Source organism: Carassius gibelio, chromosome B20 (assembly GCF_023724105.1).
Source record: "Carassius gibelio isolate Cgi1373 ecotype wild population from Czech Republic chromosome B20, carGib1.2-hapl.c, whole genome shotgun sequence".
Lineage (NCBI taxonomy): Eukaryota > Metazoa > Chordata > Actinopteri > Cypriniformes > Cyprinidae > Carassius > Carassius gibelio.
In genome coordinates this window covers 25,116,677-25,260,855 of record NC_068415.1, presented here as the reverse complement: position 1 = coordinate 25,260,855, position 144,179 = coordinate 25,116,677, and the positions used below count along the sequence as shown (strand labels likewise).

The following is a 144,179-nucleotide window of genomic DNA, read 5'->3' as shown; positions in this document are numbered from 1 at the left end:
ACATTGACATTCCTTAATCCTCAAGTGTTAACCTGATGAGTGAATGTCTGACTCACGGGTAACCTGTCGTCAGCTTCACTCTGGGGCTGGGTAACCTTTAACCCTTCTCTGTAGAGAAGTGCTTGCTCGGAGAACGACACCTCCAGGTTAATGTCCGTCTCTGCGTCAGCTCCGCCCCCTGGAGCGTCTGGCCCCGCCCCATTACCTACTCAAACAATAAAACACACACACAACAACATCTCACGCTCAGGGAAACATTCATGCTCAACAGGAGCAGCTGTGTTAGTGCAGGCCACCATCTTGCATCACCCTTCTCTGATTAAACAGTTACCTAAATCAGGCTAGTCAAAGTCCAGCAATCACAGTCATTACTTGACAGTCAGTGATAGCTTAACCACAGTCACCTCTGCTCCCAAACACAGACTACTACTGCAAACCTGTCTGGAGGACTTTCTCTCTGTACTAAACCCCGGAGTCTTTAACTCGGGCCACTTTTAACAGGTGACCCCTGATTCCAGCAACATCTCACACCTGTAATTGTGAATGAGGCGAGCAAAGCAGAGCCAAACACAGCAGTGCAACACACAACCCATCATTAACTGACTGTCTCGTGCGCTATTTTCAGATGGAAAGATTTCCACATGCTCTGTTTAGTTTCAGCAACTGAGAAAAACTCACACAGCAATGGGAAACACCTACAATAAAATGAAGAATAAAAATATGATTAAAACTGTATTGTCAAAATTAGCACGTTAACACATGATAAAGGCTTCCAATTTAACCTGTTAATAATGTTTAACGCAGGGGCGGAGCTAGGGTTGTCCATCCCACTCACAACTGCTGCTGCCGTCTCTTCTTTCTTGACAAGAATTGCTTGTAGATGCAGAACATTTTTTGAGCACATCAAACGAGTGCAGAAAACATACAGTTTTTCCTTCCCTGTCAGCCAGCATACTGTAGTCTGTATCATTTCATATGAAAGAGCGAATCTAACTTCCTGAAGTTCAGCAGCAGCAGCTCTTAAAGAAATAGCAGCCAAAAAAAAAAAAACGGATACCCACCTGTTATGATTTCTGATGAACGAACAAAAGAAAAAAAAAAAGAGGAAATCAATCAGTAACTTTAAGGATTCATATACATTTAATTTAGAATGTAGTGTTTGATACCTTTATCCAATTTCTGTATATTATCTTCTTTTCTACTATTTCTGTATTGTATATTTTAACTTGATAGCTCTCAATTATACTGTAATGTTAGTATAGGCAACATTATATATAGTCAGTGGTTAAACAGTAGGAAAAAATACTACTAAACAAATACTAAAAATATACAGTATATATATATATATATATATATATATATATATATAATATATAATATATAAAGTATATTTAAAACTGTTAAATGTTAAGTGGGATTAATCCCAATTAATTTCAGGAAAAAAAAAGATGAATTAGTTAATTATTGTAATCGATTGACAGCACTATTTGAAACCAATTCTAATCATTTTTTTCTCTTCTTTTTTTTGTCTTTGTTGTAGCATGCTTCTGGTGATTTGAGAGCAGCAGATCTGAAACATCAGCCCAGTGGATGCTGTACTTGTCGAAACTGAAGTTAGTGACTTTACAAATAGGTGAATAAGAACATTAACCCAATGTTTCACAAAGTACAGTGTGAGATGAAAACCCTGACAACCCATGAATGATTACTAACCCAGGGTAAAGTATAAAACACGAAACAAGATAACCCAGCAGCGTATATGATAACGTAATGATTAGACATAAGGTAACGTGATTCTCCTTCCCTGGATGTCAAGATCAGCAGAAGCAGAAGCTGACACAGTTTATATAAAGCAACATGTTTCATTTCAGTTACAAACCCTAATGAAAAAAATACTACAATGTTTTTAAGATAATTTCTTTTGTGGTAAGTATACTACAAATGCATTTACATATGCATGTGCTGCAATTGTAGTTCTTGTAGTATACTAAAAATTGGAAAAACTAATTTTGTGCTAATGCACTTCAGTTGCAGAGAAGTACTGCTGCAGCCCAACTTAAGATTTACTGAAGTATATTTGATCATAAAAGTGCAACTATTGCAAGTTTACTTCAGGTGCATTTGCATTTGAAGACTGATATTATTCAAAGATCATACAATCCTTACTAACAGTGATATTAAAACATATTTTAGACTTAATATTAACAAATGTGCATTGTGCAATAAGAAAATGCTCCAAAAATGTAATAAAATTTTTATTTCAGTAAATCTTCAGTAAGTCTTAATGAATTTAAAGTATACTTTGTATGGGATTTTTTTTTTTTTAATAAATAATGGCACAGGTTGTTTTTTTGTTTGTTTGTTTTGTTTTGTTTGTAACTATGGAAAGCAATGGACATCAGAGCATGTTTTCTTCACATTAAACACTACATGTTCAGGAATGCCAATAAACATTAGCCGCTGCATTACACTTCAACTCACGACACATACCCAGTCCTTCCACTTCCTGTTTAATGCTGCCACTTCTTTCTGTGGATCCAGCCTCATCCTGCGATGGAAAACCAGAGAAACACACTGTTAGCATGCGCTGTTATGTCTGAGGCCTCACTAACTCCTGGAGATCTCTCAGATTGTGCCGTTCTGGGTCACTAATCTAACACCGATGACACTGATCACGTGAGTCTCTGTCAGATGATGCTGATGCTGGAGAACATGAGCATCAGGTCGTGTTCCCGGAGCTCCGTTCTGACCAGTCTCTGACTTTCAGTCTTCACAGTATTGATTATTTAGGGCGGCAGCATCTAGCAGAAACATAAATCACTACTTAGCTGTCCTTAATAAACCACTCAATATGGCACAATACATGACGTTAATGTTTGTGATTTATCACATCCTTCGAACTGGAAATAACCCTCCACTTCTTCATTTTCTGGGTTATTCATTACACTGTGCTGAATGTTTATTAACAGGGAACTAGGGTGCATTGGTGACACTGTTAACAGCCTGTCAAACTATGTCAGAGAGACCGTGTTTACAGGATTCATGCACAGCTCTGATATTCTGACCAGATCCAGTTTTGTCTCTTAAGACACGATTCATATGTGTTTACATGAATCCCCAACCGATTCAACTGTGACATGACTGACCCTCAGGACATCCTTAAATATACCTTGGTTTGCAGTAACAGTAAAGCACTTTTTTTAAAAAGGGTTGGTAGGTCGGTCTATATATATTTTTTTGTTTCAATGTAAAAAAAAAAAAAGTACATTTTTGTGATGTTGATGACATCGGTATGAATTTAAACAAATTAGCATATGGTGACGTCACTGACTGGGTCTTCAACCCGTGCCTTCGGGCGCATCACTGCAAACCTCATTTTGATGCAGGCTATATAGACCACAAACAAATTTAATCTTTGTCAATAACATGTTTATTGCATGAATTTCAGGTGAGAAAAAAAAACGAGGTACTGTTATACTGTTTTACTTGCATCCACCGCTACGTGTCAATGCAAGCTACAAATGAGAGAACGTTTACTTTGCTTTCTTGGGTTTCCTGTTTGATTTGAGTAATGAATGTTCATTGAATCGAGTGTAAAATCAATTTTGCATGTCTAAAGTTTTATACGGCAAATAACACCAAATATAGGTAAATCCACGGACAACAGGCAGGAGGAATGTAAAGATTGAATATATTGGTAAAGACCAATATTTCTGATGATTTATTGGTGTGAAGTTACGTGCGCAATGACAAACAGGAGTGCAACATTTTCGAAAAACAATAAACAAAGTGGACTGCCATAATGCAAAACATTTACTGCAGGCTTCAGCATGGCTGTGTTTATGATTCAATTTCAACAACAACTAAAAAAAATCGCATACGTAGGCGATTCTAGCCCAGATCTGTATCTGTATGCATGAGACTGTCTGAATAACGGCAGAATTCACAGTTGTGTTGTAAAAAGAGAAACAGTGTGCAGAAGTATTATTTGCTGTTATGGGTGTGTATTAAGCTGCAACTGCTGTGTGATGCGTGCTCCAAAAAAAAAAAAAACCTGGATGTGTCCAAGAGAAGGTCATTAAAATCAATTTCCTATTTTCTTTTTCTAAACTTGTGTTGGTTGATTCGTGCAATAGATTTTCGAACATAAATGGACAGTTGACACGGTCACGGTTTTAGACTAGAGGGGAGAAGGGATGGGAAAAGATCTGGGAACAGTTTTCCAGAACCTCGTGCCAAGTTAAAGCGGTGTCGAGCTGTTTTAATGAATGTTTTATATGTATTATGCTGCCCGAACCGGTATGACTTTGAACAGTGACCACGAACATTTGGTTTACTGCAGCCGCATCATTACCAAGAGCGAACCGTTGACTCTGACAGAGAATGAGAGGAGATGAAGCGAACGCACAGGCCACAGTGTGACATGACGTCACGGGGTTTTTTTAAAGAAAGAACGTGGTCTTCTTTTGTATGTAGGCTTAGGAAATTTATATATTTACAATACTTACTAAAATATAATTTATATTATTTTATTGCTTTTGTATTAGTTGTTTGAAGAGTAAAAAAATTAATAATAATTGGTCGGTCTTAACGCAAATGTCCAACCGACAAGTCGGTCGGACTAAAAGCAAAAAAAAAATTTAATTGAGTCTGTCCTAAATTGACAGGGTCGGTCGGGTTACAGCAAACAAGAATATTTTTAAGGATGGCCTCAGGTATTGCTTCTATTGTTCTCATTAGTAAGTCGCTTTGGATAAAAGTGTCTGCTAAATGCCTAAATGTAAATGTAAAAATATAATGCAACATTCATTTATAAAACTACAGGGCAGCTTCTGTGCTCCTGAATGTTTCCATCTCAACAAAAGAAGCCGAGATTTTGTGTGAGCTCAAACAGGTAACATCTGACTCATGATGTGAGATTAAGAAAAGTTATCTTTTGGGTACATTTTTCTCCTCTGATGCTTGGAATTCCGATGGGAATCAGATATGTGTGTTTAAATGTCAGATGTCCAGATAGCGGATATGTATCTGATTCAAAACCGCATTTGGAAGTGGCTCAGAACAGATGGAAAAACAAATCAAATCGTGTGCTGTGCTGAGGTCAGTCACGTACTTTACTCTGTGAAGCAGGTGATGGTTTAAAGATCTCCCGAACATCCGGGACACTGTACGGTTTGTTGCGTTTGCGTAGCGTCTGTTTGAGCGTCTCCACGCGTCTCTCCACAGCGGCTGCTTGTGTTCGTGTCAGAGTCGACAGCAGAACGATGCTGTCCTCGCCGTCTGAAGCTGATTGGTCGAACAGTGTCGCAAGCCCCGCCTCCATCAGCCACGCCTCCTCCTGCTCGCCCTCTGCAGAACACAACACAAACATATGTGTCCTGCAGCACAGAAGCAGTCATCAGTAGCACAGCTATATTTGTGACTGCATGGGTCACAATTATCAACTTTAATTTTATGCCAGAAATCATTAGGATATTAAGTAAAGATCATGTTCCATGAAGATATTTAGTAAATGTCCTACTATAAATATATCAGAACTTAATGTTTGATTAGTAATATGCATTACAAAGAACTTCATCTGAACAACTTTAAAGATGATTTTCTCAATTTGTATTTCTCAGTTGTATCTCACACAAATATTGTCCTTCTAATAAACCACACATCAATGGAAATATTATTTATTCTGAAAATTGCTCCTCATGACTGGTTTTGTCACATATGTAATATAAGCCCAGTGACACACAGATCTGGGATTCAACATTGGCTTTATTGTATTCTCCTCATGAATGATTTAAAAGATCTTATTAATCACACAAGCGATGCAGTGACATATGCAGTATGTGCCATTGTGTTATTTTAGGAGGAAGCCATTAATCCAGCTGACAGGAAACAGAAATATCTTCCTTTTCTGATAACTTCACAATTTAGACACTCACAGTTAGTTCACCCAAATAGCAAAATTATGTCATTAATAAATCACCCTCATGTCGTTCCAAACCAGTAAGATCTCAGTTTATCTTCGGAACACAGTTTAAGATATTTTAGATTTAGTCCGAGAGCTCTCAGTCCCTCCATTGAAGCTGTGTGTACGGTCTACTGTCCATGTCCAGAAAGGTAAGAAAAACATCATCAAAGTAGTCCATGTGACATCAGAGGGTCCGTTAGAATATTTTGAAGCATCGAAAATACATTTAGGTCCAAAAATAGCAAAAACTACGACTTTACTCAGCATTGTCTTCTCTTCCGTGTCTGCTGTGAGAGAGAGTTCAAATCAAAGCAGTTTGTGATATCCGGTTCGAGAACGAATCATTCGATGTAACTGAATCGTTTTGAACGGTTCACGTCTCCAATACACATTAATCCACAAATGATTTAAGCTGTTAACTTTTTTAATGTGACACTCCCTCTGAGTTCAAACAAACCAATATCCCGGAGTAATTCATTTACTCAAACAGTACACTGACTGAACTGCTGTGAAGAGAGAACTGAAGATGAACACAGAGCCGAGCCAGATAATGAACAAAACATTTACTCGTTCACGAGTGAAGAACCGTTTCTGTTAGACGTGTCCGATTCGTGAACCGAGGAGCTGATGATACTGCGCATGTGTGATTCAGCGTGAAGCAGACCGACACACAGAGCGTCTGAACTGAACTGATTATTTTGGTGATTGATTCTGAACTGATTCTGTGCTAATTAGGGTTGGGAATCATTAGAAATGTTCTGGTTCCGATTCCGGTTCTAGTTCCACCTAACGGTTCCGGTTCTGATTCCGGTTCCATTAAAATCATTAAACAATTATTAAGAAATAGTGGTAAGGAAAAATGTACAATACTCAACTACTCAATGCTCAATACTGTTTATTACTTACTGTCAACTTAATTTAAAGTTTGGCAATGTCAAAATGCAGCATATATTACAGTGTACAGATCTTCATAAGTAGGGTGGGGTATTTTTAGAAATTTTCTGGTTCGGCTTCTGTTTTCATTTAAATGAACTGTGTTTTTTACTATTTTACCTTCACTGAATGTAGCATTGCTGGAAGGTAGTAAGTAATGTCGAGTAATGCTAGTTCATCAATCAGCATGTGTTTCAAAGTTGATGTTTTTTACACTATTGTTGGCCGAATAGTCCCTTGAGGGCTGAGACACTTGTTCATTTCAATTCTCAATTCCAGTCCTCGTGCCCCACTGCTCTGCATATTTTGCACGTTTCTCTTTGTTAACACACCTGATTCAGATAATCAGCTCGTTAGAAATGAACTCTGTGAATGAATGTGTTCCAATTGTTCACTGCTCCCTACTCCCTGAGCAGGGGAGATCTTTTGAAGTTTACCTCACATCGAAACATTATTCACTGATTTGTGCTGTGCAGCGTCTTTAAACACGGACAACTGTGACATCATATACCTCTGTAAATCAAAACAATTTAAATTCACGTCTTGCACACTTCAATGCACTTGGATTGGAACATATAGCTACGTTCGCTTCGAACTGGAATCATGGCTGAATATCCTGTGATGTCCACTTTGCAGGGCACTTATGTTCAAATAGAACAAATGTCTGAAGCGCTAAGAGAAACGTTAAAAATGTGCAGAGCAGTGGGGCGCGAGGACTGCAATTGAGAACCGCTACTTTACGGGAAACGCTGAATATTCAGAACACCGCCACAGGGCTGCTCACAAGTAAGCACAAGTAAGCTCACTGCTTACTCCGGGATATTGGTTTGTTTGAACTCAGAGGGAGTGTCAGCCACATTAAAAAAGTTAACAGTTTAAGTCATTTGTGGATTAATGAGTATTAGAGACGCGAACCGTTTAAAATGATTCAGTTCGATTTGGTGAACTGGTTCAAGAAGATTCGGTTACATCGAATGATTCGTTCATGAACCGGATATCACAAACTGCTTTGTTTTGAACTCTCTCTCACACAGACACGGAAGAGAAGACAATGCTGAATAAAGTCGTAGTTTTTGCTATTTTTGGACCAAAATGTATTTTTGATGCTTCAGAATATTCTAACGGACCCTCTGATGTCACATGGACTACTTTGATGATGTGTTTCTTACCTTTCTGGACATGGACAGTAGACCGTACACACAGCTTCAATGGAGGGACTGAGAGCTCTCGGACTAAATCTAAAATATCTTAAACTGTGTTCAGAAGATAAACGGAGCTCTTACTGGTTTGGAACAGCATGAGAGTGAGTTATTAATGACATAATTTTGCTATTTGGGTGAACTAACCCTTTAAGGAAGTCACAGTTTGTTGTTCCTTTAGGGGCAAACAATTCCCGCTGATGTCACGACTGATCTCTGTCTGTGGTTTATATTGTAGGCTCTTCCTGTAAGTTCAGCCTATTGTTCTTACACATGCAGGAACGTAAACATAGCACCACATGCAGTGCCTTTCAAAAGTGCTCCGTTTCAAAACCTAAATGTGTTGAATATATTTAACACTATGTTTCCTGCTAGAACCACAACGCATATGAAATCAAGAACAAATTAAATATTGTGGTATAAAGAGTATACCCCTCACAAGACTAGCCAGGTCAAGCAGTATGAATTCTCCATTTACACCAAGAAGTCAGGGATAAAACGTCAGTGAGTCAATCATTTCATTCATTCGTTCATTCATTCATTCAGCAGTGTGACAGAAATGTAAGATTGATAATAGTAATGTAATGAAAATAATGGTACGAAAGACTCACCACGTTTGAATTAAAAAAAAATATGTAAATATGTCTGTAGGGTTTTATCCACATACTGTAAAGAGACACAAAACTGTCTAATAGTTAATCTGACTGAATCCAGATGATTTAAGGCATTTAAAACAGGCTTACTATTGATAACTAAAACTAAAGCCATACAAATCTGGGGGGGGGGCATTTAAAGGAAACGTTATTTCATGAATTACTTTCAAAGAATATTATTTATTCAACTAAATAACTAAATAATAATAAAAAACTAATAAAAACTGTAAAGACATTCATCAAGTTCATAATATTTTTTCATATTTATTTATTTTTTCATATTTATTTCTAATTTAGTGATTATTATGGTTATTATACATTTAATTTCAGTAATTGTTATGCACATCTGTTACTACATATTACAATTCAAAATATTAACAAAGACTATAATAGTATATCAATAATACTAAAATATCACTTATTTCAGCTGCATTATTATTATTATTATTATTATTATTACAGCTGAACTGGGTTTTGTGTAGATTAATCATCATTTAAAGTTAAATGTGATAGTCTTCATGTGATTAGTCTTTATGATAACATGGTTTGTCATAATTCAACACAGCCAATAACTATCTTAGGTTATATTTCAGTTTGGGACCGATTCTCACTGTGAACTAGTTGCTTGCATATTACTACCAAATATTCTGTGTATTAGGATTAATAAAGCACAGATCAATGCCTTATTCTGCATCATATTTTAAATCCCTCAATCCGACCCAGTACTACCTTACTAACTATTAATGAGCAGCACATTTGTCTGAGGCACAAGGTGTAGTTAATAGTTAGTTAATGGAAGAACTGGTCCCCCAAACTGAAGTGTGACTCTTTTGTAGTTGTATAATTAATGTTATTATAACTAATGCTCTGTCAGGTCTGATGGTAGTTGACTCTTGTATTGTAGTTAAAAAGCCTCTATTATGGATTTTTGAAAATGATCTTTCATGCTGTGTGTAACAGTGAATGAAAATATCCTGTAACATCTTAAATCTGAAAGTGCACCGTGTGTTAAGTTATTACATCTCAAAATAAAGTTTAGCCATTTAATCTTAGTTTTTTCCCCTGCATTGGTCTGAATCAAAATGTAAATTCATTCTTGGCCACTAGGTGGTGCTTTTGGAGCAGCAAACATTAGGGCTGTGATGATAAATCGATGCAGAATTGATTCGTGGATGGATTCTGAGATCTTCTGAATGCATTGCGTTTCTCTCTGGAATGGATTCTGAGTTTAGATTGTAACAGCAGATGGCGCTCTACTCTAGTTTCTATCCACACACTCAAACACTCATGAAGAAGAGCTGAAGAGCGCTTGTGTGTTCAGCTGAGTCTGTACTTTCTCCTCGGCTCAGAATGATTTTATGACTCCAGATTAAAGTAAACGCACCCCCCAGTGAACACCCTTATAATTCACTTCAACCTTTCGAATTTTATGAATGATTATTTCAGGTTCAAGTGTGTAAGGATTTGTTAACAAAGAGAGTACGTCTGTATCTAAAGCATGCTGCGCCATCTGCTGTTCAAAACTAAGCTCTGCATCGACTCAAGGAAAGAATCACAATGCGTTCAGAAAAACTCTGAATCGAAGGAAAGAAGGAGTTTGGAAAAATTAATATTTTAACTGAATCGTTTGGGTGTCGTTGAGTAAGTAAGGTAAAAATAAATGCAGATGACAAAAGAATGAAAGTGTTTTCTGACCTTGCATGCATGTCAACCTGTTGTTGGGGATTCCCAAAACCTTTCATTACCCGTAACAGGGGCGCTGTGAAGCGGTGCAGCTTACCATCAGCCACCTTCAGCTGCAGGTCCTCCTGTGTCTCTGTGTCTCCGCTGCGCTGGATGATCTCCACCTCTGTGAAGTAGTCCACCATGGCCTGCTCGTCCAGAGAGTCCTGGGAGCTGCAGCGCTGGTACGGTGCCTTCCCTGAGCCCCATCCCAGAGCCGCAGCGGCCGCTCTCCCCCGCTGGACATTGTGCTGACCGGTCCTGCGGCTGCACGGACACAGACACAGACACAGAGACAGAGGTGTGACGGACACAAATCAACATCACATTCAGATGCTCCAGCAGTCACACCAGCACTTCTCCATTTGCACCAAACCCAGTGAATCATCAGCGTCTGGTTATAGTCTGGAGGAAGTCTATTTTAATGATGATTGTAATGATCATGACTGATATTCAGCACCATTTTAAACACTGAACACCAAGATAGCAAACACTTTTAAAGATCTTTATTACAATGTTTCTTATGAGACAAACTCAATTAATTTTTTTCATATTTGTGATCATTCTTTTTTTTACCTCTATTTCTGAATTTCGGTGAAGCAAAGTTTGCACTAGAGATGCATCTAACAATTACATATTTCTGTATGCATGTATGCATTTAAAATGATGATAAAGAAGAAACACAGACTAAATGTGAGCTGACACAAGGCCGGAGAAACACATATTCACTCATCTGAACACTGAGTACATCCTCCATGACATCACTTCCTGTGCTGTTACTGCTCTAGACTGGTGTTATACTGTAAGTGGACTTCAGGGAGAAATGGTCCACAGCACAGAATATAACACATGAGCTTTGAGCTGTTCTTCTGACTGGATGCATGACACACAGCAGGTATGAAGAGTCCCGCTGCTCACCCCAGCAGAGGGATCGAGTCCGGGAGTGTGGAAAACAAGCCTTTGTGCTCGGAGGACATAAAGATGCCATTGTCAGGCTGATTGTTTGGCTGTTTGTACGGGGCAGGCTGCTTTATTCCCTGTCAGGATGAGCCAATGAACAAACGCTCAGAGCTCAGGCTGAACACAGGAGCATTCAAAGCAGTGTGTATCTGAGATTTGAGATCACTTTAATCTGTGCTGCCAATGCCTCTCCAGTTTCTGGGTCAGGGCCGCTTTAGGACCGAAGCTGTTCTGTGCATTAGTGGTCAGTGGTGGACAAAACCATTACTCCACTTAAAGTATTTATTTTCACTTTCACATGAATAAAGGTACAAATAGCTTTTTTTGTGTACGTGTGTGTGTTTTGTATTCAGATACCCAATAAGTCAAAAAGTACATATTTGTTATTTTTGTTATTATGTGAATAAATACTATTTAGTTGTTTCAGTTTGTTATTTGTCCAAAAATTACAATAACATTCTTAGAATTAATTTTTGTTGACTGATTCCTAAAATATTGGTGTTGTGTCTTACGGGGGTGTAATAATTTAATCACTGTATGTTTTCATAGCATTCAGTTGGCACAGTAGTTTTAAGGGCATTGGGCAGAATGTGGAATAGTGGTTTTTGTCAAGTAAAAATAAAATAAAGAAAATAAGGGCTTTAATCTGCCTAATCAATTAATCTGCAAACTAATCGATCATCAAAGTAATCGTTAGCTGCAGCCCTACAGGGGACATCTGAGACTTATATCACATCCTGCACAAAGAGTCATAATATGTGCTCTTTAGGAGAACACTAGCATATAACAAACACCAAATATAACTTCATTGAGTCTTTAAATAGAAGAAGACGCCATCCAGCCAGAACAAGTCAAACATTTACTCTTGAACAAATCAGACTTCTCCACATTGGTTGAGTTGAATTTGCATCTGCAGCCAGTCAAATAAAAGTAGCTAATATTGAATGTGGAAACAGTCACCGTAAACACATGATCTCAAATGAAACACGAGGACTGCTCTTTCCCCTTGCGTTTCTTCAACAACCCTTCCTCTGTCATAAATGTGGAGGACGCTTGGTTGATGGTTTAGCTATTAACCGCGGGGAACGCAGCGGACTCGACATGCTAAAGGTCAGACAGCACACAGCGCATTACTTAAACTACACGTTACTCCCTGTGTGCCACCACCAGTTACTTTTATCCCAAACCTACGCTCCCTTTCCCCCTCTCATCTTTCCTCTGTAGTATCCTCATCTCTCCCTCACACACTCATTTCTCATCTCTGGACGTTACTGACACTTTATGCTCTACTTTAACCTCTTTTCTAGAAGATATAAGTCCTCTCTCCTCTCCCTTCTAACCTCTGGTTATCCGTTGATCTCTGTGAGCACCAGACCAAACTCAGGGCAGCAAATCAAATCAAGTATGAAGCAGTCTTTGCGTTCATCTTTCTCGGCTGAAGTCCATACCGCCAAATCGTTTATATTTCCAGAACAAGATCAACAGCGCTCCAGACACACGTAATCTCTCTCTTCAAAACATTCAGTTCTCTCCTCTGTCCACCTCCAGCTCTTCTATAACAGCTGATGATTTCACCACATTGTTCAGAGACAAAATCAGTAGTCAATTCTCAGCCCCGCACACAGGACCTCAAGTCAAGCACACCGGCTGCTAAAACTCCCGTCTTCTCCTTCTGTCCCCTCACTGAGGCAGAAGTATCAAGACTTCTCCTCTCCAGCCGTCCTACAACATCTCCTCTAGACCCAATCCCTTCACACCTCCTCCAACACATCTCTCCTACGCTCTCACATATCATCAACCGTCTTGAAGGTATACTGCGGTTTGGAAAAGTCATGGTTTTAAAACCACAAACCATGGTTCAAGACACAGACCCACCCGTCATTTGAGACAGATAATATGTGGCTTGCTACCAAGGCAGATAACAGGTTAATTAACTAGCTAACGTCAACTAGTTTCCTCCCTCACTTTACTTTACAGAGCGGGGAATAACAGTCTAAAGTAAGTACTCTACTTCTCTGTGATTAAGTACAATAATTAAATGTAGCTGGTATCACGCCTATACTTTTAAACATCCTGCCATTGTTTACATCTGTTCAAAGTCATGATGTCAACAAACTGGCATTGTTTGACCGTGCATGTGTGTGTGTGTGTGTGTGTGTGACACTCGTGCTCTCTCACTTCTTACGTGTGTATGTGCACACATCCTCCAAACTCCCCGCTCCAAACCATAGCTTCAGACTTTATCCAGGAAAGGTGAACATTCCTGCATCATAACTTGGACTAAAAGATGAATGTGCAGAAAGCGAGCATGTTTCCTAAAACCTTGTTGAGGTGCAGGTTTAATAACTGAATTTTAAATTTTTTACAGAAATTATTATTATTAAAAAAAAATAATAATAATGATTTATGTTGAGAATTATTGTTGAGAATTATTACTGATTATTGTTGAGAAGCAGGTTTAGGCTCACTGAAGTGACTGCACTTAATTAAGATCAATTTAATTATTTATTTTAATTATTGATCCTAAAACCTACATGAAGCACTTCTCTTATAGACAGCTACAGACCAGAGTAAGGGAGCCGAGCTCCGAGCATTTAATAATCACTCCGCTCCTCGCTCCGCTGATCAGAAACACTGCTCTGCCTTCGCTTCCTGAATAAAGTATTTCAATATGTTTGAAAAGTTCTGTTCATAACATATTAAAAATAAAAAAAATTTAATAAATAAAATAACAGGAGAGTTTTAAAGTGGCATAGGCTATTGTCTGCAAACAAAATCAGATACAGGTGAAGTAGCACTGTAAGACTACATTTGTTTGAATGCATTATTATTGCGAAAGTGATTGAATGTGAATGTGTTGTACCCATTTAAATCATACTTTCACCTGAAAATATTCAGTAGAAGGAACAGATAAATTCCTTGAGAACTAGCCTATTAATTCCCGTTCATCTATTGCCATCATCATAACCTTATGACATGAGTGATCTATCTGTATCAAGCTAGATAAATACGCTTAACGTGAATTCTTGCTAAATATGCAGTTATATTACGGACCATTGGCGTGAATTGTACTCGTGATGGAGTGGTGGTGGAGCACTCTTGGAGTGAGTGAAAATCAGGTCTTTCAGTGTGGCTTGGGGAGGGGAGGTATCCAGAGCATATTAGCTGGTCACTGGGGTTCCTCAGGGATCAGTTCTTGGACCCCTCATCTTCTCCATATACACTACATCACTGAGACTCATCATACAGTCACATGACTTCTCCTACCATTGCTATGCTGATGAAACACAGCTCTATCTGTCATTTCAACCAGATGATCCAGCGGTAGCTGCACAGATCTCAGGCTGCCTGGTGGACATCTCGGCATGGATGAAAGAATATCACTTACAGCTCAAACTGGCAAAGACTCAGCTTCTTGTCTTCCCTGGCACTCCAACTCTACAGCATGATTTTTCCATCCAGCTAGGCTCTTCTACAAATACCCCATCAATTTTGGTCAGAAATCTCTGTGTAATCTTTGATGACCAGCTGACCTTCAAAGACCACATTGCACAGACTGCTCGATCTGGCAGGTTTGCATTGCACAAAATCAGAAAGATCAGGCCCTTTCTAATGGAGCATGCGGCAAAACTTCTTGTCCAGGCATTTGTCATTTCTAGGCTGAACTACTGCACTGCTCTTCTGGCTGGACTTCCTTCAAGCACAATCAAACCTCTACAAATGATTCAGATAAAGCAGCACAACTGGTTTTCACAGAGCCCAAAAGAGCCCATGTTACACCTCTCTTTATCTCCTTGCTACCGGTTGCTGCTCGCATCAAGTTCAAGACACTGATGCTTGCATAGAACAGCCACAGACTCAGCGGCCACCTACTTCCACTCACTATAACGAATCTACTTCCCCTCCAGAAGTCTGAGATCTGCTAGTGAGCGACGTCTCGTGGTACCATCACAGAGAGCCTCAAAATCACTTTCCAGAACATTCTCCTTCACCATTCCTGGCTGGTGGAGTGATCTTCCCACCCCTATCCGGAATGCTGAATCCCTGACAATTTTTAAACGACAGCTGAAAACATCTCTTTCGATGCTACTTGACTTCATCCTAAATTAAAGAGAAAGAAAAAAGAACTTTTGTCTTTTTATTTATTTCTTCCCTTACCCTAGCTTGTACTTATTTGAACAATGCCTGAAACTTGGTAGATCACGCACTTCCTGTGTCTGTTTGCTTCTATAATCACGTTATGTATTCACCATTGTAAGTTGCTTTGCATAAAAGTCTCTCCAAAATGACTGAATGTAAATGTAAATGTAAATTACAACAGAAGTGAAACCCGTGCCCTCGGCCACAGATAAAGAAAGGGTCAAGCGCCCCCGTATTTCTCATTTTACATACACAAACAAAAGAGGCAGAGCATCAGACAGAACATTAACACAAAGTGTGTTCTACAGCAGGCTCGGACTGAAGCTCTGCAGTTAGACTCATGGAGTCGAGTCGAGGGGCAAAGCAATGCGGGAGTATGGGCTGTTGCTATGACAACCAAAAGCATACCTGTGGAATGTGGTTGCGTGGAGACGGTGAGAGGCCATGTAGTGTTTCAGACAGAGAGGACGTGTGCATTCACGTTCAACTGATGAAATCTGACTAAAAGTGAGCTTTTGAATCACATTCAATGTGCATAATGCAAACTGAACATTCATCACAATATGACAGAAGAATACAGGATGGAATTTATTCTCACTTTAAACCTGTATTGCTTAAGGAAGTTGTAATTGATCTTTGCTCCCTTTTTCCATGAGACGCTCTTTTGATCTGACATTGCAGGAATTCCCCCAGTGAATCTCATTTTATGTTCTTATTTGTATCTTATTTTTCCCCCAAATTATAAGGGAATTTATATCGTTGAATGCATTATGTGGGTGAAAAATGCACTATTACTGTTTACCATGGTATTCAAAGCAATGAAACTGGTACTACATTGGTGGTACATTTTTAATTTCCCATCTGTTATGTAATTTTGTGTTAAAGGGATACTCCACTCCAAAATTAACATTTTCTCAATCACTTACCCTCATATGATCCGAACCGGGATATTAGTGAACTGCCTTTTTCTTTCTTTTTTTTCTGATATCGGTATCGGCAGCCAGACATATCGGTCGGGCTCTACAACGCAGCACCAATTGCTGGGTTTGTCCATATTTCCCCCAGCGCTAGGTTGTATTTAACCCAGCATCTTTTAGAGTTTAATGGCAGTTTAGCACTGGTTGACTCAGCAGCTGGTCTCTTGGAGACGCAGATGATTTTAGAGTTCACACTCCTCTACAGGAAGCAGGAAGTCTGTTTTTGGCTATGGAACAGGAGTTGGGCTTGGCTTGAGTCAGAGCGTGATCTGAGCTCAGGAGCACAGCGGTCTCATGCTGATACTGACTGTGAACTTTTATTTGATGCTCAGCTTAGTTAATCACATCTTCTGGTCAAATGCCCAAACCCGGTTGGGTTGACGAGCTCAGTGTTAGACTCATATCTTTCTGAGAGTTTACAGGTCTCAGCACGCTCAGTGGCGTGAGTGGAAACTACTTCCTGCCTACCGTTGTTTCCTGCAGGAAGAATTTGAAGCTGATTCTCAATGACTGAATTGATATCCACATGCAGCACTTTTATGATATATTCTAATTTACATGAAACACTTCATACGAGCGTCCACATATCACACGTAATCTCAGCTTTTATTACGTTCAGGTCAACTTTCCAAAACAGACATGGAGGTGCACAGGAGCTGTGTGCTGTGTCAATGGAAAAGAGATAAAGGCCAGGCTCTGATAGCGCTTGTTGATTTTGTCCAGTTATACGCTTGTGTACACGAGATGTCTTCACAGTCAGGTTTTGATTGGGTTCTGACCCTGCTGTATGTCCAGCGCCCATCAGAGACATCATCATCGCTCACAAAGAGCACAAAGCATGCAGCGCACACTGAATCAAATATTCATTATGCAACTGCTCGGCCACACAGGATGGACACAACACAGCTCCACTCACATAGTTAGGGCCCTATCAAATACGTTTTTTTTTCTTCTCTCTGTTTTCATTTTTCTGGATTCCATGTTTTTGTTTTCTTTGTTTTCATTTTTATCGACTCATTTTCAATGCTTAAAATTAATTTTATCAATCAAAAAGCATGGCTAAGTAATTCAAATCATAAAACGTATACAATTTCACATCAATGTATTAAAGGATTAACAAAAATTACATGTTTAGTACTCTATCTCAGCATATGTTTTATTGTTACCAGATTGTGTATTTTAGCATATCTAAATGCATAAAAATTACTTCTGCTTCTACTTCTGCATTGTGTATTAAAACTTTTCCTTGTTATTAAATGATGGCATAAAACATTAATTTCATTTATTTTTTTAATTATTGAAAACTAACACTTTTTTTCAGAAACAAAGGAGATTTACTATGAAATTTAAAACATGGAATAAATGTGTGTTTATTCCTTGAACAAAAAAGTACAGAAGTGCAGAGAATGTGAAGTCATATTTAAATATTATTTTTGTGGCTTAATATTCACATGCTAGTCCATTTTGGGATTTGATTTGAGTGTAAAGACCTACTTTTGATTAAAATATTCTACATTTTTAAATTCTGTCGTGATATGCCATGTTATACAGTAAATTTATACCTGGATTCTGCGATTCTGTCCAGGTTTTTTGCATTGCACAATCATAAGGCACTACATAGTTTCAGTTGCAGGTGCTGTATGTAATTTGTTTGACTGTGTTAAAGCAAATAAACACTATGTTTGCAGACATTTAAGAAACATGATACAGTGGATTTCTTAATTCTACAGTCAGCTATTCTGCTTAGAAATGTGTGTTTTGTGTCAGAATGGCTGTTTTTGTTTTGGTCTGTTTTACTCCGCCCACTGCCAGTTTAACCAATAGTATTTGACACCCTGTGTTGCCAAGTTGGCTGAAAACACAGCGTATTGCAGCCATGAAAGAGTGTTTTGTTCTAAGGCCCTACGAAATCACAATTCCCCTTTTGTTCTTATTATTGTTTTATTTTTTATTTTTTTGGTGTTTCCATCACTCATTACTGATGCCATTTTTTTAATGTGCATAAAAACAGGGTGATGGAGACATAGCTATAAACAATTGTTTTGTGGGATTCACCCAAAAGGTCCAGTGTATGATCTAAATATAGAAGTGTCTCGTTTAAACATGCTTCTTCCATGCTGAATCTAAACAACCGTTCTGACTGCAAACAACCGGCAAACACAGATGCTTGAGCAAGCAGGCAAGTTGGCAGAGCAGATCCACAAACACACAAACACACACACACACACACACACACACTCAGAGAGCTTGTCCTCAGGCAGCGTGAGCCGCTGAGCTCCGGCCGACAGAATCCACGAGGGACTTCAGCTCACAGCTGCGGTACGAGGAAGACTGCTGCGCTCCATCTGAGGACACGAACAACAGCCAGCCTCCCGCTTCACGAGCAACATGCTGTCTATGATTCTTTTCTTTATTTTATAAAAGCACAACGTTTCGTTGATATTGTGAGTGCACACAAATAAAATCTGAATTATGAATTATGTATTACTCTTACCTTTGTGTAAAAATTACTGTGTATCCACTGAAAAAAATGCAAGTGATTGCGCTGGCACCTCCATGACCTGCAAAACGTGCTTTGGCTTACACTTTCCACACAAACTATTGGATACAGCGCACATTTATCTAGATTTAATGTGCAAACATGCCTCTATCTGTAGATTTTATTTAAGGCAAGTCGTGATGATTTGAGAAGTCTAAATTGATCAAACATAGGCTCACTATCTCCCACTGACCGAATGGTCATTACTTTAAAAAACAAAAATGTATATTTAATGGACAAAATAATTATTAATTAACTAAATAAAAATAATCACTTATCCATCACATACAACCAAGGCAGAACATCAGTTACTGCTCTTTGACTTTGTTTGGGAACGCTCAAATTACGTTACGGTGCTCTGCATCTGTTTAGCCCTTCGTCTGAGCCGGTCTGGACTTAAACGGTATTCTGCCTCTGCTTTACTGTCCATTACAGTCTGCTGCGTTTAAATTACAATGTGACTTGTGTACTTTCATACATCTGTCAGCACTTTATTAGACAAACAAATTAGAGAGATCGCAATCTAACAAACTGCTCCATAACAAAGCACTATAAACAAGCAACAACTAGATAGATTGGCAGCAATAATTAATCATAAATAATCTTTAAAGGTTGTTTTTTAATAATGCAGATGAATCACTCAGTGCCAGCTGTGAGTCTGGAGCCGCACACTTCTGCACATGTGTGGACTCAAATGACGTGACAGCATATTATCATCATTGACAGTTAACAATGAAATCCTTTTTCTGCCTTTTCTTTTAATTCGATAAAATCCATGGCAATGAACGCCATCGCAGATGTTTAATTCACAATCATTCTCAGCATTATTCCTGCTGGCGTTCACATCAATCTACAAGTCGTTCTTATAGGTTAGGCTATTTTCATTCAGTTCATGCAACAATAATAAGTTTGTCTTGAATCCTTTAATGTTTGTGAACACTGCAAATAAATTGGTTGCAAAATGGTCTCCATTGCCTTTTGCCCTTTTTTGCCCCCAATAACTTCAAAATAGCAGTAAAAATCAAGTTTGAAATCATTTTCATTGAAATATCTAATTTCCAGATTTCCAGCATTCCACCTATATTATTTTTTTTTCTGGACAAATAAAAATCTGTAAAGCCAATTTTAAAGCCGCTACACACTCTGGAGCAGAGCAGCAATCCACCTGTCACTCAAGTAGCCACACCCTTAATTATACATAACTTTAAGGCTAAATATAATTAAAACTTTATAATAAAAAATAAAACAAATTCACCCTCTCACAGTTGTCATAAAGTGCAGATTTACCTATGTAGACCAAAACCACTTTTTGTATCAGGCTGTAAAACATATTTTTTCTGCTGTCTGTCATTATAATAAATGTTTCTCAAGCAGTAAATCATCATATTATAATGATTTCTGAAGATCATGTGACACTGAAGACTGGAGTAATGATACTGAAAATTAAGCTTTGAAATTACTAAATAAATTACATTTTAAAATAGAAAACAGCAATTTTAAACAGTAAAAATATTTCACAATATTATTGTTTTTTTTCTGTACTTTGGATCAAATAAATGCAGTCTTAGTGAGCAGAAGAGACTTCTTTAGAAAAACGTTGACTGTTCAGAAACTTTTGACTGGTATTGTACATCACATTATCATAATTCAGTTGTACTGCATCATATCGGCATCATCAGCCGCTGACAAACCCATGTTCTGCTGTACACAAATCTGGTGGTTTAGTGATGTTAAAGGTCTTCTGAAGGGTTGTAGGTTTAAATACAGCAGGAATGATCTCAATAAAGCCAAGTACTAGCCGATATATCGGTCTGTCGCTACCTAAAACAAACTTGAATACTACAAGATCATCAAAAGACGAACTAGTAACTACATCTGGCCAACCACATATTAAGACTAATCCAACCATCACTACATCTAAAACAGCAAAAAAAAAAAAAAAAAAAAAAAACTACATTATTCGGTTATCATCTTCACAAACTGATAAACAGCATCTCCAAGATCTGTCCATGATGAAAGACTGTGAGAAGAACACTGCCAAGCAGTCTAGTGAGGGAGCTTAAGAGGTTTCGAACACAGCCCTAGGACTCAGTTGCCATAATAAATAGTGCACACTAGTAATAAAGAAACGCGCTGATGCGATCCTCACCTCGCTCCGGGGAACTCCGTCGGCTCTCTGCAGCTGACAGTCGATAAGGCTTCGCTGTTGCTGGTGTACGCGGTTAACACGACGCCCTGCTCGTCCTGCTGTCGACTCATCTTTAGCGCAGCATTATTGTGACATTATAAGTCTCGGTGTAACTTCGGACGAACTACCGCTCGACTCTCCTAACAACACGAATAACCAGAGCGATACATCTCCGCCCCCGCGGCGTCATGATGACCAATCCTAGCGCGGGAAGAGTCGGCTTATGAATATTAATGACGTTATGTCACGCTGACCCAACAAGCCTTGCTAATTGGCTGAAATGTAGACGCTGTTAAAAAGCACGTTTGACTAATGAATATTAATAACATTACGCAACCCAACGCTCCGGAAAGGTTACTAAGTAACGTAATTAATATACATTAGATATGTCTTTAGCGAAACAGAATTTATATCAGAGAATGACGCGGGACGGAGACTTATACTTAATTATATATTTTTTTAAAGTAAACTTTAACCAGTTGTGCTTCCTTAAAAAACGTTTTGAAATGTAATTTAGTAAACTTCAGTCAGACCTTCAGAGATTATGTTATATTTTGACACTGTTGCACAGAGCACCCATTAACCCCCTAAGTGCTGAACCTCAGTTACTTACTGATGTGTACTAATTTAACAACCTCCCGTTAATTAATTATGGCACCTCACGTCTAACAGTCAAGCTGATGTGAAAAATAACTTTGAAATAAAGCAAAATACTGCAAGGCTGAATTTCAGTGCAGTTGTTTCATAATTATAAATGAGATAAAACAGAAAATAAGGCACGCTCTATCTCTGCCTGGCGTTAAAGATCAAATAGTTGCGTAAATGGATCTCAGAAACACCTGTTTAGAGATTTTCCAGTCCAAAATATTCTTCTGCTAATGTGATCAGCTACAGAACAGTAGAGAGGCAGCAGCACTCAACAAAAGCACTGATGCAAGTGTATCAGAAGATTTGGTTCATTAACATGCATGCATACCAAACACTGAAAACCTAAAGCTGAAACTTTAAGATGTCAGCATTGTGTAGCAGGCATGAGGTTCGCTCCATCTGCCTCTTGTGTGTCAACAGTGTGCCTACGGTCCAGATTAAATGACATCCTCTTCTCTGAAAAAGTGAGGTCGAGCTGAGAGTGAAGGGAAGGAAATATGAGGTTCAGCCGAGGTACCCTGACTGGAAACCATTATTTATTTACTTTAGTTCCTCAGCACTCTTCAGAACAGGCCTGCTCCATCACAGATATTAGTTCAGCATCTGTCTCTATGAGCGCCTGACAGCTGTTCTCCACAGCACACACTGAAGGAAAAGTGCACGTGTGTTTCGATAGCTGTATGTCCGTGTCCTGTTATCAGACACATTCAGGACAAAAACACAAACATGGACGTATTGTCTCATAATGGCTTCGTCGTGTTGTGTGTTTCAAAGTTAATAGCTATTTTTGAAACATAAATAAATGGTTTTAAAGAGCAGTTATGAAGACAGTCATACTGATGCAAATATTTAAGCATCAGTTGAAAGAGCAGTTAAAGAGCACTGAAGCTGTGGTGCTAGGCTGGTTTGAAGGGTGTTGCAATGTGAATCCTGAGTGTCTTTCACTTTTTGTCTAAAATCACATCTATCTATCTATCTATCTATCTATCTATCTATCTATCTATCTATCTATCTATCTATCTATCTATCTATCTATCTATCTATCTATCTATCTATCTATCTATCTATCTATCTATCTATCTATCAGTTATGGCAGCAGATTTGAACAGAAGGAAAGACAGATCTGCTCTGCAGCTGTGATACTGCCCTCTAGTGTTCAGACTCACTCAGCCTCTCTTTGTTTGACCATGTGACTTCACACAAAGAACAAACACATCATGAGCTTACAGCCAGCTTCACCTACTTCTACATTATAAGTCTTTACGAGTCTTTATCATTCTTAATATCAGCACATATTGTGAAACAGATGAGCGCAGACACGAGGAAGCATGTTCAGATTTAGAGGAGATACTACATCAACATCATCTGCTTGGAAACCTCAGCTCTTGAGAAACTGTGTGAGATGCAGCGTCACACAACTTACAACAGCATTACAAGCATCCCTCCTTTAGCCAGGTTAGGGACATATTGTATTTAATGTGGACGAAAACAAGGCACTGCATAAGGAGGTTTTTACCAAGTGCCCAAAAACATAGACCTAACCCTTTACCTATACCCTTAAACCTAACCCTACCCAGAATTTATCCCAAAATTCAGAGGGTGCAGAACCACCTTAACCTTGTTGTAAGCATAAAACAGACATTTTCTGTAAGTTTATCCCTCAGTTCTGATTGGTTGATTGGGGTGTTGATCCAGGAACATTAAGGATGCTAGATTCTGATAGATGTTCAATTCAAAACATTTTTTTTAAAGAGTCAGGCAGCAGTTTCATCAGTATTTCATTAAATAATAGTACAATCAACTGAAGGTACAGTACTTCAGTCCCTCACAGCCTCATTTTCATTCCTGTCAAAAATTAAAAACAGCGTTACACTGACTGAGGTCTATAGGGATTTCCCAAAAACAGGGTACAAAATTGAGCTGGAAACTCTACAAAAAATACATTTACCTGGTTTGGTTTTTTAAACACAATTTTTGACAAATATAATTACATTAATAAAAATATATTTACAAATCACTCTAACCCTACATTTCTTTGAATTTTACTATTTTCAACTAAATCCCTTAAATAAATGTGTTACTCTACACAGTGCAAAGAAGTTTCATCAGTTAGGATGAACAATGAACAACACATCTACAGCATTTCTTAGACTTAATGATTATTTACTTATGCATTTTTAAAAGTTGTAGTGAAGTAATTGACTGTGTATCTGTTAAGATGAGTAACTATGAACTAATAGGAGTAAACAGTTGAAGGCTTTTATGAATGCAGCATCACTCCAAATCATTTCACTTCCTGTGTGTCACAATTCTATGGAACACTCTATTTCTTCAATAGGAGGGACATTATGTTGTCATGTTCAGTTTAGCACTCAACTACACAACTCATTTCTGGCAAATGCACTATTAATTAAAAATGTATATATATATACGACTTTCCTAAGGGGTGGTTAGTAACTGGATGATGTTGCTAGTTAATGCATTCTCTATGAACGTCAAACTTCACACTTCATGCATCCATTAAACATTAGCAGCAGATTCAAACACACTCAGACTTCAGACAAAGAGCAGAGTAAAGATCCTGCTGCACTGGACTCACACAGACACACTTCGTCTAATTACACTGGTTTTAAACATGGCTCAAATATACACATTCCTCTTTGGGCCACTGTAGGAACATCTCTTGAGAGGAGGAGGGGAGAAGAGAAGAGGAGAGGAGAGGAGAGAAGAGGAGCGGAGAGGAGAGGAGAGGAGCAGAGAGGAGAGAAGAGAAGAGAAGAGAAGAGAAGAGAAGAGAAGAGAAGAGAAGAGAAGAGAAGAGAAGAGAAGAGAAGAGGAGAGGAGAGGAGAGGAGCAGAGAGGAGAGAAGAGAAGAGAAGAGAAGAGAAGAGAAGAGAAGAGGAGAGGAGAGGAGAGGAGAGGAGAGGAGAGGAGCGGAGAGGAGAGAGAAGAGAAGAGAAGAGAAGAGAAGAGAAGAGGAGAGGAGAGGAGAGGAGAGGAGAGGAGAGGAGAGGAGAGGAGAGGAGCGGAGAGGAGAGAGAAGAGAAGAGAAGAGAAGAGAAGAGAAGAGAAGAGAAGAGAAGAGAAGAGAAGAGAAGAGCAGAGGAGAGGAGAGGAGAGGAGCGGAGAGGAGAGAGAAGAGAAGAGAAGAGAAGAGAAGAGAAGAGAAGAGAAGAGAAGAGAAGAGAAGAGAAGAGGAGAGAAGAGGAGAGAAGAAGAGGAGAGGAGAGGAGAAGAGAGAAGAGGTGAGGGGAGAGGTTTAACACAACTTTATTAATTACAACTTTCCTTGAATATATCATTATTATCACAATAAATCCTCATTCATGACATCTTGCCTTCATTTTTAGTCAAATGTTAAAACCAAACCTTACAACAAATGCTTACAACAGTTTCTTTTTTAAAAAAGTTAAGAACAAGCTGTTCTTCATAAATACAACATAAAATTTCCTTTACACACCAATTTTCTCTGAAAGTTATTAAATATCCCACCAAAACATAGTAAGAAAATTAAATTTTCAATCTATTTGCAATTAAACCCTTCAACATTATTACTGGGTCCAAACCACCAATACCAAGTCGTTTATTTTTCCTAGTCTTCCAAATGGACAGTTTTGCTGTGCCTAAAACATAGTTTAAGAGACCAAAGATGATCTTTTTTGACATTCTATATTTTACGCCCCCTACAAAAACACATTCTAAAAAAGTTTCACCAAAACCTCTAAACCATTCCGTCAAAACGTTAAAAAGCTCATCCAATCGTTTACAATTTAAAAACAGATGTTCCACAGTCTCTTCATCACCACAAAACTCACACTCCCCTCTAACTGCTGGATTCAGGTGAGACACATATCTGTTCGTAGCTATTGCCCCGTTAATAAGCCTCCACTGCAAATCCCCAGTCCGCCTCTCTATTGGAGACTTATACAGGGACCTCCACTGATCTCTCAAGGGAAAGTTAGGCCCAAAAATCCTTATCCATTTCAACGGCTGCCGCTCTTAACACATAGGTTATATAAAACCTTTTTAGACATTTCACCAACTGTCCATGTCTCAAAAATTCCAGAGCCCTCAATGGATGGATGTTCTTCCAACACACTGGTGTCACAAGTTGACGAAATAAGCAGTTTCTGAGGTGGAACATCAGTCTGTTCGTTCAGATCCTCTCTTTGTATAAGTTCTCTATAATGTCCCGGCAAAAAAAGAACGTATTTCCTCCAAAAACTGGATAGCCAGGCGTCGTGATCGCAGACCCGTGGAAAGCATTATCTCCTCCGCAGTCTTCCATCCCTCCGAAGCGACCAAATCTTTTAATTTTGTACAGTTTCGTCTCAGCATGTTCTCTTGTACACTCTTTGAAGACAATAGTATTCCATGAACTACTGGATTATGGAACAGTGGCTCCTCCAACACCCAGTATTTCGGGATTTCAAAGACTCTTTTAATCTTGAACGTTTTTGCCCATGCTTCCAACACCGATTTATAAAAAGATGTGATCTCTGATAAGTCCATCTCTTGAATTTTTATCCAAAAAAGATGCAGATCATAATTCAAACCTTCTATTCTTCACAAGATTGCACCAGCAGTACGAGTCCAGACCAAGTCTTTCCTACACAAAAGTTTTTGAGCTGAAAGCAATCTGAATGCTTGAATTCTGCACTTGATATCCATCAATCCCTGTCCTCCTTCACAGGGATGCAAACAGAGTTGTGCAGCACGAATCCAGTGTTTGCCGTCCCAGAAAAAATCCACGAATCTCTTTTGAACGGAAGTCACCAAATCTTCTGGTGGTTCAACCACCATTAACTTGTGCCATAGTGTGGACGCAGCCAAATTACTTATGACCAAAACTCTCCCTTTATAAGACATGTGTGGTAATAGCCATCGCCACCTAGATAATCGGGCCACCCATATGAAACAAAAATATATTGCAGTATATTGGAAAATATCATGTAATATATTAGGCATATATTCTTATATATATTTATTTTCCCAATATATTGCAATATATTGAAAGCGGCAATCATTTGTATATTTTGCAATATATTATATAATATATGTGTCATCAATATATTATTAAATGTATTCAAATATATAAAATATTAGAAATAAAAAGGGAACATAATATATTACAATATATCACAATATATTTTAAGAAACATATTGGTAAATATATTTTCCTTTCGTAAGGGCACCACCTTCTCCAGCATTCCCTCCCAATTTTTCCCTTGAAACTTAAAAGAGCCTAAAAAAACACCCAAAGCTTTAAAACCTTCCCTCCGCCATTTTAACCCTCCCGGTAAATCTGGAAGCCTTTGATTAAGCCATTGACCTACTGCATATCCTTCGCACTTACTCCAAATAACTTTTGCAGTAGATGCCTTTTCATATACCTCTAGAGTTTTTGTTAGATTGGTGACATCATCCTGTCCATTTATAAAAACAGTAACATCGTCTGCATAAGCAGACAATACAATTTTATTACAATTAAAATCATTCGGTATTGAAAAACCTTTAAGATCTCTTCTAATTCATCTTAATAGTGGTTTGATTGCAATGCTATATAATTGGCCAGAGAGTGGACATCCTTGCCTAATTCCCCTTTTTACAGGGACTGACGCACTCAACCCACCTCCCACTTTCACTAGAACAGAAACATCTCGATATAACAATTTTACCCAAGAAATAAACTTTTCACCAAAACCAAAATAACTCAAAGCACTAAAAAGATATCCATGGTCGACCCTATCAAAGGCTTTTTCTTGGTCTATAGACAAAAAACCCATATTAATATTCTCTTTAAAACTCAGATCAACAACATCTCTTAAAAGAAAAAGATGATCCATATGCACCCTTGCGCGTTTTACTCTCACCGATTATCTCCCGTGGAAAGTAATTATGATATTGGTAACAGAGAGTTGTTGGCGGTCAAATTAGCGTTAGAGGAGTGGCGTCACTGGTTAGAGGGTTCGGGGGTACCCTTTATCGTTTGGACTGATCACAAGAACTTAGAGTATATATATGATCAGCTAAAAGGCTCAATTCCAGGCAGGCTCGGTGGGCACTTTTTTTCGGTCGTTTTGATTTTACTTTATCGTACCGCCCGGGCTCCAAGAACATCAAGCCCGATGCACTTTCTCGTATTTTTGGTCCTTCCGAACACCGGTCCACTCCCGAGTGTATTTTTCCTGAGACATTAGTGGTCTCCACTCTGACATGGGAGGTCAAGTCGAAGGTCCTAGCGGAAGGGGTAACGCCTCCGCCCGCGTGCCCACCGAACCGTTTATTTGTGCCGGATGAGTTAAAGTCCTGCGTCATTAAGTGGGGTCATTGCTCTAACATAGCTTGCCATCCAGGGGTTAATCGAACCAGATGTTTGGTCAAGCAACGGTTCTGGTGGCCAGGTATGGCTCGCGACATCCGCGATTTTGTTTTGGCTTGCTCGGTTTTCGCCGCTGGTAAGACTTCCAACCGTCCTCCAGATGGGTTACTCCAACCGCTGTCTGTCCCTTCAAGACCCTGGTCCCACATCGCGCTAGATTTTGTCACCGCCCTCCCACCCTCCAAAGGGTATACGGTTGTTTTGACTGTTGTGGACCGGTTCTCGAAGGCGACCCATTTCATACCCTTGGCCAAATTACCTTCTGCCAAGGAGACAGCGGTCGCTGTCATTGACCACATCTTCCGGATACATGGCCTCCCGGTGGATGTGGTTTCTGACAGGGGGCCCCAGTTTGTGTCCAAATTCTGGCAGGAGTTTTGTAAGTTGCTGGGGGCAACGGTTAGTCTTTCCTCTGGGTTATATCCCCAGACCAATGGTCAGACCGAGAGAGCCAACCAGGATTTAGAACGCATGTTGCGATGTTTGGCGTCCAAGAATCCTTCCTCCTGGAGTCAACAACTCTCTATGATTGAGTACGCACATAATTCGTTACCAGTGTCTTCTACGGGCCTCTCCCCATTTGAATCTAGCTAAGGTTACCAGCCACCTGTTTTTCCCAGTCTGGAATCCGAAGTTGCGGTCCCCTCTGCCCACGCCTTTGTCCAGAGGTGCCGCCACACCTGGAACAGAGCCCGTGAGACTCTCTTGCAGGTGAGGGCGCGCACCACGGCTAAGACAGATCGCCACCAGTGAAAGCCACCCGTATACATCGCCGGTCAAAAAGTGTGGCTTTCTACTAAGAATATTCCGCTCCGCTCCGTTGCTAATAAACTTGCTTCCAAATTCATTGGCCCATTTACTGTCACCAAAGTCATTAGTCCGCCTCAAATTGCCTCCAGCGTACAGGAGGACATTCTGGATCACTCCCTTATCGATGATTACAATCGACAGGTAAGCGTTCCTAGGAGGAGGGGTACTGTCACGGTTCATTGATACATAGTGTCATCTTGTTGTCTGTGTGTAGGTTGTGATTACTGATCAGCGGCAGCTGCGGCTTATTACATCTTGCCTATATTAACGCCTTGTCTTTCGTCTCATGTTTGTCAGATCGTTGTTTGGAGTCCTGGTGTTGTGTTGTCCCCCGTGTAGTTGTTCCTGCTCTGGATCTCTCGTCGCAGTTTCCTGTTGCCTGTTTGTTCCTTGTATATTTGTTCTGGATCGTTCATCACTTCAGTCACGGTCACTTCACGGACTCCACTCACCACGTACACCAGCGCCCATCAAGGTCCCTGTGTTGCCATCTCTCCTGCTGCTAGTTTGTCTTGTCTTCTCCTGCATATCTGACTCTTCTGTGGAATACACTCATTAAAGAGATATTAACTTGCACTTGCATCCAGTCTTCTTTTCCGTGACAAGGAGAGGAGAGGAGAGAGTAGGAGAGGAGAGAGGAGGAGAGGAGAGAGGAGGAGAGGAGAAAGGAGGAGAGAGGAGAAGAGGAGAGAGGAGGAGAGGAGAGAAGAGAGTAGGAGAGGAGAGAGGAGGAGAGGAGAGAGGAGAGGAGAGGAGAGAGGAGGGGAGGAGAGGAGAGGAGAGAGGAGAGGAGAGAAGAGGAGAGAGGAGGAGAGGAGAGAGGAGGAGAGGAGGAGAGGAGAGAGGAGAGGAGAGGAGAGAGGAGGGGAGGAGAGGAGAGGAGAGGAGAGAGGAGGAGGGGAGGAGAGGAGAGGAGAGAGGAGGAGAGGAGATTAGAGGAGAGGAGGAAGAGAGGAGAGGAGAGAGGAGAGGAGAGGAGAGAGGAGGGGAGGAGAGGAGAGGAGAGAGGAGAGGAGAGAAGAGGAGAGAGGAGGAGAGGAGAGAGGAGGAGAGGAGAGAGGAGAGGAGAGGAGAGGAGAGAGGAGGGGAGAGGAGAGAGGAGGGGAGGAGAGGAGAGGAGAGAGGAGAGGAGAGAAGAGGAGAGAGGAGGAGAGGAGAGAGGAGAGGAGAGGAGAGAGGAGGGGGAGGAGAGGAGAGGAGAGAGGAGGAGATGAGAGGAGAGGAGAGAGGAGGAGGGGAGGAGAGGAGAGGAGAGAGGAGGAGAGGAGATTAGAGGAGAGAGCAGGAGAGGAGGAAGAGAGGAGGAGAGGGGAGGAGAGGAGAGAAGGGCCATGCACTCACCAGAGCTGCAGGTAACACATGCGTTTGGTCACCATGACCTCAGGCGGGTCAGCAGCAGCACTGAGCGCTCCCCTCCTCCTGCGCATCATCATCATCTCATTAAATCATTGATGAAGGTTTGACACCAGGAGAAAATCCCCAGATACAGGACGCCTCCAGAAAACCTGACACAGACCGCACTTCTGCGCTAATGCACTTCTCTCCATGTTTGTGCTGAATCAGTCCAGTGCTGCCACCTTATTTTCAGGTAAGGTTGTTAAAGGCAGCTGGTTTTCTTGCTAAATCATTGGATGGTGATGTCATTATGCAAACATTATGTGAATTTTATGAAATTACTAAAATCCCAGCAAAGAATATAATTTGTTCATTTTGTAAAAATAAATAAATAAACATTTAATATCAAATATTTTTAAAAGCAATAGTCCAAAACACATTATTATTATTATTTTTTTTTCTGAAAAGTTACTCATTTTGGAGTAATTACACATTATTAACAATTATAGTTAAAAGCAGTGTATTGGCAGTAATTTAAATGCCATAGAATATAATTAAAGAGCCACACAGATGGGAAATAAAAAATGACCTGTATTACAGTGTATGATGTAGCTGTCCATCAGTGTAAACAATGTGCAAAGTAATTAAACCAAAAAGTACACGATTTATAAAGTTATTGGCTTCTAAAGTAAGGAGTCGACTCTGAATCGCTTAAACGAGTCGTTATAGATTTCAAATCTTTTGCCCATCTCTATGTACGTCACTAGGAACACTTTGCATAATAATCTCCGCCTACCGTCTTGGGAGAAACTGACCTCTGACCTGCTGCGCTGATCGTTATGTACAAACACGTCATTAAAATGAAGTGTAACTCCGTGAATACTCAACGAAGAGACATGAGAGAGATATCTATAGAAAGCTTGACATGTCTTCTTTAAAACTAAACAAGTGCTGCCGAAAATATTCTGTGATAAAGTAATCCATATGAAAACAACGTGATGTCCGTTTTTCACGTCTCCCTTCATTATATCTGTGACCACGCCCCCGCGCTGAACGCGCTATTCAGATTTAAACTGAAGCGTGCGGCTTGAATACACCCACACAGAAGAAAAAGCAGTGAGACTGTTCAAGTTTTTTATTTTACTGTTTGCTTCGCGATGAGAGGAATAAGACATAATTCACCCCAAACAGATGCTAAGGCATAGTTTACCGTGGAGGTGTGTGCGGAACAACCAATCAAACCTGACTATGTTAGTTGACCAATCAGAACACAGTATGCTACCGAAAGGTGGGGTTTAAGGAAAATGAATCTTTTGAACAGCTTCGCGCAAACCGTTTGGGGATCTCTGAGAATTGAGGTAATTTTAAAATGATATTTTGACAAAATGACAATGTTTTTTAACCTTGGATGGATTTAAACCTAATGTACAGGACTTATAAACAGTGATAGGAAGCTTAGAATTTTCATCTTACTGGCTCTTTAAAGTCCTTAAAATTAAGGCACAGTGTATTGTGTTAACATGAAGGAATTTTCTGCATTAATTTTTCAACAGCATTTTACCTGTTTGTTTGTTTTTTTAAATCACACATTGCATTTTTAATAGTCTTTGTTAAATATTAATTGAGTCACTTTTTTTAAGTTGCTAAAAGTGACCAGATGCATGCATTTTAAAAACAGCTATTGCTAGTTGCTCAGTAAGCAACGTGATCACTAAATAAACCTGAAAATGGACACACTTTGAGTTCGGCAATGCTTTCGACCGATCTAACGTGTGCCTGAGGAATCAGTATTTCTTCATGCACTTAATCCAAAGCGATTAGAGGACAGCATCTGTTCAGATTACCTGCGCTACTTCCATAGTTCCTCTTCTAAAACACATCCAGGTCTCATATCACCACAAAATCAAGAGCGAGACGATTCGGTTTCATTGCCTGGAGATCTCTGGTATTGAGACAGAACTTGAACTGCTTTTGCTTCTCTGTGATAGTATACAGGAGGTCTTTAGTGAGTCTCCTCAAATCAGGAGAATTACTGTCATGAGACAGTTAATATATCATTATTCTCTCATATTCTTGTCTCATGAAAATAATTTTGAAATGAAATATGTCTCAATTTTCACCTGAAGGAAACAGTTGCAGGTCCAATAAAATAAAACATTTAATAATGCTTGCAGTTTTCATTTAATGAAGCAATTGCACAAATGTTTGTTTGTAGTTATTGATGAACTTATATTTGCCATTAATTATGATCAATAATTTTTCTTCTTAACTTTGTTAAGAGGGTTGAGACTGAGGAATGCAGTCAACGCTATGATTTGGAAAATGATAATACATTTGAGAAAACAGATTTAGATTTGACACTGTCACACTACAGAAAGGGTCAACATGATTGGCCGTGATTTAATGTTGTCATAAATGATGCCACACTACAGGACTGCGCCTCAAAACTTCGTCAAATTCAATGGTCATTAATCAGCAGTCGGCGAACATGTCAAACTAGCAACTGAAGACTACAGATTTTGGCCTATGTCAATAGGATCATTTAGGATTCACAAAATGTCTCAAATGGCCAAAATAATACAGAGTGCACCAGATTTAAACAGTCCAAAATCTTCTAAATTCAAACAATTTAACATGTAAGACATAGCTGCATACAGTAAGTGAAGCAGATGTAAATTTGCATGTAATAAAATTTGCATCCGAGTCAAAATCCATCAGGCTCTTGTGAGATTTCACCATAGGATGTCACAAAAGGCCACCAAAATAACATGGTTTACTGGAATTATTTCATCAGCACGAACAGACACTTTCACAGCAAAATACCGTGTAGGAATAACAAAACTGATGTAAAAAAAAAACGGAGAAAAGTCATCGCTGCACATGTTCCACAGTGTGTCAGAGAATCTGAAGATCTGCCGGATGCACAAGATTACTTCTGAAGAGTCTGTGAGCCAGGAGCTGCCCGCCAAAGAGCATCATCAACAACCCTGAGCCTGCAAGAGACCTTCAGCATTACATTATCACCAGTCTGTGATGCACTGAGCATGTGTTTAATACTAGATGAGAGCTCCGGCTCTAAATGATCAGAAGAAAACCTGCCCTTTGACCTTTCTCACAGGACGTCCAATCCTGCTTCTGGAGCTCCAACACACCTGCATTCAAATCCTTGAAAAGTCATCATGGAGAAGTTAGGATAGCCTCAGACCCATCTTAAACTCCTAAAGGGAAGACGGATTTTGTGAATTTATTGAGTTCAAATTATTAATTACTTCAACATAACACTAGCTACATTTAATAACACTGTGGACTTCAGCCACAACTCTACAGAAACGAGTTTTGATTGCCCAGATCGCTGCATCTTTGAAAGTTACTACTCAAAACCTTGGTCATGACTCAAATAGGGTATGAAAAACTATATGACAGAGGCTAAAATGACAAATGTTTCAGTGGAAAAAAAGTTTCTAAAACAGAACTTACCGAGAGCAATCCACCAGTGCTCTGTCGAGGAAAAAATCAGCCGTAACTGAAACCAAAATCACAGTAAAAACAGGTTCAAAATGCAATTTTACAAAACATTTAATCACAAACACAAGCATATCGTCAATGCAATGTATGCAATACAAATATCTAAGACCAGATAAAAGTCTTCTAAACAAATTTTAAAGATCAAATTAACTGCAATAAATCACCAGTCAATCATTTATCAATCATTCAGACATGTGCCTACTGTTACGGATAACCAGGACAGGAGGCTGAAAGTATAAGAAACTCAGTTTATTGAGGCACAAGCAGAAGAGCAGGTGGTGTAGGATGAGGCAATGGTGCTGGAGGCAGTGATGAAGGGGATCCGTTGGTGAAGGGTTCAAGACGCTGGAGGTAACACACACACACACACACACACACACACACTCTCTCTCTCTCTGTCTCTCTGTCTCTCTGAAGGCTAGGAGACAGGAGAGAGGGAAGTAGAGAGACAGTCCTTAGAGTGAGCACACAGGTTAGACCTTGTTGCAAAGGAGATCGGACGGTGACTGGGTGGGTGTGTGTGTGTGTGTGTGTGTGTGTGTGGTATTTGAAGTGAGCTGATGATTGCAGGTGGATGAGGAGCAGGTGGGAGTGATTAGTACTCAGGTGATGGAGTGCGCTGTGATTGGTTGGTGATGGAACCTGCCATGTCTGTTACACCTGCATCATTACACCATGCAAATAAAATATAGAAAAAAAAAATGTCTGTAGGAACCAAAGTATATTTGGTCACATTTTTGCCTGTCATGACATCACAGCACAGCAATCCATTTTAATAAAGTGGACTTGTTCAACAGGACATGTTCTTGTATTTAATTTATAGTATATTTTAATCGTTAGTTTATGCACACGTCCAGCAGACAGACGATATTGCCTCTCATTGTTCTTTAGTTTTCTGTCACCTGACTCACAATAACATGAAGCTAATTCTTCAACCTCTTACAGATTTTGGACAGAGGCAAGATTCATTATATCAGCTTTGTTGGTGAGCAACCCTTCTATTAAACATATTTTACACAGAAGGACATGAAAGCATTTCTTGCTGATTACTATCTGACATGTTAAGGCTTAAAAAATAAATTTTCTAAACTGTTCCAAATTTCCATAAGGACATTTCCATAAACATGATTTCTGCTCGTCTTTCACAAACTGTGGGATAAGAGATGTGCTTTTTCTGTGCTTGTTGACAACATGATACAGCATTGTTTGATTTGCATTCATAATGTTCCTTTAAAAGGAGGGGGTCGGGTTAATTGATCAAACTGATCTGACCAGATCAAGTCTCGTCCCCTGGTACAGTCAGAGTGGCGTACAGCAGTGTGACAGTGATGGCGTAGACCCACACACACTCCTCCACCATCCGCACCAATATCAGACCCCCAGAACATACATCACCTCACTGCACAACATGCAAACACACAACACACACTAACACGTCTAGCTACACACAGTAACATTATTATCATGTGCCTCTAGAAGATCTGCAAGTGAACGTTACTTTAGTGTTCATCTCAAAGAGGCACAAAATCACTTTTACGGATTCCCTCCTGGTGGAGTGACCTGCCCAACTCAGTCAGAGGAGCTGAGACCTTAGCCATCTTCAAGAAATGACTAAAATACATCTCGTCCATCTTGATTTGACCTTCTAACTCTATAGCACTCTCTATTCTAATTCTATTCTTTAAAAAAAAATTGCCCCTTTTAGACTTGCACTCACATTCATTTTCTAACTGCTTGTTTAAAAAAAAAACTAACACTTGCCTCTCTATTCTTTTTTTGCTTTCCTTTTGTCTTTTGTAACCCTATCTGTTCCTTTTCTTTCATTTATTATAGGCCTCTAACACAAGTGTGCTCTATTCTTTTTCTATTCTGTTTTCTTTTTATTTATTATATAATTTCAAAAAAGACGTACGTGTTACTTGTGTACGTTACGTGTGCTATGTAAAGCTAACTGAGACTTGTATATCATTGCTCTTTTGTTGATTTTGATTGCTTCCATTGTCCTCATTTGTAAGTCTTTTTGGATAAAAGCATCTGCTTAATGACTAAATGTAACATCAAAACTTATTTCACCACTGAACTGCACATCCATAGACCCATAATTTGGCATTTATTGGCTATTATTGAGTGTAACTCTCTTTTACAGCCATTTTCTGTCTTAACTTCCAGCTTCAATAGTTGTCAATGTACAATATGTGTGCTTTAGCATCATTGAATGTGATATATAAACCTGCATGATATCATCTGTTTGCCATCCAGCTCTAGACATCAACAATCAGCATAGGCCTATAATCAGCACACAAAGGTGAAATTAGAAGACATAATGCCTAGCTTGTATGACTCTACGTGACGGTCTTGAGATGACAACACAGAGTATATACTTTACATTTGAAGCCAGCTTACCTAAATACTTGGGACTTTGTCATGCCGGTTGAGTTGTGTAGTCACAAGCTGTCCACCTCTTCCACCCTGATAACAACACACAGGCAAACACACAGCTTGATTTATTCCTGCTTTTAGTTCTTCGAATCAATTATGTGATGCTGCCATCATGTTCATCGTTTTATAAATATAAAGCAATTACAGCAAGTCCTAACTATATTAAATTTGAGTGAATTTGTGGTTAATTTGCATTAATTCATACAATCCCATCTGTATTTTTTCATTCAATTTCCCAATTGGTTTACAGTGGAGCTTTTGTCATGGTAGAACTGTTGTCTTATTTTGATCTATGTGGGTAAGGTTAGGTGTGTGTCTCGTTATCATTGATGGTTTCATGTGGGTGTGACCACCAATTGTTCCATCAGCTGCAGCTGCCACTCATTTCCTGCTCCCTATTTATTGCCCTGTCTTTCGTCTTTTGTTTGTCAGATTGTTGTTTGAAGTCTCCTGTGTTCGTGCCTGGTGTTTTCGCCCTTGATACTTTCCTGTTTCACTCATGACAGATCACTTCACTCTCGTACTCACCGTGGGTTCTTCACCCTCCTCTCTCACCTCAGGATTGCCTGTCTCAGTCCCTGCGTCTGGTTCAGGACCTGATCCCTGGCCGCGACGTTCTGTGTGATTAGATCTTCATTACACTTGCATTTGCTTCCTCTCCTACTTTGCCATTACAGAGATATCTGACCATTCATAGAAGCTGCAAGCTCAACCAGGAGAGCATAACCAACACTGGACGCGCAGTTCAAGCACTCATGATGCAGGTGTCCGAGCTCACCCAGCCGATCCAACAACTTAGCATTTTCACTGTGCCGACCGCACCACCTGTTCCCCAGCCGTACCAGAGATGAGCCATCGACCGGAGCCTCGGCTACCCATTCCCGAGAGTTATGCCAGTGAGCCGAACTTCTGTAGAGCATTCCTTGTCAGACGTTCAATGCATTTCTCATTGCAGCCCTGAACGTTCGAGATGGAGGAGTCTAAAGTGGCTTTCGTCCTTGCGCTACTTACGAGATGGGCAGCCTTGTGGGGAATGGCAGTGTGGGAGAAACGGGACCCATGCTGCACCTCTATCCATGCTCTCGCGGCAGAGATGAAAGGGGTCTTTGACAGAGCAGTAGCTGGCAAGGAAGCTGCCAGAAGACTCACGGATCTTAGGCAGGGTGACTATTCTGCTGTGGACTACTCAATCGAATTTTGCATGCTTTATATGCTGGATTTACCTCCTAGACTCAACTGATTAATTGACTTGGCTCTCCATGCTGATGCCCGCATTGATCGACTGGAACAACATGCTCGATCTACACGCACTACCGGAAGCACTGGATTTCATAGCAGCAGCACGGAGAACACAGTCGGTCCCGTTGTCAATCACGAGCCAATGCAGGTAGGGAGAGCTCGGCTGTCCTGGGAGACGAGAGAGAGGAGGAGGTCTCGTGTACTCTGCCTTTACTGTGGTGGCTCTGGACATTTCTTACACTCTTGCCAGGTAAAAGCAAGCCCAGTAGTAAGGTTGAGGCTACTATCGGGTGGGATCTCCGCCGGAAAGTCCTCACCATCTACTTTTCTTCCGGTGAGTCTGACATGGGCCAACGACACCTACACAGTCAGGCGCTCCTGGACTATGGAGCTGAGTGTAATTTTATGGACATTCATCTGGCACACCAGTTAAAACTCCCCATCACGTCTCTGTTCTATCAGATCTCCATCAAAGCTATCAATGGTCAAGAACTCCCCGACATCACACTTAAGACTGGTCCTATTACCCTCATCTCCTCCAGCAATCACACCGAGACTATTCCATTCCTCCTCCTGGACTCCCCTGTTGCACCCATTGTTTTAGGCCACCCTTTGCTGGCTAAGCATAATCCTCGGGTGTATTGGGGCTCGAACTCTATAACTATGTGGAGAAAGCATTGTCACAATTCCTGTCTGGTGTCTGCTTGTTCGTCTATGTCTGGTACTGTGTTTCAGGAGAAGGCAGCGGTTCTGTCAAACGTGCCCGCAGAGTACCTGGACCTGAAGGAGGTGTTCAGTAAGTCTCACGCTGCTTCTCTTCCTCCGCGTCATCCCTATGACTGTGCTATAGATTTATTACCAGGTAAGTCTCCGTCTAAGAGCAAACTTTACTCTCTTTCTATTCCTGAGAGGGAGGCCATGGAGAAATATATTTCTGATTCTCTAGCAACTGGGTTCATCCGACCTTCCTCTTCTCCTGCAGGGGCGGGGTTCTTTTTTGTTGATAAGAAGGATGGTTTTTTGCGACCTTGTATTGATTACCGAGAGCTGAACAACATCACGGTGAAGAATACTTATCCTTTGCCATTGATGTCTTCAGCCTTCGGGAGGCTGCAAGGAGCATCCATTTTCACAAAATTGGATTTAAGTAAGGCATATCATTTGGTTCGCATCAGGAAGGGGGATGAATGGAAAATCACTTTCAACACCCCCAGAGGGCATTTTGAATATTTGGTTATGCCATTCAGCCTTTTCAACTCCCCAGCGCTTTTTCAGGCACTCGTGAATGACGTGTTAAGAGACATCATAGACACCAATTCATATTTTTACCTGGATGACATATTGTTCTATGCTTCGTCTCTCTAGGAACATGTTCAACATGTCAGGTGAGTGCTTCAGAGGTTGCTAGAGAATGGGATTTTTGTCAAGGCAGAGAAATTCGCTTGCATCGCCTCTTCTGAGGGAGTGCGCATGGATCCTGACAAGGTTAAGGCTGTGATAGATTGGCCAAGTCTAGATTCCCATAAGGCCCTACAGAGGTTTCTGGGATTCGCCAACTTCTATCAGTGTTTCATTCGTAATTTCAGCCAACTAGCCGCCATTCGGACCACCTTGACCTTCTCCAGAACTATGTTCAGGTGGTCCGATACAGCCGAGGCTGCATTTACCAACCTAAAGAACCGCTTCATTTCGGCTCCCATCTTAGTCGCCCCTGATCCCACAGGTCAGTTCATGGTGGAGGTTGATGCATCAGAGGTGGGGGTAGGTGCGGTTCTTTCCCAACGCACTTCCTCAGATGACAAGATGCATCCTTGGGCTTTTTTGTCCCATCGTCTATCACCTGCTGAACGTAACTACGACATTGGTAACAGAGAATTGTTGGCTGTCAAGTTAGCATTGGAGGAATGTCGTCATTGGTTAGAAGGGTCGGGGGTACCTTTTATCGTTTGGACTGTCCATAAGATTCTTGAATATATTAGATCTGCTAAAAGACTCAACTCCAGACAGGCTCGGTGGGCACTTTTTTTCAGGGTTCCAAAAACATCAAACCCGTTCATTATCTCTCATTTTTGATCCATCTGAATGCCCGGTTACTCACGAGTGCATTTTACCCAAGAAAGTAGTTCTTCACACTCATATGGGAGGTTGAATCAAAGGTCAAGATGACCTTAGAAGGGTTAACGCCTCCTCCCGGCTGCCCACCGAATCGATTGTTTGTTCTGGAGGGGTTAAGGTCCGACGTTATTCGATGGGGTCATTGCTCCAACGTGGCTTGTCATCCAGGAGTAAGTCGTACTAGTTGCTTAGTAAAGCAATGATTCTGGTGGCCATTAATGGCTCGCGATGTTCATGATTTTGTTTTGGCTTGCTCAGTTTGTGCCAGTGGTACCACCTCCGGATGGGTTACTCCAACCGCTGTCTGTCCCTTCGAGACCCTGGTCCCACATCGCTCTAGATTTTGTTACCGCCCTCTAATGGCATGACGGTTGTTTTGACCGTAGTTGACTGATTCTCGAAAGCACATTTCATTCCTTTGTCTAAATTACCTTCAGCCAAGGAGATCATGTCTTTTGATTACATGGCCTCCCAATGGACGTGGTCTCTGACAGGGGTTCCCAATTCATGTCTAAATTCTGGCAAGAGTTTTGTAAATTATTGGATATAGAGCCAACCAAGATTTAGAGAGAAATGTTGCAATGTTTGGTATCCAAGAATCCTTCATCCTGGAGCAAACAAATCTCTTTGGTTGAGAATGCGCATAACTCCTTACCAGTGTCATCCATGGGCCTCTCTCCATTTGAGTGTAGTATAGGTTATCAGCCACGAGTTTTCCTAGTCACGGTTCCCTCCACTCACGCCTTCATCCAGAGGTGCCATCGACTCAAATTTCCTCTGGCGTACAGGAGAATTCATCCTGCCTTTCATGTATCAAAAATCAAACCCGTGTTTTACTCCCATATTAATCCGGCTACACCAGTCAATATTTACAAATAGATACAAATGGGACAAATTTTATCCTGAAAAAGTATATATCATTCTGAAGATCTAAGCCTCAAGCATCGACGACAGATTGCTGTTTTCCAATGGAGAGCTTATAAACACTGCATTTGCTACATTTGTGTAAGCAGTACATATCAAAACATGAAGAATGGAAACGCAGTACAAACCAGATTCGTCATAATAACGAGTCATAAACACATCCACAGCTGTAAATCCCGATTTAGTTAGAAAGGTAAGGGTCCATTGAGTGACATCTCATGAAGCACGTTTAGTCCAACAAAGAATTAACATTGTAATATGGATCATAATTTATTTGTTTACATTTCAGTTCTTCATCGAGAGCATGGTTTTGTAGCGTACAGTGTCACAAACAGAATGAGACGATCCAAAAAAAAGTGAAAGATAGGCGAAAGATTGTTTATTTGAATTCTGGCGCTCCCTCGTGACGCTCGTGATGCGCTCTGACATAGGAAGGTGGGGGGGGGGTGTAGACATAGTCTCATAAAAATATTTGCAGGAGTCTCATTTTTCACTTTTTCATCTTCTTCATATTTAAAATAGAAACTCATGAGACATGTGACTTTCAACCATTACTTTTCTAGATTGCTCCAGGACTGATTTCATGTATTTTTATATCAAATAAAAAAAAAATCAGTGTGGTAAAAAAAATTTCAAGGCACTTCAGTGTCTGTAACTTTTACTATTTTTGAAACTTTTATTATTTTAAAGCCCAAAAGGTCTTCTTTCCAAAGACACCAAAGTTATGTGTGTAACAAACATAAGTAAGGAACTGTTACATTAAAGGTGCTGTAGGGAACTTTTGTAAAAAAATTTTTTTTTTACATATTTATTAAAGGGGGGTGAAATGCTCGTTTCCACTCAATATCCTGTTAATCTTGAGTACCTATAGAGTAGTACTGCATCCTTCATAACTCCAAAAAGTCTTTAGTTTTATTATATTCATAAGAGAAAGATAGTCTGTATCGATTTTTCCCGGAAAAACACGAGCGCCTAGAGGCGTGACGTGTGGGCGGAGCTAAAGAATCACGAGCGCGAGTAGGCTTTTGCGTTGAGAGCATGTGGAAGCTGTGACACAGATCCAGAGGCTGAAATTTAACAAGAGCAGCATCAGCAAAGGCGGTATGCTATGTGGTATGTACTGAAACTGTATATATTTGCTTAGCGGTTTTGGAAAATGACTAAGTTCCACTTTATGTCGTCTTTTTTTTTTTTTTTTTTTTTTAAGCTGTACATGTGGAAAGTGCAGTTTGATGACAACATCGCATGTTGTTTACCTGATGTGCTTACGCGCTGATAGCTAAGTTAATAACACAGAGATATTTGAAGCAGTTTTACTCACCGCATGTGGTTCCAACACACAATCGTGACCCTTTTTAGTTGGGACTGCATTATCCTTAAGAAATAAACGATGTGCAATCCGAAATGCAGGGAACAAACAAAAACACTTGCACAACTCCGTTGATGCTCTGTAAAAATAAACTCCATCCACTGGTCCCTTAATGCTGTTGCTCTTTTGGTAATCTGTGCAGGGTTGTCTTGCCCTGGCAACCAAAATAACACTTCTTTTGTGACATTTGGCGACGCTCTCGCTCTGATCAGTGAAGTCTGTTGTGCTCTCAGTGCTCTGCTATACGGGAGCGCGCTCTTCCAGCAGAAGTGTCTCAGGACCCATATAAGGAAATTCCGCTCCATCTAACGTCACACAGAGCCATACTCGAAAAAAACTTTCCCAAACTTGTGACAAACCGGAAGAGGATTTTTTGGAACAAAAATCATCCTTCAAACGTACAACTTAATTTTTGAAACTTTGTCCATGTTTAGCATGGGAATCCTACTCTTTAACAGTGTAAAAAACTCAGTATGCATGAAATAGCATTTCACCCCCCTTTAAACCTGTCATTATGTCCTGACAGTAGAATATGAGACAGATAATCTGTGAATAAATCAAGCTCCTCTGGCTCCTCCCAGTGTCCTATTGACATTAGCAGAAAGTCATCCGCTCCCGGTAAAAAACAACCAATCAGAGCTGCGGTCCGTAACTTTGTTTGTGTTCAAAATGTAGAAAAATGTATATAATAAGCGAGTACACCATGAATCCATTTTCCAAACCGTGTTTTTAGCTTGTTCTGAATCACTAGGGTGCACCTATAATAAGTGTTTATATTCGGACTATTTTAGATTGCTTCGGGGGTACCGCGGCGGAGTAACCCAGTACCTTTGTGATTCTTCATAGACATAAACAGAGAGAAGTAGTTCCGGCTACGATGTTCTTCCGCAAGACGCAAGCAGTTCTGTTTATTAACCGCTAGAGCGTCAAAAGTTTACAAATTTACAAAAAAAAAAAACTGACAAAAACAACAAAATCACACACACACATACACACACACTCACACACATAAATAAATTATATATATATATATATATATATATATATATATGTATGTGTGTGTGTGTGTGTGTATAAAAAATGTAAAAATAGGTTGAACATGAAACTGAAATTTTTGTAAATGCAATGTATAGAACATGCAACATGCTAGAACAGTAGCAGTGATTAACGAATGACGGACTGACGTAGACAATTTTTTTTCTTTTCTGTACTACAGGAAGTCAGTAGACACATCACCACGTGAGGCGGACGCACACAGAAAGAAAGACTGAGAGAGAGGAAGTTGTGCTGCTCAATGTGGAAAATCTCACCTGAGGATGCCGATGCAGAGACTGACCACAATATAGTAGAGCGAGTAGAAACACAACATACACATCAGCAGGTTCTGAAGAACAGCCTGGCCACAGACACAACCACACTCAGTGCATTCGGAAAAAAAAAAATCTATACATTATGTAACCTAGTTGTTTGGAATTTGCTTGGTGAGCTCAGCAACAATAATAACATGCATTAAAATACATACATAAATACAACGTGCTATTAGAGTGAAATGCAGATGTACAGATACCAGAGGACTTGAGAGCATGTTGCTCTTAATTATGAAATGTAACATGCTCTATTGTTGCAGAGGCCTGAACTATTCCTGTACATGGTCATGGTCTTTACCCAGGTGTCATGCAGCTTGCTGTGGATGGGCAGGTGTTGTCTGATCAGTTTAGTCCAACAACATGAATGGCCAGCGATCCTCTGATCGGTGCTGTCGCAGGTAGCATTAGACTGAATCACTGCATCTGTCATGGCTGCTCTTAATAAGATTAGCAACACTGTGATACGCTTCTGTAAATCTGGGCAGGATAAAGCCCACCTCCAGGCCTGGGCTACACTAACTAATTACCCACACACACTAAAAATACTCCTGGTCAAGTAAGGCTGTGCTAGAATACCTCACATTAGCATCCTGCGAGCACAGTTGGCTGTAAGGACTTGTTTCTGTTCCACAGCACTGCTAACTTATGAGCACCTTCCAGAAATGTTGCAGGTTTCAGATTAACACTGTGCTTCAATTGCAATTCCTGGGTAAAACAATGTGTGCCTACTTGTTTGAAATAAAGTCTGGGTCAGTACTGTTGGGAAGCAACTTTTGAATCATTAAATTTAATTTGCTCGTTTTGAAATTTAAATAATCCTTTATTTAAATAAAGGGAATTCACTCACACTTTATTTTAAGGTCCAATTCTTGCAATAAACACAAAACATTCACTACAGCTTCTGCCTCAGTAAACTACTAATTTGCTTATTAATAGTTAGTAAGGTAGTTGTTAAGTTTAAGTACTGGGTAGCATTAGGGATATAGATTATGGTCATGCAAAATATGTTCTTTATAAGTATTAATAAACAGCAAATATGCTAATAATATGCATGCTAATAAGCAACTAGATAATTGTGAGAGTTGGTCCCTATACTAAAGTGCTACTGGCAAAAATGGCAACATCCACAACGTTTTACCAAACGTAGCTATTTTTCATTAATCCCAATGCTCACTTGCTTGTGATTAAAAAAAAGAATGAAAACTGAAAATGTTGTCCTCATTTTAAGTCAAACGTATGTGTGAGATTCTAGAGAACTGCATTTTCCCATCTTTGTCACCAGTTAAGTTGAGCAAAGTGAGTCTATGTAGACATCATTTTATGAGCATCTTTAGGATGAATGTGAACACTGACTGCAAGCTGGTCCTCACTTCATAAACCTGGAGCTTCTTCTCTCAAATATAAAGGCTATGGATGTGGATGGGTGCCGTCAGAATGAAAGTCCAAACAGCTGAAAAAAACATCACAATAACCCGCAGTACTCCAGTCCAACAGTTAACATCTTGACAAGAAACAAATCAATCATTTTTTTTTTTTTTACTTCGAGCTGTTGCATCAACTTAAAATGCGAGTCTATAATCCATAATAAAGCTTCCTCCAGAGAGAAAGTGTTCTGGTCTGAATCAGGAGAGAAATCTGCACAGATCAAGCAGCATTTACAAACCAAAAACAGCTGTAAACAAACATGTGTAAATATATTTAACATATTACATATTTAAAAAAAAAAAAAAAAACTCTATGATGGATTTTTTTTTTTTTTGGGGGGGGGGGTCTTTTCCTTTAAGAGCAAAAGGTAAGCAAAAAATACAAAGTTGCATACATTAATAAATATTAAAAGATTAGTTGACTGGCTTCACATGTCAGTGATAATAGGGATCTTCTATGATCCTACAAAAGCAGCATAAGTAATTTAATATAAGACTTTAATATGTAGAGGTGCACTACATATTAACTGAAACAAGGTAAGACGGGATTGCAGAAATCTATATAGTGTGACAAGAGCTGCTATTAAAGCCTCACCTCTGCCTTGAAAAGTCATCTCTTTGGCCTTTGAACTCAATTTGCAACATAAATCCTGCATGTTAGCATGACACTGAGCCATCAGCCAAAACCAGTAAAACCAAAACCAGCTACTGCAGGCATGCAACTCCGGACGAGTGATCAGTCATTTTAATAAAGCAGCAAATATATTTACATCTTTAGTCTAAATCGATTACCTGACAAATAACTGGAGTTAGATGCAGTGTTAAAGCCTAAGAGGAGAGCATGCATGCACAAATGACATAATAAATCAATCAATCCTGCTCTGCTTGGTTGTGGAAGCTGTGTGGCCGGTTTATTTGATCATTGTTCATCATTTAGTGTTGTTTCCATAGCTATCAGTTCAATTCTACATCGTCAGCATCATTTATGTGTTGTGAGCCTGTGTTATTGTCAGGAAATAAAAATGAGGTACTTATATGTGCCTTCACACACATTAAACAGTTAAACACACTTTCAAGAGATGAAGGTCTGCAAAAACTCATTGTAATACTGAACTTAGTAGTAGGCTATAATTCAGTATATGTTAGTTTAATAGTATCTAGTGTTGCTGATTTATTTTGGTGTAGTTTACAGTAGGCTTCAGTGTAGCTCAATCTAGTTTGTAGTGTTGTGTTGTTCTGTAGCTCTATACAGCTCAGTTCAGTGTTGTTCAGTAGTTCAGGATCAGTCCAGTGTTGTTTAGTTCAGTAGTTCATGAATATCTGAAACTAGAGCACTGCACAGCGTTTGTTTGCATCGCATTTCTCCATCTGTGGGCAATGAACCCACGAGAGTTTGATCGTTCGTGTTTACTGAGACGTTTCTATACATTTTGGAAGGCTGGGTCGCACGCAGGAATTTATTTTTAGTAACAAACCAGCAATGGCGATGTTTAACGCCACCGGACCCCGTCGCCGCTCGTTAAAAGAGCCGCAGGCGGGTTTCTGAGGAGGCTGCTGGGTCGGTGGGACCCTCGAGATCCGTCGCAATTGTTTCAGCGCAAAACTTTCGATATTGTCATGATGACGGGCGAGTGTGAAGCGCGACGGCTGCACTGCGCATGCGCACTGGAGTCCGCCTGGCCAATTTCTCAGTACTCGTGGGAGAATTTGGGTAAGAAACAGACAAATTAAAACAATCGCACGCTAGAATAAACTGCTCGTCTTGCATTTTCTACTCTGTAATAAACCTTTATGCGCCGCTTCAGACTTTCGCGGGAGGTTTAATGCGAAGGAATAAGAACGAAAGTTAGATTTAAAGTAGAAAACGCCTGGACGTGTCATCAATAATATGAGCAGCAGGAAGAGAGTATGAAATAAAGAATAACGCTAACGAATGACACTCAAAATAGACGCAGTCGATAGAAAGGATCAAAGTGTGCATGTGCGGCTGATGGCAGGAATAAAGCATGTATTTATGAGTCTGTGTAGAATAATGCAAAGCAGTAGTGCATTGCTCCTGTGTGCTGGGAACGACAGGAACTGATCGTGCCAAACAAAACACGTCTCGTGCGATCGGCTCAATCATGCACTTTAAAAATGTCATTGATCAGCAATAATGTCGCGATTCGCCAGGCCCGTGTCTTTCAATTATATAGTGAATATAATTCCTGCTCCGCCATTTTGGGAAACTGCCTTTAAAACACATTAAAGAAAAGTGTTTTAATATCTGATCCTGTGCCGTCTGAAATATGTCATCGCAGCTCATCGTCGTCGATATTTAGGGGAAAATAATACTGCACTGTCATTCAGTGCAGTATTATTCAGTGTGCATTCAGGGGAAACTATTTAATACAATAGAGCTGCACGCAAGAAATACACACAGACGTTAAAACAAACGCGTTTAACAAGAAAATCCGGCGCAGTAAAACTCAAAGTGGAAAATTAACATGCATTTCATTTGATCGTCGTCGTCTTAGAATTTAATCTACATCATCATTATTTAAAAATATATAATAAATAAAATAAATCATGTTATTCAAATAGATGACGGAATATTGCACTTCAAATAGAAAAGTAAAGCATTTGCACGGAGATTTCAAATATTTGTTGAGAAAATAAACTTTGTTTAATTATATAACATAGCAAATACCTATAAATACCATCTACAGCTGAGAAAATCGTTTAACCTCCGCATATGCGACAGTTATTCAACTCTGACCGGCATTTCATGCGAAACCATGTTAAAATGAATCAAAACACGCGATGCGCTGACAAAATGTTGCAATATGTGACAATATTGCGTGCATTTCTTTTTATTCATTGTTGAACGGGGCTTGAAAGTTTCCAGCGCCGCGGATGAAGGGCGAGCAGCAGCGCGATCTGCTGGCGGATCCGGGAATAACACACATGCGCTAGGCCTCATGCGGCACTAACATACACACACACACACCAGAGACACACACTCGCCTGAAACTTGCTTCTGTGCCCTAAAGATTGCCTGTTAATACAACGATTATGCCGTCTCCCAGTTTAACTTGTTACAGTGCTAGACTGGTTACAATGCTAAACAGTGTGTTATGTTGTGTTGTGCTGCTTTGTGGTTGTCCAAGGGTAACACAGCTAAAAGAAGGTTTGACATTGATTTGAAGGACAGATAAGAAACAAGTCGTCTTATGTTTTTATTTGATAGATTATGCATTAAAGGCAGTTTACAAAAACATGCATACTGTCTAAATGCACAAAACAGTGCTATTGATTAGACGGTAGCTGGTAAACTAACACTGAACTAAAAATGTAATATTTGAAGAGTTCACATGTAAAAGCCTCTCAAGTGCTGTCTCAGGTTTTCTTCTAAAATGACCTGTTTAGTTTCAGTAGATTTAATTTTAACAGCAGTGAGTAGGTTGTTTTCATTGCTGTTAAAGTTAAATAACTCAACATAAACATAGCAGCCTGAGAAAAATGCTAATTCCAGAAGAAAATTTCAGATGACACCTAGAGGCTTTTGCATGTCTTCATTTGTTTAGAATTTTTTTTTTTTTTTTTTTTTTTAATAGCAAATAATTTAGAGTGCTTTAAATGATTTAACATTAGTATATGGATGAATCTGATCAGCCAAGAATATGTCTGGGCCATATTTACCCCAAAAACAAAAGAAAAAGACATTTAATGCTGATTGAATTGTAACTAAAATTACACATTACAATGCAGTTATCTAAACAAAAAATAAAAATTTGTAATCAAAACAGTATATATATATATTGTATATATTTAATTGTGGCGTGAAATGTGACCAGTGAATTGTGAGATTCAGTTGTTATGGTTTCTGATTCAGACTGTGCATGTTTACATGCGCATACAAACATTAAATATCTAAATCAGAATTTTGTTTCTCTTTAGTAAAAACACACAAAGTGTCTGTATAGATGAAGTATAAAGATCACAGAATAGTTTCAGTGTGGTTTGTAATGACCTCAAGTGGTATATTGTGATTAAGGCTCATATATCTGGTGGTTTTGTGGGTTATTATGCAGTGTTTTTTAGATTAGCTGTGTGCGGGTGTGATGGAGTCGTCAGGCCCGAGCACAGCCGCTCCAGAGTTTGATGTGTACGGGGCGATGGACTGGAAGGACGGAGTGGGAACACTGCCTGGCAGCGAGCTCAAGGTTAGCAAATACATATAGACCTTTATTACATGACAAAAAATGGTTCCCTTTCGATTTAGTCATTGCTTTGGGAATATCCCTTCCTCCAAATACTACTGAAGCCTAATTGAATCACGCCAGTGAAACTGGCCAATGGTGTTGATATATAATGTCAATATGAGGAGCTCCCACTTTATATAAGTCAGCGCTTGAACGTCATCCGTTCAGAATCTTTTCCTTCAGCCAGTCTTCTGTGAGAAGCAAGAAGCCTATCAACAAGACTACTCATCGTGATTTACACATTGCAGCGGACACACCTTTTCTTCTCCTGCTGTGTTCCCGTGAGCTTCCAGTGAACTTCGGACAACAAGGATGACTTGCGATTGCCTCTCCTGTGTAGATCCAACTGAATATGAGCCTTCATCGTCCAAGGCGATGAACTTGCCCAACTAGCCCTACCGCTGTCTTACTCTGCAGCCTCTTTCGAGCTTCTGATGTGGATCTGTCAGGGTCAGGTTACGAGCCTGCACACTCCTCACCCACCTGCTGCAGGTCCCCTTCCAGTGTGCTTTATGACCACTGATCTCCACCCCCTCCCCCAGTGCTCAAGATGTTGTGTCCATGGGGGGCGCTGAAGAGAAGGATGATGCCATTTCGGTGGCAGTGTCTGTGAGAGAGAAGTGTACCAACAGCCCGCTGGATTACACTGAATCCATGGCAGTGACACGGGGGACCTCCATTATACTGATACAGAGCTCCTACGTGTCCTGTCCAGTGCAGTTGATGAGCCGTCTGGACAAGTGGTACCTCCAGTCGGACAGTGGCTGAAAGGACACCCTGTAAAGGCCTGGCCCCTCTTTCCCCAAGGTGTATGACAAGATAGTGAAGTTGTAGAATGTGCTGCTCACCAGTCCAGTACACAACCCGGGTTCCTCCCTCATGTCCTCTGTGGATGGCACTGAACAAGTTGGGTATGTTAAACTCAGTTTGCCCTGGCCCTCCGAGCTATGAATGTGACCGTTCGAGCAATCGGCCACAACATGGGAAATCTTGTGGTGCTATATTGTCACCTGTGGCTTACTCTGAGCAAGTTAAAGGACTCAACGAGTTAAAAACGGCCCTTCTGGATGAGCACGTGAATCCCTCAGGTCTCTTTGGAGCAATGGCAAAGACATTCACGGAGCGCTTCGTCGAGGTTCTGAAACAGTTGAAGGCCATTAGCCATGTCCTGCCATAGTGCGCTGGCGTGAATCCGCCTTTGCATTACCCCTCCTCATCAGAGCAGCGTGTGGGAAGACCGCATGCCTCTTCTGCTGCTGTTCAGCATTAATATGAGATGATGGTGAAGGCTCGAAGAGCGAGAGGCCCTGCCCTGCCCTGACAGCACCGGAAGCAAAGCCGCAATCATGATGCTGTCTCTCTGAGGAGGAAAGCTCCACTCAGCGCCGAAGATGAGCCACTGACGAAGCTCTGCTGTGTGTGTTCAACAGGCCCCCCTGCTTGTTGCGAGCTGCGAAAGTAATTGTAATGTTTGCGTTTAGACTTTTCCACAATGCCATGCAAAACTCACCTCAAAATCAGAACAGTTTTCCTCCTCTCACTTCCCTCTCCTCCATCACGCACTCTCACACTCGTTTGTTATTAAACTCCCCGGCCCCCCAACAGCAAGTTATGCATAGTGGTGGGCAGTTTGCCTCGCCCACTGTCACAGTTTACGGAAGCATGCCAGGCACTGCCAGGGGTATCAGAGTGGATTATGAAATACCCTGTAAGGTTCAATAAAGAACAGTTACACTTAGGGCTGCACGATGTGTCGTTTAAGCATCGATATCGCGATGTACGAATCCACGATTGTCACATAGCAGGATGTGCGATGTAGGCTGTCATAGCTGATCCGTTATTCATTAACTGTATGGGCCAGCTGCTCCCCGGCCCTTAAAAAAAGACAAATCCTCTCACACATCAGATTGGTTTATCTTTGTGGACATAAAGGATGCTTGTTTTCACATTCAGGTAGCCCCTCGCCACAGGCATTTCCTGAGATTTGCATTTGAGGGGATAGCGTGCTAATTCATGGTCCTACCCCTGGGTTTATCCCTGGCGCATGGATGCTGCTCTCTCGCATCTAAAGCAGAGTGGACTGCGCATCCTGAACTATCTCAACGATTGGCTAATCTTAGCCAAATTAGAGCGTGCGCTGCTCGACGACAAGCTCAGTCTCTGACAGTGTGCAAACTAAGCCCCCTACAAATGCAACCGCTTCAGCTCTGGCTAAAAGGCCAGGTGCCACAAAGTGTATGGGGCACAGGCACCTTGCGCATCAAAGTGCCCCTTTCACACTGCGATTCCGGCAAATACACGTGAAAAAATGTTCCGGCAATTGTTCCCTGGTCGCTAGATTTGGCACTTTTACACTGCCAGTGATTACCCGGGACATGTGCATGCTTTCACACACAACCCATAAAGATCCCGTAACAACATATGACATCAGGGCGTGACGTGTAATGTACGAGTCGGAAACGCTAGGCACGTTATACTTTCACTGAAGCAAGTGGACGATCTCGGCGTCAGTGCGGACAGTAAGGAAATAACTGATCTCTGCTTCATTACAGTTTGCACACATTTATTTGTCGCGAACGTTGATCTTTCTTCAAAACAGCCGGTAAAAGAGTCGCGCGATAACGCGCATCATCACTTCGACACGGCATTAGATCTGGCTTTTGTTCACACAGCGCTTGTCCCGGGTCGAAACCGGCAATGTTACTAGGTCCCCGACCCGGGTTCAATGCCTGAATCAATCCCGGGACGTGGTTGCTTTCACACAGAAGGCGACCTGGCAATGTTCCGGCAATATGCCAGGTCCCGCGTGCAGTGTGAATGGGGCTAAAGTGATGCGCGACTGCTGGGATGCACTGACCCCTTGACACAATATGACTCTGTATCACTGGGGAGTTCCTATTGGCCAAGTGATAAGGAGAAAGACTGTTATGACAAATGCATCGAGCAGAGGCTGGAGAGCCGTATGCGACAGCTGTACACTTAGCACTGAGTGCTTTCTCCCGGACATTCTCCACCATCACTTACTCATCTGAATGGACAACGTGACGGTGGTAGCATTTATTAATCACCAAGGGGGTGTGAGCTTGCACTTGGCAAGAGACCTTCTTCTGTGCACTCTCCCTTGGGAGTTGATGCACTAGCTCACAGCTGGCCAAAAGTACTCAAGTATGCCTTTCCTACAGTGAAACTTCTGCTTTGCGTGTCTTGTAATATCAGAGAGGACAGAAAATCTGTTCTGATAGTGGCACTGAAATGGCCCAATCTGCCGTGGTTCCCAGAACTGGTGAAGATGCTGGACCTATTCAACTGCCTAATACGAATAATTCTTGCCTTCCTTCAAGAGTGATTTGATATTGGTTGTACACCATTCACATCGAAAGTGTATGTGACATCATTCCATGCGCACGTCAACAATTGCCCAATTGGCAGAAATGACCTGATCATACGGTTTTTAAAAGGAGCATGAAGGCTGATCCCCCTTGCCCTACCACCCGCCCACTTGGGATTTGGCACGTATGCTTGATGCTCTCACGGTACCCCTGTTTGAGCCCATACAATCACAGAGCTTGCACTCATTCTCTCTCTCAAGACAGCTTTCCTTGCACTTACCTCTGTTAAGCGAGTTGGCGACCTGCAGGCGCTGTCAATTGATGATGACTTGTTTATTGAATCCAGGCTCTCTGATCTGCTATTTGCATGCTTTGGAGGGCACACAAAAGGCCTGCCTGTATCCAAGCAAAGGCTGTCACACTGGTTCATCGATGTAATTGCTTTGGCTGTAAGAGCGTGGAATGCCCTATAGGGGTTTGGGACCCTCAACCTGTGGACTCGCATCCTCATGGGCCTGGCAAATGGCATATCTATTCAGGACATTTGCATGGTGACCGCTGGTTATCACCCAGCACTTTCACAAGGTTTTATAACCTGTTGCTTGCCTCACGTGTGCTGACAGTTGGAGCAGCACACACGCCTACTTAGCCATAGTCTCATAGTCTCATAGCCTCATATGATCATACCCCCAGTTATGATCTGAACTGCTTGCCTCAGTGATTTCTACTAGGTCGTATAGACTCCTGTACTGACGTACCACCAAATCAATGCTGTCCCTATCAGCTTATCACATTGTTATGATATAGTTAATCTCGTCTTTAGGACATGATAAACATAATACTCTGCTTATTTGAGCACTGATATGGCCGTTGCATCATAACACATAATTTCATTGAAATTGAACAAACTTATACTAATCTATATGTGATGGCGCTGGAGCCGCTGCCATTTCACATTCTCTGTTTCACCAGTGTTAACTCCGTCCCTGCTGTGACGTGGCTTCGTCTAGTTGCAGTGCCCCCCTTGACTTTTACATGGTTTGTCTAGGTCCTGTAGATTGGAATGTGTTTACCAAGAGTGCCAATATCATTGTCACTCTCATTACGGTTCCATACCTGAAAGTAGGCATACTAAGTGAAGCCAGGATCCATCGTTATGACACAGCGGGAATTTATACATTCCCAAAGCAATGTAGAAGTAACCAAATTGAGAGGTAATGCTCTCAGTTACTCACGTTACTTCAGTCCACTGAGATGAGGGAATGAGACATTGTTCTTATTGCAGTGTCACCAAGCTCAGGATCTTAGAATGCCAAGTTGCTTCAATCAAGATTCTGAATTGATGACGTACAAGCGCTTCCTTAAATGGAGTTGGAGCCCCTCATATTGCACATGCTTGAATGCCATTAGCCTTTTTCTGATTCTGATTGGTGTGATTCAGTAAGGCTTCTGTAGTATTTGGAGGAAGGGATAAGCAATGTCTCGTTCCTTCATCTCAGGGAACCAAGGTTACACGAGTAACCTGAGAAAGTTTTCTTACTTAATATTTGTCTGGTTTTCTAGCACAAATATCTAAACATTCTTGAATCAAGATGCATTAACTTGACTTGTAAAATGGTCTTGATTTAAAAAAAAAATCTAATTCTTTTATTTTTTGCTTAAAACGAGCAGAAATATCTGCCGATGGATTAAGAAAAGTACTCTTAATTCAAAGGCTAAACAAGATTATTTTTCTTACCCCATTGGCAGATATTAGATAGATGAGCTGGTTACCCGTTACATGTCTCCTCTCTGTTTCTGCATTTGTGTTAATTTTTCAGTAATGCTTGTGCATTTCATTATTTTTACAGTCTTTGGAACACTTTTGTCACCTGCGGATCATTCTTAGATTGCGGGTGCCTGTTGAGTGCTTTTGATGGCGAGTTGGGGGATCTGTTGCTCTTTTGCTGATCTGGTGTCTGGTTGGACATCATCTGTGTACCACTTGCATAAACACTGCATCCGTAGGCAGTATTATTTGTAGGGGCTGCCATCGTTGTTTCGCGTGCTGTGTGACCTCGGAATTCGGAGTACATCGATCTAGTACGAGACATGAGTTCACGGGTAAGAAGTCACGGGTTTGACTGCCGTTCCAGTGCACTTTCATGGGTTTAAGGTTGGAAAAACACGGGTTACTGGTTGTCTGGAACACGGCATCATACTAGGCTGAGGCTTCCTTTCCTCGACTTCTCCCCAACGTGACGTCATCACAGGATGCACAATCTGACTTTGCTGCAGTCTGGAATTGAACTACTGGTTTCGTCTGGTCAGAGGAGAACTGACCCCCAACTGAGCCTGGTTTCTCCCAAGGTTTTTTTCTCCTTTCTGTCACCGATGGAGTTTCGGTTCCTTGCTGCTGTCGCCTCTGGCTTGCTTAGTTGGGGTCACTTCATCTACAGCGATATCATTGACTTAATTCCAAATAAATGCACAGACACTATTTAAACTGAACAGAGAAGACATCACTGAATTCAATGATGAACTGCCTTTAACTATCATTTTGCATTATTGACACACTGTTTTCCAAATGAATGTTGTTCAGTGCTTTGACGCAATGTATTTTGTTTAAAGCACTATATAAATAAAGGTGATCACAGAGTTGCGTAAAAAAAGCATTAATACCAAAAACGTAAAAAACTGGTCTTTAAGACCATTTTTTTAGACATTTTAAAAATGTTGGGGGCCAGTTCTCCTCTGACCAGACGAAACCAGCAGTTCATTTCCAGGCTGCAGCAAAGTCAGATTGTGCAGAAGAATCATCTGTTTCCTGTGGTCTTGTCCTGGTGCTCCTCTGAGACAAGGTCTTTACAGGGGATCTGTATCTGGGGCTCTAGTTGTCCTGGTCTCCGCTGTCTTTCAGGGCAGTAGAGGTCCTTTCTAGGTGCTGATCCACCATCTGGTCTGGATACGTACTGGATCCGGGTGACTGCAGTGACCCTCTGATCTGGACACAGACTGGATCTGGTGGCTACGGTGACCTCGGAACAAGAGAGAAACAGACTAATATTAGCGTAGATGCCATTCTTCTAATGATGTAGCAAGTACATAGGGTGTTATGGGAAGTGTTCCAGTTCTGGTTTACCTTATTAATGCAGCCTAAAAATCCATTAATGGATTTGGATAGTAGAAGCATTAGTATGTTATGTGTAAGCCAGGTTAAAGAGATGGGTTTTTAATCTAAATTTGAATTGCAAGACTGTATCTGCCTCCCAAACAGTGTTAGGTAGGTTATTCCATAGTTTAGGTGCCAAATAGGAAAAGGATCTGCCGCCCGCAGTTGATTTTGATATCCTAGGTATTATCAAATTGCCTGATTTTTGAGAACACATTCGTTCTTGCGGTATGCACTGTTTTCCATGTCTCCTCAATGACTGAAAGAGTAGGAATCCCTCAGGCTGAGTGCAGTGTATAGAGTAACACTGACCCATCCTCCTCCAGTTGGTGTGAGCGAGCGGTCAGTCCCGTGTGTGTAGGATGGGCGAACTTAAGTAGCTGTCCCTGGAACTTAAAAGGGTTAGTTCACCAAAAAATGAAAATTATGTCATTAATGACTAACCCGTAAGACCTCCGTCATTTCGGAACACAGTTTAAGATATTTTAGATTTAGTCCGAGAGCTTTCTCTCCCTCCAATGAAAGTGGGTGTATGGTATACTGTCCATGGTTAGAAAGGTAATAAGAACATCTTCAAAGTACTCCATGTGACATCAGAGGGTCAGTTAGAATTTTTTGAATAATCTAAAATACATTTTTGTGCAAAAATAGCAAAAACTATGACTTTATTCAGCATTGTCTTCTCTTCCGGGTCTGTTGTGAGAGAGAGTTCAAAACACTGCAGTTTAGTGATATCTGGTTTGCGAACAAATCAGTCCATGTAACCGGATCTTCTTGAACCAGTTCACCAAATAGAAATGAATCGTTTGAAACGGTTCGCGTCTCCAATACGCATTAATCCACAAATGAATTAAGCTGTTAACTTTTTTAATGTGGCTGACACTCCCTCTGAGTTCAAACAAACCAATATCCCGGAGTAATGCATGCACTCAAACAGTACACTGACTGAACTGCTGTGAAGAGAGAACTGAAGATGAACACCGAGCTGAGCCAGATAACGAACGAACAAACGAACGATTGACTCGTTCTCGAGTCAAGAACCGGTTGCATCGGTTTTCGGATCACCAGTAGTGATGGGAAGTTGATGATAGTGATGGGAACTAATTGTTCTCCAGTTAACTTGGCATCTGTTGCATTCACCTGCCTTAGGTCCCTCTTTCTTCTCCTTCCAGATGATACAAGAGACTGAGGAACTTGGGAAATTGCTCAATCTGGATATTCATAAATCTACTGAATGAATTAGATCCAGTTTTTTTTAAAGAAGTCATCTTATTATTGCAGCGCCTATCGCTTGTATCTTTAATCTCTCTCTCTCACTTTTTAAAGGGGGGTGATAACTCAGATCTAAATCGTTACAGATACCTTTCCATTTTGAACTCTCTCTATAAAATATTAGAGAAGTTGGTCAACAAGCAGCTTATGCACCATTTGGAGACTTATGATGTTCTTAATCAGGTTCAGTCTGGCTTCAGATCCAGCCATAGTTGTATCACAACAACACTTAATGTTCTCAATGACCTAAAACATGCTATTGACAATAAAGAATATTGTGTAGCTGCATTCGTTGATCTGGCAAAGGCTTTTGACTCTGTGGACCATAAAATTTTGCTAGATAGGCTAAGAGATATAGGACTCTCTGAGAGCTGACTGGCTTGGTCCAAGAGTTACTGTTTTGGTCGTTTACAATCAGTAATGTTGGAGGGGTTTCAGGCAGATTCCCTGCTCCTATTTAAAGGGGTCCCAAAAGGAAGCATATTAGGCCCTGTACTTTTTAATATTTATGTTAATGATATTGTACTTTGCCGCAGATGATTCTCACGTGCATGTATATGCTGATGATGGTATCATTTATACATTTCACTTCCTTGACTATTGCATTATCTTTATTGCAGGCCAATTTTACCCGCATCAAATGTGCTATCCCTCTAGTCTTCATTTAGTTTTAAATACAAATAAAATGGTTGGTATGGTTGAATATCTGCCTATAATGTTCTCATTGGATGGCTCTGAGATTATGCATTATGTCGTTATCTTTACTGTGAATGTAAAGTGTCGCGTTACCACAATTTGGTTGAATAAAGAGCGAGGTGTCATGCTTTGGCTAGTGGCTACACATCAGCTGCCTGACAACATTAAAAATCCGATGATGATTGGCTGGGTGGGCGTTGCCATGCTCACGCTGTCTCACTGCATGCTCTGACAACCTCTAAACACATGACGGCATCAGCGATAATGGCCTTCTCGAACTGGAAGTACCGGTGTTGTGCCCAATTTCGACCCCCTGCTGAATTATTACCCCCCTAGTATTGGTAGATTTAGGAGTAGGTGTGGGGGAGGGGTTAGGATTTGGGTTGGGGTTAGGATTAGGCAATCAGGTAACGACTTGAACAAGGGTGGTAATAATTCGACAGGGGGTCGAAATTGGGCGCAACACCGGAAACTAAAGGCAAGAATTTTTCTGTAACATGCACGCTATTCCCAGGAAAAAAAGACTTTATCCACGTCTGCCTCAAGCAACTCAAAGCTTATAAACCACCTAACATCAACACATGCTAACATGTTACTGTATTGAATGTTTAATGCTGTGTTCAAACCAGACGTGACTTGCAGGAATAAATCGCGCTATTCGTGCGTAGTTGGACGCTTGAACATTTTGAGGTCATATGTTTCATTCGCGCGTGAAATTAACTTCACAACAGACGCAAATTTGCGATATGGGTGGGCTTCTGCCAGTTGAGTTCACGCAGCATTTTCAACCACCATTTTTATTTGGATAATTTTCTAAATATTACTGTTACTGTGTCATGAAATGTAGTTTTAAAAGTACTTCATGCGAGAATGTAGTTGTTTTAAACTCAAATATGCGGTTTATTTAAAAATGTGTTTCACCGATTTTCGGAGGTTGTCTATTCAAGTCTTGGCATCGACATTGAAATCATTCGCAGCAGATGCTCTTATTTGCGTCTGGTGTGAACCCACCATAAGAGTTGGATAGTGTTCTGTTTATTGTGCAGTAACTTTAGGCCTAATATACAGTTACAGATACTTGCACTAATGGACAGGTTTCCCTTTGTTTCTTTTTACCCAAGTTTAAATTTGTTTGTCTTCATTTTGTACTTGAATTTTATTTTCAATATTTATTTTTTATATGTTTTTATTTCTATGCATATCATATGGCAGGCTGCAATCTATTAAGTTCAAATAAATAAAACATTTTCTAAAATACTTATAGTGATTTTATTCTATCAGTTAAGTAAAGTAAGATGACCAACACTGATCCCGGCAACGTCTGCCATCAGAGCACGTTTTCTCCGCTGCTGGCCTTATTGTTAACAGACTAAGGAGCCGACTTTCCCCCGATCATGTTCAATGCCCATGTTTCTTATCAAGAACATGTACAACAATAGAAAAAAAAGAAAAAAAAAGATTTGATGACAGTTTAAAAGATTCAAAGTTAAATGTAGGCTACGTTCTGTACAATAGCCAAACTGCTGCAGGCTGCTTTAAGTTTTTTCTTTGATCACTTTTTTTTTTTTGCTTTTACTCTGTACTTTTTTGTTTGTTTGCACACATTGTTAAAGGTTCTTAAGCTACAAAACACGATCTAGAGTAAATGTTCAAGCTTATTGTGTGTAAGCTTGTTCAAAAATGACAAACAAATGTTACTGAAAAATAACATCTGTCTCATTAAACTTAATTTAAATAAACAAATATTTGTTTTTTGTGAGCTCAAATATTCGAATGTGATATTTGCAGAAAACGCCTGATGAATCAGTCATACAGCGCTCAGGACCACATAGTGTGAGTTATAAGTTAAGTGATCAGTCTTTAAGAGAAAGACTACGTGAGAACCACTATGGATAAGTTTGCTCTGCCGCCTTGTTATTATTACTTTATTTTTAACGGCAAGAAAGAGTTAATCTCTCATGTATGAGAAGAAGGGCATTGCCGTAAACCAGCCGTTAAATGTGTGGGACACCAACTCGATATTATGAATTATCCGAGTCAAAGTGTTGCAACTCCACCGAATACAGGCTCTAATCCTCTATTGTGTGTGTGTGCGCGTGTGTTTGTGAAATAGCTGGGCAGTTTGATAGCTATTATTTTTATAATATAATACATAAATAGGAGAATGAGCCTAATATTGCCTTGATTATCGACAGAGAAATCTTCTTATGTCGATATCTCTGACTATCCATCGGCACAACCCTACTGTTTATAATTGTATTATTTGTAACTCTGTTATGTTTTTATTGTATTGTGCCTTCTTTTTTATGCTGCCTCTTGGCCAGGTCGTCATTGTAAATGAGAACTGGTTCTCAACTGAGTTACATGGTTAAAGATAAAAAAAAAAAAAAAACTAAAAAAAACCTTGTGCTCAGTTTAAGCAAAAACTAATAATATTTAGATTTATTTTTTTATTTTATTTTATTTTTTATATAACAAGGCTTAAAATCATTTTACCTGTCAAGTAAATGCTTCTTGATTCAAGAAAAGTACAAAGTAAGAAAGCTATTTTTGCAAGACATGCATTAAATCGTTATGATGTTTTAATGACGGTCATCTGGTGGGAGTATGTAGGTTAGTCGTGTACATTCAGCAGTGCAGACAGTGTGTAAGAGTCTCCTTTATGTGTGTTTTAGTTCCGAGTGAATGAGTTTGGGGTCCTGGAGGTCATAACGGATGAGATGGAGGAGGAGAGGGGCAAGAAAGCTCATGCCACCACCACATGGAGCGTCCCCACTGCACAAGAGGGTAAACACAATCATACGCTCCTGTTTGGGCTCAGAACAGCCCCTTCACTCTCCCTACAGCTTCTAGCTAGTGCTACATAACATCCCATAGATGTAAACTGGAGATTTCTGTGATTTTCACTTCATTGTGCTCATAAAGTGGTAAAAATGGTTGGAAAATAGTCTGACTCAGACTGCTTCGCAAATAATTGGTTGTGATCTTCCCACTATTGATGAGGTCTACAGAAAAAAGGTCTAACAGTCCTTGAAGTTCCCTTACATCCAGCCAGGCAACTCTTTACGCCTTTTTCTTGATGAAGACGCCTTAGAGCAATTAAAACTAAGTCTAAACGTTTTCTGGACAGCACTCATTGTGGGATTGTGCATGCTCTTAATTCCTCTGGCATCTATGCATCTGCATTTCACTCTTTGTAATTGATATGAAATATATTTATAGATGTATTTATGCATTTATATATGTTTTAATATATATTATTAAAACATATGATGCTGAATGCATGTAAAAAAAACCTAAAAAAAAAAAAACCTTGAGTTAACTTGCAGTAACAGAAGAAGAACATAATGAAGAACATAATAAGTTCAACAAGTTGTTAATAAAAAAGGGTTAAGCAAATTGTAAAAAAAAAAAATTACTTGCTGTTTCTTTGTAATTCTTTGTAAGATTTAATATCAAAATACAAAATAAAAATGTGGAAGGAAACTAGCTTAAAATTTCATTTTAATAACCTAAGAAATATTGAAATAGTACCCTTGCAAGTATACAAGTATACAGTGCTATTTCTCTTCCAGCTTTATTTGACCCCTTTAACTCTAACACTGTTCTAATTCTATTCTCTAAAGAAACTTGCCCCTTTTAATCTAATCATATACTAACTGTGTGTTTTCTTAAAAGGACACAAAATAACACTAGCTTCTCGATTCTGTTTGTAAATCCAGACACTTACATTTGAAAAGAGCACGGCTATTGATCGACTGATTATTTAATCAGAGTTTGTGTTGATTTTCCTCAGCTCTCTCCGAGGGGCCGGTCTCAAAGGAGGAGACGGCGTGGGCCCAGCGAGGCCTGGTGTGTGTGCGCTGTAACAGGAAGGGCTCGGTGGTGGACTTCCTGTCTAACGGGCTCCACTGCAGCGAGCGCTGTCTCCAGCAGGAGCAGCAAGAGTAAGTCCTGCACTGCCACTGATCATAGTGTAAGTGATGAGCGGAGCAAGCCTTACATGTGTAGAGAGTGTTCACCTCCAGCCTTTGAATGTGTTGGGGGTTACACATTACAAGTAACAAGAGTTACGCATTCAGATGACTTTTCCAAATAACTAATGCGTATCTTTTCATTTTTAAAGAAATATCTGATTTACTGAGTTAGTTGGTTTTCCCATTTATTCACTGACGCCTCTCTCCTGTCCCAGTGATGAGAGAAATCAGGAGCGAGTTGCAAAGGCACTTCCTCCTGAGGCTTATTCATTTCACGTTTGGTGTGAAAGGGCCTTTACAGTTGACAAAAATAGAACTTCTGTGTTTTTGTTATTAAAAAACAAACAAATAAGCACAGCCCAGCCCAACCAGTGACGCTAAAGTAACGTAAAATGTTGCTAGTTAAAAAGTTGAGTTTGGTTAAAAAGTAACTCAATTTGTTACTTTTACCTGGAGTAATGCAATTTTTGTAAAACATTACTTTTAAAAGTAAGTTTCCCCAGCACTGCACTAAAAGTGATCAGATGTGAACCAGAAACCAGATAACCTGATGAACCCAATTAAAATAACACTAAAGTCCATTATATTCCACCAGTCACACTACTCCTGCTCTAAACACTGTCACTTCCTGTCTTCTGGTGACACTGTGAAGACTGTGAGCTCTGTCAATGAACATGTAATGCAAAGCTTGTATTATACTATTATCATTTCTCTTTCTTCCGAAGGAGACAGGCTGGTGTTTGAATTTATAAACGTGGCGTGTGTGACCCCCATGAGAGCGTCTCATATTCACCGTCCCTCTCACAGTGTGTGCAGGTTTCAGTTCAGGGTTTCTGAGGGTCTTAAAAAGTCTCACGTTCCCCTTTCACAAATAAAGGCCCTTAAAAAAGGTCTTAAATCAGAGCAGAAAGTATTACATGTATAAACAAAAATGCATCGCATTCAATGCTAAAATGCATGTATTTTTCAGTATTTTTTTATTGCTTTCCCATACAAATATATAAACATCCTTAATTCAAGATACGTTTACTTAAGATTCAAAATGAAGATATGAAGTTTTGTTTTCTGAATAACTGAACAAAATGAAGTAAATTTAAGCCTAAAAACAAGAACAAATATCTGGAATAATGAAAACTTGTTTTCCATGTGAATGAAGATGATTTTTGTAAGCCCTCTGGCAGATATTTGTTCTCTTTTTAATCATAAACCTTCTTTATTTTGATCAGTTTCTCTTAAAACAAGACTTCTTTTGTTTTTCTTTTACACTGAAAACCAGACAGAAATACTGGGGAACAGCCTCACTTTTTGAACTGAAGGGGCATTAAAAGTTAGAAAGGGACAGCAAAAGTTATTTCTGTTTTCTAGTATTTGTGAGCAGAGCTCCTCAAGCCGTGAGCAGCGTGGCTTCCAGAGCATGTGTTCATAGAAAAGGAAGGTCAGCTTGAGTGCAGTGTATTGTTGTAAACACAAGGTTCTCAGTAATTGAAAACTCGTCAGAGAAATGTAGAAACTGTGATATCCAAGCATGGAAAAGACAAGGAAATAATTATGCATTTAGCAGATGCTTTTTTATCCAAAGCGACTTACATTGCATTTAGGCTAACAGTTTTCTCCTAACATGTGCTCCCTGGGATTTGAACCCCCAACTTTGCGCTTGCTAAAGCAATGCTCTACCACTTGAGCTACAGGAACAATATTCCTTGTGAATTAAAAATATCCTGCTTATGTTCTGCTCTAAATATATTAATATTGGCTACACACTGCTGATAATAACACCCGTTTGTTCATTACTCCGTCTGACCAATTGAATCATCTCTGTAATTGATAGGGATGCACCGAAATGAAATTCTTGGCCGAAGCCGAAGCCGAATAATAATGAAATGCTTGGCCGAAGGCCGAATACCGAACGCGGTGTTTCGCATTTTTTCCATTTATTTTGCCAATCTGTCACCTTTTTCAGGCCTTCTGAGTTTGCAGGTATGGACATGAGATGCAGCACTAAACAGTCTCTCACTGTTGGTGCTTGTGCATGGAGCAGACGAGTACCTGCAGAATAGTTGAACATTTTATTGCAGTTTTCTGACAGTTGCTCATTTCAAAACGAACAATGTCTTCAAGATAATGAAATGGTTGAAACCCAGTGTAGGCCTACTATTTTACTACACTGAAAATAGTTCAGAATTTTCACAAAATACATATAAAATATAGATAGTAACACTTTATAATGTTTGTTAACGTTATTGCATTAACTAACAATGAGCAATGCATTTGTTATGGTATTTATTAATCTTCGTTAATGTAAGATAATAAAAAATATTTAGTTCATGTTAGTATAAGTGCATTAACAATTTTAACAAATAGGCCTACCACTTTTGATACTTTTTAATTCAGAAATTACAAATGTGATACTTAATTTTAATACTGTATTAGTAAATGTTAACATTAAGATTAATAAATGCTTTTAATAAGGGTTTTTCATTGTTAGTTAAAGTTAAAAATAGAAACTACTTATAAAGTGTTACCATAATCCAAAATATAAATAAAATCTTAAATTAATTTCCCATACAAGGAGCCTACCTGCGTGCCATCTGCGCCAGGTCAGGAAAGCGGCCTTGATTATTGCCACAGCCCATATAGAATCACAGACAGCAATTATTTTATCAGTTTTAACAATGAAGCTATGCGTCAGATTTCATCTTCATATAATATCCAATTTTGAATCCTTATCCAACCAGGGTTTAAAATTAGGATTGAGGGGACAGCATTTCCCCATTGTTGCTTTAATGCTTTGTCTCCCATTCTCACCGACATTGTCATAAACATCATAAAAAATTATTTAAAATGATCATACACCTTCTTGCTACATGCTGATGTCGCCTTTTTTTTTTTTTTTTTTGATGACGCGTCGCGCATGCGGCGGACGACTGTGCGCCACTGGTGGCTGGTGTTGCCAGATTGGGTGTTTTTTCGCTACATATTAAGACCCGTTTACGGTGTGTTTTAGCCGGGCTTTCGCCAGGAAGGCTCTATAGAAATCTGGCACCCTATTGAACGAAGTTAACCTGAGAGAGCGTGCCGTTCACAGACACCAGAATGAACCAGTTGACAGTAACGTTCATCAGGTAGTAATACAGCACATTCAGTTCACGTTCGCCCAAAATATGAACGAGTTCATGAACTATCGTTCAATGAACGCGTTCAGGCACAACACTGCCCATCTAACTGTTGAGCAGTCGAGCTTGTCCTCTGTCTTGCAAATGGGTTATTCTCTTGGAGGATCTCATCGAACATGTCAGACAGCGAGACTGTGCGCGGCTCATCTGTAGTACGAGCCCGTTTACGCTCTGAATCTCCTGCGCTGTGCATCATCTGACAGTCTCCATCACCTAGCGGCTTTCCCAAATCCAGAACAATGTCTGCAAACAGCCGTTTTTGCATCTTTATCTGACACTTTTTAAAGTGTTTCCACTTCTGACATGTTTGCTGCATAAAGCGCGCGCCTATCACTCTACGCGGGTTATTTGATTGCGTCCTTAAAAACGTCATTGTTCGGCAAAATTTATTCGGCCTTTTTACTTATTCGGCCGAACACCGAAAGTGCTTTTTTGGCTATTTTCGGCCGAATAATTTCGGTTGCCGAACATTCGGTGCATCCCTAGTAATTGAGTTTCAGTAATTAGGGGCCAAGCACTGAAGGTGCATAGGGATCTATTGTATCCGTTATTGCTCTTCTTCTTCTTCCGCTCTGAAGTCTATGGCATCCCACAGACCTGTATTTTAAAGAGTTATGAAATTTGGCACACAGATAGAGGACAGTCTGAACATAAACCACACCAAATTTGGAGTCTCTAACTCAAACTCTCTAGCGCCACCACTTGTCAAAGTTTGCACTTACATTTGTACCGATAACTTTTTGAACTGTAAGGGCTAGACGTCCTCTAATTACTTGGCTCAAGATGATCTGAATGCACCCTATGACTTTATTCATCATAAAAATGTTTCTGCCATTTAGATTAAAACTACTTTTCCAACTCCTTGTAGACTGTATGTTTAATTTCATGAAAATAGAAACACATCATCTTTGGACCAAGATGATCAGAAGAACTGTTTTTGAATAACACTAATGAATTTGTTACCAAAGTAGATGTGAGACTATATCACTGCACAGCTTTTAATCCATTTCAGCACAGTGCCACCTGTTGGTCAAGAGATTTAATTATATTAAAATTATATGGTTGGTTTCTTTACAATTTGGAGCAGCAAGACGAGTCGAATGTTACTAAATGTCCCCATTGGCTATTTTGAATAAAAAATGTTTTATGCATGCACTGGCATATTGCTGTGAAACTTGCTACAGTATGTGTTTTTGGCACCATACCATAAAGAACTTATTCCATAATCGGCCAAACTTCCTGTCTGCCATTTTGATTCATGGTGAAAATCTACTTTTCAAACTTTTCCAGACCGCTGGTCTGATTTTCTCCAAATGTAACCCAAATCATCTTCAGACAATGCTGGCAAAAGTTATGGATAATGCGTCGATATGCAAAACAATTTTATTTACCACATCGACGAATTTGATTCATGATGCCAAACTGCATCTGAGTCTGTATCTTTGACATACTGACACCGAACATAATGTGTTATCACATCGCACTGACACGCCGCATTCATTTGACTACAGCACCACCTATTGGTCAAAATTGATAATCATATTACTAGAGACTGAATTTATGCATAGGAAAAATGTACTGCTCAGTGCTTGCTCCTCTAAAGCTCAGGAGGTTTAGATGATATTCTCATATGTCTCTCATTTTAGCATCAACAGCATTTCAGATGTTTCTCCTAACATCCCTTAGGTTAAATAGAACTAGACACAAATGTGACACAAAATAAGAGTCAAAACTGAGCATGTGGCGGAAGAAACTTGTCTCTTTATTGTCTCTATCAAGACTCCATAATAGGAATATTCTATTGCTCAGTGGATGCTTTTTCTAACCTCAGGAGATTTAGTAGTGATTCTCAAATATGTCTCATTTTAGTATTAATAGTGTTTCAGATGTCTCTTCTAAAAATCCGTAGGTACAACTGAGACATGAGGAAGTTCTGAAAGAAAGGAATCCGAAAGGACAATCATGTGAGAAACACGGGAGACTTTTTATTGTCTTGCTGTAATCTAACCATAACTCCAGTATTGCTCAGTGGTTGCTTTTTTTGTTGTTGCAACAGGGTTTTTCACCTTTAAACACCGCAGTGTTGCTATAAAGCTTATCAGCTTGTGTATTTCAGACAATCTTCGTGGTTTCTTTCTCATTGTCCAGTCAGTTTATTCAAGAATTTATGAAATCAGTTAGCTTTATAAGTTTTCAGGGTGTGATTTGCTCCAAATGTATGTAACGTACAGTTATATCATGAATATAGACTGTTGTTCAGCTTCATTAACCAACTATTGTTGTTAAGATAAATAAGTTAACATCATTTGTTGGGGACTTCAGTGAAGCTTTGTTTGATTGTAGTTTTTTTGTATGTGCTGTTTTAGTGGCACATTGAGGGAGATTTCTTCAAATCAAGTAAAGCACAAAATGAATGTTCACACACACACACACACACACACACACACACGCATATATATATATATATATATATATATATATATATATATATATATATATATATATATATATATATATATATATATATATATATATATATATATATATAAAATATCACACTTCCTTATTTTATTTAGAAACCGAATAAATAAAGTGCTATGATATTATCATAATTATTAATAATTCATCTTTCATATAGTTATATTTAATGGGTTACACTATGTGCAGTGTGAGGACCAAACCAAATCTCTCTTGGAACCAGGCTGAAAAACCTCTGAACATAACAACATTTTGTTTACCGCTAGTCATCAGCGTTTCATGATAAGATCCAGGATTTTTGTAATTTTAGAGTCTTGATGGAATTATTGTTGCAAATCAAGTATGAGTTGGCTTCCTCTTTAAGAAGGGATTTAAAATGATGCACAAATCAGTAGTGTTCACACATTATATGATGTTTACTAGCAAAAGTGTGTTTAGGAATTAATAGCGTCACAGATTTATATCATACACAAAATATGTGTTTGAGATCCCCCCCCTTTCATGTAGAGCGTTGAGTACCCAGAAAAGTGCTATATAAATGTAACAAATCATCATTATTATTATTAAAATGTATTGAACAATATTATTATTTTTATACTAACACAAAAATGACTAAATGCAGATATTAATCGCAGTTGCGGCGAGCTGGCGGTGCAGTTGCTGGCAAACAATCAGAACACACTATACTGTTAAGAAAGAGGCCACAGGATGTTGTGAAAGGGGACTTCCTGTCTCACACAGACTTAACCTGTGCCATGCTAACCCAGAGAGAGAGAAAGAGAGTGACTCCGTTGAAACAGACCACTCTGTGTGACATAGGCTCCGTAAACAGGACATGTTCCTGATCATATATAATATTGTCTTTCAAACTATGGGGGCTCTACACATAAAAAGGTGTTATAATGAATCTTTAATAGTATTTGTGAATCAGGCTGATGTTGTAGCAGAATCTCATGGTTAAAGCATGCAAACAGTATAAGTACAGAGTGTAATGTGTTGTTGTGGAGCAGAGAGCTGAAGAGAGAAGGCTCCAGAACAAACGGAGAGGTGCTGGGGAGGAAGAGATCCCGTCTGACCGAGAGACTCGCTGAAGACATGGACAGCTCCATGGAGATCCCCGAGGAGGACGATGAAGACTACGTCAGTCTACTTTTACTCTTCATCTTTTGTTTTCAGATTCCTCTGGCCAGTTTTACAGAGCAGTGGTGTGTGGGAAAGACTAAATTAGGTCATTACTTTCTGTTTGCAGCCTCAAAAGACCCGCAAACACTATCTGTGGTACCTGTACACCAAACTCTAAACAGCATTTGGTCAGTGTTAATGAATTAGAGCAAACAGGATTTTTTTTTAATTCCCTTTCTTCAGCATAATTAGCTTTTCCTTGTTTTCCCAAAAAGCAATATCCAAGCAGCTTTAAAATGAGATTTGCTCTTGAAGCTAAAGGTGTTGCAGAAGATATTGACCTGTTTTCAGGGAATATATAAAGGCTTACCTGTTTAAACCAGGCTACAGTACAGTAGTTTGCATATTTATACTGACCTGTATTTTTGACACCTTTATATAGTTATAGTATTTATGTAGTTTGCACATTATTTAAAGGCGAGCACTGGGTCTGATGTGAAATATCCAGTTAATTATAATCAGCAGATCATAGTTTCAGCTGTAATTCAGTGTAATGTTTATTATGTCAGAGATGGGGTTGAGAATCGAAAATGAGTGACAATTCCAGAATCAGATACTTGTTTTAAAATTAACATTTCAATTCCGCCCATCATTTCCTGTGTGCACATCTTTTTTTTTTTTTCTAGCTGGTGAAAAGGGGCTGTTTATTTATTTTTTCTTTGAATCATTCATTCAAGAGATTCATTCAATCTCTGACTCATCCAGTAATGAAACGGGTCAATCTTGGAAGACTCCCATTCATAAATTCCATGAGATTTTGTTTACTTTAGTTTTTTCTTCAGAATTGTGAGAGAACTAACTTTATAAATAAAAGTCTCAGTGCATGCACACTCATGCAGCTCAGTTTTGCCCTGAACAGCTCTTAATCGAGTCTGGTTGCTGTAGCTGGCTGATTTTGTTCATGGAATTCGGCCACAGTTAAATGTTTTGCAAAAAGAGATGCAGAATAAATATGTTATAATCACATTTTTTTGGAATCAAATCAATAAGATTTGGAAGCGCTAAGCAGAATTGGAAATGATAAAATGCAAACGATCCCCCAGATTTCACATTAGATTCCTGTGTTAATGCTCGTGTGTGTGTGTGTGTGTGTGTGTGTGTGTGTGTGTGTGTGTGTGTGTGAAACAGGAAGAGAAAGAAAGCAGGCGACCGGCACGTGGGGCGACGAGAGGCCGCAGGAAACGCAGAGGAGACGCAGCGCTGCTCAGATACAGTGAGACACACTCACACACACACACACACACACACACACACACACATATGGCTGTGACACTTGTCTGACTCTGTGATAGAGCTGTAATCGGGCCTTAAAAGTTAGGCCCGACAGGACCCGAGCCCGACAGGTTTCGGCCCGAGCCCGACAAGTACATTTTGATTGACAGCTTTTTTAAAGCCCGAACCCGTTTACAGCCCGACATTATTCAAATGTGCGCACGCACACAGCTCTTTTGCCTTTTGTCAACAATGAGCAATTAATTCATGTTTTAACATAATTTACTCATAACTAACGTAGACTAGACCACTTGGAAGTTGGAATAAAGAAATAAAATAAGTCCTGTGTCACATCGTAACATCTCAGCATTCTAGACAAAGGCTCATTTAACCTATAAATAGACCAACGCACCAATCAAAACGAGTCATTTAAAAAAAATTAAATTAAGATACATTTTAAATTAAGATGGGTATTTGGCAATAACGAAATTAAGATAAAGGCTCCGCCGGATTTGCTTTATTTAATAAAAGAATAATACCAACATTAGCGTAAACACTCTGTCAGCATTATGCATTAAAGACTCAATGAATATTTAGTTATCATTTGAAAAATCTTTACTCACAGAGATTAGGCTAGGTCTACATGTTTTTGTGGAGGAAAATGATTAAATCCACTGTAGATGTCTTCAGCGCGTTCCTGCGCTCACTGATGGTGCGTCATTATTCACTCATTATTCTCATTATAAACATGGTCAAAACTTTCCACACCTCAGAGTTTGCTTTAGTTGCTGGTGCAACCAAAACGTAATCACCAGAGGCAAGCCTCCGTTACACCTGCTCAGCATTCATTTTCGCATCTTTCTCGCGCTAATCGAAACACATCACATGACCGCGCGTTTACCTCGCAAACCGAAGCGCGAGCCCGAGCCCGACCCGAGCCCGAGTAAGATGATAGAAATTAAGCCCGAACCCGACCGAACCCGTCCGGACCCGTCGGGTTCGGGCAAAGATCTTCGGCTCTACTCTGTGACACCTGTGACTGTTTCCCATGATGCAGCGGTTCCCTACGGAGGCAAGAAGAAGGCGTGGTGTTGGGCCTCGTACCTGGAGCAGGAGAGAGCCATCGCTGCACCCAGTAAACTCTTCAAAGAGGTGAGACCACACACACACACACACACACACACACACACGCACACACACACAGACACACACACACACACACACGCGCACGCACACACACACACTGTTATGAAAGAACACAACCTTTGATTCCACTATGATTCATACATCAATATCTAGTGATGCACCAGTGTAGAGCCTTTGTTTATTATATTTTTGTAATTGATATGGAACTATATACATTATTTTAAAGGGGGGGTGAAATGCTGGTTTTCACTCAATATCCTGTTAATCTTGAGTACCTATAGAGTAGTACTGCATCCTTCATAACTCCAAAAAGTCTTTAGTTTTATTATATTTATAAGAGAAAGATAGTCTGTACCGATTTTTCCCGGAAAAACACGAGCGCCTAGAGGCGCGACGTGTGGGCGGAGCTAAAGAATCACGAGCGCGAGTAGGCTTTTGTGTTTGAGAGAGTTTGGAAGCTGTGACACAGATCCAGAGGCTGAAATTTAACAAGAGCAGCATCAGCAAAGGCGTCTCTATGTGGTATGTATTTAAACTGTATATATTTGGTTAGCGGTTTTGGAAAATTACAAAGTTCCACTTTATGTCGTCTTTTTTTTTTTAAGGTGTACATGTGGAAAGTGCAGTTTGATGACAACATCGCATGTTGTTTACTTGATGTGCTTACGCGCCGATAGCTAAGTTAACAACACAGAGATATTTGAAGCAGTTTTACTCACCGCATGCGGTTCCAACACACGATCAACTGGGCCTTGTTTGTAAAACAAGCATCTTCGAAATGCAGGGAACAACCACAAACACTTGCACAACTCCGTTGATGCTCTGTAAAAATAAACTCCATCCACTGGTCCCTTAATGCTGTTTCTCTTTTGGTAATCTGTGCAGGGTTTTCTTGCCCTGGCAACCAAAATAACACTTCTTTTGTGACATTTGGCGACGCTCTCGCTCTGATCAGTGAACATGTGTTGTGCTCTCAGTGCTCTGCTATACGGGAGCGCACTCTTCCGGCAGAAGTGCCTCAGGACACATATAAGGAAATTCTGCTCCATCTAACGTCACACAGAGCCATACTCGAAAAAAACTTTCAGAAACTTGTGACAAACCGGAAGGAGTATTTTGGGAACAGAAATACTCCTTCAAACGTACAACTTAATTTTTGAAACTTTGTCCATGTTTAGCATGGGAATCCAACTCTTTAACAGTGTAAAAAACTCAGTATGCATGAAATAGCATTTCATCCCCCCTTTAATAAAATAAATTTAAATAAAATAAATTTGATTTAATTTTGTTCAAGCAGCTGATTCATTCAGGACTGAAGTACATTCCTCTCTCTATTCACCATAGTTAATTCAGAACAGATTCATTTAGAAACAAAACCCCATTGTTTGTAACCTGGAGACACACAGAAGTTCTGCAGTGGCTTCAGAGGTAATATTCCACTGGAAGAAGAGCAAAACATATCTAAAATATAACATAATAGGATCTTATTTACTGAACAATGTCACATTTGCACTCATGCAATACATTGTGCTCATTGCTAGTAATATTTGTTTAACTATATTGTATGATATAAATATGAGACAAAAGCTCATATGGGGTGTTTTGCCCCAATCTCTTGAACTTTAGAGAATAATAACTGCGTTCTGTATCTAGTGTATCTCACAGTCAGCTGTTGACCTTCATCATGTTCATCATCAGTTAACTGTATGAAATGTAATGAGATGAACTACTCAGGTCTGAGTGTGGTGGGTGCGTTAATTGTGTTAATAATTCATCATCATCTGTCCACAAAAACTTCCAAAAACATTTTAAGCTCACAGCATGTACAGAGATGGAGTTCACTGCATTTAATATGAACAAGGTCATGAGCTGATGCCCTTCACTTTCTAATATTACTGTCTAATATTTATAATTCTGGGATCCTGATGTGCATCTGTGTCTACTGTATCTGCAAGGCTGAATAACAGTTATCTTTCTACATAATTACAGAGATTCCTGTTGATGTATCTATTTCAGTTGTTGCACATTTCTATGTGTTCCTGAAGGATGAGTGATTTTGAACTAAAGGGTTGAGTGAATGATTCAGTCTAACCTGCAGAAAGAATCACTACATATGATATAATTATTATGATGTTGGCCGTAACTCTGTATCTAGTGGCTGACAATGGCTTTGTCAATACAGACACAAAGCAGGGTTAAGATAATAGTAATCGAACACAATTTCATGCCAGCAAACGAAGGCACAAAAACACTGTACAAAAGCTGCTTTAATAAAACAGACTATATTAAAAATAAATACTATTAAAATGACCAGTTACTGGTGATTTTTCTGTCTCGCTGATGCATCATGGGATACATCATTGGTTATTGGCTGTAACAGTTCAGGGTTTGTGTGGGGCTTAAGAAGTCTCAGTTAAGCTCTTCAATCAGAACAGATGCATGCATGCACTACTAAAACTGTACAGTATCGCATCACTTCCCACTTCCACAGGCTCTTTGAAAGGATTGCACTCTCACGCTAATTAACCCTGTTTAGTAAATCTGGCCCATGAGTCTTGTTTTGTGAAAAATTGAAGAAAATGAAGTGAGTTTATGTTTAAAACATGAACAAATATGTGCCATGTGGGAATGAACACTAGTTTTCCCTCTGAATCAAGCAGATTTTTCTGAGCCAGATATCTGTTCTAGTTTTATTCACAAACACTTTGTTTTGATCATTTTCACAGAAAGCATCACTGCTTATGTAGTTTTCTGAATTCAAGAATCTTAAGACACTCGCAGTGGAAGACAAGACACAAATACTGAGGAGTGTGTTGAGAGGGTAGAGGAAAAGTTATTTCTGTAGTCTAGTGGCTGAGATCAGAGCTGTTTAACCCATCCGCTCTCTCTAAAATTAATAAAAAATGAATGAAGATTGTTTGACTCTTGTATTTTAAAACTTGTATATTAAAACTTTAAAGTTTTGCTCATACACATTGTTGTCTGCTCACTGGACATCTACATTTACGGGACCATATTTACATATTTTGTTCCCTTCAATTTATTCCTTCATCTTTAAAAGTCTTAAATGTACCTTTATAAACCTGCAGAAACCCTGTAATGAATGTGCAAAGTTACCACAAATCTCTTTTTTTTTTTTTTTTTTTTTCATTATGGAGTATGAAGTGTAAACGTGTGTGTGTGTGTGTGTCCTTGTTTGCGTGTGTGTGTTTGATTTGTGCATGTGTGTTTGTGTCTTTGTTTTGGTCAGTCGAAATGTAATAGAAGTCAATGGAAAGTCCCCACAATTCACGGATGTGTGTTTGTGTGCGTGTGTGTGTGTGTGTGTGCGTGCGTGTGTGTGTGTGTGTGTGTGTGCAGTATCAGTCATTTCCGCAGTGTAAGAATGGCTTCAGGGTTGGGATGAGACTGGAGGGCATCGACTCTGAACACCCGTCCATGTACTGCGTCCTCACCATCGCAGAGGTAACAACCAGAACTCCAATACTGTCTAAATATGAGTTTAATATCATACTATTACTGTTGTGTTACTTTACATGCCCACTTGTGTTCATCTTATGGCTGACTCGCACATATCTGCAGGTGCTAGGACATCGAATCAGACTGCATTTTGATAAGTATTCAGACTGCTATGACTTCTGGGTAAATTCCAACTCCCCTGACATTCACCCAGTGGGATGGTGCGAGAAAACTGGACACAAGTTGCACCCACCGAAAGGTAAGAGACACCAGCCGTTCATAGAGCACCCAGAATTCAGTTCATGCAGCTTTTGTTTCCACTTTCAGGACTAATGTGTTCCTCACATGACCCGTGTGGTTTCTGTGTCTCTGTAGGTATGAAGGATGAAGAGTTCAGCTGGTCCTCCTACATCAAGCTAAATAAAATACAGACAGCACCCAAAGCCCTGTTCCAGAACCAGAACATGGTGAGAGAGAGAGAGCGTCACATGATGTGTCCCACTGTCCCCTAGATGGCACTGTTAAACAAGACGAGCACATTTAACCTGTTTAAACACTTCACAGTAGAAGGACTTAGTGAAACTTGACTTGATTTTAGCTCCAGGATTCTATTGCATCATGAATTGCTAAGATATCATTGGCTGATACACTCATTCTGACTGATGTTTTTCAGACGGTGACGCCGTCGGGGTTTAGGGTCGGTATGAAGCTGGAGGCCATCGATAAGAAGAATCCCTCGTTCATCTGTGTGGCCACGATCACAGACATGGTGGACAGCCGATTCCTGGTGCACTTTGACTGCTGGGATGAGAGTTATGACTACTGGTACATTCCCATCTTTGAATTCATGTCTTTATGCTTCGTTCCTGCTGTGACTGTCCCTGAAAGAGAACGGTTGTGTTTATCTATGGACAGGACGTCATTTCAGACTTATTAATACACGCAGTAACTAAAGCCAAATGCACAAAAAGCTGTAAGAAAGTGTTTAGTATGAAACCTGATCTTCACTCACTAATTCTTAAGCTGAACATTATTTCAACCCTGATGGCTTGAAAGACATATCACTGACATTTTATTAATATCATTCAGTTTTACTCTCAATTTTACCACATAATCCCTACACAGTTATAAATATTATTATTATTATAATTATTGTAAAATTAAAATTAAAAATGAAATATACAATTATTTAGAATTATATTTATATATAAATATATATATATATATATATATATATATATATATATAAATCACTATAATAAAGTTCATTTTTAACTAATATAAGGGTGAACGTATACATATTAATGGACATACTGAAATACAATACTGACAAAGTATAGAGAAACCCACATCTGTGAACAACATGAAATCATATAGATAAGTTTAAGTTATATTTATGGTCTTTTTAAGCCTTTATAGGATAGTCTGCACCGACATGAAAACAATATTTACATTTGAATCAGTGCATCATTTCTGTAGAGTGGCATCTTTTGTTCTGTTTAACTCCTGCAAACATACGAATTGGCTGAAATGCTGATGAAATTGTTGAAACTGAGCATGCTTAAATCTATCAGATGAGTATCAATTTGAGTATCTTGTTAATTATATCAAGCGTAGGTCACAAGGACTCAAATGGGGCAGGTTCTCGTTCTTATGAGTGACCCAGATATGCTTCTGTGCTGAGTGTGTGTCTTTATGTGTGTGTGTAGATCAGGCAGAAGGCTTTTAACGTCTCATCAATTACTCAGGAGGAGGAGGATAGTAGCACAGTGAACGGCACACACTCTGTGTCTTCAGCTCAGATCACATCTGACAGCTCTGTGCACATCTTCTCCAGCCGTTACGCTCCCACAGCGCTTCCCCACATTTGATTCACTCTATTCAAACAAATCATTTCAGGAGATCAGGAGAATTCTATTTTTAATTCTATTGTTAGTCACGATCAATCTGGGCTCGGTCAGCTTGATTCTAGAACTGCTGGAAGGGACTGTGAGATGCAGACTAGATTTGCTTCAGGACCGAGTAGAAACCCAACACAGCACTTCAGATATTATGCTTGGAAAAATATCTACAGTCGGTGGCCAACCAAGCGTCTGTAAAGTGCATTTGCAGCGTTTGACCACTGAGTGGCGCTTTAACCACAAGTTATCAAACAAGCGCATCAAAGCACATTTTCACAAAAAGACGTCAGCTTTGCCTCTTGATGTGTTACATTCAGTGGCGGCTCCAGACAATTTTGATTGGGGGGGCAATGGGGGGTCCTGGTCATTTCAAGGGGGGTCTCATGAAAACCAACAAAAAATACAGTGGACACGGCTAATAACTGCATATTACTGCTACTTAACACCAAAAACAACACAGCATATCAACTACTTTGTTGATAATTTAATTAATTAATCAATTGCAGTTTGCAAACAATATGCTCAAACTTTAAAGGGTTGGCACTTTAAATGGTTCGCGTCACCAATACGCATTAATCCACAAATGACTTAAGCGGTTAACTTTTTTAACGTGGCTGACACTCCCTCTGAACAGGGCCGTGCAGAGACCTTTGGAGGGGCAGGTGCTCAAAGTATAAAAGGGGCACATGGAATAAGGCTTTAAATGGCGCTGCTCAAAATATCAATACAGCAATATATTTTGCAAATGCTTTGATGCAGTTTTGAAAAAGAAACAATAGAGAAGACACTTTTAAGTTTAAAATAATAATACCTCTGGGATGTAAGAAACTGAAATGTCTTAAATTGTCCCAACCTGATGGCTTTTTCTTCTCTGTTCTACAGAATAATTAAGAACAGCAGTTATAATAAAAACTATAGATAACACTTGTGCCTCTACATGTTCCTCTTTCTCACCAGCCTCTGTCTCCTGGCTTGCTGTTACCTGCTCTCTTTCTGTCACTTGTGCCTCTACATTTCCCTCTTTTTCTTCCTCTTTCTCCATCTCCTCATTTGATCTATTACTTTCCACTCTCTGTCCATCTAGGAACAAGGCTCTATTTACTATTTCAGCATTAATCTATTATTTTAACCATCACTAATACTCTTGCACTTAATTAATAAGTCCACCTTAAATATTGATACAAAACATTAAAAAACTGATACACTGGAATATAGTGATTAATATTATTATTACTGTTGTAGTTGTTGTTGTCTAAAATCGAACACCTTTGCAATGTAAACAAATGACAGGCTACATTTGTTATTCATATCCTTCACACTGCACTTTGATGTCAGGTATATTATGCGGTTTTTATTGACATTGATATTTTTACATTTATTTCCAGAGAGATATTATTGAGTTTACAGGTTAAAGTGGTCTTGCTGTGGTAAACACTGTTGCTATTGTAGAAAAAAAAAATTTGCGTCACATTTAAAATATAATTATATTTTAATTCATTTCTGAATTGTTTTTATTTTTATAATGATAATTCAGAGAATGAGAACATCTGAATAAGCCTTACCATTGTTGTGATAATTATTTTTAAGGCACTCTATGTGTTAAAAAATAAATAAGTACTGTAATATAATAATAATTTAGTCAAATAACATAAAAAAGATCAGACCCCTCGATGCCTTTGAAACTTTTCTCCCTCAAAAAGCACGCTAGTGTTCTTCTACACTACAGGCTACACACAGCAATATATACAAACATATCTGCATGTTCTCACATCAAATCGTTCTTGTAAAATAATAAAAAGTAAATCAAAATCACTTCGCTGAGAATGAAACACCACTTACCAGCTGCCACGGTGTTGAAAATATCCTTTAGCAATTAAAAAATGCTCGTGAGGAATCGTCCCGGTCGGATGAGGTCATGAGATCATCATGTTGGTCATTTTATTTACGGCTAAATTATTATTAAGAAATTGTACTAATATTATGATTGGGCGTGGGCAGGCATTCACAAAAGGGAATGTTATTACAAAAAAAAATTAAGGGGCAAAGGAGCAGGTGCTCAAGTGAACCGGTTCTTTTGGACAATTCGATCAAATAAAACCAGTTGGGGAAAAAAAACGGTTCACCGGATCTTTTGCGCTCGATGTAATGTCATTCGCGATGACCGCCCTTCATTCAAGCCTTCGGTTTACCCGCGCTTACAACACTAGCACAGAATCAGTTCAGAATCAATCATCAAAAGAATCAGCTCGGTTCAGACGAGCTATGAGTCAGTCTGCTTCACGCTGAATCACACATGCGCAGTATCATCAGCTCCTCGGTTCTCGAATCAGACGCGTCCAACAGAAACGGTTCTCGTTCAGTGTACGAATAAATGTCGAACTAATTATTATTTATTATTATTCTGCGTAGTTTGGAGATAATTTTGTTTATATTTATCCCGGATATATATATATAAAAATATATAATCAGGAAGAGGGTGGGGGGTCAAATGGGGGGTCAAGGCGTTTTTTGGCAGGGTCTTGAGACCCCCCAGGACCCCCCCTGGCGCCGCCAGTGGTTACATTTGACCGCTTCAGTCAAGGAAAATTTAAGAAAAACACTATAGTTAAAATATCAAAGTGTAGTCCTTATGAAGTTATGTGCATTTCTTAGAACAAATTCAAGCAGGATAAATGTCAAGCCTATGAACCTGTGCTTATATTTTCTCTAAGCTACATGGTATTAAACCATATTTTAGATTGGACACATTTAATAGGTGTGCAGTATTATTTATATTGTATGAATATTATTCTAAAGAAATTGTGGCATCAGAGCATTAAAAATGGTAGTCTATTTTAGTGAGCTGCCTATATTAATTTTTTTGGGGAAAAAGATATTTGTCTGTATACTGATTAAGAAATTGTTGCGTGTTTTATAAATTATTTCCTTTGTTTTAGTAAAACGTGAGGCACTGTAATTTCGCTCCCATTATTTAGGCCTAATTAAAACAAGAAACTAACAAATTAAACATGCAAGACATAGCTAAATCATTGAAACTCTGAAGAATGGGCTTATTAATAAAACGTCCTGACGTTTAAACTCAAGTTTTAATCAGCAAAATACACACGATGTAAAAAAGAGCTTCATTAATTGACAACTTTGGTGATTTTAAAAGGAGTCTTCTTTACTTGCTTTCAATATAATTTAAGTAAAAAAAAAATTCAGCTGCTTTTAAATGCAGGTGTGTATCATATTCCTTACTGCGTGCCAGACACATAGAATTTATTCTTATTTGTCTACTTATTTATTATTATTTATTTTGGATAGTTGCATGTAAAAAATTATATACTTTGTAATACATATGAAAATGTGAATTATTATTCATATCCAAGTGTTTGTGCGAAAATGATTAATGCGCATGCATGACAGGGAGGCACCCTCTCAATCACTTGAATTTTTTCCTGATAATCAAATAACATAAAATTGGGGTGTCTCACATACATGAGAAATATCATATGTATATATATATATATATATATATATATATATATATATATATATATATATGTATATACACAGTATATTTAGGCATATTATGTAATGACTGCTTAATAACAATAGCCTGCAGTAAGAGCCTTTGTAAAGGTCTTTCTTTTAATTTTTGATGAGTAGACTGTTACCTAAGACTATTGAAATTAACTCACTGTAAAAAAAAGTTTTTTAAGGAAGCTACAACATCATATTATAATGTTATTGTTGTTTTACTTTGTCATTTCATCTCCATTAACAAACCAACATTTTAAAATTACATTCAATTTCCAATCCGTTCCTTTGCGCCACCTGGTGGTAGTTTCGTGAATGATTTTAACACGTGTCTGCGGCGGTACGTGCGGCGGTAATACCCATTTTGGTTGTCTACCTACTGTAAATGTCCTTAAAGTCCAATATTGAAATATATTAGCATTATCTGCCAGAACAGAATGAATTACAACATTTTAGAGTATTTGGTTGAATTTCGATGCTTTTGGAAGACATTAAACCATAGGAGATGCCTATTTTTTTTTTCTTTTTTTAAGTTGTGACCCACAATTGCAGATGAAATGCAAAACTGTGTTCATTTGTGTATTTCATTGTATTTTAATGCATGCATTGTCTGCCCCAAACAAAGGAAGAATTTATAAATAATGTATGGGGGGAGAATGGATTAAACAGTGCATGAAATTCGTTAAAATGCATTTATGTGTTTCTTCTTTTCTGCAGGTGTGATGCAACAAGTCCTTACATCCATCCGGTGGGCTGGTGTCAAGAGAACGGCAGGACCCTCACCACCCCTCCAGGTGATGCAACACGTCAACACACACCACTCATCCTGTTAGAAAGAGGAAGGAGAAAAGTTAAGGTCTGCCTGTGGTATTTTTTAAGCTCATTAATTGCGGCTCTCTGATAATATGCAGGACGATGTTAGTTTGTTGTGCTGGTTTAGATCTTAACATGTCAGAATCAGAATCAGAATGAGCTTTATTGCCAGGTATGTTTACACATACGAGGAATTTGTTTTCGTGACAGAAGCTCCGCAGTACAACAGAATGACAGCGACAGAACATAAAACACATAATAAAAGAATAAAAAATACAAATAAGTACATAGTGAATGACAATATACAAATGACAATTGTAGGCAGGTATATTACAAAATGCAGTTATGTGTGTACATATATATTATGTGCAAAATTTAAGTGTATACTAAGTAGGTGTGTTAGATAAATAAAGTGTATGTGTATATAAATATAAAGTGTAGTGTGTTTGCCGTTATTATCAGCAAAAAAAAAGCCATTCCAGCTGAAATCCAGACTAGCTTCAGAGTGTCTTCAGAGGGACTTCAGTATGAGGACATGGACTCGAGGACGACGTGTGTTTATTCTGACCTGACCTCAGACTAATGTTTGGGATTCAGGAAACACATGTAGTATATAGTTCTTTATTATACCTATGGTTCTCTGCAAGCCAATTGTTGAACCAGGGTTAATTCACCCTTCCACGAATTGAGACATTAAAATGTCTTAAATTGCAGCAGAAAGTCTTAAATTCATAGATTAAAGCATTAAATTATAAATGAAGTCTTGTTTGTTTTTTTAGAATTAAGTGAATTAATGCTTTAAACAAGAACATTTATCTGCAAGTGGGCTATAAAAACGTGTTTTCCCTTTGAATTAACTTGATTTTGTTAAGCCCACTGGCAAATCTATCTTTTTTTAATAACTCATTAATTCACTTCACTTTCAGCTGTTGTGTGTGTGTGTGTGTGTGTGTGTGTGTGTGTGTGTGTAATGGATTAAAAAGTAAAGCCTTGAAGTCTTTCCAAAAAGTAATTGTGCGCTGCTTAGACATCTACATTTAGAAACCATGGTGACAGATTGTGTTTCCTTTCATTTCATTCCTCTAATTATCTGCAATTGTTCTGAAACAATCTCAATATTGGACTTTAAGGACATGTAAAAAAAAATTCCAAGCATAATATCTGAAGTGCTGTGTTGGGTCTCTACTCGGTCCTGAAGCAAATCTAGTCTGCATCTCACAGTCCCTTCCAGCAGTTCTAGAATCAAGCTGACCGAGCCCAAGACAACAACTAATAATCAAGTCAGGAATCTTGGTGTGATTCTGGAGACAGACCTTAGTTTCAGTAGTCATGTCAAAGCAGTAACTAAATCAGCATACTATCATCTAAACAACATCGCAAGGATTAGATGTTTTGTTTCCAGCCAAGACTTGGAGAAACTTGTTCATGCCTTTATCACCAGCAGGGAGGACTATTGTAATGGGCTCCTCACTGGCCTTCCCAAAAAGAACATTAAACAGCTGCAGCTCATGCAGAACCAGAAAATCTGAGCATATCGCACCAGTCCTCAGGTCCTTACAATGGCTTCCAGTTACATTTAGGATTGATTTTAAAGTACTTTTACTCGTATATAAGTCACTAAATGACCTAGGACCGAAATATATTGCAGATATGTTCACTGAATATAAACCTAACAGAGCACTCAGATCACTAGGATCAAGTCAGTTAGAAATACCAAGGGTTCACACAAAACAAGGGGAGTCCTCCTTTAGTTACTATGCCGCTCGCAGTTGGAATCAGCTTCCAGAAGAGATCAGATGTGCTAAAACACTAGTCACATTTACATCTAGACTCAAAACCCATCTGTTTAGCTGTGCATTTATTGAATGAGCACTGTGCAATGTCCGAACTGATTGCACTGTATTTTAGGTATTCACTCTATTTGATGTAAAATCATTTTATATTTTTAAATGTTTTAAATTCATTTTAAATAAGTAATTTAAAAAATCATTTTCAAAGTTTTAAATTGCTTGTTTTATTTTTGTGATAATTTTTCTTCATGATTAGCACTGTTAAAGTGAGCGCTGGTAAATATCATGCTTTCACCAGCCCCTCAAACCTCAATCTCTCTGTGCTGTAGGATACCCTGATGTGAAGAACTTCTCCTGGGAGAAATACTTGGCAGAGACCAACTCATTACCAGCTCCTGCTCGAGCCTTCAAAGTGGTGAGTGCATGTGCCTCTCCGAACATCTCCAGCCCCTGTGAGAGACCCGAGGCGCTGAGGACATCTGCCCCTCTCTCTCTGCAGAAACCTCCTCACAGTTTCCAGCTCAATATGAAGTTGGAGGTGGTCGACAAGAGGAATCCTGCTCTGATCCGAGTGGCCACAGTGGTTCATACGGATGACCATCGACTGCGGGTGAGAAACTATAGTTTTACACATGATGATGGCTCAGGGTGAATCTCCATGTTGGTCTAGAGGGGTCGGCTGAACAGTGTATTGAACATGACATGATAGACAAAATATAAAGAAAAAGTGTGCTTTGTGTTGGTATATCTAGGGGGACACTTGGTTTTTGCTCTTTCAGAATAATGATTTTGAGAGATGAATATGACTATAGAAATAATGATGATAATTTGGAAGATAATTATGGGATAATGCATGGCAGTTTTTTAAACAAATTGAATACACAACGTAGTGGCAAAGAACCACCTGATGTGATGTGGTGCACATTAAAATTGTTTAATTCACAGCTAATCGTGCATTATTCCACTTATACCATGGTCATTTGGCAGTATTTATGAGTTAAAGGGTTATTTCATCCAAAAAAGAAAATTAGGCCTGGTTTTACTCACTCCTGAGGAATCCTAGGTGTGTATGTCTTTCTTCTTTCAGATGAATCCTGTCAGGGTTATATAAAACTAGTCTTTGATCTTTCAAGCTCTATCATTGCAGTCAGCACGTGTTGCATTGCTTCAGTCCAAAAGACCTGAAATAAAAAGCACCTTTCCATAGCGACTCATGTGGTTTTGTAAGAAGAATATTGATATTCAAAACCTAATAATCACTTGAATCTAGCTTGGGCTCACTGTTGGAAACAGAAGGTGCAACGATAGAGCTTGAAGGATCAATTATTAAGTTATTATGGATAATTAGCTCTAGCATTCTGCCCACTTCAAATCACACAGAGATGAAATAGTGCGGTAAGATCACATTTATTTGAATAAATTAATTATAACATTGATTTCAATAAATTATCGAAAGACAGAGAGTGGCTTGCAAGTTGTGTATGTGAATCTGTTCATTTTTCTCTCTATAAACAGTGAAGCTGTAAGTTTAATTCATTCAAAAACAGTGACTTTAACTCCTCGTTGCTGAGAAATATAACAGTGATTCAGTATTAAAGATATTTTATTAACAAAAGTGGCTGGGCAGTGTTAACAACACATTTCTGTGCTCTTGAATGTTTCTCTGTGTACGAGTGATATATGTGTGTGTGTGTGTGTGTGTGTGTGTGCATCAGTGAAACCAGCTCATTGATATAGAACGGTGATTAAACTGAATTAGATCTACCTGTTCTTCATGGTTTTAATGCACACCTTTCAGCCATCAGAATGGAGTATTCAGATAGACCATGGTATAACTGTCAATAAGTTACTAGCACTCAATTCACCCAGATTCATGTGATAGGCCACTGTGTAATTTACTCTACAGGATCTATTCAGTCTGTTAAATATTATGAACTGAATAACAGGCTCGTGGTTAAAATCTCATTTTATAAATAATGACTAGTTTATGTTCCTTCATTAGACTATGCAAACATCAAATGTATTTTGCCAGATTCAGTGCATCTAGAATGTGTATTTTTTTGTTGGATCTGATTTGTTCGATCACAATGTTCTCATCCAGTATGTGTCTAGATGAAGTCCTGACTGGTATAGCTGCGTTTAAAGACTTTTGATGAGGTCCAAACTGGTTTCTTTGCTCTATCCAGTCATCATCAGTGGAAAAAAATCCTCTCTATGAATGTGTTGGTTGATTATTTTCCTGATCTAGCTAGGACAAATTGTTTTTTTAATGGCAATCACATTTTTATTATTGTATTTCTTATTGTCGTATTGTAATTTCAAGGGGGTAAAAAACATAATCCAAAATGCGGCATAATATGGAGCTCATTTTTAAAACACATTTTGATTTGATTTATCTTTTCACAGATTGTGTCCTACATATGGACTGAATATGATCTGATTTTTGCTCACGTATCCAAGCATTCCATCACTGATTTCTTGCTGTTTCCCAGCATAATGGCTGTAACTGTCAGTGAAGATGCAGTGATGCAGTGCTGATTCAGCTGACGGTGATCCCATGACAGCATCTGATCTCTCAGCTGTCTGTTTGGGAGTTTAGATGCGATCAGGATGAGTCATCTGTGCTTTTCCCGTCGTGTGGGCTGGAGGGAAGCTCTGCTCCATATAGAAATCTTCTTTTGAACACGATCTGTCAGTCCTCTGGCTGATAAAGACTGATAAACGTCTGCTCTTCACACACATGAATGCGTGTATGTGCCAGAACCATTAGATTAGATTAGATTAGATTCAACTTTATTGTCACTGCACATGTAGGTACAAGGCAACGAAATGCAGTTAGCATCTAACCAGAAGTGCAATAAGCAGTAAGTACAGAATAAAGGTCTATAATATGTACAATAACTATACAGGTAAGTATTATTGACATAATTTACAGATATTAAATACTATAAGCACGATATACAGATAGGTGTACTATGAACATACTATACAGATGGGCTATGTAAAAGTGTATGTACACTATAGGCAGAACTATGAACATAATTTACAGTATTGCAATGGACAGTAAAGTGCATAGAAAAAAAATATTTCAATGTGCAAATGGATTATACATTGTTCCTGGATGAACAGGCAGTAGTGCAAGTAATAACAAGTTACTTTTTGCTTGTTGTGAGTAAATAAATAAATCAGAGTGTTGAAGAGGGGGAGGAGTCTATGTGTGTGGTGTGGGGGGAGTTGAGGTGTGTCAGAGGGCAGAGTTCAGCAAGGAGACAGCTTTAGGGAAAAAGCTGTTCCTGAATCTTGTGGTCCTTGTCCGGAGGCTCCTGAAACGCCTTCCGGAGGGGAGGAGGTTAAACAGTTCGTGGTCAGGGTGAGAGGAGTCCTTGAGAATGCTGCGAGCTCGACGTAGACAGCGTTTCCTCTGGATGTCCTCAAGAGCAGGAAGCGGTGTCCCTGTGATGCGCTGGGCAGTTTTCACCACCCTCTGCAGTGCCTTGCGGTCAGCCACTGAGCAGTTCCCATACCAGACTGTGATGCAACTGGTCAGGATGCTCTCGATCGCACACCGGTAAAAGTTCACCAGGATGGTTGAAGACAACTGGTTCTTCTTCAGTGTCCTGAGGAAGAAAAGGCGCTGGTGAGCCTTTTTGACGAGGCTGGAGGTGTTTGTGGCCCAGGACAGTTCCTCCGAGATGGTGGTTCCCAGGAACTTGAAGCTGGAGACACGTTCAACAACCATCCCGTTAATGTGGATGGGGTCATATGTGCCATTGTAAGTTTTCAGTCATCACAGAAGCAGTGCTGATCATTTCAGTTCAACACATCGTAATTCATGCCAGCATTGCTTTGGATTCGAAGTATTGAAAAACGGCATAAGTGCTGATGAGCATTTCCTGGAAAACAACATGGATAAGTCAGATTTGATTGCATTCAAAAATCATTTCAAATGCTGGAAACTAAAACTTTTACAAAACACTGTAGGCAGTATTTAGTTTGCCTCACTCCACCACAAATTCTTTAAAATTACTGGCTTTCAGAGCAGAACAGGAATGAAAAATAGAAGAATAAAAGAAGCAAATTATAGCAGCATTCAATATAAACAATATTTATTATAAAAAAAAAAATAAAAAAAAAAGATTTAAAGTGAAACTGAAACTACTGCTCTAAAACTATGTTACTGTACCTCTCTCAAATCCAAATGTGTGGACTTTGTGCATATTTTGCATGCTAGATGTTACTTCCGAAACGATCAGAGCAAGACACAGTTATACTAGAGATTGACACGGTCAAGCATTCACAGCTGTTCACACTGAGTGATCAACAAAACAACTTGTAGACATTCATTTTTAATGAGTTGGTTGTTTGAGGCAACAGTAACGATGGTTGGCAATGCATCAAAGTTGAGTCATGACTGATATGCAGTTGATTAGAAACACCTACTATCAACCAACAGGCCTCATTCCCAGCTGTTGCAAGAAGCAAAGTGAAAGGCGATTAGTCAGGTCTTGCCATTTTTAAGTGAAGTGTGCAACAGGTGGTTAACAGTCTGCGTAACCGTCTGGCTGTAATTGCACATGTAGGTTCCTAGAGGGCAGCAGAATCCACACACATCATTCACACGGACCGAGAGAAATAACAGATGTCACTCTGTCTCACACTGTCTCAGATCTGCCTCCTCTCCCGCTCACGCTGTCTGTGTGCTCAGCCGGCATTTGTGATCCTCCACAAAAGAGTGAGCAGAGGTCCTTCAGTCTCTCTCTTAAACACCCAATCAGTACTCTGTTTACACGTATCGCTCTTGTTCATGTGTCGGAGCTGTATAGTGCACGACGTCCAGCTCCAGTGCTGCTCTCTCTCATCACCTCTGTTCGCTGACAGTCACTGGAGCTCAGTGCCTTGTACTGGATGAATTTGTCAGATTTCCACTGTTTTAAAATCCCCCATCAATATTTCTTTAAGCAGCTGTAATTAACTTGGAGGAAAAAGACCTTTACGTCCAGGTCTTTGATGAGTCTCTGCAACGCCCATGACTATCCCACAGGAAAAAGAGAAAAGGGTTTGATTTATTTGGCATATCTGGATCAGTAGTTTATATGATAGCATTTTAAAAAGTCTTAAATCCATTGCTCTGTAAAAATGAGTTGTTTGTTTGCAATTTGTTGAACCGTTTTCACACTGGTGTTTTTCCCTCAGCATGTAGACATGCTATAACCCCACTACTTAAGAAACCCACCCTTAAACGGTTAGTTCACCTAAAAATGAAAATAAGCCTGTGTTTTACTCACCCTCAAGGCATCCTAGGTGTATATGACTTTCTTCTTTCAGACGTACCCAGTCGGAGTTATATGAAAAATTGTCCTGGCTATTCCAAGCTCTATCATTGTAGTCAGTGGGTGTTTCTGTTAAACATTCCACAAGAAATTCAATAAAGCGCACACATCCATAATAAAACGTGCCTCACATGGCTCCGTGGGGTGAATAAAGGCCTCCGGTAGTGAATCCATGCATTTTCATAAGAAAAATATCCAAATTTCAAACTAGGGGTGCACGATATATATCGGCCGATGATTAAAGTGCATCTAGTCAGTGAAGCTGGTTATCTAATCAGCGGTAAATACCATCAGGTGCGTGATTTCACATCCGCTGACCAGCTTTACTGATGAGATGCACATTAATCATTGGCTGGAATATATCGTGTACCACTATTTCAAATGTAATAAACCCTTTCCTCTCACTTCTGGTAACCTTCACACGTGGAAGGCGTTCCAGTGGATGACGTAGGACATGGGTGTTGCATGATTAGTGACTAATACGGAGAGAGAACAAAAAAAACAAAAAACACTGGTCATGATTTAGAAAGTACAAACTGAATTTTTTAAAGAAAAGGATGCTTCGAGGGTCAGTAAAACACAGGCTAATTTTCATTTTTGGGTGAACAAACCCTTTCACCCATCTATTTTAGAGAACTACAGACCAGTTTCCCTTATTAATTTCATTGCTATAACGCTTGAATGAGCTGTGTTCCACCAAGTCTCTGCCTTTATCACACACAACAACAACCTCCTCAACAGCAACCAGTCTGGTTTCAGAAGTGGACATTCAACCAAGTCAGTTGTTAAAGCCCTATGACTGGCAAGAGTGGATTCCAAATCTTCTATACTTATCTTGCGTGATCTGTCTGCTGCTTTTAACATGGTTACCCACAAGATCCTCCTGTCAACCCTACTGGCAAAGGGCATCTCAGGAACTGCACTCCAGTGGTTGAATCAGATTTGTCCTTCAATTTATCTTGGAGAGGTGAGGTGTCCAAGTCACAACATCTAACTACTGGGGTGCCTCAGGGCTCAGTTCTTGGACCACTTCTCTTCTCTGTCTACATGGCATCATTAGGTTCTGTCATTCAGAAAGATGGCTTTTCATACCACTGCTAACTCAACCTCGCCAAGACAGAACTGCTTGTGGTTCCAGCAAACCCATTGTTTCATCACAATTTCACCATCCAGTTAGGCACATTAAACATAACTCCTTCAAAAACAGCTAGAAGCCTTGGAGTTATGATTGATGATCAGCTGAATTTCTCAGACCACATTGATAAAACTGTCTGGTCCTGCACATTTGCTTTATTCAACATCAAGAAGATCAAACCCTTTCTGAACATGCTACACAACTCCTTGTTCAAGCTCTTAAAATGTTCACGCTGGACTATTGCGGTGCTCTCTTTGCAAGTCTTCCAGGTCTTTAATGAGCAAAAAAGAATGCACATCATCTCTGTTTATCCATTTGCTACCAATAGCTGCTTGCATAAAATTCAAGGCATTAATGTTTGAGTGAAGTGAAGTGAAAGTGACATTCAGCCAAGTAATTTGTGCTCTGCATTTAACCCATTCAAAGTGCACACGCACAGAGCAGTGAACACACACACACACACACACACACACTGTGAACACGCACCCAGAGCAGTGGGCAGCCATTTATGCTGCGGCGCCCGGGGAGCAGTTGGGGGTTCGATGCCTTGCTCAAGGGCACCTAAGTCGTGTTATTGAAGATGGAGAGAGCACTGTACATGCACTCCCCCCACCTACAATTCCTGCCGGCCCGAGACTCGAACTCACAACCCTTCGATTGCGAGTCCGAGTCGCTAACCGCCAGGCCACGACTTTCCCCGTACACGTCACACTGGCTCTGACCCCTTTACCTACAGTAAATTCATCATTGTAGACTTATGGGCCCCCTAGAAGCTTGCTTTTCTGCAAGTGATTCGCTTTATTGTACCATCCCAAAGAGGCACAAAATCACTTTCATGAACTTCGAAATAAAATGTTCCTTCCTGGTGTAATGACCTGCCCAACTCAATCTGAGCAGCTGAGTCCTTAGCCATCTTCAAGAACATCTCTTCATCTCTTCACATCTCTTCCATATTTATTTTACCCTCTAACTCTAGCACTCTCTATTCTTATTCTATTCTATCTTTTTTAGTTTTATTTATTATATAATAAAAAAAACTGTTACGTGTACTGCTTTAAGCTAAAGGAGACTAGCACTTGCATATCATTGTTCTTTTGTTGATTTTGATTGCTTCCATAGTCCTCGTGTGTAAGTTGCTTTGGATAAAAGTAACTAAATGTAAATGTAATGTAAATGTAGAACAAAGTCTTAATTGTAAAAATACAGCAGGATCGGTAGATCTTCAGCGACAAAATGTAAAAAAAGTGCAGTTTGATTTAGAGCTAATATCATTAACTAAAACTAAAACCAGTAATAAAATAATAATACATTTAATAATAATAAAATAATAATAAATATAAATATATATATTATATATATTTCAGTTATTTTACAAGGCATCTTTTCGCATTTCTGTTTAAAATGTAGTACTAAAATAATTACAACTGAAAACTAAAACAAACAAAAAAAAAACTATATGAAAACCTATATAGACCTGAAAAAAAAAAAACATGGATAAAACTTTAAAAATAAAAATTAAATTTGCGATAAACGAAAAATATAGTAAAATCTCATTAAAGGTGTAAAAAAAAACACTATAATAATATATCAGTTGTTAGAGGCATAAATTAATTAAAGCAATTAAAAGTTTGTAGTATGTTGATATTGTTTTTGATATGTGCATTTTTTTATGTTATTTGTATTGTATTACGTGACTCTGGTTAATTTTATACATGAAATACATGCATAACAAGGAAAAGATGGAAGAAGAAGGAATTTGTGCTAGACATTAATTTGACTGAGGGAAAAGCGAACATTCAGGTTTTTAAAACTTAAGTGTAAAATAGTTCAGTTTCTTTTATAATGTAACTTGACACAAAACAAAGTTTAACACTACAAGTTATGGATTCCCATGTCAAATCCTTTGTGCAATAGCTTTGTGGAAATAGTGAAGAATGGAAAAAGAAACGGTATCATTACATCAGTGATACTAAAATTGCACTGGTTGTGAACAAAGCTAAAGGAAAATGAGATTGCTAAATGGATGTGGTCATGACATGGACACATGCACACTGGAAGGAGATTAAAAGAGAGTGAGACTGATGAGAAGAATGCAAATGAATCATTTCTTTATCTCAAACTGTCACACAGTGAATCACAAAAGCCAGTCTGGTCTGGATGGGCGGCACACAGCCAGTCCACTCAGCCTCCACATAATGACTGTCAGCTGTGCTGTGAACACCACGAAAAACACAGCTCGCCTTTTAGTCCACCCTGTTCCTGCAGTCCGGCTGATTTCCCAGGAACCCGTTTTATCAGAGTTGTGGAGACAGGCTGTCATTTAAGGGCTGTTGCTCTTTTCTCCTCTTTGTTGTGATTGCAGCAGCTCTTTTCAAAGAGTTCTGAGAGTCTCAAACACAATATGACAAAATCACCCTGCCAGCCGTCTGATCGTTGCCAACGTTTCCTTAAGATTCCTGTTCAAACGTTAACATCTCTAGAGATGTGCATTGCATTATGAAGATAATCTTCTCGAGGGACCTTGAAATGCTAGTAACCAAGCTGTTCCTGCTTTCATCTGAAGTGCCGTGGGGTGTTTGTACCTTATGTAAGAATAAAATCTCTATTTATCACCACACTAGCAGCTCATCTGGGATTTGTTGGGACATGCAAGCAGTCACCATAAAAAGAAAACATGACCCCACAGGAACAGGCTCTCCTGGCCTCAGGTGTCTCGATTTAGGGCAGTCTTTGGCATTCATTTAAATCAGGGGTGTCAAACATACGGCCCACAAAAGTGTCCAGTTCGGCCCATAGGATGATTTGAGAAATAATGTAAAATAAAAAAATAAAACATTATCTTAAATAAAATAAAAAGTGTATTCACAACAATATTTTATTTTTAACTTAAAGAAGAAAACAATAAAAATAAAAAAACTCAATATGGATCAAGCGGCACCAAAATCTCCAGCAGCACATAACTGATGATAGCTGTGTTGTAATGATGCTGGTGTGGGAAGTATCTTGTGATTTTAAAGATGTCTAAAAGAAGTTCCTCTTCAGGAACTCGAGCTGCGTCGAGAACGTTTGGGGAACGCGTCCAGCATGACGTCTCTGAATAACATGTATAATCAGTCCAAAGGAGGGGCGAGACGTCATAGGCGGGTGACGTCAGAGACCAGGAAGCATAAAAAAAAAGCGGCGAAGCCGGATATCAGCCTTGTGTCTTCAGCAAGCGCTCTGTGTGTGTGTCAGTCGCTATCTGTTTGTGAGTCTTATTTAGTGTCGTTTGTCCACTGATAAACTCCATTGTCAAAGCTTCAATCAAGGGAAGTTTTGGGCGAGAGCAGGCAACGCTCAGGCTGTGTGTTTTTCCCTGCCAAAAAAAAAAAAAGGGGTAGGGACACACGCTGCTCGTGTGTTGTCTGCTTGAGAGTGAAGCGCGCAGTGTCAGCTCTCGAGGGAGTTGACGGATGCGATGCGAGCCTTTGCTTCACTCTCAGAAGGCTCTCTTTGAGGAGGGAGCTTTCAATGGCGTTTCTCACGGTGCCAGTCCCGCTTTCGCCGAGGCGAAACGGTGGTTGTGCTCGCGGGACTCGCTTTCGGATCTGCTGGAAGGAATGTAAGACGGGCAAGTCCCTATCTTCTTTCTTAGCCACCAGATCCGGCGCCCGCTCTCGGTGGTCGGAAGCCAGCGTTTGCGGTACTTTCTCCACGATGAGAGGGCGCGACGGCGCTGCCTGTCTTTCTCTGAGGAGATTGATGTGGAAAGGCGTCGATGAGCTTGCCAGTTACACAAGTACCAGTCACACAAGCACCAGTTGCACAAGCATATTATGCCTAATATTGACATAAGCAGCACTGATGATGAGTGGAGCTCGCGCAGTCAGCGCTTAGGGGCTGACTAGGCTTTTCTCGCTGTTAAGCGGTCCGCTCTCGCCGGGCACGTTCTGAGGAGTGTGTCCGTGCATGCGATCCTGCAGTTGCGGTCGCGCTGTTGCCGAGGCACAGCGGCGGCCGCGATAGCGGGAATCGCACGTGATCTGGCGAACGGGTTGGAGACGGCTCGTCCTATCTCCACCCGTGTTCACTAGATCTAGAGCTCATTCTCGAGGCTTGGAATCCAGCGCTGCAGTTTCTTCACCCTCTGAGAAAGCTCGCAGCAGCATCCATCTTTCTCTAAGGAGATTGATGTTGTTTGTGTGACTGAGTAGCATAAAATAATATATATATATATATATATATATATATATATATATATATATATATATATATATATATATATATATAAAAGACATGAGCGCTGCCGAGGCAGCGCGAGTATTACATGGTTTCATTTTTATCTGAGTTTTTCTACACCAGACCGTGTTGACTAGTCTGGTTGCTGACTACATTTAATTCTAAGGAATAAAATGACATTTATCTGACTATGTGAAGTTAGATGTACAGAGGCTCTAGGGATGTGATTTCTTTTTTGAGAACACGTTTCTAGTGGAAAGCAGTTCTACGGACCGTTGTTTTCGCTGGATAGCCTTCATCATAACGTCCTTACGCCTAGGACGTTTTGAGGGCCAGCTCCCTCTGGGGAAGAGTGGTGTACGCCGCATTACACGGTGCCCGTCTCTCCTCAGTGCCCTCAGGAGATCGTTCTGCCAACCCTGCCGGTGTTCCAGGGCGCAGCGATCTCCAGCGAGCGCTTCTTTCAGTTACCGCCCGGAAACGTAGCGGTGCTGAGAGGCTCGCTACCTCTACGGAGGTCTCTAGAGCAGCTAGTACGGTCGTCCCCTGCCGGTCCACCGCTTCAGGGAACCGAGCTAGTGGCTCTAGGCGCACCAGAGGCCAGTCTCGCGAGGCTGGTTCCTTTAGGAGGTCACATGGCGGTGTGGGAGCCCCTGCCAAGTGTACTTCACGGGGTCCTGCCCCGAGCAGGCTCTGGTCTAGTCTTCCTAGCAGACGATGTGGGTCTGAGGACCGTCGTTTTTAGGAGACTTCAGCTACGAGAGTCCTGATGCTGTGGCTCAGGACCTCGGAGGGCAGGCCCCTCTGGGGAAGAACGGTGTACACCGCATTACACGGTGCCCGTCTCACCTCAGTGCCCTCAGGAGATCGATCTGCCAACCCTGCCGGTGTTCCAGGGTGCAGCGGTCTCCAGCAAGCGCTTCTCTCAGTTACCGCCCGGAAATGTACCGGTGCTAAGAGGCTCGCGATCTCCTAGGAGGTTTCCAGAGCAGCTAGTTCGGCCGTCTCCTGCGGGTACGCCGCTTCAGGGCACCGAGCTAATTGCGCTGATGCAATCAGAGATCAGTCTTGAGAGGCTGATTCCTTTAGTAGACTATATTGCAGCGTGAAAACTACTGCCAAATGTGTCTCAGTGGGTCCTGCACACTGTAGTGAGAGGCCACAGAATCCAGTTCTGGTGGGCCCCAAGCAGGCTCTGGTAATGGAACAGAAGTAGACTCTCTCTGAGGAATGGAGACCATCGAGGTGTTCCCTCCTTGGGTTGCAGAGTCCGGGTCCTACAGCCGGTACTTCACTGTTCCGAGGAAGGATGAGATGTTGTGTCCTTTTCTAGATCTGTGCTTTTTGAACCTTTCAGTCAGGGGACTGAAGTTTAGCACGACTGCACAGGCCAAGTCCGAGGACTGGTGTGTCACGATCTATCAAAAGATGCACTTATCTCCATCCTTCTTCATCGGAAGTTCCTGAGGTTTGCTTTTGGGGGCAAAAGCCTATCGATAAGGATCTTCCACTGGCCTTGCACTCTCACCCCACACTTTCCCGACTCAACCACATTGTTGATTGGTTGATATCAGCTGAATCTGAGCCGATGGCGGTTCGGCACCGAGGTGTCGTTCTCGCTCACATGAAAGAGCTGGGGTTAAGACTTAACGCCAATAAAAGTGTGCTTTCTCCAGTTCAGAGAACCACTTATCTGGGCATGGTGTGGGATTCGGCCACGATGCAGGCACGTATGTCACCTGCTCGGATCGAGTCGATCCTCACTGCAGTCGCAAGAGTGAGAGAAGTTTGGTCACTCACTGTCAAGCAGTCACAGAGATTGCTGGGTCTGATTGCAGCTGCGTCCAACGTGAATACTATTGGCCTGCTGTACATGAGACCCCTACAGTGGTGGCTCAAGACCAAGGGGTTCTCCCTGAGGGGAAACCCACTTCGCATGCTAAAGGTCACACAGCACTGCCTACGTGCCTTAGATATGTGGAGGAAGCCTTGGTTCTTGTCCCAGGGCCCGGTGCTGGGAGCTCCTTGTCGCCGCAGTATGCTAGCGACGGACACGTCCCTCACCGGCTGGGGTGCGGTCATGAGTGGCCACCCTGCCCATGGTCTGTGGAGTGGTCGCCTTCTGACATGGCACATCAACTGCCTGGAGATGCTGGCCGTGCTTTGTGCACTTCGTTATTTTCTCCCAGACCTAAGAGGTCACCATGTGTTGGTGTGCACCGACAACACAGCGGTGGTCTCTTACATCAACCATCAAGGAGTTCTGCACTCACGCCGTTTATACAACTAGTGTACCAGATCCTTGTGTGGGCCCAGGACAAATTCCTCTCGCTCAGAGCAGTTCACATTCCTGGGCATCTTAATATAGGAGCAGACATCCTGTTGAGGCAGGGGCCGAGGCCCGGGGAATGGCGGCTACACTGAGGTGATGAAGCAGAGTTGGAGATGTTGGCCAGACTCAAATGGATCTGTTTGCGACTCGAGAGACATTGCACTGTCCCCTCTGGCTTCCTCTGACTCATCCAGCTCCACTGGGGCTGGACGCCATGGTACAGACATGGCCGAGGCTTCATCTGTACATTTTTCCCCTGATTGCTCTGCAGTCGAGCTGCTGTTAGTAGCCCCGTTCTGGACGGGCCGGGTATGGTTCCTGGGCCTGATTTCTCTTTTTGACGGCACTCCATGGGAGGTTCCCGTCAGGAGAGATCTCCTCTTGCAGGCGGAGGGTGTGCCCCCGCATGGAGCTTAGAGGCTGTATGTGTTGTCTCTGAGGAGGCACAACTCTTAGCTTCTGGTCTCTCAACCGAGGTTGTAAGACCGTTCTCCAATCCAGAGCTCCCTCAATGAGGAAACTGTATGCCTTGAAGTGGAAGCTTTCACTTCTTGGTGCGGAGACCGCCAACTCGACCCAGTTAACTGCCCGGATGGTACAGTGCTGGAGTTCCTGCAGGCTCTCCACAGGGTTGAACCACTCCACCTTGAAGGTCTACCTGGTGGCCATGGTGGCCTACCACGCCCCTCTCGGTGGCCAGTCAGTGAGCAGAAACCCTCTGGTTACATGTTTCCTCCATGGTGCGCTGAGGCTGAGGCCTCCGGCCAGAAGAAGCTTAAGCTAAGCGGTGATCAGGATGCTGTCCTAAGTCTCGAGTCCTCTGGTCTCCCCTGTCCTGGGGGTCAAGACTCACTTCCTTCCAAAGTTTGGCATTGGACGGGTTGTCCCCAATTTCTGTCAGGCTCCTCTCCTTCTCTTGCTTTACCTGTGCTCTTCCACACTGGGCAGAGATTGGAAAGTCCCATTCTCGTTCCCCAAATGTTCTCGCAATGCCGGAAGTGTGGCACTGCGATGCAGCATCTCGTTCCTTCGAGGAACCAGGGTTACATACGTAACCTTAGACGTTTCTCTTCAGGAACTAGAGCTGCGTCGCAGTGCCACACTTCCGGCATCTCTGGCTGGCGCTTGCTTCATCCTTTGAGGCTGATATCCGGCTTCGCTCATGCTTTTATGCTTCCTGGTCTCTGACGTCACCCGCCTATGACGTCTCGCCCTCCCGTCACGCTGGACGCGTTCCCCAAACATTCTCGACACAGCGTCTCGTTCCTTCGAGGAACCAGGGTTACATATGTAACCTTAGACGATATTTAAAATAACATAGCAGATACTTAAGGAGAAGTGGCAAGAAATGTATTTGTTCTGTAAGCTGGACCGGTATGTTTATTATCTCAACGCGTGGCTTTAGGAAAGTGTACAATATTAAACAACACCGTGTGATGCACTAGACAGTTTATGATGGAAAAGTAGCTAAGATAGGGGTGTGCGATATTTGTTTTCCACTATAGTATCATAATTTTTGTTTTAATAATGTGCGAGCTGACATTATGTAACTCACTTTGCAAAAAGAAAATGAAAAAAACCAACAAGCGAAACCACATATTGAGAGTCTCTACAGGATAAAGCTTTAGAATGCTATGGAAGAGCTCTTGTTTTTATATTTGTATCACATTATTTAAATAATATCACATGAGTAAGGGTGTTGTTTTCCTGAATATCAGTGCGATTTCAAGTGAATTATTTTTATGCAACAGATTTATGCAAACAAGTTAGTCTTACTGTGAGTGAGTTATGGTTTAGTCACAGTGTTGTCTGTTTGCTGTTTCACTGCAGTAGAACATTTGCACATCTCCAGCAGCAGTGTGTTTTGTTACTGAATGATTCTGTGTTTTTGAACAAATCATTTGAGTCAGTGATTCATTGGCCCCGTTCATAAAGACAACCGTCACTAGCATCATTTCTAAATGAATCTGCCTTTTTGAATGAATCTTTTGAATGAATGAGTCAAGGTCAAATAGGATGGGGAGTTCAGACACCTACTGTTGGTTTAGTTTTATATGTATTATTAACATTCCAAAACAGGTTTGAGTAGAAGAAATACTTGTTAAATAACATAATTTTTATTTGATTCATTTTCTTTGCCTATAATAATAATAATAATGATAATAAAGTACTTAATTTTCTCCAAAAATCAGGAAAACATCTGGTATTCTATCTTAACCCACTGCGCTTAGTCACAGCCAATACAGACAGCATCCTCTTTTCTAGATTTTATAGCCTTAAGACACAGCTTTATTGTTTTATAGCATTGTAAAAGAGTGATTTGCATTGCTCTCTTTCAGATCCATTTTGATGGCTGGACAGATGAATATGATTACTGGATCGATGCAGACAGCCCAGATATTCATCCCGCCGGGTGGTGCGCCAAAACCGGACACCCCCTGCAGCCACCCATCAGTGAGTACAGACAGATTTCACTAACACTAACTTCAGCTAAGAGACACGCTCGTGATGGAACGGCTGCTGCAGAAGACACTTGGCTTTGATTTGAAGGCAGCATCACATGTATTCTTATGGATAAGATGGGCAATGCACAAAGTATATTTTATTCAGTACTGCAAATATCAAAGAAACCTTTGCATCTACTTAAAATGGACAATTTGTTTTATATACATATTAATACTGTGCAAGATGCTGACATCTGATGCTATTGGACTTCATCGTTCCTCTCATTCACTTTGTGTGACGCATGGAGATGATCCTAATTAATATTTTCCTGTAGAACAAAACAAGAAACTAAGATTAGATTGTTTTGTGCAGTGTGTATAATGCAGAGCAAATGTGTTTTCCACAGATGAAGGTTTTGAGAGAGAGAAAGAGAGATTACTGACAGCAAGATGTTTCAGTGATTCAGACGAAACATACTGCAATCCCAGCCCTAAACGTGGAGTTAATGGCCTCTCAAACAGCGTTCTCTATCATCTGTAAATAGACTGCCTCAGACTCTCTAATAACAGCCATTTTCCTCTTCATTTCATGGAAAATTGTAGCCGGTAGAGAGAGAAAGAATGATGTGGGTATAGAAGAGGGATGGGGTGTCTAACAGTCCTCTCTCTTCCTCTCATGTCAATATCTTCTATTAGCTGCAGAGGATGCTGTTGAACAATGAGCTTTTCTCCAATCAGTCTTGCTGATAATCTTCCTCTCGTTCCCTTCCTCTGTGTCCATGGAAACGGATCGGAGCAATGTTTAGAAATCAGCAGCTGGCATCAGGATGTGACCGACTTACTGAGAAACAAAACGAGTGTGAGAAAAGAGAGAGAAACCAGGCTAAGAGAATATACCCATCAGAATCTAGGAGTCTTCTATATGTTCTATAAATATACACTCTCCATATAAATCTATATGTACTCTATTAATAAGTTTAATTACTCTATCTTGGTTGTCTCCTTGGTAAACAAGTACATTAAATCTTATTAACATATTTCATTATTGCAGAAATGACTTCACAACTTAGACACAACCATAATAATTTGTATAAAAATGGATATGAATCATTTCACAAAATAAATATATTTTACTTTGATCTTTGTTTTGTTTTTTTATTGCTTTTAGAAAGGATTTTCATATTTTACTTGGAGATTGAAAGTGTTTGGCAACAAATTTCAGATGGCACAGAGGCTTTTGCATCTGAACTCTTCAAAAGTAAAAAAATAATAATAATATTGTCATGTGACTTTCATGTAAAAAAAAAAAAAAAGGGACACTACAAAGACCCACATCTTTATATTACATTTGATTTTGTTCCATTTTGTCTCGGTGAAGCTCATGTGTGTTCTGTGTAATCACTTATCACAAGCAGTCATTGACAGCTCCATGTGTTAGCTGGTGGTGTGGATCCCGAGTGAGGATGCTGTATAACGTGTGGTTTCTTCATAGCTCCTCAGGACATGTTCGAGACGTCCGAGCAGGGCGGCTGTCCCACACCAGGCTGTAAGGGAGTGGGTCACATCAAAGGAGCCCGCTACTCTGGACACCACAGGTCAGTGTGAATCTGTGCGTGTGTTTTTGTGTTTGACATCAGATTTTGAATAATCTCGATCATTTGAACCCTGTTTAAGGGTGCCTAAAAAGACTGCAGCAGACCACTGGTTCATGATACAGTTCATGCAGACTCCAGAATAGTTTGTTTCTGATGTTATTCATACTAAATGAACATCTATTGCTAAAGTATGAATTAGTCAAACTGTGCATTTCTCAACTCACTTTCAGTTTATATCTCCAATTACCTTCAGCAGAAATTGACATGCTGCATAAAATTTGTACACGTGCCATTCTCTGTTGTACTTAAAAAAAAAAAAAGGCATTTTGCATATCCATGCATTTCTCCATCTTCTGCATAGTCAGTACCAAGCAACAGAGATAAAAAGCTGTGTATGGAATATTGCAACTGTAAGCTCAGATGTGCTTGTGAGACATGGGTTCTTGTTTGTCAAATAATCATGTGATGCTAATAGGCTGAATCTGCATGATCTTTGTGTCTGTGTGAATGAATGGCATGGCTTCATCTGATACACGAACTCAACCACACATAATGCTCACTGTGCGTCTGCATCTCAATATATGCGAGATGAACACACATGATCATCATCTACAGATCTGCTCTGAGAGTCACAAGCTTTTTACCGTTTACTTTGAGAAAACTACTAAGACACTGAAACTGAAAGATCTTCATGGCAGCCTGTCTGAAAGTCTGGTTTAACTTGAACAAATTATGACAGAAATGTGTTATGATTGTATACTAAAATGTAATTCTCAAATAATAATAATAATAATTCTTATTGTTAGTAGTTATTTAAAATATATTAAATATAAATATTAATTGTTATACAGAACTTTTGAGCAGCCTATTATTTGACACAAATAATGCAATGTGTAGTTGTAAAAAGACTGAATAAATTGTTGAAGTTTTATTAATTCATTTAATTAGACACCATTTTAATGATACATTTGTATTGAATCATAAAACACAGAATTCAGGAAAAAATAAAATGGAAGACAGAATTCAGGGGGAAATAAAACCGATTTCATGGGGCCCTAAATTAAAAGGTAGCTCTGTGGAGTTTAATTGTGAACAAACAAATGATCTTTACATTAATTCTCAAGGTCTATCAAACATGTGGAAAGTATTTTCTTCCCCATTAATGATAAATGGTCATTAATCATCAGATCAGCAGGAAAGGTGTTGCATGTCTGTTCTCTGATGTTTCTATTTTTACAGTCAGTCTGAGAAAAATCACTTCAGGGCAAGAAACCTATACTGATCAAAGCTCATATGGAAAATGACTCTTTACCGAATCAAACTTGATTCATATTTGTAATAACTTCTAAGCGAGGGATTACCAAGCTTTTTTGCCAGCTGAACCCCTTAGAAAATATTTTTTTTTATTATTTACTTTAATTTCCAACTGAAATTTTAAGTTACTATTTCAGTGATTTAACAGCACATTCACACGTGCCACTACATGATATCACAACATTTTTTAGTCATTTATTTTGACTTTATAGATGAATTTTGTGTTATTATATTGCTGATGTTTTAAGTATATTAAAAATAATGTTGTAAAAATAATGAGTATAATTTACAATAATAATAATAATAATACAATAAAACAACAGGACCAATAACAATTAATATTTTAACTATAAACTGAACACAGAATACATATTGCTGTAAATTACAATTGTATTGAAAAATAAAAAATGAAAATGGATTATAATATAGTTTTCTAAATTACACAACATTGTAACATTAGTTGCTATATTAACATTGTCTTAAATTATTTCTAAACATTCACACAGTCAAGCTTTTATTTTAACAGAATACTAAATTTGTGTGTCATTGCAGATTATGTGACTGTAAAAAATAAATGAAGCCTTAATCCACATTGCATTCCCAAATGTTTTTTTTTTTTTAGTTCTTTATTTTTTGTAAAACAAGTTGACAAAAACACCAGATCATCACCCAGCGCTGTATTTCACTCTAAGACAAGGTGCAGAAGACTCTAAAGTTATTTAATTGAATCAGCTATGATCGTGATTTATCAAACAGCCCCATTTATTTTAATTTGACTCTTTATAATAAATTATTAACTTTTCATCAGGAAACACTGCCCAACTGAGCAATACTCAGAATAAATGATAGTTAGTACATGCATAATTGAATGCCATGACTTTATGAATTTAAGACTTTCGACTCCTATTTAAGACCTTTTGTGAAAGTATGAATCAAGACTTTAAGACCCATGGCTAGCTACAAAGCAGCTACTGAACTGCAATGATAGATTAAATGTTTTTAAATTGATCAGTTTTTCCTGGTTTTTCAGTGCTGTGGGTTGCCCGTATTCTGATATCAACCTTAACAAGGACTCGGTTCTGCCGGATCGCTTGAGCGGAGAGATGCCGGGAAGCGGAGTGGGTCGACCACGCAGAGCAGAACCAAGCGCAGAGATTTCAGCTGACGCTAATGAGTGAGTGTTCGTTTCTATGATGGGTTCTGCTGAAATATTTATAGAGCTCTAATGATGGGAAACCCCTTAAATAATAGTTTGATGTACAGTACTGTGTGTCACACACAGCTCCCACTCCAGCAAACTGCAGAACTGACTGGGAAAGATGAATGATTATCACACCACAACCATGACTTTGATGCTGAAATCCATCTTTCCACACTGAGGGACTTAATATCTCAATTATTACAAAAGCTGCACATGTTTATCGATGCTCAACAAGGCAGTGCAATGTATGAAGAGCAGGGGGTGTAAACTTTTGAACGGGAAGATCCATGTAAATTGATTTTACTTTATGCCTTCTGAAGGACATAGTAGTAACTAAAAAACGTCTCAGGTTACGAATGTAACCATGGTTCCCTGAGTAGGGAACGAGACACTGCTTCCTCTAGGGGCCGCTATGGGGAACACCTCGTCGTGACCCGTGTCTGAAGCATACATTGAAAAAACACCAACTTGTTGGCCAGCTATAGCCTCTGACGTCACTAACGGGGCGATTATAAACAGGCACCAGGAGAACACGTCATTCACTTATTCGTCTGAAGCTTGCATCCAAAGCATGGCAGGGAGCTAGTGAATGCAGTGTCTCATTCCCTACTCAGGGAACCATGGTTACATTCGTAACCTAAGACGTTCCCTTTCAAGGGAACTTCGAACTGCGTCCTCTATGGGCTGGTATGGGGAACAGTATACCCAAGCCGCCATGCTGAGGGGATTGCAGGCCAGAATCATGGCGAGCACTAAGTACCAACTCTACCATTTCCACGGGAGTTGCCCCTGGGATGTTTAGACGGCTGTTTGTGACAGTACCCCTTATGGCCAAAGGTCTAAGCTAAATACCCAACTTCATTGTTAGGTCCAGGGTAGAGCTGAAGATTCCTTTAAATGGACACGACTAAGGACCTAACATTTTCTACCAAGTCTTGTTTGTCACACAGGGGCTACCGCTAACTTATGCATAAGCTTGCTGAAAGAGCTGTCTTAACAGTTCTCTAGTAGCAACACCCTGTTTAGATAGGTATCCCAGGAAACATAGGTGGAGTGGCACCCAAGATGAAAGGGGCTTTTAGCAACTCAAGAAAGGGCTAGAAGCAACTGTGCGAAGCTCTCACCATATAGGATTTTATAAAGAATGGAGAATACTAGCACACAAACTTACTACAGTCTGCATTTCAGAAAGTGTGCAAAGACTTCACGTGCACACTTACCATAGAATTGATTTTCAAATACTGTTCTAAGGAGGGGCTCTCGTAGCACTCTGATAGAGCAGCTCATAGATGCAATGTTGCATCTCAAAACAGTATGATTGAGAGTCATCAACTCGATCTATGGAAACAATACGGGAGCGCTCTGGAGAAAAAACTGAGAACTCAGTGTAACGATACAAACTTCCTAATCATCGGGAAGAAGGAGGCGGGAACCGGCGCACAATCAAAAACACTTTAATAATTCAAAAATAAATACAAAACGGCGCACCAGCCCCTCACGGACGACTGGTGCGCATAAATAAAAAGCAAACACATAAAATAATGTCCCAGGCCTGGTCATCTCTCGTCCTTCACGGTCGTCGCTCCAGTTTTATATCCTTCCATCTCCTACGTGGGACTCGATACTGGCGGTGGGGCGCAGGTGCAGCTCATCTTCAATCACTACACCTGGCCTCACTCCTCGTTCCCACGCCTCTCGGCCCCGCCCCACTCGCCACAAACCCCCATCGCCCCTCGCAGGCCGGGGGGTAGTCCCGAGATTGCGCTCTACTCCCCCCCCCCTCCCTCCGGGGGGGGCCGCTCACGGGGAGCTGCGGGAACCTGGGGGTAGGACAGAAGAGGCGAGAGAAAAGGAGATGGAAGGAGGAGCGACAAGGACGAGAGAGGGGAGAGAGGAAAAAAAAAAAATTCCGGTTCCCAGACGCACTGCTGCTCGGCCCTCCACCAGCTTGGTGATCTCCTCCGCGGTGCCTGGCGGTGGCACTGGACGGCCCTCGGCGGATGGCACGACACTCCTCCGCCGCTCAATGGACGGCGACGGCTCCTCCGATTTTGGGCAGCGGCGGGAGTCCCCCGTTCCCTGCCCCTCCGGATTCCATCACGGAGGCGGCAGGCTCCGGCCCCCTGGCGAACGGCGCCGACTCCTCCGCTCCCTCACGGACGGCAGCCGCCCCTCCATATCGTGGGCGGCCGGCAGCGAGCTCGCCCGTCCCCGGCAACTCGCTCCAGCCCACCGCCTCGAGCGTCCATGGCGGCACATACTTCGCCTGCTCGAGTGCACCGTGGATTCACCACAGCGGCGAGGGATCTTCAGCAGCGCGTCCCTCCTTCTCCCGGGCTTCGGCACCACTGTAACGATACGAACTTCCTAATCATCGGGAAGAAGGAGGCGGGAACCGGCGCACAATCAATAACACTTTAATAATTCAAAAATAAATACAAAACGGCGCACCAGCCCCTCACGGACAACTGGTGTGCATAAATAAAAAGCAAACACATAAAATAATGTCCCAGGCCTGGTCCTCTCTCGTCCTTCACGGTCGTCGCTCCAGTTTTATATCCTTCCATCTCCTACGTGGGACTCGATACTGGCGGTGGGGCGCAGGTGCAGCTCATCTTCAATCACTACACCTGGCCTCACTCCTCGTTCCCACGCCTCTCGGCCCCGCCCCACTCGCCACACTCAGTCTCATATGAGAGGAGAACTCCGAGCTCAGAGTAGCGCACTCATAGGCGTCCCTTTTTGGAAAATGGGGGGTGCTGCTAAACTACCATGAGAATTGCCCAAATAGCCCCTCATGTTGAGGGAAGCGATGCTTGAAGTGTATAAATAAATACACACTGGCTGAATGAAGCCAAGGAACCAAGGTCTAATCATCTCAACAGAGGGAACGAGGCGGAGCGCATAACCCTTACCATACAGGATTTAAGAAAGTGCGCAGTCTTAGCGTGTGTATGTAAAGGTTCCTTAGCATCGCAGAGGTGCTGAATCGCACAGGAGAGGCAAGCTCATTTTACAAACCTCAGGCAAGGGGAGCATCACCTGAGACAGCATATTCAACAAGACTTCTGTAACTGCCACCTCCACTTCCCGCTAAATGCGACAGCACCACTAAGCCGCCAGGAGACCCCTCGGGGTGACCTGGCCGGACATCCATGAAATTCCCTGCAGTGCTGTGCCAGGCCTGATGATCAAGTAGGCTCCCGCAGAAGCCTGTGATCTAACCTTGATCAGGTGGAGAGCTGGTGGTTACAGGGGAATTAGGAAGGGGAGGATTAAAGCAGAAGTAAAAAATCCCTGAAGGGAATGAGTAGATTCTTCGATATCACTCTTATTCGGATGAGAACGCTGCCTCATCTGGATCACATCCTTTAGGTTCTGCTTAACCCCATTTAAGCCACGATTCCTCTCACCCCTACCCGCAGGTGGGGGAGGAGCGCGTTTCGCAACACTAGCCTTCTGTGCCCGTCTTTGATCCTCAGATAGAGACAGCCGAGGACCCCTATGTTGTTCGGGCTCGGACCTGGACCTTCGTGGAACAAAGGATCTGAAAGCAGCAGAGCGCGCCTTCGTCTCCCTTCGTCTCCTCGATCACCGTCTCAACAGAAATACCGATAAGTTCAGAAGGCGAAACCTGTGTATCGAGAAGAAAGCCTTTTCTTTCTTCCCGATGTCTGCCAGGTTCATCCACACACGTCTCTCCGCTATCATCATGGCCGCCCTAGTCCCGCCCATGGCGGAGGCGGCCTGCTTGGTAGCATGGAGAGAGGTCCGTGATGAGGCGCGGCTACCTGATCAGGAGAAAGGCCCTTGCCTCCATCCAGGTCTCTTAGCAGATCAGCCTGATATGCTTGGAGGACCACCACCACCACCAGAGCACTTAACTCAGTATCAGATAGTTTTAAAGATATAACATCATCATCCCAAGGCTCTCTTGTCCGCCACCATTACGAGTGCGAAAGGGAAAATCCCTCTTTAAAACATTCAAACAGATCCACCTGTATTCTCACGAGCTCATTCTCCTCCATGCCTCAGCAGTGACAGGTCCTGAACCGCGGGAAGCAGATGACTGCCTGTTTTTCTTTTTTTTTTCGGAAGAGAGACGAACGAGAGCGGAGCTTTTTTTCCTTGAAAAAACGCTCACAATTGCCTCCTCAAAGACATCGTGTGTGTGCTCTTCACCCAAACAAATAACGCAAAGATCGCATGTGTCATCGGGTGTCAAATAACTCCGACACGGATGCACACATTGTCTAAACACTTGCTAGTAGTTGCCGTGATATACAGAGAAAGTTTGGTCTTAGCAGTTCTTTCAGATGCACGCTTCAAACAGAACAGTCAGTGAAGACAAAGAAGAGAATGATGTGTTCTCCCGGTGCCTGTTTATAATCGCCCCGGTAGTGACGTCAGAGGCTGTAGCCAGCCAACAAGTTGGTGTTTTTTCAATGTATGCTTCAGACACGGCTCACGACGAGGTGTTCCCCATAGCGGCCCCTAGAGGACGCAGTTCAAAGTTTTACATAGTTTTAAAGGTACAGTAGCAGAAACAAGCTGTTTCATTATAACTCTGTGTGTACAGCAGAAAGGAGACAAGAGTGGCATTTTGTGATGCATTAAAACTAAAGGACTGCTGTTATTATTAACGAAGCTGTCTTTCCTTTTCGAGCTGCGCCTTTAGCTGACAGACACCATGTTTCAATAAATGTCTTATTTATCACCGGTGTGTGACATCAAAGAACCGCAAGAGCTTTAGAGAGCAGACGACTCCTTGTGCTTCTGAATCGCGCTCCCATTACTTTGATGTCAAACACAGATCGGTCTGTGCAGCGCCACTTCAGAGCCAACGCAACTATGGCCATTGGTTCAATGCACCAAATGGTTCACCAAATTTATTCAAAACATGGTTTAAAAAATGAAATGCTGCTGTATCAAACGACTGTATGAAATTGCAGATGACCCACATAGGTCTGGGGGCGGGGCAAGTGCATTAAATGCGTTAATAATTTTAACACGTTGTTTTTCTCCAGAATTAATTAATCTAAGTAACGTGTTAAATTACCAACCCTAATATATATATATATATATATATATATATATATATATATATATATATATACAGTGGGGATCGAAAGTTTGGGCACCTTTGCAGAATCTGTGAAAATGAGAGTAATTTTCAAAAAATAAGAGAGATCATACTAAATGCATGTTATATTTTATTTAGTACTGTCCTGAGTAAGATATTGTACATAAAAGATATTAACATTTAGTCCACAAGACAAAAAAATAGCTGAAATTATTAAAATAACCCCACTCAAAAGTTTGGGAACCCTTGGTTCTTAGTACTGTGTTCTGTTACCTGATGATCCTCGACTGTCTTTCTGTTTTGTGATGGTTGTGCATGAGTCCCTTGTTTGTTCTGAACAGTTAAACTGAGCAGCGCTCTTCAGAAAAATCTTTAAGCTCCTGCACATTCTTCAGTTTTCCAGCATCTTTGCATATTTGAACCCTTTCCAGCAGTGACTGTATGATTTTGAGATACATCTTTTCAGACTGAGGACATTTGAGGGACTCAAACACAACTATTTAAAAAGATTCAAACATTCACTGACGCTCCAGAAGGAAACAAGGTGCATTAAGAGCTAACTTTTGAACACGATGAAGATGGCCAAATTTGTCTTATTTTGCTGAAATATAATGTTTTTCCATTTAGTTCTGCCTTTCGTAAGCAACAGAAGATACTTGTATGTTTCCCGGGACACAAATTAAGTACAATTTACCTTGATCTTCAAATTCCAAAAGTTTTCACCACCCAGCTCTTAATGCATCTTGTTTCCTTCTTGCTTCCTTGCTTCCTTTTGCTTTCATCTAGATACACACACATCTCCCTGATATGGCTGCTTCAGCACTAACTGTGTTACTGAAACCACACCTTCTTTCTTTGCGTGAACATTTGGTCGGCATTATGCAAATATTTCCAAATAGTGATGTAGACATGTGGGGGGGGGTGTTTAAATGAGCCATTTTAGAGGGTGTGGCTTAACTTTGATAAAGAATATATTTTTGGATTTGAGACTTTGAAACTTTACAGATCTTCTTTATGCAACAAGAGCTTGTGACACTCCAAAGAGAAAGAAAAACTTGAAATCGGATCATATGACCCCTTTAAAATTAATTAATATAAATTCAAACTAAAGTCAATAATAAATTCAAGATAAAATAAAATAACATTCAATTTTGAGCAGACTACAATTTTATTTGTTAAACTAATTCGGTTTATTTCAGTAGAGAAAATTTAAATGTGAGATTCTGGAAACGAGATCTAAATTTAGCAGGGAACGGTCGGGTCGGGAAGAAAAAAAAAGTAAGTGTACAGCGGGTAAACAAAGAGTGAATATATAGCCTGAGCCACCTCAGAGACATTCCATATGTTTTACTGCCTTTAATGCCTAGTCCATATGTTTAATCTCCATATGATACCTCCCTGCGAGCAGGATGTGGATTCCACAGTGTCCCTGGAAAGGACTCGCTTTCCCAGTGTTATCCAATAAGCCTTACTGTATGAATATAGAGGAAAAATAGTAATAGAGACTCTCCACGTAAGCCCTGCCCTATCTTCTGCCCCACGGTGGCTTAGTCAGGGATCCCAATGTTACGTTACTAGGAGTGATCTACTGAAAGGGAACGTCTCACTTATGTAAGTGAGCCCCATTTCCTGAAGGAGGGAACAGAGACGTCCCGTCATCACAGTTGCTGTACCGCCATGGGGTGACGGGAATATGCCAGATTATGCATTGCACCTGCTGCCTACTTATGCTCTTGTCATGACATGCAGCAGCTGGATGCTATTATCGCATGCCAATGTGCATTGGCTCATTTAGTTTACATTAGAAGATGATTGGGCTTCAGGTGAGATCACAATTCGTCTGTCACCAACCATCTCTGTTCCCTCCTTCAAGGGACGAGGGTTACATACTGTACAGACATTCACCATTACCAAATTAAGGCATTTTTGGTGCAAGAAACGTTTATAGCAAATAGTGGGCATAAATGGAAAATAGATATAAAATCAAATATAAAATTTGACATAAGTGGCCACTCAAATTATAATCTGAAATTTGAATGGTGTACTTACTTGTTTATTTTAAGGTGAGCTCAGTGAAGTATAACACTTGCTGTTGTAAATAAATTAGCATAAATCTGCATATTTGCACTTGATTTGCTTATCATATCCTGTCAGGCCCTGAGCAACACACCTGTGCTGTTTGAGATAAAACAGAAGACTATCACATCTTGCCTCTTTCACAGTGATGTGTTCATTTATCACCGTCTCGCCTCTGTTTCTCCAGCGAACCCGTCACCTCTGCCCCATCACACCCCGAGAAACCCAGCACGGCAAGCGCTGCCATGGAAACGCCACCAAAGAAGCCCGTCGGCACGGAGACCAAGCGAAGGTTAGGCTCAGACACTCTTGGTGATTCATTTGGCATAAAAATTTAACTTGTATGTTGCTATTCTCATTAATGTAACAAAGTGAAATTAATTAACTCTCTCCCTGCCAGCGTTATTTTATTTTTTAAGCTGCCAGCCATCTCCAGCATTTTTGATTGCCCCCAGAATATTTAGTTGTATATCTGAACATAAAATATAGCAAACAAAAGAACAGAGCTTCTGCTTTTCCCTAGTGCAAAATAAATATGCTAAAATATATGTGAAATATACATACTAAGTATACTCCAAATGCATTTGCATATTTATGGCTGCAGTTGTACTTTTGTGAAAAACTTTAATCACACCAATGTTTCGGTCACTCGACCTTCATCTGATGTTTGTGTGATTAAAATTGTATTTTGCAAGTTAAGATAGTGTGCGCGAGTTCCTTATATGTAAACATAATATTAAGAAATGTGTTTTGTGCACAAGTAGTACTCAAAGTTTAATTAAAAATGTTTTATCGGTAAGTCTGATACGTTAGTAAAAATGTTAATAGGTTTAAACTATGCTCAGTAGGAAACAAATGTTTTTAAAATATATTATTTGTACTATAGTTTAATTTAAAAAAAAAAGGAAAAAAATTATTTTAGTCTAAGGCATTCTTATCGGCACTTGAATGTGTTTAATAATAATAAAAAAAAAATAAATAAATTAAATGCAAGATTTTGAAAAAACACTGAGAAAATAGAAAGAAAAGAAAATAGATTTTGTCTGGATTGGATTCAGATCAATGATCAAAACATAGATGGAGTCAGCTGCCTCCATCAACACCACCTAAAGCTTCACAGTCTGAACCACTTCTTTGGTCAGCAATTAATTCGATAATGTTAGGTGGTTTTAAAGGAGTTAAGTACAACAAAACAAAATAAACTATTATGATTTTACAATTTAAATAAAATGAGAAAAAGTTATTATGTATAATAGTAATGAGAATTGTTTTATATTGCCATAATGAGAATTTCAGGGCAAAATGTGTTGACAAGATAATGTCACATTGCAGTTAAACCTCCTAACAAAGACTTAATTGTCTATGAAAAAAAAAAAAAAAAAAAAACATCAGGTCTGGACGGAGACACACACACACACACACACACAGCTGTCCTTGACTCTGTCTAACAGGCTGATTCATTATTTACTCAGAGTAAAATGATTTTTCTCAGTTGTGTTGTTGACATAATGATCTGTTAGTCAACAAGCCTTATTTTCACCCAAACATGTTGCTGCAAACTGTTGCGATGTCTTACACAGGAAGGTTGTGCCATTGCTTACTGTGTCACGACAGAGATGCTTTAAACAACATCTCTGAAGATACATGTTCATTTGTACTGAGATTGTATCTCTCCTGTTCAGCTGTTCACAATATCTTTGAGATATTTCTGTTTATTATATCGAAAGGATTTGCATAATCTGCTTTATATTACACCCAAAATGTATGCAAAATCATACCTTGGCTGTAATAAATACTAAATACTACATCAGCACATGCAGAATAGATGATCCTTAAATGAGCTGCAGTAGTCTTGCTCAACACACTGTAACCATTCAAAGCTGCGTTCTAAATGGTATCCTAGCTTGCTGCATAATGTACAATATATGCTTCATACCGCCTACAGTCTGATGCCAAAAGATTTTCCATGTGCATATGTAATTGACTGAGTGTTGTCCAGTTTTCATATCACATGCAGACCTAGGGTCCTATCTTGCACCCAGCGCAATTGACTTTGTACACCGACGCATGTGTCATTCCTATTTTGCACCCGCGCAAATCGCGCTTTTCCCTCCACAGAAGCACGTCGCTAAACTAGTGAATGAACTTGCGCTCCCTGGGCAGTTCAGCGCAAAAAAGGAGGCGTGTTCCGGCGCAAACAATCCCTGGTGCTATTTTGCTGTTCCATTAAACAATTGCGCCACTGACCAGAAAAAACCTAGTCTAAAGTCAGTGGCGCGTTGCGCGTTGTTCCTTATGCTATTTTAAGGGCGCATGCTTGACCATAATGTATAGCGTGCACAACGTGCATACACTTTGCTCATGTAATCTACACAGATGCAACAGTTATTTTTGCAAATCATTAATTGTTACACTAAAAAATATTAACACGTGAGATGACGGAAATCATTGTGGTGTGCCACGAAGATATGAAAAAATAGGCATAAATCTAACTTAACACAACTTCTCTGTCTTTCACTGCTCTTACAAGAACATCAGTCTCCTCGGCTGTGAACCGCTCCTGGCGTGCGCCTGGTAAATACGTCATAATAATAGCAATCCATAATGGAACTTGCGCACCTGCTTTTAAAGGGAATGTTGGATGACGCTCTGATTGGTTTATTTCACGTTACGCCCAAACCACACCTATGAATAATGAAGCTACTTCAGACCAACCCATTTTAGATTTGCGCCGGGCGCAAGAGCCATTTATCCCGCCGGGAAAATAGCAACAGCGCCGAGACCCACCCACAAAGTTACTTGCGCTTCGCGCTTTGACACTTGCGTTTCAGATCGTTAAAATAGGGCCCCTAGGGTGTTGTAGTCAGTTTGTAGTTTGCAAACTATACACTCTACATACAGCATAGTAAGAGTAGTATGGTAGTGCTCTGTGCTCTACTCTGAACAGAGTTGCTGTCACATATCCCATCTGCCTGTGTGTCTCGCTCTGATGATGTCATGATGATGTTCTCCCTCAGGGTTGGTCGACCCTGTAAAGTTCGGAAGGTGGAGGAGCTGCCACAGGAAGAGGAAGTGGAGAGTGAGGTGTCATCAGTCACCGAAACCAAAGGTAGATCTACACCACCCTCACTATGTGTTTATATTATATTTGGTGGGTGTGGGGATTGAAATGAAAACAAGAATTACAGTCTGTTTGACTGAATCACAATCAGATTTGTTGCAAAGTATGTTTACACACACAGGAAATGTATCTTCGTGACCGAAGCTTTAACAACTGCAGTAAACAATAATACACAGACAGGTGAATAAAGAGAGTAAAAGATAAATGGGCAGCGTTTTAAGAAATGTGGTGATAGTTACTGTAATCACTAATATACGGAGCCTGACATGACATTCAAGATAAAATAAATAAATTGTGCGCACAATCTACTAATTCGTTCCCTGAATGTTCTGAAATGATTTACTAATTCATTCTCTCGATTTATAAACAGTGTACACAATTTTATCAATCGAGGGAACGAAATAGTAAATTATGCGCATGATTTAGCCTACTTTTTTTCCTGCATGCCATGTGCGGGCTCCGTACTAATATAATAAAAGTATTGTAATAAAAATAAAATAAATAAGATGTTCAAAGTCTGAAAAATGACATGCCAATGAGGAAAAAACGTTCAGGACACCCACAAATCAAAGTTGGTTCTTCAGTGTTTATTTGGGGTAGTTGAGGTGCTATATAGGTTCTTTGTCTCATAATCATAGAGGAACCAATTTAAGTGCTCTGTAGCACCTATAAAGAACATGTCATGATTCTTTAGCGGTTCTTTGGGGTGGTTAATCTTTAAAAATATAGGTGCTATGTAGCACTTAAAGTGGTACCCCTATGATTACGACTCAAAGAACCACTTTTAGTGACTTAATTTATTTATTTTTAACTTAAGTAAACAAATTTCCCAATCTTGCTTCTGGTTTAAAGACATTTACTGTATATTAATATCAAGAAGGGGGCAAAGAGGTTTCATATACTAACATGAAAACATTCAGGAAGTACTGCAATGAAAAAGTGGTAAACTAGAAATAAGATCTAAATTAACTAGTTTAAAGTCAGAAATATTATTCACATCACTGAATCAACCTACAGTACATCTATACCAAGCAAAACAAATGTTTACGTGTTCACAGTAACAACTGCAGATTGTACAGTATGTGAAGAACACCCTCAAAATCGGTGTCTGAAGCATGAGAAACTCAGTGTTGTGATTCACAGATGAGCTGAAATCATTTTAGCTCATCACAACTGCTCTGTTTCTTTCTGTGATGACTCACTGCTTCTCTTTCTGCCTTCCTGTTTCTTGCTGTGTCCTTCCACAAGAATCGGTCTCTCCTTCTTCCTCTGTGGCTGGGTGTCTAAAGGTTTAGTGGCAGTCACTAATGAGGACGAGGGCTGGATTCAAACTGCAGGTCCTTTTTTCCTCAACTTAAAAGCTTTTTAACTCAGTCCGGTCACAAAGACAGTCTGAGTATAAAAGCCTCAGCTTCTGTGCTTGGATACATTGTAGGCGTCGCGAGTGGTAATCTACCGGGGCTTGAGCCATGCATAATTGTAACATGAGAAAAAATGAGGAGAACCCTGAAGATCTCAGTGGAGAAGTTTATTGCAGCATAGCAGTGACAAAGTAGAAAGAAGAAAAGTGGATTCACTTTTTATCAACATTTTTTGCATTTATTTATTTATCAGGTGCTTTTATTTGATGTGACTTGCAAATGAGGAATACAACATAAGTGTTTCACTCTGAGGAGGCAGTAATAGAGTAGTTCTGCATTACAAAGGTTTTTATTTTCATAAAAAGAAGAGAGGTGAAATGTGCATCCTCTTGGGCTCATTAAAGACCAAAAGAAATGCTGCATTTTGAGTCATTTGCTGAGTTTTGTTTGAGGATAACCGTACTAATACAGTATAGGGACGACGAGAGTCCAGACCAGGAGTTGTGTATAAAAAGACTTGATCTTCTTGATGAATGCAGATCAGTACGACTGGGCTGCAGGGCTTGTGGATGTGACTGTTGATGTGACTTGAGTAGTTACCCTGAAGGATCTACCTCACTCAGCAGCACAGCACAGTTGCTGTGATGTCCATGATTGGAGGATCTGGTGATTAATGTTGTCGCGAGCTGCCCACAGAATGAGGACAGACAGTTTAGAGGCAGCTCCTGCAAGCCTCTGGGATTGTGTGTAGGTTTAGAGTGGGTTTAAAGCAGTGGAGCTACCCAAGCCTGATTGAGGATTTAGACAGATGTGATGAAGATGTGTGTGAGTGTTGGACTGAACTTGCCAGGAGCAGGCGACTGTGTACATGTGTGAAAAGACTGATTTGTGTGCACATGGGTGTATTCTTGAATATGCATATGGTTAATCCAGCCCTACCCTGGAGTTAAACCAGACTAAGAGAGAGTAAATGGCTCTTCACCACTATGCAGTACATTCCCCATATTAAAAATAAAATGTTAAGCTTATATACTTTTTTTTTTTTTTTAGCACATAATCACAATTAAATGAGCCTGAGGGTGACCAAAAAATGAAAATTCTGATTGATAGTATTCTGTAATATTATCAATTTCACTGCACTGTCACTATCGGAAGGGGACTAAATTTTAACTAAAGTGAGTCACATAATGATACCATTATCTTCTTTTGAGCTGCTTTACAGCTAAATTGAATTTGTTTTATAATGCACTCAGTGCTGAGAATGAAAAAGCACAGCTACTCTTCCATCAATAAAACAATTATATGAAGCAAACACAGTACCTGACATCTGCACTCTCTTTGCTGCTTCATTTGTCTTTTTGAGTTTTGCTTGTGAGTTTACGCAATTTTTCATTGGAATACACTGGAATACATTAGAGCAGGGTGTCAAACTCAATTCCTGGAGGGCCAGAGCCCTGCAGAGTTTATCTTCAACACTGCTCCAACACACATACCATGTAGTTTTCAAATAAGCCTGGAGGACTTGATTAGTTGGGTCATGTGTGTTTAATAGGGATTGAATCTAAACTCTGCAGGAATTGAGTTTGACACCTCTGTATTAGAAGGTGATTTAGGAGAATTTGATCCAGGTCTAAAAGACTGCAAGAGCAAACCCAGTATTGCCACTTAGATATCTAGATGTATTCAACAGCATGTTTTTATGAATTCCCTTGAGGAAGTGCATTTATGACAGCTAATGACATGGATAGAGCCATTATCAGAGACGATTACAGTGTTTATATAACAGACATCAGATGGTGCCCACCGGCTATGTACTCCACTAATTAATGTCAGAAAGTGAGCAGCCATAGCCTCATAATTCTGTAGTGAATATTCAACCATTGAATTTCGCTGGCTCACCGCAGTGTCATTTAGAGAACTCTTTCAAACTAAAGTACAGACATGTTTTCTTGAGAAGTAATGAAGGAGTGTATATAAGGGTGCTGTCACACTTGATTCAAACACAAGTTTGATTGCTCCCCCTCCCCTATGGGCTTTTATTAAATAGGGCCACGGGTTTTTTATTAAATAACAAAACAAAAATAACTCTGAATACTCTGGGAAGGCAATGCAGGATAGGGCAGGGCAAGATGGAAGAAGAAACAACTAGAAATCAGCAGGACCTTAGGAACTAAATCAGTGTTGTGTTAAAGAAATCAGTAAAATATAAAACCTTAATTGTAAATTTTGAATCACCTTGATTTTTGAGATTTGTTCAAATCATTTTCCTCGTATTTCAAGTTTACTTGTTAAAAATCATACAAAATCGAGTCAGTCAAAAACAATCTGAAAAAAATCAAGATTTACAATTTTTGCCAAATCACCCAGCCCTACTGGCAAAGGCAATGCAGGATAGGACAAAACACAAGGCGATGTTATGGGGAGGGACCAGGATGGATCCATCAGATTGGTAGACCTAGTGGATGGCCAGGGTGGAGCTGGATGGATGGACCTGGGAGGCTCCAGTGGTGTTTTGATGGCCAATGGATGGCAGGATATAGCAGGACAGGACAAAACACAACTAAGAGCCAACAAGACCTTGGGAACATTAGTCCAAACTTTGACACCGAGACTAAACTTGACAGGAGTGGCAGATGGCTAGGGTGGTGCGATGTGATGTGGGGGGTTGGCAGTCCTGTTGGCAGCCAGGGTGGAGCCGGAGTGACTGACCATGGAGGCTCCTTTGGGTTGGGAACCCCAGTGGAGTGCCAGCGGGAGAGACCAGGATGCATCCAGGAGACAGGGAACCCGCACAGATGGCTAGGGTAAAGCCAGAGGAGGGGAGAACCTGGACGCCAGGGCTAGAATGGATTCTGGGACTTCCTCTGTGGCTGTGACAGGGAGAGCGGGGTGCAAAATAAAACATTAAACTGACATAGTGTGTCTTCCTTCCAAACAGTGTTAGGTAGATCATTCCAGAGCTAAATAGTAAAAGGATCTGCTGCCCACTGTTGATTTTGATATTTTAGGTGTAATAAAATTGCCAGAATTTTGAGAACGGAGCAGACGTGGAGAACTGCAATGCGATAAGAGCTCACTCAAGTACTGAGGTGCTAAACCATTCAGGGCTTTATAAGTAATTAGCAAGATTTGAAAATCTACAACAAATAGGGAGCAAGTGCAGTGTGGACAAAACACAACCCAAACACGCCCTTTTGTGGATGGCAAGGGTGGTGATGTGGGGAGGGATTACAGGTGCATTTCAATAAGTTAGAATGTCATGGAAAAGTTTTTTTATTTCAGTAATTCAATTCAAATTGTGAAACTTTTGTATTAAATTCAGTGCATACAGACTGAAGTAGTTTAAGTCTTTGGTTCTTTTAATTGTGATGATTTTTGCTCACATTTAACAAAATCTCAACAAATTAGAATACGTTTTAATATTAAACAATAGCCAACAATAGCCAAGAGAAAATAGATTCTCTCTGGGGTTCAGGTCTGGTGAGTTTGCTGGCCAACACCATGGTCATTTAACCAACTTTTGGTGCTTTGGTAGTGTGGGCAGGTGCCAAATCCTGCTGGAAAATGAAATCAGCAGAAGGAAGCTTGAAGTGCTACAAAATTTCTTTGTAAACGGGTGCAGTGACTTTGGTTTAAAAAAAACACACATTGGACCAACACCAGCAGATGACATTACCCCCCAAATCATCACAGACTGTGGAAACTTAACACTGGACTTCAAGAAACTTGGGCTATGAGCTTCTCCACCCTTCCTCCAGACTCTAGGACCTTGTTTTCTAAATTAAATACACAACTTGCTCTCATCTGAAAAGAGGACTTTGGACCACTGGACAACAGTCCCATCTTCTTCTCCTTAGCCCAGATAAGACGCCTCTGACGTTGTCTGTGGTTCAGTAAATCTCTTGACACGTCTGTGTGTGTTGCTCTTGATGCCTTGACCCCAGCCTCAGTCCATTCCTTGTGAAGTTCACTCAAATTCTTGAATTGATTTTGCTTGACAATTCTCATAAGGCTGCGGTACTCTCAGTTGGTTGTGCATCTTTTTCTTCCAAACTTTTTCCCTCCACTCAACTTTCGGTTAACATGCTTGGATACAGCACTCTGTGAACAGCCAGCTTCCTTGGCAATGAATGTTTGTGGCTTCCCCCCCTTGTGTAGGGTATAGGGCTGTAGCTATCGAATATTTTAGTAATCGATTATTCTACCAAAAATTCCATCGATTAATTGAGTAATCAGATAAAATGTGTTTTTGCTTAATTAAAGTGCAATATTAATTATGCAAGAGAAAATAAGACTCCTGGGTCTCTTAAAATTAACTAAGTTTCCTTTTTTAGAAAAAAAAATATATTTTTATTTTTTAAATGCACAGAATTCAATGCATTCATCAAAAATAAATATTTAATTATTATCCATTGTTTCTCTGTCTGTACTTGTACTGTGAACAATGACAAAGTTGAGAGAGGAATTAAGTGCATTTAAGTGCCATTCAGTTGGGGTTTTAAATAAAGCATTTTCTGAGATGCACATAAAACACATAAAACATTCATTTAATTTATTTTTTAATTATTGAAAATTAAGCAAACTTAACTTTTTGGTAAACAAAGGGGATTTACTATTAAAAATAAAACATGGAAGAAATGCTGTGTGATTAAACCTTAAAAACCTTTTAGTAGTAGGCTATGTACATTCTGCTGAACAAAAGTAATACATATCTGGTAAATACTTGTTTTTTTTAAACTAAACCAGACTTTTATTTTGACGGGTTGACGTACCTTCACAGTTCTGTGTATGTGATGTGACGCTAGTTTTACTCAAATCAAACGGTCAGATGCTCATGAAGTGACTGTCAGAGCAGTTCTGGAGATGTTGTTCGTGTGTTCACGTCCTTATTTAGTGAGACAGCAGACGCTGAAATCACCGTGAGCGTCACGCACGCTTCAGTTTGTGTAATAAAGGAAGATACTCTTCTGATCCATTCATTAACACAGACACGCAGAACATGCAGGATTAATATTTAAATAGATTGTCCCGACTTAATATTTACAGATATTAGTCCATATCATGATTTGATGTAAGTGCAATGACCTATTTTTAATTAATTAATTCCAAATTTGGCAAATTTCCATGCCATTCCGTGTTAAACTGTAAAATCCGTTTTTATGACTGGATTCCGCGATTCCCTCCGCGTTTTCTGCATCGCGGAAATCATAGGGTCTTAGTTGTGTTATGCCAGCTCTATATTGCAATGGACACAAGCCACGACGTTCTCTTTACGTTTGCACGCACCCTCAAATCAAAACACTGCTGACTCCTTGCAGTATGCGACTTCGGACGCAGAGCTTTTGTCTCCTTCCGCATTGTGGGTGACGCAAACTCGTGGTGTCACATTAAAAAAATCATTGCGAAAGAATCTGACGTGAGATTTAAAGTAAATTAAAAGAGGCTTCGAGGCAGAGGAATTTGCCTCAATTATTTTTTGTAATCGAGTTACTCGAGTTACTTGAGGAATCGTTTCAGCCCTAGTAGGGTATCTGGTGAGAGGAGAACTGACCCCCCAACTGAGCCTGGTTTCTCCCAAGGTTTTTTTCTCCATTCTGTCACCGATGGAGTTTCGGTTCCTTGCCGCTGTCGCCTCTGGCTTGCTTAGTTGGGGTCACTTCATCTACAGCGATATCATTGACTTGATTCCAAATAAATGCACAGACACTATTTAAACTGAACAGAGATGACATCACTGAATTCAATGATGAACTGCCTTTAACTATCATTTTGCATTATTGAGACACTGTTTTCCAAATGAATGTTGTTCAGTTGCTTTGACGCAATGTATTTTGTTTAAAGCGCTATATAAATAAAGGTGACTTGACTAGAGTGTCAATGATTGTCTTCTGGACAACTGTCAGATCAGTCTTCCCCATGATTGTGTAGCCTAGTGAACCAAACTGAGAGACCATTGATTAGCTGATTGGCATGTCACCATATTCTGATTTGTTGAGATAGTGAATTGGTGGGTTTTTGTTATTTGTGAGCCAAAATCATCACAATTAAAAGAACCAAAGACTTAAACTACTTCAGTATGTGTGCATTGAATTTATTTATTGCACCAGTTTTCCACAACATTATATTTTATTGAGATGCACCTGTATATACAGACTGACCTTGTCTCTGAATCGAATTGTTCTTTATTGCTATTGTATTGAGAAAACTGTGTTCTGTTTCTTTTTGTTTGCACTTCAAAGAAGGGCTCTGTCAGAGTGAATTAGCCATGAAAAGCAGACAGCGGTGAAGGGTGTTATCTCAGTGTTTGTCCTCCGGCACGGCGCACAACAGCTCGTCAATGCTGTACACGCAACTCTAAAGTGGACTGTGATCCAGTTCTACCAATATCTGTTGAGAACGTGACGCTCTCTGGGTGAATTTAAAAGGCTTTTTGTACTCTTGAAGGGCACTGCTGGAAGTCCACTCTATTCATAGGGAGCTTCTGAACAAAAGTGAAAAGAGCAACGTCAACCAGAAGTGTACAAAAGAAGGTTTTTTTAATTATTATTTTATTATCAAGATGCCGTTTCCAGGGGAATTTACTTTTACTTGGGATTAAAAAGGCCTTAAATTTCTCTTGTGCACTATTTGTTTAACAAACATCACTCAGTTAAACTGGTACATTTTTTTAGCACAGCCCTAACATCTAGTTAACAAAGCTAAACAGAGTTGCCCTTTGTGTAATAAGTTACAGAAACTGTTAAACGCACCAACTTAAATAATAAAATACACTTACCGGTTGTGGTCTATAAACAACGCCTTCTCCAGACAAAGAGGGAACCGCTCCATCTTTCAAGAATTATCTTTGTGTGAATCCGGCATTAAACTGATTGAGATTGAGAAAGTTGTCCTCAGCAAAATGAGCTGCACATAGTTTTACATGTGGATTATAATTTTCAGGAACCAAGTTAAACATAAATTGTAAGGCTAAACAAAGGTGATCGGACTCCAGGATGAAAGTAACAGCGTTTCGAAGACATGGAGACAAACACACTCTCCTCCTCCTCTACGCAACAAGGCCACGCCCCCTTTTGTGTATTCCTGTGGGGGTTAGTCAAAAAACTGTTTTAGTGACGTCATTACTACAGGAACTAGAGAGATGTAGTCCAAACGGGTCGTTTTTTGTAGAACGAATTCTGTTAAATAAAATATCTCGCTTGGCATTGAACTTTGAGCTTTAGAATTTTACAGATATTATTTATACTCTAACAACAACATTACACACTAACTAAAGTTTAAAACATGGGATCACGAAGAATGGAACCTTTGATAAATTCTGATGCTTTTCTTCAAAGGGACTTACAATAATAAGTGAGAGTTGGCCTGCAACGTACATGTTTGTGCTTTTTGTGCTTTGTGCACAATATTTTGCCAACCAATTATGTATAGTATATCGTTACCCTATTGGGTATTGTCAGCATTAATGGATGTTAATTATTAATATCTTTCATATTTAACTGTGCCTAAATCTGTAATAATGCTAGCATTTTCCTCAAAGATGCAACAAAAACAGTGCATTATAAAAAAAAGGTTAAATTCATTACTTGACAAAAGGAAAACAACCTTTGTTACAAAGCAACCTTATAATAAACCTACTTCAGCTCTGGATTCACCTTGTTAGCCAATGTGCAAATGTTCACCTAGTGGTTAAAATCAAGCCTTTGTTATGTTGCTGTTAATTTCTGTGGGCTTTAGATGATGTAATGTGCATTACAGTTGTCTGTGTTACTTTATACTGCAGATTTATCTATATTTGTTTCAGCCTGTACCCCATACACCTTTCTCATACTGAACCAATTACTCAAATCTATCGGTTGCTGTATTTCTCTGTTATCTATGTTCCAACCAGAGTTTTAATATCTTACCAGTATTGCAGAGGTTAACCCTGTATTATAATATTTTTTATTTTTTTTTGCCTAGCTTCAAATGTAATATTTATCTGCTGCTGTATGTTCCTAGCACATACAACAGTTGTTTTTAGTGTGTGTTAATTTGTTTGGACACAATAGTTTTATATTTATCAGACACTACATATAATAATGATTTTCTTATGGATGTCAACTAGAAATATTATCATATTCCTAATAAATGCAATAGTATAATTTCCCTATATATTCCAAAGTGTTGTCTGCTGTATGATGATGCTCGGTTTACTAAGGAATTGACTCTCTCTCTCTCTCTCTCTCAGAGCTGACTCTACAGCAGGCTTTGCACCAGTCTGTGTTCATGCCGTGTTCTAGCCCATCTCCCAGCATGCCTCACTGCTGGGATCAGCACAGCAAGCTCCTTCCAACAGTGGCAGGCATCACGGCCAGTAAAGTGGCAGCGTGGAGCGTGGATGAGGTACACAGAGCTCCTGTGTGCATCTGCATTTCCCACTCGCTATTCAGATTCAGGACAATTATGCTTTGTTTATTTAATGCAAGTTTTATTTATTTTTTATTTATTTTTTTAGATCAGTTTATTTGTTGTGGCCTCGGTTAACTTCAGCTCTTCCTCTAATCCTCATTGTTATTCTGCAGGTGATCGAGTTTATCCAAGGACTTCCAGGCTGCAAGGAGCAAGTGCGCACCTTCAGAGAGGAGGTAAATTATTCCCTTTAATCACGAGTGAAATCAGAAAGACTGAAACCTGTGGGACATATTTAACAAGTCTTCCATCATGAGGTTTGGCAGCCGGAGTAACTGAAGCATTTTAGGAACAGAATATAATGCATAAGGAAGAGAGCATGGGGCATGATGGGATATGTGAGGAGATCTCATTGAAACCATTTATAGGCATGTCAAGTCATCCCACGTCACAGCATCATGCTTGTTTACTGCTAACAAGAATGTTAAAGAGCCCAGAGGGCTGCTGCTTTAAATACTTCTGCTCTCGGAGCTGCTGTCTGTCTGCTCTTCTGCTCTTATTCCCCATCTCTCTCTCCTCGTGTTCACTTCTGTGTCTTGTCCTGTGTTTTCTTATTATATGTGCAAATGGGAGCTGCATTAATGAGTCCTGTCATACATTGTAAATGTCTCATAGCACTGGTGAACATTATTCTACTTTGTGCTCTTTTATATTATGAAACAGTTTGTTAAAAAAATTATTTAATTATGTAATCCTGGTATCACAGACTTGCTCTCTCGTTTCATACAAATGCAGTTGATGCCTTTTTGTGACAGTTGTTTTGTACAATATAATGGATTATAAGATAACTAACAAACTGGTACGATTTCTTCTTCAGCTGCTTTCTTTACGGAAGTTTTGCGTTCAAATAATTTAATTCAGAATCAAGTAGCCGTGTAATAAGTGGGATAATGTACATCCCGCTGGTTGCCATCGCTGAATAACCCCCTTCAGTGTGATAAAAGTGCTGATCACCCTGTCAGGGGTTATTCTGCCATAACATCCAGCTGGATGTACATTATCCCTCACTGAATACATAATTAATTTTCAGTGGAAATCCAGTGGTGTAAAAATGGTGTAACAAGGCACTTTCAGGGTGAACAGATCTGCTTATGATAATCTTATTATAATGGGAGGATGGAGTTTGTAATTTCAAGGAGCAGATGCAGTGCACATCACTTTTACACAGGATAGTGTAATTGTACAGTATATCCAATGCAAAGACCGAGATGTGGAAACTGCTAAGATTCTGCCATGCTGTTGATAGCATGGTACATGTATCTGTGTGGCCATGGATTTGAGCTGCTACTGCTGCTGTGACGTCAATACCCAGAAGACTAATTCACCATGGGTTCCCTCCAGAGCTTCCTATGGGTTTTTATAATAGTGTTTTTTAGTTTATCAATAAAACAAGGTCTGAGGTAAATATAAATTAAAGGGGTTTTTAAGATTCCCTTTCTCTTTGTAGTGTTACAGACTGTTCGTGAATAGATAAGATCCCTAAGGTTGCAAAGACTAAAATCTCAAATAGAGAGAGATATTTTATCAAAGTTAAGACTCGCCCACACCCTTCTAAATTGCCTCATTTAAACACGCCCCCACATCTCTACATCACAGTGTAGGAAGATTTGCATAACACCGCCCAAATGTTCACACAAAGAAAGAAGACATACTTTTTATTCTCACCATAGTATTGTTGCCTTTGAGATGGTGTTTGTTTCCAAATATGGTAAGGGGCGTAACATTTCTATCATGTTTTAGATGTTCGGCCAATCACAACGCACTGGATAGATGGCCAATCAGAGCACACCTCGCTTTTCAGAATGATTAGCTTTGTAAAAATCGATATGTTTCACAATTGCAGGGCATAGAGGAGAAACAATAATGTTGGGTGTGTGGAAAATAATGTGTTTTTTAATCATATTACATTACATCAAATACTAGCATTGTCATATAATCCCCAATATTTAGACGTTTCACAGTACACTAAAGCAGGGCTCACACCGTGCAGTTTTCAGTAGTCCGTTAGGATTGTTGCTTGTTGGGCTCCACGTCTGGGGTTTTACATTATCAACCTGTACACGTTCAGTGACTGTGAGCTGCATTGCACGCGGGGCTGTAATGTTGGCAATCATTAAAAGTATATGAATGGCGGCAGTAGAGAATGGGAATTAATTTGTGCCCCCACAGTTTTCTTAACAAATGTATTTATTTAAACTGTTAATGGACACTTAATTGGAGGAGCATGGGCCATCTGCAGAGCACATAAAGTTGTGTCCCATTTGCACAGATCAATCAGCGTCTAACTTGAAGCAGTGTACAGAAGCTAGCCTATGCCATCAAAGTAGGCTACTGCAAGAGATGATGATAGATGATAGTTTATTCACGATTTACCAGACTTAACAAACTTTTTTTTTTTTTTTTGCTATAGCGTATTGTGTCAGGTTTATGAGCATGTCATGTTAAAAATAGCATGCATACGAAAGCCATTGCTTGCTTTCATGATCACAGATTGCATTACCCTTCTGCTCAGGAAGTAGGGAGCAAAGAACACTGTGTAGGGACCATGTCAGTCAGTACACAGTTTGTGCACATACAGTAGCTCTCTTCTAACGAGCTGGTTTTCTGAATCGTCTGTTAAGTAAGAGAGACATGCAAAATATGCAGAGTGTTGGTAATGTTACATGAAGACTGGAATTGAGTAATGTTGTATCAACACATATCACCCTAATATGACCCTCTGTGAGGCAGCTCTGAAATTAATATTATTGTGAAAGCACTACACCAAATATATTTTACTTGACTTAAATGGAGCAAATACAATTTATCATAAGGAGTTGCTGAACAATAAATCAAAGGAGCATTGTTTTATGAACATGGAGAGTGAACGTAACGAGCTGTATCACATAATATTTCCAAATGTGTTTTTGTGCATTATTCCTGGCGTGAACACTTTGAAGCGGAAATTTTTATCGTAATGGCCTTTAATCGGCTGAAGTTGAACATGGCAAACTAGTGATCAAAGACTACAGATTTAAGCCTAGGATTCTAGGAATCTTTTGGATTTTCAAAAATAGCCTCAGACAACCAAATCGTGGCCGAAATCGTACAGTGTGAGGCTGTGAGCCGGGCTTTACACACACCCATACTGAAAACACACATTTTGATTTTGGAGCAGTTATGTTTATTTAAAAAAAAACATATGTAAGTTATAAGTAACTACATAAGAACATTTGGGAGTTGAGTTTGTTTAATTTACGTTGACATCAAAAAATCTGTTTCTGTTTATCACAGACCTCATTTTACACATAAATTAGACAAAACCCCATTATAAAAGCCCAGAGGAACATCTTAAGGAAACCTGCGGTTAATTAGTATTATTATTAGTTTAAGATAACCTTGCTCAAAAACTTGCGTTTGAATGGTCATTGGCAAATTATTTAACTATAAATAACGTACTAAGCTGTGAGTCAGAAGCCCAGACTGTCTTTGCAAATTTTGAACTGCCCCACTTTATAGAAACAGACACCGGCATAGTAGTCTCCTCTCACAGGAAACAGTCCTCGTTCTCCATAAAATGTGCTCCACACATCTTAATATTTGGGTAGAACTGTTCTGGAACAGTGTTGAAATTCAACTGCTGAAATTCAACCACTGATTTTTATTCGTGTCCTCTTTTGGAACGGCAAACTAAGTAGTTTCGCTTTCACAATGAAACACACAGTGACTCCACGACATGGCGCCAGCGGCAAAAGAGAGAATCAAAGTTACACCTTCTTTCTTTGTGTGAACATTTGGGCGGCTTTATGCAAAACTTCCCACATCGTGATGTAGAGAAGTGGGGGTGTGTTTAAATGAGCCGTTTTGGGGGTGGTGGTTGACTTTAATAAAGAATATCTCTTTGGATATGACGCTTTAGTCTTTGCAACTTTACAGATCTTCTTTATGAACCAAGAGCTTACAATACTTCAAAGAGAAAGGAAAACTTGAAATCACATCATATGACCCCTTTAATTATATAAACTTTAATACATTTCAGAATTAACACACATTTGTCATTCTGACATTATAATAAAGTGGTGCCTAAATTCACTTGTAGCATTTAACATTTTTTGTGTGTTTATTTACACAGATTATAATTTGAATATTGTCCAATTATTGTTTAGCATCCATAACATTAAATAATTATCAACTTCTTGTATCAGACAGAATTTTAATATGTGCATCTGTAATTATCTGATATTTTAGATTGTGTCCATTAAGATCAAAATACGAAGAGACAATAATCAAATGACATGAAGCACCTTTCATTTATGCAGTATTTTAATTGCTGGATTATACAAATCAATACATTATTATTAGTTGAAATATGACATTTTCCACTGTATTTCAATATTTCATATTTTCAAATACAGTATTGTTCAAAATAATAGCAGTACAATGTGACTAACCAGAATAATCAAGGTTTTTCGTATATTTTTTATTGCTACGTGGCAAACAAGTTACCAGTAGGTTCAGTAGATTCTCAGAAAACAAATGAGACCCAGCATTCATGATATGCACGCTCTTAAGGCTGTGCAATTGGGCAATTAGTTGAATTAGTTGAAAGGGGTGTGTTCAAAAAAATAGCAGTGTGGCATTCAATCACTGAGGTCATCAATTTTGTGAAGAAACAGGTGTGAATCAGGTGGCCCCTATTTAAGGATGAAGCCAACACTTGTTGAACATGCATTTGAAAGCTGAGGAAAATGGGTCGTTCAAGACATTGTTCAGAAGAACAGCGTACTTTGATTAAAAAGTTGATTAGAGAGGGGAAAACCTATAAAGAGGTGCAAAAAATGATAGGCTGTTCAGCTAAAATGATCTCCAATGCCTTAAAATGGAGAGCAAAACCAGAGAGACGTGGAAGAAAACGGAAGACAACCATCAAAATGGATAGAAGAATAACCAGAATGGCAAAGGCTCAGCCAATGATCACCTCCAGGATGATCAAAGACAGTCTGGAGTTACCTGTAAGTACTGTGACAGTTAGAAGACGTCTGTGGGAAGCTAATCTATTTTCAAGAATCCCCCGCAAAGTCCCTCTGTTAAAAAAAAGGCATGTGCAGAAGAGGTTACAATTTGCCAAAGAACACATCAACTGGCCTAAAGAGAAATGGAGGAACATTTTGTGGACTGATGAGAGTAAAATTGTTCTTTTTGGGTCCAAGGGCCACAGGCAGTTTGTGAGACGACCCCCAAACTCTGAATTCAAGCCACAGTACACAGTGAAGACAGTGAAGCATGGAGGTGCAAGCATCATGATATGGGCATGTTTCTCCTACTATGGTGTTGGGCCTATTTATCGCATACCAGGGATCATGGATCAGTTTGCATATGTTAAAATACTTGAAGAGGTCATGTTGCCCTATGCTGAAGAGGACATGCCCTTGAAATGGTTGTTTCAACAAGACAATGACCCAAAACACACTAGTAAACGGGCAAAGTCTTGGTTCCAAACCAACAAAATTAATGTTATGGAGTGGCCAGCCCAATCTCCAGACCTTAATCCAATTGAGAACTTGTGGGGTGATATCAAAAATGCTGTTTCTGAAGCAAAACCAAGAAATGTGAATGAATTGTGGAATGTTGTTAAAGAATCATGGAGTGGAATAACAGCTGAGAGGTGCCACAAGTTGGTTGACTCCATGCCACACAGATGTCAAGCAGTTTTAAAAAACTGTGGTCATATAACTAAATATTAGTTTAGTGATTCACAGGATTGCTAAATCCCAGAAAAAAAAAAAATGTTTGTACAAAATAGTTTTGAGTTTGTACAGTCAAAGGTAGACACTGCTATTTTTTTGAACACACCCCTTTCAACTAATTGCCCAATTGCACAGCCTTAAGAGCGTGCATATCATGAATGCTGGGTCTCATTTGTTTTCTGAGAATCTACTGAACCTACTGGTAACTTGTTTGCCACGTAGCAATAAAAAATATACTAAAAACCTTGATTATTCTGGTTAGTCACATTGTACTGCTATTATTTTGAACAATACTGTATATATGATGATATAAAAATCCCCAAATTTCATACAATGCCAAATGTCTGTTTGTGATCAGAAATGAGATGTTTGTTCTGTCGCATGGATTTCATCAAGCAGTAGTTCAGGACATTCGGTTTAAACACTGTTGTAGAGCAAGACACCTGGAAATTACACTGAATCAAAGAATTACACAGGAAATACATCCTCTTCTCTGACAGCTGTGTATGTTTATCTGCTGATTTTTTGTTGTTTGGTTTCAGCAAATTGATGGCGAGGCCTTCCTGTTATTGACTCAGGTGGACCTGGTGAAGATCCTCAGCATTAAACTGGGCCCGGCTCTCAAAATATACAACTCCATATTAATGTTTAAAACCACGGAAAAGTCTGCCTGCAATGAACTCTGACCAGACAGACCGACAGCCAAGGGAGTTCACAACTGCTTCAGTCAAAGGGCTCATCATGAAGATTCATACAGTACACACCACACTATTATACATGACCAACACGATGTAGATAATGTCTGAATGAGCAGGTTAAACACATATAACGACATTCATAATTCTGACATTCAGAGTCCCTGCGCTGTCAGTAATAATCATATTTTTACGCACTTATTAACTCACTTGATGATTTCATGTAGTTGGCTTACATCATAGTGTTGGTGAGAATGTACATTTTACTGAGGGGTTATGGGAGCTAAATTCAGGTGCTAAACGAATGCAACTACATGCACTGAAGAGCCGCTCAATATCTGCTTTTGACTCTCGTTGTTTCCGTTACAACTCCTTTAATTTATAGCTATAGATAATTAAAGTTTTTGGAAAGGGTTCTGGGTGGAGGACTAGCAGAATGGAGTTGAATATCAGAGCATTAGATAAACATACAGATCCTCTTAGATTTTTTGTTATGCCATATTAATGCATCATGCCACAGCCCTTCATTACGGTTACAGTAGCGGTTAGGGTAGCGCTCTTACTTTATTTGTTTTGATACAATGGATGTAGAAATGGAGAACGGAGAGTAAAACTACACTCAAGGCACGAATAATAATTGTGAGAGCCATATTGGTATTTTGTAACAGAATGTAACTTAATATTAAGAATGCCTTCATGTGCACAGTGTAAAAAGAAAAGTGTCATTTTTCATTAATGTACAGACGGGAGTATTGATATTATTTCTGTTGCTTAGGTGTGCAGCATTAAAAATACATGAACTTTCCATCTATTTAAGTTTAATACTTTGACTATTTAAAAAAACAATGTGCTGAAGACTTCATTGTGGACATGTATGTTGACAAACGTAGTTTGTGTTGAAATATTGATTTTACTCACATTTTAAAATAAATAAACTCACTGCACTCTGCTGTATGATTTCCCATATTCAAAACTCATTTATCATGTCAATTTTCTTCATGCCAAGAGAGCATATAATGAACTGTTTGGGGATTTAAAATTTTGATATAAAATGTGTAAATAAGCAATGGTTTAGAGTGTAAGTGCAGAAACCAGTGGATGACTAAACTTCACTGTAATTCATTTGTGAATAAACTATCTGATTGAATGGTCTTCATCAACACAATTGTCTTTTTAATGATTTTACATCATTGATATTACAATGAGCCATTTATTTTATTTCTGGTTTATTATTTGATAACATTTGCATATCATAATTCAGTTTACCTCTTTATTTTTTGATGTCTGTTTCAATATAGTGGGTATTGTTTTAAACACTGGTTGTGTGATTATACTGTATGCATGAATGCCTTGATGGGTTTTGGCAAATCTACTGCATTTGCCTAAATATGCACCATGTAACAGAGCAAACTGAATTTCTTTTATAAATGAAATTATACTTAAAGGGGGGGTGAAATGCTATTTCATGCATACTGAGTTTTTTACACTGTTAAAGAGTTGGATTCCCATGCTAAACATGGACAAAGTTTCAAAAATTAAGTTGTATGTTTGAAGGAGCATTTCTGCTCCAAAAATACTCCTTCCGTTTTGTCACAAGTTTCAGAAAGTTTTTTTCGAGTATGGCTCTGTGTAACTTAGCTATCGGCGTGTAAGCACATCAAGTAAACAACATGCGATGTTGGCATCAAACTGCACTTTCCACATGTACAGCTTAAAAAAAAAAAAAAAAGATGACATAAAGTGGAACTTAGTCATTTTCCAAAACCGCTAAGCAAATATATACAGTTTCAGTACATACCACATAGAGACGCATTTGCTGATGCTGCTCTTGTTAAATTTCAGCCTCTGGATCTGTGTCACAGCTTCCACATGCTCTCAACTCAAAAGCCTACTGGCGCTCGTGATTCTTTAGCTCCGCCCACACGTCACGCATCTAGGCGCTCGTGTTTTTCCGGGAAAAATCGGTACAGACTATCTTTCTCTTATAAATATAATAAAACTAAAGACTTTTTGGTGTTATGAAGGATGCAGTACTACTCTATAGGTACTCAAGATTAACAGGACATTAATCAGGAATTTCACCCCCCCTTTAAAAAAAATTAACTACTTGCAGATGGTGGTAAATGTCTTTATGAGTTGATTCATTCAAACGGCTGATTCATTGAGGAATTCCGTAAACGTCTCTCTCTTTGTGTCGAAAAGAACACAAGTGCAAATGTGATTTTATAAAGTTCAGTTCATTGAATGAGAAGTTAATATTGTGCAAAATGTAAAAACTATATTGCGCGTTTTGTTAACTTTTGCTAGTGAAAATATTACCTGTAAAGCCACAGCAGAACTGATGTGCATCTCTGAGCAACACATTGTTTCGTTTTTGAATGAATCCACGTTTTGAACGAATCGTGTGAACTAATGATTCAGTAGCCCATTAAATTAGCATTTGTGTAATAATTGCTCTAGCTGCTGGTGTGATATCTCTTTTCATATGGTATAAGTATGAGACAAAAACTAAAACAAGGGGCTTTTTTGCATACAGCATAACTGCATTTGTGGAGTTGTTATCCTGCATCATACAGTATTTGTCAGCAGTCAACTGTATGAAATGTAAGATGACAGGTCTGGAGGTGGGGCCAGTGTGTTAACTGCATTAACATATTTAATCATGTTATTTTCTCACAACTAATTAAGTTAACATATAAACACATAAACTTTACAGCCCTAATATATATAGGTGGGCTCTGTAGTGGACTTGTAGAATAGCAAACTCTGGAATGAACTCATGGATTAGAGTGGGCTCTGGAGTGGACTGGAGAAAACTCATTAGAACTCATTGGAATTAACTGATAGACGAGTGTGATCGGGAGTAAACTCATAGACCTGAGTAGGCTCTGTAGTGGACTTGCAGAGCTACGAGACTGGAGCAGGTTCATGAGTGGACTCTGAGGGCTCCCGGACTGGAATGGGTTCATGAGTGGACTCTGAGGGCTCCTGGACTGGAGTGGACTCTATGACAACAGGAGTGGAGTTAGCTGCCCTCCTCCTTCTTGACCCTCACTTGTGAGACAAAAACAGTAAAGTTCACAGGAGGGGAGGAATGTTGATCAGTGCTGGCTTGAGATGAGCTACATCACCCGTCTCTACCAATGAGAGTATTTGGGATGGGCCTAAGACTGCAGCAGCGCTAACATGAAGCGCCATACGTGGGAAATCGTCTCGGATATGTATGGTAACCCTCGTTCCCCGAGGAGGGAATGGAGAAATGAGTCAGAAGTGATTCTGATGAATGGGGATTGCTTGCGAGAGCCTCTCTACTCCGAGTGAAATAAAACGAGCATCAAGAGTCAAGAGGCATTTATTTGTCATTGCATAGTTAACACTTGGGAAAACTGGGCATTGAAATGCTTGTGACGAGGCTCAGACATACAGGGACAATAACAAGACATAAGAGATAGACGTACATGGAGAGCACTGAGTTTCTTGAGTGACTACAGTGCCCATAGACACAAAGACATGGACAGAGCATTATATGCAGTAACAGGTACAATAAAGGTAATCAGTGTTTAGAGTTATAGTGTACATAAGAAGTCCTGAGGTAATATTATGATTACTGTGGTAGAACGGTGTCTAAAATGTCATTGTAGAATGACGTAGAGCTACATGGAGGAAAATTAAAGTGGCAGTGCAGATGCAATAAATAAACTTAAGAGCAGCACACATTCAGATGTATTCCTGAGTAGAGCAATGTCCAAAAGTCATTATACAGTGTCACAGAGTAACATGAAGGAATATTTAAAAAAGTGGCAGTGCAAGTACAATGAAAGTAAACAATAGAGCAGCATGTACAGTATTGTTCAAAATAATAGCAGTACAATGTGACTAACCAGAATAATCAAGGTTTTTCGTATATTTTTTTATTGCTACGTGGCAAACAAGTTACCAGTAGGTTCAGTAGATTCTCAGAAAACAAATGAGACCCAGCATTCATGATATGCACGGTCTTAAGGCTGTGCAATTGGGCAATTAGTTGAATTAGTTGAAAGGGGTGTTCAAAAAAATAGCAGTGTGGCATTCAATCACTGAGGTCATCAATTTTGTGAAGAAACAGGTGTGAATCAGGTGGCCCCTATTTAAGGATGAAGCCAACACTTGTTGAACATGCATTTGAAAGCTGAGGAAAATGGGTCGTTCAAGACATTGTTCAGAAGAACAGCATACTTTGATTAAAAAGTTGATTAGAGAGGGGAAAACCTATAAAGAGGTGCAAAAAATGATAGGCTGTTCAGCTAAAATGATCTCCAATGCCTTAAAATGGAGAGCAAAACCAGAGAGACGTGGAATAAAATGGAAGACAACCATCAAAATGGATAGAAGAATAACCAGAATGGCAAAGGCTCAGCCAATGATCACCTCCAGGATGATCAAAGACAGTCTGGAGTTACCTGTAAGTTCTGTGACAGTTAGAAGACGTCTGTGTGAAGTTAATCTATTTTCAAGAATCCCCCGCAAAGTCCCTCTGTTAAAAAAAAGGCATGTGCAGAAGAGGTTACAATTTGCCAAAGAACACATCAACTGGCCTAAAGAGAAATGGAGGAACATTTTGTGGACTGATGAGAGTAAAATTGTTCTTTTTGGGTCCAAGGGCCACAGGCAGTTTGTGAGACGACCCCCAAACTCTGAATTCAAGCCACAGTACACAGTGAAGACAGTGAAGCATGGAGGTGCAAGCATCATGATATGGGCATGTTTCTCCTACTATGGTGTTGGGCCTATTTATCGCATACCAGGGATCATGGATCAGTTTGCATATGTTAAAATACTTGAAGAGGCCATGTTGCCCTATGCTGAAGAGGACATGCCCTTGAAATGGTTGTTTCAACAAGACAATGACCCAAAACACACTAGTAAACGGGCAAAGTCTTGGTTCCAAACCAACAAAATTAATGTTATGGAGTGGCCAGCCCAATCTCCAGACCTTAATCCAATTGAGAACTTGTGGGGTGATATCAAAAATGCTGTTTCTGAAGCAAAACCAAGAAATGTGAATGAATTGTGGAATGTTGTTAAAGAATCATGGAGTGGAATAACAGCTGAGAGGTGCCACAAGTTGGTTGACTCCATGCCACACAGATGTCAAGCAGTTTTAAAAAACTGTGGTCATACAAATAAATATTAGTTTAGTGATTCACAGGATTGCTAAATCCCAGAAAAAAAAAATGTTTGTACAAAATAGTTTTGAGTTTGTACAGTCAAAGGTAGACACTGCTATTTTTTTGAACACACCCCTTTCAACTAATTGCCCAATTGCACAGCCTTAAGAGCGTGCATATCATGAATGCTGGGTCTTGTTTGTTTTCTGACAATCTACTGAACCTACTGGTAACTTGTTTGCCACGTAGCAATAAAAAATATACTAAAAACCTTGATTATTCTGGTTAGTCACATTGTACTGCTATTATTTTGAACAATACTGTATTCCTGTGTTTTTTTCATATGCATATTGTCATGTGATAATTGCACCAGCTGTTGTGCATCACAGCGCAAATATATAACAAGCAGCAGGTGCATACGCATACTTGTTTTTCTGCTGAGGAGCTGGACCTGTGACTGGCTGTACAGCAGAAGCTCAGCAACCATGGTGAGGGGACTCGCGTCTTCGTTCCCTCCTCAGAGAATGAGGATTACCATACGTAACCGGGCTATAAGCAGAATAGGTCAATCACTTCTGTTCCGCAAGGCCTATTCAGTGTGACCTTGGATAACGCTGGGAAAACATGCCCTTGGGAAAGGGAACGCTGTGGAAGCCACGTCCTACCCCGGAGAGAGGCACTGTGACGGTACACATATGGACTAGCCAAGCAGGATCGTACAACATATGGCAATCTCTGGGGTGGTTCCAGCCTAGTTACAGGGGGGAAAGAACACCAGCACAGATGACAGAGTGGGCTCTGTCGAAGGAAAGACTGATCATGGAAGAATACACATATGAGGTTGCCACAAGGACCGCTACATATGGACACCCAGCCTAACACAGGTTCCACAACGCATACGAGCGTAGGCCTGGTGTCAGACGCTCTGCCACGTCTGACTGCCACAAGGGTGATGGAGGACCTCACAGTCAAGTCAAGTCACTTTTATTTATATAGCGCTTTAAACAAAATACTGTACATTGCCTCAAAGCAACTGAACAACATTCATTAGGAAAACAATGTCAATAATGCAAAATGACAGTTAAAGGCAGTTCATCATTGAATTCAGTGATGTCATCTATGTTCAGTTTAAATAGTGTCTGTGCATTCATTTGCAATCAAGTCAACAATATTGATGTAGATGAAGTGACCCCAACTAAGCAAGCAAGAGGCGACAGCGGCAAGGAACCTTGGGAAAACCAGGCTCAGTTGGGGGGCCAGTTCTCCTCTGACCAGATGAAACCAGTAGTTCAATTCCAGGCTGCAGCAAAGTCACATTGTGCAGAAGGAATCGTTTCCTGTGGTTTTGTCCTGATGGTCGTCTGAGACAAGGTCTATACAGGGGATCTGTATCTGGGGCTCTAGATGTCCTGGTCTCCGCTGTCTTTCAGGGATGTAGAGGTCCTTTCTAGGTGCCGATCCACCATCTGGTTTGGATACGTATTGGATCCGGGTGACTGCAGTGACCCTCTGATCTGGGTACGGACTGGATCTGGTGGCTATGGTGACTATGGGAATAAGAGAGAAACAGACTAATATTAGCATGGATGCCATTCTTCTAATGATGTAGCAAGTACATTGGGTGTTATGGGAAGTGTTCCCGGTTCTGGTTTACCTAATTAATGCAGCCTAAAAATTATTTAATGGATTTGGATATTAGAAGCATATTAGTATGTTATGTGTAAACCATGTTAAAGAGATGGGTCTTTAATCTAGATTTAAACTGCAAGTGTGTGTCTGCCTCACGAACAATGTTAGGTGCCAAATAGAAAAAGGATCTGCCGCCCGCAGTTAAACCCACAGGGTTAGCCATTCCTGGGGAGGAACTATCAGTGGGACCGCTGTTCTGTTCTTGATTGTACTCAAGCAGTTCAGCACTGACCGGACGTGCACCTACGTGAGTCGCACTTTCTGGTTGACCTAGTCCAACTCCATACCAAGATGAGATCCTCTGCGCAGGTGAGAGTTTGCTCTTGTAACAGTTGACCCGAAGGCCTAACAGGCTGAGTTGATGAAGCACCATGTCCCTGTGTTCGCACAACTGATCTCAAGACTGAGCCAGGACCAGCCAGTCATTAACATAGTTGAGAATAGGAACGCCACATTCTTGAAGTGGAACAATGGCTGCCTCTGCAACTTTCGTGAAGACTTGGGGTGGCAGGGACAGCCTGAAGAGCAGGACTTTGTACTGATATGCCCGTTCCCTTAAACACAAACCACAGGAACAGTCTGTGTCAATGAAGAATCGAGACATGTAAGTATGCATCCTTCAGTTCGATTGCTGCAAACCAATCCTGGGGATGGATGCATTCGAGAATGCGTTTTTGCGTGAGCATCTTGAAAAGTAGCTTGCGCAGGACCTGATTCAAGGTTCGCAGGTCCAACATTGGCCGTAACCCACCGCCTTTCTTGGCAGCAATTAAGGAAGGGGCTGTAGAACCCTGCCTTCATATCGGCTGGAGGAACCAGCTCAATTGCGTCCTTCTCCAGTAGGACATCGATCTCTGCCCATAAGACAGGGGCATCGCAACTCCGCACAGAGGTGAAGTGGATCACCCAGAACTTGGGAGAGTGTGGGAAGACTTTGTGGCATCCCTTGAACTGCACACTGCTGCCCGCTGGAGCTGGAAGAGGGGGAAAGGAATGGCAAGGCAGGGGAGTGTTGCTCACTGCAATTCACACCCTCTTCTGATCCAGAGATTGAAGAAATTGCTCTTTTACTAAAAATGTGGGTACAGCTGGACTGCTTCCTCCAACACTGGGTCGCCCATCTCAGGGCCGCTTGCCCTTACGCTTGCTGGTTGACTTAGTGGGGGCCTCGGTAGGCTGGACACCCCTCTTGTGACTGGCCACCTGCTGTCTGGGTGGAAGCTGCTGCTTAGGCTGAGCAGGGGCGAAGGCAGCTGCAGGGGACACCCTTGATGACTTGGTGTAGGCAGCAGCTGGTCGTTGGGGAAAGATGTGCTTAATCGCCTCCGTCTGCTTCTGTGCCGTGGAAAACTGCTGGGCAAAGTTTTCCACAGGACCACTAACTTTCGTCACCCAGAGGGAGAGGTCCATCGCTGCATGCAGTTCATGCATAACCCCTGAGTCAGAACTACCCTTGTGCAATTCCTTGAGTACCTTGGCCTGGTAGACCTGCAGGAGCACCATGGCATGCAGAGTGGCGGCAGCTTCTCCAAAGGCTGAGTAAGCCTTGTCCGTAAGCATGGACAAGAAATTACACATCATTCGATTAATTGCGATAACATTTTTTAATCATTGTCTAGCAATAATATATATATAAATATATAGGCAAGGCAAGGCAAGGCAAGGCAAGTTTATTTATATAGCACATTTCGTACACAATGGTAATTCAAAGTGCTTTACATAAAAGAAAGTAAAATAATCATGAAGAAAAATAATAACAAAAATAAAACAAGCAATTGTAAAACTTTTTAAATGATTAAAACATATAAAACCAGTTAGAAAATGATTTTACATAAAAAAATAAAAAAATAAATAAATAAAACAGTGAAAATATAGTGCAATCAGTTCGGACATTGCACAGTGCTCATTCAATAAATGCACAGCTAAAAAGATGCGTTTTGAGTCTAGATTTAAATGTGACTAGTTTTTTAGCACATCTGATCTCTTCTGGAAGCTGATTCCAACTGCAGGCAGCATAGTAACTAAAGGCGTACTCCCCTTGTTTTGTATGAGACCTTGGTATTTCTAACTGACTTGATCCTAGTGATCTGAGTGCTCTGTTAGGTTTATATTCAGTGAACATATCTGCAATATATTTCGGTCCTAGGTCATTTAGTGACTTCTAGACGAGTAAAAGTACTTTAAAATCAATCCTAAATGTAACTGGAAGCCAGTGTAAGGACTTGAGGACTGGTGCAATATGCTCAGATTTTCTGGTTCTAGTCAGAATCCTGGCAGCAGCAATCTGGATGAGCTGCAGCTGTCTAATGGTCTTTTTGGGAAGACCAGTGAGGAGCCCATTACAATAGTCCACCCTGCTGGTGATAAAGGCATGAACAAGTTTCTCCAAGTCTTGACTGGAAACAAAACATCTAATTATTCCAATGTTTTTTAAATGATAGTATGCTGATTTAGTTACTGCTTTGACATGACTACGGAAACCAAGGTCTGTCTCCAGAATCACACCAAGATTCCTGACTTGATTTTTAGTTATTTGACCCCTAGAGTCAAGGTATGCATTCACCTTGAACACTTCATCTTTGTTTCCAAATGCAATGACTTCAGTTTTTTCCTTATTTAACTGAAGATAGTTCTGGCACACCCAACTATTGATTTCATCAATGCATTGGCAGAGGGATTCAATGGGGCTGTAGTCATTTGGAGATAAGGCTAGGTAAATCTGGGTATCATCAGCATAGCTGTGGTAGGCAATTTGGTTCTTTCTCATTATTTGACTTAGTGGAAGCATATACAGGCTAAACAAGAGCGGTGCAAGAATTGAGCCTTGTGGGACTCCACATGTCATGGACGTCCACTTAGACTAAACTTAGACTCACATAATAGCTTCTCCCTTCTAAGTATGATCTGAACCATTTGAGTACCATCCCAGAAAGCCCAACCCATTTTTCCAGTCTCTCTAGTAGTATGTTATGATCGACGGTGTCAAACGCAGCACTGCGATCTAGCAATACCAGCACCGATATTTTGCCAGAGTCACAATTTAAGCAGATATAATTTATTATCTTAATGAGTGCTGTCTCTGTGCTGTGATGTGGTCGGAAACCAGATTGAAAATTGTCCAGGTATCCATTTGAGTTTAAGTATTTGTTCAGCTGATTAAAAACTACCTTTTCTATAATTTTAGAGATATTGGTCTAAAATGGCTCAAAATTGTGTTATCAAGATTGGTCTTTTTCAGGAGGGGCTTAACAACTGCAGTTTTTAGGGAGTTTGGAAATGTCCCAGAAAGAAGTGAGGCATTCACCACTTCTAAGAGATCTGCTTTTAAGCAGTCAATCACACTTTTGAAAAAAGATGTGGGAAGTGTGTCAAGACAACAGGTTGACGATTTTAGTTGCTGCACTATGTCTTCCAGAATTTTGCTATCAATTGTTTCAAAAATAGACATAGTATCTTTTTGATATTTTGGCCGAATCTGTCTGACCTCTGCATTACTTGAGGATGTGCTAATCGCCTTCCTGATATTTATGATCTTCTCAGAAAAGAAAGAAGCAAACTCATTGCATTTGCTGTCTGAGAGCATATCACTGGGAATCTGACTTGGTGGGATTGTCAGTCTCTCAACAGTGGCAAAAAGAGTATGAGTGTTATTTAAGTTACTGTTTATAAGGTTTGAGAAGAAATTCTGTCTAGCTGTGGCTAGTTTCACATTAAAAGCATGAACTTCATGAAAAACATGAAATAGTACACTTGTGTTCTCGTTTATGCATCTCCTTCTGACAGAGACAGATCTAGATTCAGTGGGAGCAATATATCAAAGAAAATACAGAAGAGAAACAGATAGTGCTATGTCCTTAATAACAATGGATGAAATGTTTAGACCCCTACTGATGATTAGATCCAGAGTGTGTCCACCTTTGTGTGTGGGTCCATGCACATGCTGAATCAGGTCAAAGGTGTTTAGAACCGTTATCATTTCTTTTGTAGTTTTGTTTTCTGCATTATCTATGTGAATATTAAAATCCCCTGCAATTGCAAAACAGTCAAACTCTGAGGAAATTATTGAAAACATTTCTGTGACCTCTTCAACAAAGGCTGGAGAGTATTTTGGAGGCCTGTAAATAATAATAAACAGAATGCTTGGGGCACCTTTCAGCACAATCCCTAGATATTCGAAAGACAAGTACTGACCAAGTGACACTTGCTTGCATTGATAGACATCTTTAAATAGCAAACACTCATGTAAGTGAAGTTAGGAGGGGCTGATTCATTTAGGATTGTTGCACTGCAGCTGTCTTCTAGCCATATTTCATTTAGAAACATAAAATCCAGATTGTTTGTGGTTATAAACTCATTGATTAGAAATTATTTATTTTTTAGTGAGCGACTGTTTAAAAGTGCTAACTTGATGGCAGTGCTTTGTGTCTTTACATCAATCTTAGTTTGATGCATAATAGGCCGCAGATTTGATGAGTTTGCCCTTCGGCTTGAGAAGGCCTTAGACTTTCTATCACGTGATAAAACTGAAATAGAGAAAGCTACAGGCACACTGGGTTCCCGCTTGTTCAGTAAACATTTGTGAAAGTTGCTGCTATTATAGCGGGGGCCCGATACATATCACTGAGAGCTGCTATCAGTTGTTTTTGGTTCACCTTCAGCAGATAGAGGGTTTGGGCCCTGGCGTTGTGGCAGCGGCCGGAGGGCTCTCATAGGAACAGGCCCCACAGACTTTGGTGGTTGGGGGGCCCGCCATTTTTTTGTTGATATCTGCGGGCTAGCAGGGAATGAGTGGAAGAGTTTAGTCCCAACATATACCAATTCCTCCATTTTCTGTGAGAAGCACAGAAGTGGCTTCCCTGGCTGTTTTCCAGAAAGTTGTCCTTGGGTGGTGAGTCTTGTAGCTGTTTTGTTACATCACAGTCAGTCTGTGAGGAGCTCTGTGGGCAGGGCTCAGCAGGGATAGTGTCTATCAACAGTGATTGTTTTGGCTGCATGGGACCCGGTGTGTGTGTGCTGAATGGATGGACACACTCTGCTGAAGGATGATGAAGGGAGAAGTAGATATTGTCCTTAAACACTCTTGCACCAAGTTTGTTTGGGTGGAGGCCATCCATTTTAAACAATTGTCTATGGCCCCAGAAAAGATTGAAGTTGTCGATGAAATTTACTCCTTTTATATTACAAGATCTTTGTAGCCATGTGTTCAGCCCAAGCAACCGTGAAAACATATTTGTTCCCCTTGCTGGGAGTGGTCCACTGATGAACGACTGAACTTTGAGTCTTTGAAGTGTTTCAAAGAGTTCAATGAAGTCCTTCTTAAGGAGTTCTGACTGCTCTTTCAGAATATCATTCTTCCCCACATGGATGATGATTTGATTTGCAGTCTTGTGCTTCATCAGAATGCTCTGAAGTTCCTTGTTCACATCAGAGACCGTTGCTTGAGGAAGGCAGCATGTTGTTGTAGTCCTGCTATGGATGTTTCTGATAACAGTGTCACCCACTATCAGAGTCCTGGGCTCGGCTGCACTCTGAGCTGAATGCCGCTGTCTGCTCATCCTTGAGCGCCTGTTAGTAGCGGTATTAGCTGCTGGCTGATCCGGTCCATGTTTAATCACATTTGGGGATTCCTCACCCACATTTATTAATGCTTCAAATCTGTTCTCCAGATGTACAGGGGGTGGTAGAATACCAGTATTTACAAGCCTTGACATAGTCGAATCTGGGGTAGACGAAGCTATGGCAGCAATAAGAGAAACACGTGACAATCTGATATCTCGTGTTCCTTTGGGTCTCACCCCCTGTTTGTGCCATCGATTAGTGTGGCGATCAGTTTCGGCTTGTTCCTCTACACTTGGTATAAACTGTTGAGATTCAGAAGATTCATGGGACTCACCGGCTGTATGCTGAAGGGGTCCATGACGACGGTCTGCTAAGTGTTCCGTCTGTTTTGGAAGTCCAGAAAGTAACTTTGTTTCAAGAATCACAATCCTTTGTAGAAGTTTGCAGCAGTTAATGCAACAAGTAGATCCAACAGGAGGCATTTTCTCTCTCTTCTGTTTGAATGTAGGCAGTTGTTATCCCGTCACAGGAATGTAAGCTGTTAGCAGTGGGAGACAAAGTCTTCTTTTTGTAGTATTATTCCAGTCCCAATGTTTTTAGTTTTAGCGTTTGTGCCAAAAATCTGTTGTTTGAGCACTGTGCTGATCTGCTGAAGTAAAAATCTTAGAAAAATCAGAGAAAAGTACAGAAATAAGAAGCAAAGCGCAGAGAAGTAAGCTGGAACGTCTGAACGGGAGCAAAGCCGGAAGTCAGGGCTTGACATTAACACCCACCAACCCGCCAAATACGGGTGGATTTTGCTCGTGGCGGGTAACACAGTGACTCCAACTAGCCACTTTGGCGGGTTGAATAATTGTAGCATTTTTAAAAGGCATCTGAAATAAGCCATATTGCAGTGTGACACTACAACACTACAACTCCCAAGATTATTACATGACTGGTTTGCAGCGATCGACCTGAAAGACGCGTACTTTCATGTCTATCCTCCCTCATCACAGACCGTTTCTGCGCTTTGCTTTTGAGGGTCAGGCATGGCAGTACAAGGTCCTCCCCTTCGGGCTTTCCCTGTCCCCCCGTGTCTTCACGAAGGTCGCGGAGGGCGCCCTTGCCCCACTCTGGGAAGTGGGCATCAGGATCCTCAACTATCTCGACGATTGGCTCATTATGCCCCGGTCCCGAGAAGAGTTGTGCGATCACAGGGACTTCGTGCTCCGGCACCTCAGTCAGTTGGGGCTTCAGGTCAAACGGGAGAAGAGCAAGCTCTCCCCTGTGCAGAGAATCTCTTATCTCGGTATGGAGTTAGACTCAGTGAGTATGACGGCACGTCTCACCAGCGAGCGTGCCCAGTCAGTGCTGAACTGCCTGAGTTCCTTCAGAGGCAGGACAGTGGTACCACTGAAACATTTTCAGAGGCTCCTGGGGCATATGGCATCCACAGCCGCAGTCACGCCGCCCCGGTTGCTTCATATGAGACCACTTCAGCACTGGTTACACTCCCGAGTCCCGAGATGGGCATGGCGCTGCAGTACACATCGTGTCACCGTCACACTGATGTGTCGCCGCCTATTCAGCCCCTGGTCGGACCTTGCTTTTCTACGGGCCGGCGTGCCCTTAGAACAAGTGTCCCGGCACGTTGTTGTCACAACAGATGCCTCCAACTCGGGCTGGGGCGCGACATGCAACGGGCAGGCAGCTTCAGGGTCCTGGACATGACCTCGACTGCTTTGGCACATCAACTGCCTGGAGTTGCTGGCAGTGCATCTAGCTTTGCAACGGTTTCGTCCGCTAGTGCTGGACAAGCACGTGTTGGTCCGCAAGGACAACACTGCGGCTGTTTCATACATCAACCGACAGGGCGGTCTACGATCACGTCGCATGTCTCAACTCGCCCGCCATCTCCTCCTCTGGAGTCAGATGTGGCTCAAGTCGCTGCGTGCTGTCCACATCCCGGGGGCGCTCTCACGACAGCTCACTTTCCCCGGGGAATGGCGACTCCATCCCCAGACGGTCCAGCTGATCTGGAGTCGATTCGGGGAAGCCCAGGTAGACCTGTTTGCTTCCCACGAGTCCTCCCACTGCCAGCTGTACTATTCCCTGTCCCAGGCCCCCCTGGGCACAGATGCACTGGCACACAGCTGGCCTCGGGCTTTACGCAAGTATGCGTTTCCCCCAGTGAGCCTGCTCGCACAGACACTGTGCAAGGTCAGGGAGGACGAGGAACAGGTCCTGTTGGTTGCGCCTTACTGGCCCACCCGGACCTGGTTTTCAGAACTCATGCTCCTCGTGACAGCCCCTCCCTGGCGCATCCCCCTGAGTAGAGACCTTCTCTCTCAAGGGCTTGGTACCATTTGGCTTCTAGATGGGACACGGCAGACCTAAGTGATCTGCCCCCAGCGGTGGTAGACACTATCACTCAGGCTAGAGCCCCTTCTACGAGGCAGGCCTATACTCTGAAGTGGAGTCTGTTCACGAATTGGTGTTCTTCTCACCGAGAAGACCCCCGGGGATGCCCGGTCAGAGTCGTGCTTTCTTTGATGCAAGAAAGGCTGGAGCGTGGGCTGTCACCCTCCACCCTGAAGGTGTATGTGGCTGCCATTGCAGCCCATCACGATGCAGTGGACGGCCGGTCCCTGGGGAGGCATGACCTGATCGTTAGGTTCCTGAGGGGTACCAGAAGGTTACATCCTCCTAGGACACCCCTGTTTCCCTCCTGGGACCTCTCTATTGTCCTGGCGGGACTTCAGAGGGGTCCCTTTGAGCCGCTGGATTCGGTCGAGCTGAAGTTCCTGTCTCTCAAGACAGCGCTCCTGATCGCGCTCACTTCCATCAAGAGGGTCGGGGACCTCCAAGCATTTTCGGTAAGTGAAGAGTGCCTTGTGTTCGGGCCGGCCTACTCTCACGTTGTCCTGAGACCCCGGCCTGGATACGTGCCCAAGGTTCCCACCACTCCCTTCCGAGACCAGGTGGTGAACCTGCAAGCGCTGCCCCTGGAGGAGGCAGATCCAGCCATGTCGTTGCTGCGTCCCGTAAGAGCGCTTCGCATATACGTGGACCGCACCCAGAGCTTTAGAAGCTCTGAGCAGCTCCTGGTCTGCTTTGGAGGTCAGCAGAAGGGGAAGGCTGTCTCTAAGCAGAGGTTGGCCCACTGGATAGTGGACGCCATCGCCTTGGCTTACCATTCCCAAGGCGAGCCGTGCCCCCTGGGGGTGAGGGCCCACTCCACACGGAGTGTGGCCTTCTCCTATGCGTTGGCGCACGGCGCCTCTCTGGCAGACATCTGTCGAGCTGCGGGCTGGGCGACACCTAACACCTTTGCGAGGTTTTACAACCTCCGTGTAGAGCCAGTTTCTTCCCGTGTGATGGGTAAAAGGTAATTGGCGGGAAGGGCTGGCTGGGTGTCTCGCTTGCTGCGCCATTCCCCCTAACACAGGGATGTGAGCGCCTTCTTCTCCCAGTAGAGTTCCCCGGTTGACGTACCCTGGTCGAGCATCCTCCAGCACCCTCGGC

At 40.5% G+C, this 144,179-nt stretch overlaps 2 protein-coding genes and 1 long non-coding RNA gene across 9 annotated transcripts in view; 1 reads left to right on the top strand and 2 right to left on the bottom strand.

Moving 5' to 3' along the window:
* LOC127984359 (rho GTPase-activating protein 18) overlaps positions 1-21,441 on the bottom strand; it is a 30,899-nt gene extending 9,458 nt beyond the window's left edge. The window contains exons 1-5 of one of the 2 annotated variants that reach the window (XM_052587003.1): positions 21,238-21,441; positions 10,531-10,739; positions 5,114-5,349; positions 2,491-2,548; positions 57-208 (exon numbers count right to left, since the gene is read on the bottom strand). In XM_052587003.1, coding sequence (XP_052442963.1) covers positions 57-208; positions 2,491-2,548; positions 5,114-5,349; positions 10,531-10,739; positions 21,238-21,347 — 765 coding nt within the window. In that variant the 5' untranslated portion in view covers positions 21,348-21,441. The remainder of the gene's footprint in view (positions 1-56; positions 209-2,490; positions 2,549-5,113; positions 5,350-10,530; positions 10,740-21,237) is intronic. The other variant, XM_052587004.1, reaches the window with a different exon arrangement.
* Positions 21,442-32,598: 11,157 nt separating this feature from the next.
* On the bottom strand, positions 32,599-43,820 carry LOC127984378 (uncharacterized). Of its 2 annotated transcripts, XR_008160577.1 has the most exons (4): positions 43,728-43,820; positions 36,380-36,445; positions 33,929-33,974; positions 32,599-33,669 (listed from the first exon to the last, which is right to left on the bottom strand). It is a non-coding gene; the product is annotated as an uncharacterized LOC127984378 (long non-coding RNA). The 2 variants fall into 2 exon arrangements; XR_008160576.1 differs by lacking the exons at positions 36,380-36,445; positions 43,728-43,820 and adding an exon at positions 34,179-36,357.
* A 2,524-nt stretch (positions 43,821-46,344) lies between these two features.
* On the top strand, positions 46,345-129,424 carry LOC127984356 (lethal(3)malignant brain tumor-like protein 3). Of its 5 annotated transcripts, none has more exons than XM_052586998.1 (22): positions 46,345-46,564; positions 48,937-49,058; positions 60,221-60,332; positions 61,342-61,492; positions 68,184-68,313; positions 69,484-69,568; positions 70,625-70,719; positions 74,074-74,178; positions 74,296-74,431; positions 74,548-74,639; positions 74,846-74,997; positions 80,313-80,389; positions 82,528-82,613; positions 82,698-82,808; positions 97,553-97,667; positions 99,150-99,252; positions 101,597-101,740; positions 109,114-109,218; positions 111,944-112,035; positions 121,636-121,868; positions 121,970-122,032; positions 128,125-129,424. In XM_052586998.1, the coding sequence occupies exons 2-22, from the start codon at positions 48,957-48,959 to the stop codon at positions 128,266-128,268; spliced, it is 2,433 nt and encodes an 810-aa protein (XP_052442958.1). In that variant the 5' UTR covers positions 46,345-46,564; positions 48,937-48,956; the 3' UTR covers positions 128,269-129,424. The 5 variants fall into 5 exon arrangements, with proteins under 5 accessions (XP_052442958.1, XP_052442957.1, XP_052442960.1 ...); XM_052586997.1 differs by having other exon boundaries at positions 48,927-49,058; XM_052586999.1 differs by having other exon boundaries at positions 46,351-46,564; positions 48,927-49,058; positions 121,636-121,790.
* Positions 129,425-144,179: the final 14,755 nt, after the last annotated feature.

Excerpts from the sequence above, each read along its gene's own strand:
- LOC127984356 (XM_052586998.1), top strand. The coding sequence starts at position 48,957 with ATGGAGTCGTCAGGCCCGAGCACAGCCGCTCCAGAGTTTGATGTGTAC. Across the intron at positions 82,809-97,552 it reads CGGATGACCATCGACTGCGG|ATCCATTTTGATGGCTGGAC; the intron begins GTGAGAAACTAT and ends GCTCTCTTTCAG. Across the intron at positions 122,033-128,124 it reads TGCGCACCTTCAGAGAGGAG|CAAATTGATGGCGAGGCCTT; the intron begins GTAAATTATTCC and ends GTTTGGTTTCAG.